This window comes from Oryx dammah, unplaced genomic scaffold (assembly GCF_014754425.2).
Source record: "Oryx dammah isolate SB20612 unplaced genomic scaffold, SCBI_Odam_1.1 HiC_scaffold_21, whole genome shotgun sequence".
In the NCBI taxonomy this organism is placed as follows: Eukaryota; Metazoa; Chordata; class Mammalia; order Artiodactyla; family Bovidae; genus Oryx; species Oryx dammah.
Window position 1 is genome coordinate 6,905,988 of NW_024070205.1, and position 144,179 is coordinate 7,050,166.

The 144,179-nt window shown below is 44.8% G+C and overlaps 4 long non-coding RNA genes across 6 annotated transcripts; 1 reads left to right on the forward strand and 3 right to left on the reverse strand.

Annotated features, from left to right (window-relative positions):
• Positions 1–6,911: 6,911 nt before the first annotated feature.
• On the reverse strand, positions 6,912–93,837 carry LOC120880011. Of its 3 annotated transcripts, none has more exons than XR_005724928.1 (5): positions 93,642–93,837; positions 29,496–29,659; positions 19,887–19,945; positions 12,251–12,376; positions 6,912–7,261 (listed from the first exon to the last, which is right to left on the reverse strand). It is a non-coding gene; the product is annotated as an uncharacterized LOC120880011 (long non-coding RNA). The 3 variants fall into 3 exon arrangements; XR_005724929.1 differs by lacking the exon at positions 6,912–7,261 and adding an exon at positions 9,628–9,760; XR_005724930.1 differs by lacking the exon at positions 12,251–12,376.
• Positions 61,924–64,216, reverse strand: LOC120880013. Its single transcript, XR_005724932.1, has 2 exons — positions 63,725–64,216; positions 61,924–63,122 (listed from the first exon to the last, which is right to left on the reverse strand). It is a non-coding gene; the product is annotated as an uncharacterized LOC120880013 (long non-coding RNA).
• On the reverse strand, positions 71,285–75,757 carry LOC120880012. The gene is made up of 3 exons (XR_005724931.1): positions 75,722–75,757; positions 73,416–73,542; positions 71,285–71,404 (listed from the first exon to the last, which is right to left on the reverse strand). It is a non-coding gene; the product is annotated as an uncharacterized LOC120880012 (long non-coding RNA).
• A 4,239-nt stretch (positions 93,838–98,076) lies between the features above and the next one.
• On the forward strand, positions 98,077–101,614 carry LOC120880014. The gene is made up of 2 exons (XR_005724933.1): positions 98,077–98,325; positions 98,598–101,614. It is a non-coding gene; the product is annotated as an uncharacterized LOC120880014 (long non-coding RNA).
• Positions 101,615–144,179: the final 42,565 nt, after the last annotated feature.

The window sequence follows — 144,179 nt, forward strand, 5'->3', positions numbered from 1 at the left end:
CTTCAAATAGAAATTCAGTTAAATCCAGTAATGTCTTTTAAATTCAACACATGAAATCAAGCTAAAACATTTAGAAGTTCATTCTGTCTTGGTAAAATATTTTAACATTCTCATAAATGCTATTAAGATATGGATAAAAACCTCAACCTTGAAGATAAAGTTACTTGTATTTGCAGTGATAGTATGATACAAATTTTGGTAGAGCCCAATATTTTGGTAAAAACCATGTTCCAAGTAAATCAAGAAACTTGTGTTGCAGGTTCGGAATTGGAATTCTGATTGGAATAGGTTGTAGTGCACGTATTATTCATGAATGTGTCCAAACAATCTTTGATAATCTACTTGTCAAAATAGAGGCTGCATTTAGAGTCAGCCAAATTATAAACTTTTGTGACAAAATTCATGCTGCATTTATTTTAAAATGTTTCAGTTGTGGCAGTGCACGCTTTTTCTCTTCACTGTCTGTCACCACCAGATTTTAGAAATGTTTTAATTTTAAAGAACTACTTTGTAGATCCATCTAAGTATCTGACAATGATACTGAACCTTATTGTAAAGCAGTGTTCTAAATTTAGGTTGCGTTTTGGTTGAAAGAAGTTGTAAATCTTTAATCAGATATCCAACTGATGGAACACCAAACAACTTCAGCTTTTGAAATATGCAGCAAATTATAATTATTGAAAGAAAATCTTGAAACCAGAAAGATGAGTTGTAACTTCATAAAAGCAAAGGAAGAAATGGATAAGCTAAATGATAAGAGACGAAAAGCATAAAATATTAAACTTTGAAGTTCTGTAATTGTACTTTGGAATATCTCCACCTCTAGGGAAAACCTTCTAATGGAGATCCCTTGGATTCTTTTTTAATGAAATAGTCTATACTGAGTGGGACTATATTGAGATAGCCTTCAAACCCTGCAGATAATTTCTTGATAAGTTATACTTTGCAAACCTATCTTTTGAAGCAATGGAGGAAAAAGACAGAGCATGCAAAAATATTTGGCATAAAATATTTATACATTTACATATTTAAAAAGAGAATTAAGAATATCTTTCATCCAGCAGAATTCACTCCAAGCTTACCAGATAGATACATGAATATCTAAGGTACTTTTGTGATTAAAAATAGCATGATCTACAAAAGGAAGTCAATGGAAGTTATGAACAATTTTAAATTTGTCAGTCATAAAATGTAGCTTTGAAGGATACTGCAATCAGTTTTATCTAAAAAATGATTAATAAGCCATATCCAAAATTATATTCTTCATAAAAATACCTGTGTCATAATATTAGAGACTGATACAACCAAGAAGTTAAATATGTAGAGATATACCAAGAATAATTATTTATTTATGCTGTTTCTAATATTTATATAGTCAATATAAAGAAGTTGCATTTTACTTTAATGTACATGATACACATAAATCTTATTTTTTAGAAATACTTATATTTTTGAAAGTAATGATTGAGTAGAATTCATATCCATCCATATAATAAACCCATTTATATTGCAATAAATAGACATTTCAAAATGTTATATAATCTTAACTATTTTGGTACTTCCTTTTATCCTTTTGATTATATACTTACCTGAGGGAAAAGTCAAAGCTATGGTTCTTCCAGTAGTCATGTGTGTATGTCAGAGCTGGACTATAAAGAAAGCTGAACACCGAATAATTGATGCTTTTGAACTGTGATGTTGGAAAAGACTCTTGAGAGTCCCTTGGACTGCAAGGAAATCCAACCAGTCTATCCTAAAGGAAATCAGTCCTGAGTACTCATTGGAAAGACTGATGCTGAAGCTGAAACTCCAATACTTTGGTCACCTGATGCGAAGAACCGACTCATTGGAAAAGACCCTGATGCTGGGAAAGATTGAAGGCAGGAGGAGAAGGGGATGGCAGAGGATGAGACAGTTGGATGGCATCACCGACATGATGGACATGAGTTTGAGCAAGCTCCAAGAGTTGGTGATGGACAGGGAACCTGGCATGGTGCAGCCCATGGGGTCGCAAAGAGTCAGACACAACTGAGTGACTGAACTAAACTGAGGGAAAAGTCTTATTTTTCCAGGGACCAAATAGTAGAAAGCTCAGAAAATAAAACAGAGACACTAGCTGCAGCCTCTTCCTAGATTTTAGACCATAAAGTCACAGAAACACATACATTTCAAGTTAGAAAGGCACTAAAAAGATAATGGAACTCAGACTCAATAAGCATCTCCCATTATTGGGTCTACATTGTATTCTTGGATCTGCATTTTATCTATAATAACTCTCAACTCTCTCCAAACAGGAGATCTTAGAAACTAGAGAAAAGGCACTTTCTTAGTCAAGGTGCCACAGTAACACATGTACACTTACAGAGACTGTAGGTCTTTGCTCCAGGAGTAAGTACCGACTTCATAAAATGGACATTCGGTAGTCACACAGATTTTCCATAAAAACAAATTTTTAAAAATACAGTCATTTATAGACTACACAAATATTTTAATGTATTTCTAAATATGGTCTTTGAATGAAATATGTTGATTATAAAATTTGGAGTCTATGGGCATGCTAAACTTTCATGAAAACCTTCCTCTGTAGATGGGCAATGAAAGAGGTCAGGTGGCAGGTAAGGGATTGGCTCAAGTGAGAAGAAAATCTTGATTGGAAACTTAAAAATGATACCAATAAGACACATTTAAATTTTTATTAAATTCAGAAGTAATAGCTTTTTAAACATGTTTATAAAATTTAGCAGTGAATATAAAAATAAGGGAGTTAATATTTTCAGTTCCCTTTATGTGGTATCTTAAAAGGTGAGATTATTTTGTTAAACAGAACTCTTTTCTCCCTTTTTTAAAATACTCTTTTCCATTATGGTTTATCATAAGATATTGAATATAATTCCCTAGGCTAGCAGGACCTTGTTGTTTATCCATTCTATACATAAAAGTTTATGTCTGCTAAACCCAAGGACTCAGCTTATCCTTCCTCCAACCAACCTCCTCCCCCTTCACAAGCACCAGTCTGTTCTCTGTCTATGATTCTGTAAACAGAACTTTTTTTTTAAACATACTGTTTTTAGGTTTTTCTTTTCATTAGAGCATATTTTTACCTGTTCATTTTTCAGAGGACTACTTTATCTGCAAACATGTAGGTCTGGTTGCATGCTAATAAACCACCAGAAAAGATACACATTTTCAAGAGCTATCAGAAGGTCTGAAAGGAGATTCTCCTCATTTTGAACAAAGTTGAGCTAGTTGACTATCTTCTCCAACATATTATGGAATCAGGGGAAGCAGCATGTCGATAGCAAAGCTCTGAGCCCTTTGGAAAACAACTGTCTTCTCCAAGCTATGAATCTCATCTACAAGGAAATCTCTTGGTAAGGAAAAAAAAAAAAATACACTGAGTCATTTGCAGAAACCTGGATGGACCTAGAGATGGTCAAACTGAGAGAAGGAAGTCAGACAGAGAAGGAGAAATGTGGTATGACATCCCTTATATGTGGACTCTGAAAAGAATTGACACAAATTAACTTACAAAACAGAAAAAGATTCACAGACTTCCAGAATGAACTTACTGTTGCTGGCAGGGCAGGGGTGTGTGTGGGGGGGCAGGAATAGGGGAAGGTATAGCTATGGTTTTTCCAGTGGTCACGCGTGGATGCGAGAGTTGGACTGTGAAGAAGGCTGAGCGCCGAAGAATTGATGCTTTTGAACTGTGGTGTTGGAGAAGACTCTTGAGAGTCCCTTGGACTGCAGGGAGATCCAACCAGTCCATTCTGAAGGAGATCAGCCCTGGGATTTCTTTGGAAGGAATGATGCTGAAGCTCAAACTCCAATACTTTGGCCACCGCATGCGAAGAGTTGACTCATTGGAAATGACTCTGATGCTGGGAGGCATTGAGGGAAGGAGGAGAAGGGGACGACCGAGGATGAGATGGCTGGATGGCATCACGGACTCGATGGACGTGAGTCTGCGTGAACTCCAGGAGATGGTGATGGACAGGGAGGCTTGGCGTGCTGTGATTCATGGGGTCGCAAAGAGCTGGACATGACTGAGTGACTGAACTGAACTGATAGTTAGGGAGTTTGAGATGGACACATACGCACTGCTATATTTAAAATGCATGACCAACAAGGACGTACTGTATGGAACATGGAACTCTGCTCATGGTTACGTGGCAGCCTGGATGGGGAGGAGTCTTGGGGGGAATGGATACATGTATATGTATGGCTGAGCCCCTTCCCGGGTCACTTGACACTATCACAACATTGTTCATAGGCTATACTCCAACCCAAAGTAAAACATTTTAAAAAAAGAGAATACTATGCACCAAATAATTTGCATGCCTGATTTCACTAATGTCTATTCTCTGTCGTTCAAATCTCAGGTGGAATGAGAGCGGGGTGCAGCGGAAGAGGAGGAAGGGGCCCACACACTTCACAGCCTTTGTGAGATGCAACTGCCCACATTCACTAGGCGGCAAGTTCAGGGTGAGACCGTGTCTGTATTAGTCACCTCTGTATACCAAGCACCTCGTTCTATACACACGGCGTATAGAGGCCAAGGCTATTTAGAAGGGATCAATAATGGGTCAAATTTTAGTGAACGGAATGGAAAGACTGAAACTGGGTATTTTGACCCTATTAGCTAGAAAATAAACTAATGTTTCTGCTGCTTTTCACACCTATTCATATTGAATTCATCCACTCATTCAATATACAGTTTGCTGAGTTCCGGGCATTATGGATGTAACATTGAGCAAAGTTCCTGTCCTCATGAAGACATTCTGGTAATCAAAGAATTTCACCACTAGTTTTGAATCCTCAGAGCTGCCTTGTGAAATGGATGAGGTGGGTGTTTATTTGTAACCTGCTGGCTCGCTAAAATATTGCAAAAATATCTAATCCATGAAATTTCATTCAACGAAGTACATCAATGACAAAAATAATATAACCATCTGAACATGTTTTTTAATTCCAGATTCCCTTCTGTTCTCAACATAATGTGATAATTTAGTATTATTTTATTCATCAATTTTCCTACCAAACACACACACACACACACACCCTACCATCCTAACCCAACCCCTTCCGCGCCCCCACAGCAGTGCTCAATGAAGAATTACCACTACGACGTCTGTTACGAGCTTGCCATGTGCTGGACACCTGGGCCGTATTTTATATTATTTCTGATCTTTCCTATAACCTCAAAAAGTAATTATTTCTATCCTAGATTTACAGATGAGAAAACTGTGATTCAGGAGACAATTTCACCCAGAATCACAGGACTAGTTAGTAGCTTCGTTCAAGTCCAACTATATAACTGTCTTGGGTCTGTCAGTGTTTCTGACTCAGAGTAGAGTTTCCCTAACTCCCTCCTCTTCTTTCTTTAAGCCGTTCTCTGCAACTCACCAAAGTTATAGTTTGAAACACAGGTTTGATCATACAGCCACTCTTACAAAGAATGGATGGCCTCGACTTTTACGATAAAAGTGTGCAAACCTCAACACAGAATACAGGGGCCTTCTTGACTGTGCCCAGGCTTTGCTTGACTCTCCCAGGCTGTCATTTTCCGCGAAGCACTTATTCCCAGCACACAGCAGGCTTCCTTTGTGGCTGTTCATGCATGCAGTTCACCTCCACCCTATTCTTTTTCTCTCTCCAGTGAAACTCTACTGTTCCTTTCATACCTGCTTCTAAGAGTTCCTTGTTTGGGACCCTTCCCTAGCTTCTCCAGAGTTACCTCCTCCTCCAGGGATCCCCAGCAGGCATGCATGGTAAGTCGCTTCAATTGTGTCTGACTCGTTGCGACCCCATGGACTGCAGCCTGCCAGACTCCTCTGTCCATTGGATTCTCCAGGCAAGAATACTGGAGTGGGTTGCCATGCCCTTCTCCAGGGGATCTTTCCAACCTGGGGATCAAACTTGCATCTCTTAAGTCTCTTGTTGGTAGGCGGGTTCTTTACCACTAGTGCCGCATGGGAGGCCTGGATCCCAGAGCCATCATGTTAACCGGTGTTAATCACAGAGTCACTTGTGGTGGCTCAGACAGTAAAGAAACCATCTGCAATGTGAGAGACCCATGTTCAGTCCCAGGGTGGGGAAGATCTCCCAGAGAAGGGAATGGCTACCCACTCAAGTATTCTTGTCTGGAGAATTCCACGGACAGAGGAGGCTGGTGGGCTGGAGTTCATGGGGTCGCAAAGAGTCTGCCAAGAACACACTCGTCACATGGGTTCCTTTACTTGGTATCGCCTTTGTTTAATTGTCTTCCTTCCCTTCCCTGCCCTGCTCCCCCCATGCTATGGGCTCCTTGAAAGCAGAGTCAAATTCTTATTCACCTGTCTCCCTGGAGCATAGCACTGGGCTTGTCACATAGTAGGGCTGGAAAAATTCTAAATGAATAATAAACGACTGCCCTCTCCTGCCTTGTCCTTCTTTCATGACCTCAAATCCAACAGAGCCAGAGGAAAAACACTGCTGAAGCATGACTAGGAGGGCTCCCTGCAAGGAAGCACTCCAGGGCAGCAGAGTGGCTCCGGCGACATCCCCAGCAAGATGTAATTTACAGGTTGTCTTGATGTGACTCGATAATGCAATAATTGACGAACTGATCACATAATGTAAAACCGTCTGGCTCTGAATAGACTGCTCTCAGAGATGAAACAAAAATGAGAGCGTGTCTGCATAATCGGTGTGTAAACGCAAGCAGGGTATTAAGCATTCCTTTTTATTCTTAAAGAGCTGAAATGAGACAAGCTCCCCCCGCCCCCAAGCAATCTCTGTGTTTCTCTCTCTCTCTTTTCTCTGCTAATAAGCTCTAAGCAATTTGGAGGCAAGGTGTGATATTGCTCTCACAGATAAATAATAACAAACAAAAAAAAATCATAATGTTGATGTGATTATACCTCACTGACTAAAGGGAATTAAAGGTAGATTCTTTTTTTTATTAGTTTGCTGATCCTGGGCATCCGACTCCTCATAACTGCTCAATATATCACACTAGTTAATCATTCTTGCCATTATCTTTAATGTCTTATTAGAGGGCTTCATTCATCTGGTTTTTATCTGTTTCATTGGAAGCAGTTTTAATCTCATTTCCGCAGCGCTGATAAGCCTGTTAGTTTGCACAAATTGGTTTTGGTGACAACGTGTAGATAGCAATAAAGTGATTTCCAAACAGAGAGGAGAAATCTATTCAGGTCCAAAAAGCCAGGTGGCTTGAGCAAAGGAGTTGTGAAGAGGTAGAGACAGTGTTCTTGGCTTCCTACAGGAAAAAATGAAGAAGGTAGGAAACAGGATGAGAAGAAGGCGGAACAGGAAGCTCAGATAAATTGTTACAAGACCCCCGCACCCGCACGCACAACCCGCACCGGTCCAGCCGCGCGTCAGAGAGCCAGCGGTGATGGCCGCGTCTGACCACTAGATGGCCGCATTGAGTCAACAGTCCCATCGCAGCGGTGGAAGAGGACGCAGGTTTAGTGGTAGCGCTTTTCCCCCCAAACTGGAGCAGCCAACTCTCAGACCCCACCCTGAGGGTGCTCCCAGCGCAGCCAGAGGTCTTTCCTGAGAGACCTTGTCAGAGTTTCCTTCCTGCTCTGGGGTGCTTAATATCAGGCTGTCTTGTGCCATCTATCCAGCTAATGAAGCCGCGTTCCTCACTTCCACCTCGCTTTAGAATGGCCTGGCTCTAGGTTTCTTAGAATAAAGGAGGCAATAAGCCTACCAGGTTCAGTAGCTCAAAAATGCATTCATCGTAGATGCTAAATACAGTTGCCGCAGGTTTCCAGGTTGGGAGTCATCCTTTGCAGCCGAGGGGCGGGGGTCGGGAGTTGGGGCAGAAGGGAGGGAATCAATAGCCTGTCAATCTGCTTGGCAAATTTCGGAATGTCTATCAGGTTTAAGAAGGCAGCCTCTTGAATCTCCTGCCTCCTGCTGCTCGGGTCCTGGTAGTACTGAAGCCAGAAAATAAGGCTTGTCTATTACAGTGCTGGCCCCTTTCTTGGGAGTGTTGACCTGGATGCGGGTGTCTGGAAAGATTTAAATCCAAAATCACTCTCCAAATGCACTAAACTCTATCAGATTTATACTTCACACAGACATGAAACACCAAAATAATAATAATAGGGAAAGGAAGCATTTCAGACCAAAAAAGAAAAATACAGAGTCTCATAATAGGCTTCCAAATCACTTGTTTCCGAGGCAAACAGATACCAGCCAGATGCAGACAGTCAATTGTCTGGTGGTGTCTGGGGGTGGGAGGGCACTAATAATCTTCCAAAATTCTCCACTGCCAAAACATTTTGCAGATCCATTTTCAGACCCTCTGCTTTTCAAGGAACATTCGGTTCGTGTTTGTCTGATTCATTCTCACAACTCAAATGTTGATATAAAGTCTGCTTATGAAATTCTGAGACCTCTTGTTTTTAGAAACTCAGGAGGCCACACTTCCCTCAGACCTAGGGGAAGTGTGAACTCCTCTCTATTTTAGAATCTGAAACTCGGTTGACATTTCAGACCGTCTCAGCTAAGTTCTCGCAATCCCTCTTTATCCCATGTTCTGATCTGCCTGGTTTAAAAGCATATCCATCTTGTAACTACTCTGTGGAGCAAAGAATTGAGGATGATGTTTAATGTGTCACTTCTGATCTGAGCCTCCAAGGTGGAAATAGAATCCCAAGACTACAGGGTAAAGAGACTGGTTTCCTGTAGCTGCCTTTAGCTGAGCTCTCCCTCTCGAATTAGGTGCCGTGGGGCAATTATGGCAAGTAATAATGTCTAGAACCCATGAAACCAGTTAGGTTTACATTTCTTTCCAATGTGGTGCTATTCCTTCATATGGAAATGATAGCACAGAGCAACTGGGTGCCTGCCTGGGGCCATGTGAGTGCAGCCGCCATCATTATCCCAGTGGGGACATACTGGCTGTGCATGTGGTCTGATGAGAACGTGGCCTTTTGAAACCCGGTTTGTCCGGGTAGCCATGGCGCCTACTATCGGGGCTGTCTGTTCCGGAAGTTCCCATCAAGATTTGACTTATACGTGTGTGTCTTTATTCTTCCTCTAAAACATGCTATTAACTCTTTGGAACAAAATGCACTGAGGTCTACCTACCAGCCAGTATGTACCAACTGTAGGTAGATTTGCTGCCTGGCAGCTTTGGAGATGAGCTCAAGGCCTTTCGGGGACCATCCTCTCTCCCCCCGACCAGTTCCCACCAGGACATCCAGCTCCTAAAGGTCAGGGTATGGATCTCTGATGGGTGTCTGGCTCCTTAAACTCCCACAGAATGCACTGCTCCGTGGCCGCATAGTATTAAGAGCCTCAGACGAATCGTGCCAGCCACTCTGATGCAGAGCAAGGCCGACTTGAGAGGGGCAGAAGGACCCCACATGGGGCTAGAGACGAAGCAACTCATCCCTCTACTTTTTCAAGTCCTTACGCTGAGAACCAGAAAACCACGTGTGTGAGGACACACTTTATCTACTCTTATGCCGAGTGCATAAGAGTCAGGTCTGTTAACAGCCTGATCCAAGTGAGCAAGGGCTGTTGGAAAACAGAAGCCAGGAAAAGCAAACACGTGGCAAATGGTCCATCTGCCCGGGCCCAGAATCCAAATATTACAGGCCCGATGTCGGGAACGCAGATGTGACTGCCAACGGGGGTTCCTGCCAAACTTCTTCAGAACTTTCCGTGGTGCAGCTGACACCTATTTGAAAGTTTCTCCCTCCTTCTAGCCGCTGAGATAATGTCAGGTTTCTCTGACCTGAACGCAGAGAGAGAATAAAACTCAAAGTAAGCTGTGTTTCTCGGACTCCAGAGTCTGTCTTAGAACAGCATCTCTGCATCCCTGTCCCCACGTGATCGCCCACATCCCTTGGATTCCAGGTGGTATCCGCTGACTCTCTAGGCGCCTCTGCTGATACCTACTGCCGAGACCACAGACACTAGACCGAGGTGCAGATCCTAGGGTGTCTCTTGGATCTGGGGGCATCCGGGGAAGCTGATGCTTCTGTTATGCTCCTCTATTTCTTTTTTTAAAACAATATTTATTTATTTGGCTGCGTCGGGTGTCAGCTGCAGCACACAGGGTCTTTCTTCATTGCATCATGGGGGATCTTTCCCTGAGGCCCACGGGCTCTTCAATTGTGGCGGGTGGGCTCCAGAGCTCGGGGGCTCAGTAGTTTGGCTGCGCGGGCTTAGTTGCTCCACAGCATGTGAGATCTTAGTTCCCCAACCAGGAATCGAACCTGCGTGCCCTGCGTTGCAAGGCAGATTCTTCACCGCTGGACCAGCAGGGAAGTTCTGTTGTGCTCCCGTTTTACAGCACTTCCCTCACCCAAGAATTTGGGTTTACCACAGGGTCTGGGTTCTCAAAGATAGATGTCAGAATTTCCTCGGTCTCTCCCTTTGCTGCATGGTCCTGGACCACGCTCACACCCTTTGGCCTTCTTTGTTGAGGACATACTCTTTTTCAGCATGTCTTTGGTGCCTCCTACAAGTAGGTGCCAGGGGGCCGGTGAGGAGGGCTCCCCAGATGGAGCCCATCTTTGGTATCAAACAGCTTTGGCTCAATCTGGGACCTCCCACAGCCCCTGAATACACACACACACACCGTCCACACCTGCACATCCCAGGGCTTAGGACACTTAGAAGCATTGCTTCTGTTTCCGTTTGAGAGCACCTGTTGAGTCCGATTCAATATTTGGGAAGATGTACGTAACCCAGATAAAATGGGTCCCAAGTTACAGCCCCATCTACAAATTAAGTCATAGTCAAAGAAACCCCATCTTTCCAGCTTTTTTAGAGAATTTTAATGTTGAACAGGATCTCTTGAAAAAAAAAAAAAAAGATGTTAAAGGAGCCCAATTCATAGCTCCTAGTAAAAACTTCTTAAAAATTACCTTTCCTCCTTCCTCTGATTCTCAGGGTAACCTGCCTGGCCCAGGGGACCTGAATCCTTTCCCCAGGGAGTCCTGTGGGTACCCGTGTGAGTTCTTAGCTTTCCCCTGTCTCTCAGTTTCTTCCATTTCTATTCTTTCATTTTCCCCATGAGTAAAGCTCAATCCTTTTATATGCAGCCCCTCCTCCCAAACATCTTACCTCTTTTCCGTCTCTCACTACAAGTCATTGGAATTCTGCATCATCAAAGTCCAAGAATTGAACCTCAGAGAGATTCAGTCATCGTCTCTCAAGACAGAATTCTTTATAGAGAGTGGGAGATATAGACGTTGAGGATGCCAGACTGTGTCCCCTAAGTGTTTGGGGTGATGGCGGGTGGTGGCGGAGTGGACAGTGACTCTCACATTAATGCTTTATGTCTCCAAAACACAAAGATGGAGGTTGAGTTGTAATCACACACCTCTCCCTATGGTCTAAGCCAGTTGAGAGACAGGCACTACAGCCACAGGGGGACCCAGATAGAAATTTATCTGCTGGCGAACCTGGACTGCAGAACCTTAGACATGCGATCAAAATCAGGCTCCTCCCTGCTTTCCATCACACTTAGTTCCTAGGTCTCTGACAAGGGAGACGGAGACAGAGCCGACCTCATCCTGCCCATCAGCCACCACCTGGAGGAGCCTTGTCTGTCACTCACCTTCCTGTACTCAGAGGGCCCAAGAGCCAAGAGGCAGATGGACGTCTAGACTGTCCTGCAGAGGTGCAGGGTTAGAAGGAAGGGTGCTCACCTGAAGGGAGAAGACCTTGGAGGGTTTGAGCCATGCCCGCCCCTGCCCTTCCTCCAATCAAATGAGTCACCCTGCTCTTATCACCCAATGCAAACTCCTCTCCTGGAAGTAGTGTCTTACTTACAACCCCATGGACTACAGCCCGCCAGGCTCCTCTGTCCAAGGGATTCTCCAGGCAAGAATACTGGAGTGGGCTGCCATGCCCTTCTCCAGGGGATCTTCCCAACCCAGGAATCCAACCTGGGTCTCCTGCACTGCAGGCAGATTCTTTACAAACTGAGCTGTAAGGTGAGGTTACAGATCCTCTCCTAGGACTCTTAAAAGGTCAACAAAAGCCCACTCCATGCTAATCCAAGGCATAAAGATAGAAATGGGAGCAAATAATCTGCTACAATTAATAAGCCTGAGTTTCTGCATATAAAAAATTTGTTCTAGATGTTGATCATTTAAAGGATTTTATTGTCTTTCTTTATTGAAAAGATGTTGGGTGTCTTTTCACATGAAGTAGCAGGAAGAAAAATCGAATAAGAAGAGTCAGAAAACAGGCTTCTACTTCAGATTCTTACTCAGGCTCTTAAGTTGGAATTTGTCCCCAGCACTCTGTCTCTCGGTTCCTGGCAGACCACTGGCTAGGCAGCCTCTTTACCCATGCACCAGAGGATCCTCCTTGGTTCAACAGTCCAAGCTCTAACCTGTAAGGAAGAGAGGACACCTCCTTCACAGCAGTTTTATTTTTCAAAGAGCTATAATCTGAGACCCTAGAGGCTGGATAGTGCAGAGAAGCTAGGAATAGTCCCCAGAACACTAACTGCCTCTGTTGAAATAGTGGCTCTACCACTATTTAGCTCAGTGACCTCTGGCAAGTTATTTAACCTTTCAATTTCCTCACCTATAAAGTAAGAGGTAGTAACAGTGTAAGCCTATTAGGGTATGTAGACACTTGGAGCAGTCGCTGGCACAGAGGAAAAGACATGAAGTGATGGCTGGCGTTGTTGCTGGTCAGTCACTAAGTCATGTCTGACTCTTTGCAACCCCGTGGGCTGCAGCACGCCAGGCTTCCCTGTCCTTCACTATCTCCCAGAGTTTGCTCAAACTCATGATCTTTGAGTCGGTGATACCATCCAACCATCTCATCCTTGGTCGTCCCCTTCTCCTCCTGCCCCCAGTCTCTCCCAGCATCAGGGTCTTTTCCAATGAACTGGCTCTTCACATCAGGTGGCCAAAGTATTGGAACTTCAGCCTCAGCATCAGCCTTTCCAGTGAATATTCAGGACTGATTTTCTTTAGGATGGACTGGTTGGATCTCCTTGCTGTCCAAGCGACTCTCAAGAGTCTTCTCCAGCACTGTAGTTCGAAAGCATTAGTTCTTTGGTGCTCAACATATTTATGGTCCAATTCTCACATCCGTACATGACTACTGGAAAAACCATGGCTTCGACTAGACAGACCTTTGTCAGCAGCATTATGGTTTAGTAAATTTCAGTGCAGAAACCAACAGAATACTATAACCTCATCACAATCACTTTATGAACCTTCTAATAACATGGAAATGCTCAGGCTTAATTGCTAAATTTGAAAGCCAGAATTAAAATGTTTATATACCATTTTGAACCATGTTTAAAAACAACAGCAACTAGAATGAATTCTAACAAAATGTTAATTGGTTATCTTTGGTCATCAGATTACCAAAAAAAAAAAAAATTTATTTTTTCTCTCTGCTTTCCCACATGAATGTTCTACAACAGAATGTATTCATTTAAAAAATGATAATTTTCATTATTTAAAAAATTCTGGCATCAGGGCAGGTATAGCAGGCAAGCCATGTCTAACAAAACGTTGCTCTTCTGTCTGGATAAACCACACATTAGAGTGACAATAAATTCTATTTTCGATGGAAACAAGACATTCCTTTGTCAGTAGTAAATCAGGCTGTTGCTACCCCACCCCACCAGCGTTATAAATGCCTCTCTCCTTGGTAGGTGTTTCTCCTGGGGCTGCATTCCACAACCCCAAGACAGGTATCAAGTTCTGCCATTCCTTTGAGGATCCATCCATCCTGAAGACAGTTGTTGCTTGCAGCAAGAAGCCCTGACAGCCCCACCTGTCCCATCACCCCACCCCTCACTCATATTTACCAAGTATTAAGTATTTGATGACGGAATGTGCTCAAGGCCAAAAATGACAGCTAGGCCCACTCTTCTATTGCTGCTCCAGTACCCTCCCGCCTAGAAGGTAGAAAAATGCTATTGAATAATACAACTCGAATTATTCCAGCCCCAAGCTGAAGCCTCAGCCTCCGGGTCTCTGACTTTCTAGAACATTCTTTGAATGGAAACTTCTACCTGGACTCTCATCCTTGAGGTACATTGCCAGTTTCAGGGGGTTGCAAATTTTTTTCTCCAGTATTTATGAGTTTAGATTGCTGCAAACCAGGAGAGGTTATCTGCTAGGAGCATCACAGGACAATCTGTCAGCTTCAGCATTTAACCTGGGGGGAAAGGAGCTATCTGGCCAAGCCCTCGGTGATGGCACCATCGTGAACTCACACACACCGTGACGCAAAGCTCAGTGTTGGCAAAGAGGGACTCAGCTCCAGGCCACCCACACACCTTGTCTTGCCTTTCTTTTCCCCTATTTCTTGCTTTTTAATACTCCCCTGGACTCATCAAAGTTACAAAATATTGTAGCTACAAAGGAACTGAGCTCTGCTCAACACCACAGAGCTAGTCAGAAATAATAATAATAATAGCAGTGATAGTGACAGTAACAAATTCAGACAAGCCTTCACTACAGGCCAGGTACTCTGCTAAGATTTTCGATAAAGTAACTTATGTAATCTGCACCACAACCTCGTAAAGTAAAAACAAACTTTTTGGCCAACCCAATATTAGTATCCATGTGTCATGGAGGAGGATACTAAGGCCCAGGATATTAAGTGACTTTTCCAAGCCAGGACCCTTGGTCTCTTGATTTATCACCTGTTCTTTCCAATATACCATGCTGTTGCATGGAACTCAGAAGCCAGTACCCTTAGAATCTTCCTCCTGACTGCTGGACCAGACACAAACAAAACAAAATAATCACAGAGGTGCAAAAAAGAGTCCATTCAACTTTATCTCAGAAAACATTCTCTGACCACCCGCCCTGGTGCTGGGTGCTGTGGGAAGTCAGAAATGAAATAAAAAAGTGAGGATGCTGCTTTTATGCAACTTAAGATGTAATAGGGACAGAGGTCAACACAATATTGCAAAATAATTATCCTCCAATTTTAAAAAAATGTAATAGAGGAAGACAGAAGAATGAAATAAGTGTTGAACATTGATAACATTTACGGAAAATCCTTTTTCCAAGGACTGAACACAACGCAAACAAACCATAGTGAGAAAGATTCTTGACTCTCCCACCTAGCTCTCTTTCACCAACTCCAACCTTCACGGTCAAGACCCTCCAGTGAGGCTATAATTAGCCAAAGGAAGGGGAGGGGGATGCATCTTGGTTGATAATCTCACTGCTTGCAAGGAGGCTGGGGGAAGCTCATCCCATTTTAGAGATCAAATAGCCAAGGCTGAGGGTGATTCAGTCATTTGCCTCTGACATCATAAAACTACTCTGCTGCACACACAGGACTTGAAACCCTCTGTGGCCCCAAAGCAAACACGCTCCCACTGCAGAGCACTCCCTCCCCACTCCCTCCATTCCCTGGACTCATCTCCCAGCAAAGCCTTTACCTGTGGGTCCCATTTGGTGAGTGATGGATGAAAATTTCTGAGCAGTGCCAGCCCCTCCTCCAAGCCTGGCCAGGCGGCTGCGCCATTCCAGAACAAACACACGTCTGATCTATGAGGCTACTTTCTTGCCATGAAAGGATGTGTCTCCCAAGTGACCTCTTCCTTGGTAGTTGGAGAGAAAATGTGATAAAAAGCAAGAGCCGTGTCCTTTGAAGATAATTCATACATTGGCCAATAGATGCGATAAAATAGCTAGAAATCCAGCATGGGCTACAAACAACTCCACATTAAAGGCATCTGTGTTTAATAAAACTAATAAATCAAATGCTCTTAGGCGGCGCCTCCTAGCTATGTTTTAGGGCTATAATTGGTGCACATGGATAATACAAGAATAAAAGGCATTGAGTCAGCAGAGAGACCACTAACCCCTGACGTGCCCCTCAAGTATTTCTGGGATTCTTTTGGTGTTTTGTTTGGGGAAGTTTATCAAAAGCAAAGTCCCTTTCTTAGAAAAGTGCCAGGCTACCAACCTCTGCTCTTAAACAGGGAGTACGCGCTCTCTCTGGGAATCTATAAACACAACGGAAAAGCCAGAGAAGAAGGTGAGCCCTGATACGGACTCATTTACAAAACAGACTCAGAGAAGGAACCTATGGTTGTTGTGGGAAAGGGTAGGGGAAAGGGATAGTCAGGGAGTTTGGGATGGACAGAGGCACGCCGCTGTATTTAAAATGGACAGCCTAACCAACAAGGACCTGCTGAACAGCACAGGGAACCTTGCTCAGTGTTATGCAGCAGCCTGGATGGGAGAGAGTTTGGGGGAGAATGGATACCTGTATATATATGGCTGAGTCCCTTCGCTGTCCACCTGGATCTATCACAACATTATTAATCAGCTATTCAATTCAGTTCATTTCAGTTGCTCAGTCGTGTCCAGCTCTTCTGCAGCACAGCCTCCCTGTCCATCACCAACTCCCAGAGTTTACTCAAACTCACGTCCATTGCATCAGTGATGCCATCCAACCATCTCATCCTCTGTCGTCCCCTTCTCCTCCCACCTTCAATCTTTCCCAGCATCAGGGTTCTTGCTGTACTCCAATACAAAATAACAAACTTAATTTTTTTAAGTAAAAAATAAAAAGTGGAACAAAAAAGAGGGAACATTAAACATGCTAATTTATTGTGCCTCTCAGATATGCACTTCAGATGTATTTTCTGATTTAATCTTCACAAGCACCCCTCAGATGTGTGACCCTACTGCCTTATTACAGGTGAGAACACACACCAGTGAAGTGAATGTCCAGAGGCAGAGCTGATAGACTTCCAAGCCAGTGAAAGAAGACGCTGAAGAAGCTTAGAGTACTCAACCTTGAGAAGATGGACTACAAGAGCAGCTGCTATGAACTCTAGGTCCAGCTAAGACTATTCCTTGAAGAACAGAAGCCCCTTTGCATTAAACCAGAAGAGAACAAAGGATGTAGGTTTAGAGACAGGAGGAGCTCATTGGTAGCAGTCCTCTCCAAGGACTGTTGGACCTAAAAGGAAGTGGTGGAAATTCCTGTCCTGGGGAAAACCTAAATTCACAGCGATGTTGTAGACAGGATATTTGACCAGGTCCGTGTTCAGGGATTGGCACATACAAACGAGTAATCACCTCTCTAGCCTTCCCTGTGCTTTGTAAAATGGAGACAGTAATAACTAATTTGGAGGGTTTGGGGGAAAGCAGTAAACGAAATGATGTATATAAAATCTTTGGTAAACCCTAAGGTACTATCAAGCACGAGGATTGTTATGATTCCATCTTTCCGGAGCTTTTAACATATAATCCAGCCTGGAGACAGAGGGATGGACTCAATGACTTCCTATGACTCGTTTTTATCACCAGTAGACAACTCAAAGCTTGGGAGGGAAGGCAAGCGGCTTCTAGGGATCATTAGCTTTACAACCTTTCAGAAAACCTCAGCCTAAAATAGAGATGGCACAACCCTCCCCTCTCCCATGAAACATTTCAATGACATGGTCAACTCCGTCTCAGCTGCAGAGTGTGAGAGCTATACAGCTGGTCAAGGTCAGCCCAGCTTCTGCCAGGAAGGAGGGTAGTTTGGATGACAAGTTACCGGATCATGATACTGGAGCAAATTCATAATTTGGGGCTAGAAGACATTGGCCTTTGCCTCAGAGGCTATTTAATGCCATAAGACTCCAAGCCCCATTTCAGAGGCCAACTTTTTTTTAAAAAAGATAGTGACCTTAATTATTATAGCATATTGATTAGTTAGGGACAGATGGCTTGAAGTTTATTCCCTACCTTTACAATAACTTACCAGATACACACTAATTCATCTCTTACTCAATATTGTAAATAGTTATCTCCCTTCATTAGATAAGAGAGCATTAATCTTTTATGAACCATAATATACATTGGTGGGTCTCCCAGGTGGGGCAATGGTAAAGAATCTCCCTGCCAAAGCTGGAGACCAGGAGATGCAGTTTCAATTCCTGGGTCAGGAAGATCCTCTGGAGGAAGAAATGGCACCCCACCCCAGTGTTGTTGCCAGGATAATCCCATGGACAGAGAAGCCTGGCGAGCTACAGTCCATGGGGTCTCAAAAAGTCAGACACGTCTGAGCACACATGCATGCGCACAGTAGGCATTCTTCATATGATATCTTTCTAGCACTGTGCACGCTGGTGGGGAGGCTTAAGTGAAAAACCTTTAAGAGCCATACAGATGCAGAAGAATATAGAAATAGAAATTGATATAGATGTACTTAGCATGATGAATTATCATGACAAAGCAGCCTGAGATCTTATCTGTCATTTGTTTGAACAGTGAGATGCTCCAAGTACTTCATAACTACACCCTTATTCTCTCAAAACTCACATCAAAGAGCCTTCTGATTTTTCAATAATATAATAGCATAAAGAAAACATTTGGGTACACTTTTGATAAACTTTCCCACACAAGTTACCAAAGATCCTTCATAAAACTAATTAAATCACTAGAAGTGACTGCATTTATCAAGGCCTTTGCAGATTAAAAGTTAAGTCAGTCAGCCTAGTACAGGAATGATGTTTCTGGATGGGAGACTTCAGCTCCCATTATACAGAAGCACTACAATAAGGTTTTCTTCTTATATTTACAACTCTAGAGTGTTTTGTAGAGCCTGAAAAGTTGAAGTGGCAGACTAACTCAGCCAGCTGCTTGCTACTGATAATTATTATCCAGGGCACACTAGTGCTTGGTGAGGGTGAAGTGAAAGTGAAAGTCACCCAGTCGTGTTGTACTCTTTGCGGTACTCTTTGCGAGCCCATGAACTATACAGTCCATGGAATTCTCTAGGCCAGAATACTGGAGTGAGCAGATGTTCCCTTCTCCAGGGGATCTTCCCAACCCAGCAGTCGAACTGGGGTCTCCTGCATTGCAGGCAGATTCTTTACCAACTAAGCTATCAGGGAAGCCTGAGTATGAGGTTGCAAATACGTACCTTCCGCTATTCTTTCCCTCATTTACTTACCACCAAGGTGAGACGGCATAGCTATGTTTCAAGTCATAAAGGGCAGCCCAAGCTTGCCTCATTCAATACCACATGAGTATGATAGATTTTTGATGGTTATAAAAATTCAGAAGAGGGAAAAATCTCTGACATGGGGGTGATTAAGGATGTTCTGAAAACTCTTTGAGAATTCTTTGAGCCTCTGGTACCTGCTCAGTATTTTGTGAGCCTAGGGCAAATGGGCTGCTTGCAGAATATTATTATAAAGCCAATTATGCTCTGTGTTCTAAGCAATTTCCCAGCTCCCTCTTGGACATCTGACCCCAGTTTCAGCAACGGGAAATTTCAGTGCCTACAAAAGTCTATTGTTTGGTACAGCGCTGGATCTTAAATTTGAACTCAACTGCCCAAATGTAATATTGCTATCCCTTGCATTGGGAAGTTATTTCTACTTTTTAAAGTGTGTTTCCATTCAGGGAGGCATTTTGTCTTAATAGGATTTCTGAGCTCAAATAGAAATTATTAACCTCAATTTACATCTCAAGTAACCGAGGCCCGGAAAAGTTGTTCAATACCAGACAAAAATCTGGTGAAGCAGGCCTAGGACCCAGGACCTCCCAGATCCTCATCCAGGTGGGGAGACAAGTGCGCCAGCCAACAGTTACTTGACATCAAGGCAGTGGGATGTGATTAATGGTTGTTTGCCAAATGTCTGCAGATCCTTGGAGAAAAAGGCATTGCAAAAGTGCAACATATTAAGCTAATTATTACCGGGCAAACTCCTTGGAGACATATTTTCATCAGAAGCTGTCTTTAGAGGCTCCCCAAATAGTAGGTAGTTCTGTAAAGCCAGCTTTTCCTGTGATGCAGAAATCATAACCACTGTTTAGCCATGCATCTCTTCAGACCAGAGCTCTGAACACAATGAGAAATGACTTCCAAGTCACAAGGAGTCAGGTTATGGACAGAACCGTTACCTTAGACCTGTTCCATCACGAATGAAGCCAAGCCTTAACTCCAGCTGGAGTGCGCTGTTCTGGGGAGAGAAGATGATACGGCAGAATCAGTGTAGACTTCCAGGAGCGAAGGGGCCAAGGGGACAAGCAATGTTTACTGAGTGTCTACACTGTGCCAGGCCGTTTTGCACAGACCCTAACACTTAATACTACCATATCCTGTGAGTGATGTAAGCACAGTTAGACCTTTCTAACAGCTGAGGAGCCCTTCTAGCAGTTAGCAAATATGTTCCCGGTCACCTGGGCATGAAGAGGTGGGCTCCACACCAGCACTCCAGTATATCTGATCAAAAGTCCATGCTGTTTGCGTTCCCAATTCTAAGCTAAGCCATCTGCTGAAGGAGACTAAGAGAGAATGGAGTTCAGGTTTAGAAAAATATCTACCTCTGACCATACTTCTCCATTGGAGGACTGGCCATTTTATGCAGGGGGCTGACTGCAAAGTGAAAATACAGGAGTCCTTGTTTAGAAATTATTCAGAATTTTAAGACAGCAGCAGCAGAGGATTAAACCAAATGCAGGAAGCTTCTGAGCACTGGGCCCTGTTTAACTGCATGGGTTGTATGAGTAAGTCCATGAAGTGGCCCTGCTCAAGAAGCCAGGACATAACAAAGGAGAGAAGGCAAGAGTCCTGGAGTTGGGGGTGAATCTGGAAATTCGGTCCCAGGGGAGGAAAAAATGGACCATGTGACCCCAGGAGCCTCCCCTCCCATCATGGGCTGCTCATCACACACAGACTCACACACACACACACACACACACACACACACACACATTGCCTGGGGGAACTCGCTGATCAAGACTGATAAAAATTACATGGCAAGGCCCTGGGGGCAATTGTAATCCTTTTTCTAATCTCAGGAAGATTCGAAATAGCATCCCAGTGACACAAGAAATGAGCGAACATCACCCCTATCGCAGCTGTCACTTGGATCTGCAATCAGGTGAATTATAGAGATTAGCCACGTCCCAGAATCCCTGCACTTTTTGCATGCTTCTGTACATGGCCCATCTTAAGGTGGAATTGCTCAGGTTTGCATTTAGACTCTGGAGAAAGCTTAGGAAGTTCTGTGCTGCCCCCCAGTGTTCAGAGAGCAAGTCCAGAAGAAGCCACTGAAGGCTGCAGAACGTCACAGGCTCTGTAGGCGCTGCAGGCATCCTGAAGCTACAGGAAGGGGTGCTGTAAAGCTTCCGCAGGCCCAGGTGGGCTTATTTCGAGGTCACACCCCACATCACATCGAAGATATTAAAATGTACCTACAACACATACTAGAAATGGAAGTGTAAACACCTAAGACTTGAGTAATTTTTGAGTTTGGTGCACATGTTTTGTTTTGCAGAGATTTAGTTAAACATTTATTCTGATTTTGCAATTTTCTTTTTTGGGATATGGATTCAGTGGGGTGGCCCTGGGGGAGAAGGAAGAGCTCTTAGACAGTACCCTAAGACAGAAGTATTGGGAAAATCTCCCTGGTCTTTGTGCCTTTAGTACCTGCTACAGCGCGAGCGGGAAAACCATGGAAGAAGAGAAAACATGAGGAGTATTGGATCCAGTCACCTCTGAACATACGCTTCAAGTACAAGCCCTTTCCCATTAATACTTGTGTAAAGTAGCGGCATCAGTCTGCTGAATGCATAGAAGAACCATAGACAAACCATGTCCATAGATCTTATGTGTTTTATTTATTTATTTTTAATTGAAAGATTATTGTTTTACCTGTTGGTTTCTGCCATACACCAACATGAACTAGCCACAGGTATACATGTGTGCCCTCCCTCTTGAACCTCTCTCCCACCTCTCACCCCATCCCGCCCCTCTAGGTTATCACAGAGCCCTGGCTTGAGTTCCCTGAGTCATACAGCAAATTCCCACTGGCTGTCTATTTCACATATGGTAGTTATACATTTCCACGCTACTCTCTCCATTCATCCCACCCTCTCCTTCCGCCCCACCCCCCACATCCACAAGCCTGTTTCCTGTGTCTGAGTCTCCATCGCTGCCCTGCAGATAGGTTCATCAGCACCATCTTACTAGACTTCAGTGCTAAGATTTCATGATTAAAATAACAACAACAACAAAACCCCTTGGTCAGGTCTGCTGTCTACTGCAATTTTTCCAAAAGGCCCCCTGTCCTCTCACGCCAACAGGCAAGCTGCCAGCATGGAATTTTCACACTCCCCGAGGACCTGGATCCCTCCTGAGTTGTGACTTTTAACTACATGAAAGAAAGTCCCTCGAGATTTTCCAGCAGCAGAGAAACAACATCCAAATCGAATTCCCTGCTCCTCCTGCATGGCCTTGCTCATGACTGACAAGCGGAAATGCAGGGGTGAGACTGGGGGAGGCACAAATGACCAGCTTTGTGTAAAGGGGGGCAAATTGGACCAGGAAGAGACGTGATACATTCATAATGGGAGACGCTGGAGGCAGCATTTAATCTGTCCCTCTGCTCTCTAGCAGAACTGAAGTGAATCTATTTTGACTACTGTATGTACTAAATCTCGTAATCCCGCACAATTGTGGATTTAAGATTTCTGTGGATTTGGGACACAGGGGTTTTTATTTCGTGAAATCATCTGTCTTTTTTACCCACTTCCATGACTGATTCTGTTTTGTTTTGTTTTTCTTTTTTGGCTGCTTCAGGATCTTAGTTCCTTGACCAAGGATTAAACCTGGCCCCCTGCATTGGGAGAGCTAAGTCTTAACCACTGGACCACCAGTGGTTGGAAGTCCCCATTACTTTATTCTGTAAGCTTTTGAATTTTATCTTCGATCACACTAGTTAAGACCCTGTTCCACCCATTGATTATCCATGGCTGCATTTTATTACAAACCCCTTAGACTCGGCCTCTAGAGAATGATCATGGGGTCACGTGATTCAGAGTTGGCCGAGTCTTTGTCAATAGAACTGAGATCCATCTGGAGCGGAAGTCATCTTTACAGCACTCCCCATCAGTGCCTTTTCAGACTCTCCCTCAATAATTACCTATCTGGAAAGGAAGCTGCCACTTTGTGAAGCAGTCTGCTTCCTATTAGTGAAGTACACCTGCTAGACAGTTCTTCCTTCTGCTCTCCCTTTAAGACTTGGAGGGAGAGCCAGTAAGAGCCAAGGTGAGCCAGTGGTGTTGAGTCTGGAGGTAGGCATTTGGCACTTCTCCACTGCAGGTCACCAGTGGGAGCCCTACGTGGCCTCTGGGGACTCCATATGGAAAAGGTTAAATACTCCGAAGAGAAAACACCAGCAACCAGCTCCACTCCTTCCCCTGAAACTGCCTGTAAGGAGTCCAGGCTTTTGTGAAAGAAGTCAGTCTACAGCCTCAGGGACAGTTGAGCATAGGTGGCTGTGAGCTGACCCCTTTCTTGCACTTGCGCCAGGGCTCAGGCCTGTTCTGAGAATCTGGAACTCTTCCTTGTAGAGCTCATCCAAGTAGCATCCGCAGAACGTCTGAAACCGAGGCCCTCCGGAGTCCTACGTGTTTCCCTCCACACACGCCAAGTGTCAAAGGACTGCTCCAGGACTGGGGTTGCTGTTTGTGGTTTTGAGTGTGGGTGTGTGTGTCCAAATGCTGAAAGCTCAGTCCTGGGCTTCTGAAACCCAGAAGGAAACACCACCCGAATGTGAGCGACAAGCCCCACTTGGCTTTACATTCTACACCATCCACTTAAAAAAAGAAGAAGTGGGGGGCAGGGAGGAGAGGGAGGGAAGAGGAGGATGAGAAGGACAAGAAACTCAGGCTTGAGTTCCTGCATCAGCTGGAAGACGGGCTTCAAATGGTAGACGGTGGGTGTTGAAATCGCATCCACGTATTTTTCCGTTCAAGAGCAAGTGATCGTGGGCTGACTTGCAGCTGAGCATGGGCCTAATGCTAGGGATACAGAGATGAACAAAGTAAACCCAGGTCCCCCCCGTTTCAGTTTAAAGGGAAAGTAAACAATTAAACATCTAAAAATATTTAGGGGTATGATTCTTATGAGAATCTCTCAGTCTACCCATAGTTATTCACTTCCCCAAATTTAACTCAGAAGGATTGTCCCTCAGCCCAAAGGTCTTCCACACCTGTTCCTACTGACCCTCCACCCAGCAGGGCCCAAGAGTGGGAGTGGTTTTATAGATTATATTAGTTTCCTATTGCTGCTATAATGAATTACCACCCAATTAGTGGCTTCAAACAATACAAAATTTTTCTCTGACAGTTCTGGTGGTCGAAAGTCCCACTGGGCTAAAACTAAAGTATCAGCAGGGATTTTGTAGAAGCTTTAAGGGAGAATTTTTTCCCTTACTTTTTCCAGCTTCTAGAAGTCTCCTATAACCCTTGGCTCTTGGCCTCTTCCTCCAGCTTCAAAGTCAGCCACAAAGCATTTTCAAATCTTTATGACTCTGGCCGTCCTGCCTCCCTCTTATAAGCACCTTAGTGATTACACTGGCCCACCAGATACACCAGGCTAATCTGTCTCACGATCGTTAACTTAACTACATATGCAGTCTCCTTGGCCGTGTAACTTCACATATTCACAGGTTTTAGAAATTAGGTCATGAACATTTTAAGGAGAAGGGCCTTTATTCTGCCTATCACATGTGTCATTTCTTGTGTTTTAACACAAATAATCCATGTTCATTATAGAAAAGTTAGAAAACAGAAAAATTTTAAATCAGAAAACAAAATATAAACACTTAAAAAAATACTTTCATTTTTTGTCCTTTAATAAAAAGCAAACAAAACTTGACTAAATATTCTCCAATACACTTCCTCATCTTACCATATATTGCAATCATCTTCCTTTATCAACAGATATAACTCGATATACCAGCATTTTATTGACTTCAAGGTGGACTATTATGTTATTGACATTGTACTATAATTTTTGAGCATGTAGGTTGCTTCTAGATTTCCGTACATACCAGTAATGATGTTATAACATTCTTGCCCATGCATATTTGTATATTTGCCTGATATTTTCTGAGGATGAGTTCTCAGCAAAATACAATCACTAGGCCAATGGCTGCGGCTGCTTTTAAGGCTTGAAATACATGTGGTCAAAGGACCCTATAGGAAATTAAAGCCAATTCAGAGACTTCCTTGCAGAGCAGACTGTTACCCAACGTGCTCAGAACCCTGGCTGGGTTCTGACTTTTAATCTTTTACCAAACTGATGGACAGATTGCAGTCCCATATAGTTGTTTTAATTCCCTTGAAAACCAGTAATGTTGAGCATTTTTCATATATTAATATTTAGTTTCTACTTACCTTTCTTTTGCTACTTGCCATCTTATGTTCTTTCTATACTAACGTACTTGTAATTTTCTTAATGTATGTTCATAAATCTATATGTTAACCCTCTGTCATATTTACCACAAATAATCTTCTCAGTTTGGTGTCTTTTTTATTGAGTTTTTATTGCAAAATGGCTCCAGAAGTTTCTGTGGTTAAATCTATCTGTTTTTAGTTTGTTTGTTTTCTTTTAATAGTATCTGCCTTTGGACTTCCCACCCAGCTCGGTGGTAAAGAATCTATCTGCCAATGCAGGAGACATGAGAGATATGGGTTTGATCCCTGAGTGGAAATGGCAACCCAATCCAGTATTCTTGCCTGGAAAATCCCATGCACAGAGGAGCCTGGTGGGCTACAGTCCATGAGGTCTCAAAGAGTCGGACCAGACTGAGCGACTGATTGACCGATGACGCCTTTGGTTTCATGCTTCGGATCATGGTATGGTAGTATGGTCCTCACCCACCCAATATTACACAAACATTCTGTGTTCAGGTTATTAGTCCATCTTGACTATTTTGCCTAAAATATATGTCAGTGCCATTTGCTAAAAGGATTCTGTTCAGGCAGCCGCTTGAAATGCTAAAATGCAGCTCCCTGTGGGGCTGACATCAGGCTGTAAATAATGGGTATGTTGTGAGGCTGCGTCCAAAGGCTTGACAGCCGTGTCTCTAATGGGGGTTACACTTGAGGTCCTGATTCATTGTGATTTTTAAGCCAAGTGAAGAGCCTTTAGAGAGAGAGAGGACCTACCACCTCGTTCTATTCAGTTGAGATGAATGACTCAGCTCTCGCTTTTTATGGTGAACCAAGTTAATTTCATTTTCCTTGGATCACTGAGGTGTGGGAAAAAGATTCGATGAAATGGGGTCCAAGCCCATGGAGTTCTTGGCTCTGGTTTTAGGCTACAACCAAAGAGAATCAGGAAATGAAGGGCTTCGGAAAGAAGAACTTGAAGAAGTTACTGCCACAGACCCATGGACCACTGCCCACTGCCTGGGGGTGGAAGGGGGCACATCTCTTTGTTCTTACCTCACCTGGAGGGGTAGCTGTGGATTGATTCAGCAAGTGTTCCGGGCTGAGTTTGGGTTGGTGCCAGATAGACGCAGAAAACCCAAGCTGACATGGAGAGAACTCCACTTATCAGGTGGATTTAACTGTACTTTAGGCAAGCCTAAAGATTTAGGTGGAAGTACTTCTGTTTTTCTGAAAATCTGAGTCCCAGAACTTTCCAGTGAATAGAGAAACTATATGCTGAATTTCCTCCCCTCTCTCTAGGTCTACAAAAGTACATGGGAGCAGAGACTCTGCTGAGGACATCACAAAGGAGTCAGACACAACTTAGAGACTAAAACAGCAGCAATTTATAGAATATTGCATGTTAACTATCCTTCAGCGAAAGTTCTTTTCCTTAAGAGACTTTGCCATGTAGGCAGGCATTTCCCCACACCGGTCTGCTCCTCCTCTACCCATCCAGATTTGAGTTTGGTCACATTGGGGGCCTGGTTCCATGAAAGGAGCTCAATTTCCTCAAGCACACCCTTTAGCAAGACCTTCCCTTGGACTTGGCAGTCATCTGCTGCTGCCAAATCTCACTCCACTTCCAGGAGGAGAAAACATACGGCCTGTTAATTTTTGCCAAACAGACCTCAGTCCTCATAAAAATCACACAGTACCTACCTCCGTTTCCTTGCTGACAATAAAAATGAAGCTCGAGTTTGGGGAGCTATCTTTCTTGAAGGTACGATTTTTCATCCAGATCCAACTCCTAGTTCCGTCATTTCTCACCCACTCAAACACCCTGATCACCAGGGCAGAGGACTATAAATAACTTAAATTAAAACTTTGTTAAGAATTGTGTTTTGTGCACAATAATATCCAGATCTTTCCATAGAACTCCATTGATAATTTTTGAACTTTCCTTAAAAAGGTGGAAAAGAAACCACGGTATTTTTTTTGTATTTTAATTACTCACTGAATAAAACCTGAAAGTATTTAATTATTAGATTTATGCCTCAAGATAAGTTCAATGGTAATTACAGGATGTCTTTTTTTTAATTCTAATTCCAAATAACAAAATCCCAAACACATTGGATCATTATGATTATAATTAGAATAAAGGTGTCTTACTGTTGAAACCAAAGTTTGGCTTTTTTGTTTAACCTTTTTGCACCTCATCAAAGGGGAATGCTTTGGGAAGAAATCTGTTTCAATCTCTCTAATGCTGGTTTAAAACAAAATAAAAAACATAATTGTCTGCAGGAATGCTTTTTCATTGCAATATTGGCAGAGAGAAGGCAAGCCCGGAGCTTTCAGCTTACTTGAAGTTTCAGGGCATGCTGACTTTTCTCTGGCCATTTGTCACCCTCAGACACAGGGAGAACTCAGACAACCAGGCAAAAAGATGAAATAGATGCAGCCACAATATCAAGGCAATCGAAAGAGAGGACCTGTGAAATAATCCATCTTTCCCACCCCCAATTTTTCAACCAGTTTGGGGGTAACTTTTTCTGAGCTCTGCTTCAATTAAAGATGAATGAATGAGGATGGGCTGGGATTGGGTAGACTTTAGAAGGAGCTACACAGAGACTGGAATATCTAAAGCAGAAATCCATAAATAGACCTCTCACTAAGGCTCGGAAGGTATTTAGTGCTTGGGGGCTGACAGCAATCACTTATTGAGAGAAAATGAGCTTATTCTTTCCCTGTGTTGACGAGGCTGTAGAGAAACCCTTGCTGATGGCCGCAACAGCGTCTGAATCAAGCTCACCACCCTGTAGACTTGTTCGCGCTCTGTTTGGGGATTTGGGAAGTGGTAAGGGCGGCGGCTTGTGGTTTCAAGGGAGAGTTGCAGGATAGGGAGTTCAGGAAGAAGAGGAGACACACATCTTAAGGAAGTAAATAAACAGCCCCAGATGGCTTCCCCTGGCTGCAGGCAGCAAGGCAAGTGCTTGCTTACTGGAAAGAGCTTGAAGACTAGAGGGATGAGAGGACAGGAGGAGGGAAGCAAAAGAAGAAAGGAAAGCTGTGCGGAGAAGCCCAGAGAGCAATCATAATACTCAGAAAAATGTCACATTAAACCTCCAGCTGCCAGCGGTTGAGCAGAGAGAGTTCCAGACAATAGCTAAGAAAACAAGTTGAATCTTGCGTTCATTCCTGTGGTTAAAACAAGTCTGTACGACCACAAGGAAAATTCCATTCTCCCCAGACCTTAACTCCCTGCTTACCTGAGCTACAGACACTTTCTGTTGAAAGGCTCCTTAATGGAATCCATTATTTAAAATTAAAAAAAAAAAAAAATGGTACAAATGAACTTGTTTACAAAACAGAAACTTAAAGTCACAGATGTAGAAAACAAATTTATGGTTACCAGGAAGGTGGGTGGGGGCGGGCGGGGAGGAGGGATAAATCGAGAGATTAGGATTGACATATACACACACTTCTATACATAAAATAGATAACTAATAAGAACCTATTTTATAACACAAGGAACTCTGTGTTCTGTGATGGCCTATATGGGAATAGAATCTAAGAAGGAGTGGACCTACGTATATGCATAACTGGTTCACTTTGCTGTACACCTGAAACTAACACAACATTGTAAATCAACCAATAAAAATCAATTGTTTAAAAAGTCCATTCTTAAAGACAAAACAGAGAAAAATCTCTTAAAGTTAGAGCTGGGGATGCACAAACACCCAGCCTCCCTCTTGCCTCAACCTTTCTTTTTTGTTTGGGTCCTCACATCTTGGAAAGTACCCCTTTCCTCCTAGGGGCGCAGTTAGTATGTTGACTAATTGCTACTGCTAAGTCGCTTCAGTTGTGTCCGACTCTGTGCGACCCCATAGACGGCAGCCCACCAGGCTCCCCCGTCCCTGGGATTCTCCAGGCAAGAACACTGGAGTGGGTTGCCATTTCCTTCTCCAATGCATGAAAGTGAAAAGTGAAAGTGAAGTCACTCAGTCATGTCCGACTCTTCACGACCCCATGGACTGCAGCCCACCAGGCTCCCCCGTCCATGGGATTTTCCAGGCAAGAGTGTTGGAGTTGCCACTCTCCTGTGCTCCACCCTCAACCACAGCCACATTCATGTTCTGACCCTTGAGACCCATGGGTGTCAAATAAAATTAATTGCTAGCTTAATAAATGTTTATTGAATGTCTACTATGTCTCAGACTCCAGAGAAGTCATCTAGGAAGAATAACAAAGATCAAGCTGTTGTGAAGAACTTCCAAGTCAGGAGGCACATTGCTGCTAATTGTATGACAGATACAGCAGACACCGTATACTGTGGACACTGACCTTGGCCTTTTCCTTTCCTTCTTTGGGGTTTTCAGTGCAGGTGACATGCGCTGCCTCTGGCCTCAGTGCAGCCACGTATCCCTGTTCTTCACCAAGAACCCCAGCATCTGCTTCTTTTCCTCCCTCCCAGACAAGCCTTTGATCAGCTTGCTCGGGTAGCTCTCCTGTTGGAAGACAGAGTTTATCAATAATTGTGTTGGGTCCAGGGGAAGCTAGAAAACAAGTATCTTTTCTTAAGCCCTGTGATTCCTAATCCGGGGCTGGAGGCTGGTTAGCACACCCAGGAGAGGGAGACCGTTCTCAGAGGGGCATGGGTGCTGGAATCAAGCGTGTCTCCCCAGTAAGAAAATAGAACACCAATAATGCAATTCTGTGGGAAAGAGGGAACGTTGGTAGACTGTGGCGCTCAAAGGAGATGATACTTATTTATAGTCAAACTGGGAAAGATTTGCGACTTGACATGTCTTCTATGCTCATCTTTTAAAAGCTTTCAGTAAATGCTAATATGTGTTTAGTTAGCTATAAAGAGAGCTATAGGAATTGATTAGTGCCCTCAGGGAGTTTATGAAAGTAGTGTGCTTACAAATTTTAACAACCAGTTCTCCAGCAGGGGGAAAAATGCCCTGTTTTCTAGCTTTTGCTAGTTTCCATGGGGTAAATACTCCCTCAGTGGCTGATTTTAAGCTCCAACAGGAGGAATGGGGAAGAAATAGGCGCCATCAGCTCTTGTTAGCTAATATGAACTGGCTTAGAATACCCGTGGTGTATGGTTTAACACACTAACCCGAGATAAACAGAAGCTCCTGGTCAATCGACTGATCGACATCAAATGGAAAATCTTTAACCAAGACCGAGAGGGGAGCACGTTTCAGGGGTAGCTGGAAAAATGCACAGTATCTATATTCCCCCTTCGGCTTCCTTGGAAGCATAGAGATTTATGGAAAGTCAGAGCCTGCAAAGACTGAAGATAATCAAGACCCACTCCCTGTTCCTCCCCTTACAGAAGTGGACCTGGGGCAGCAAGCGGGAATGATGTCTTATATATAGCCTCTGCTCCAAACGTACCACTTTTTCGGGTGGGTATAATTTCCTTACCATTAGGTTGGGGGTATTGAGCAGGAACCTTGAAAAAAGAACTACATTATTTTCAGAAAGAAAATCAAGCAGAACTTATTGGGGTCCTCTAAGCACCCATGGGAGAACAAGTCTGTACAGTTGACGGAGGGTGAGCGAAGGTGCCATCAGTGTGAAGGCACCGACTGTGTCTGAATTTGTTATTCAGTGACTTGCCCTGAACACAAGCTTGCTTGCAGAACAGAAACAAACCCACAAGTCTGCCAGGCTCTGGCTGCCCTAGCCTTTGAATCATTGGTGAGAAATAAGCTCTGTCTAGGAAGGAAAAAAAAATACATTCCCGTGTGAAGAACCCTAGCAGTAATTTTCTGGGCGGGAGAACTACTGCTGTGTCTCTTGGGCAAATGTAATGGGATTGCAAAGTCTTTGGTGCTGAGAAAGCTCCAGCTTCTTCCTGCCTGTGATTCATGATCCCTGAGACAACGATGAGCAATGAAAAGTCAAAGGAACATCAAGTAAAGCTAGATTTAGGAAAATAACACATTACATTTAAATATCCATATATATTTAATCTGTGTTTAATAATGCAAGGAATACATTAGTCAAGGCTTAGGCAGATTCCACATTGATGTTAGTTACAGAACAGGCTGGCTCTCTAAAGTTTCCCAGCCTTGGCGCCACAGGAATGAAAACTTCTGGAGGAGTGAAGCGTGTCGTTGCAAACCTGGGGCACTGCAGACATGCAAATGGGAGGTTTGTGGAGGTCACCACAAAGGCGAAGTTGCTGCAGAGAAGAGAACTTGGGGTAAGCAAGAGAAACCTAAAGCTCCAGTCTCTGCACTGACTTAGTCTTTTTGCCACCCTCTGCAGGGCAGGGCAGGGAATGGGAGGTAACATGGTAGAGGAGCAAAGGAACTAGAGTCTCTATTCTAGCTATTATTTTATCTCTCATCCTTGGGCTTTAATTCTAGACCACCAGATAGGGAATGGCTGTGTGGGCCCCAGGAGAAAGTCAGAATAAGTCCCCAGGGTGCAATGCCAGACCTCCAAGACTCTTGCTGCCATCTGGAGGGGGAGGCAGGTGAGTGTCCTGGAGGATGAAGGAGGAATCACGAGTGTGCCCAGCCTTTAGTGCCATCGTGCTCCTCCAGAGCTGGAAAGGGAACCGGTGGGAACACAGCATAGCATATGCCAAGGGGCATCTGGGACCTGGAGAGAAATAAGGGGCTGGACTGCCAAAAAGTCCAAGGAATCCTTCTGCTTTGATGTGACCATCACCCAATGTAACAATGATAAAGCCTCAATTATTCTGAGCTTGTCATGACTTCCTTATTCATTTGAGGAGGACTCTAAGTCCTTGACAACTTCACCTAAGGCGGTCTGGAAAGCAAAGTTACAACAGGAAAGGATCTCAAATAATAACCCAATCTCCCAATTTTATAAATAAGAAGACTGAGGCCGATAGAGACCATGCAGCCCCTCCGAGTTTGCCCAGTCAGTAAGTGGACCACCAGGACAGAAACCCAAGTCTCTCACTCCAGGGATCTGTCCATGCGCTCCCCTGACCCTCCTGTGAAACCCTGCTATGGAACGAAGTCGCTAAGTCATACCCGACTCTTTGTGACCCCATGGACTATAGCCCACCAGGCTCCTCTGACCTTTGGATTTTTCAGGCAAGGATACTGGAGTGGGTTGCCGTTTCCTCCTCTATGGGACCTTCCTGACCCAGGGATCAAACCCACATCACCTGCATCTCCTGTGGGGGCAGGTGGATTCTTTACCACTGAGCCACCTGGGCAGCCCATGGGTTTGGGTAGTCTGTAGAAAGGGAAGGTCAACGTGCCTTACATGCCAGGCACTGTGCCAAGGGCTTGAGTGTATATTGTCTCCAAAAGGTTAAATACTAACCTACCGCAACAGAAGTTTACAGCCGAAAAGAAAGCTTGGCTCTGATTCTGGCTCTGCCCCTCTTCCACTGTGTGCCGATGGGTTGGTCACTGTACTTTTCTAGGTGCCATTCCCCCCCATCACCTGTTGAACCCCCATAGGCCACTCACAGACTCACAGAGTGAGGACTAGTCTAGTCCAAAGCAGAAAGGAAGGGCCGAGGAGGAGGAAACCTAGACTGGGGACGTGAACAGATGTGACTCTCACAAACGCCTGGCGGAAGCAGAATTGTGATGAGGGTCCAGCTAGGAGCCCATATGTATCCTTGAGGAAGCCGTGAAACACCTCCAAGTCTGTACTTGGGAGCATCCTCACTCCGTTCCCTGTGAGAGTCTTCCCATGAATCAAAACAGTCCAAGCTGTTTCCAGAAAAGAATTGTGGGAGATGCAGGGAGCTAGGTTCTTTCAACCTTCCTTCGAAGAACTGAGTCCCTAAAGACTCAAGCCATCTGAAACTTCCTCATCCCCCAGAGGGCTCCTCCCTTGAAGGGAAAGCAAATTACCTCTTTATGTCATTTAGGTTAAGTATCACTTTGAGAAGCATGCTCATTCTAGCAGTTGGCACTTGGGAAAAAAAAAAAAAAGAGCTGTGACTCACTAGTAATTTTGAGCCAAGTATTTTGAATTGGCTCAGGGCAGGAAAATGGCCAGGGGGCTGGATAGGGAGGGGTGCGGAGGACCCACATAGATGATGACCAGGATCTACCCAACTCAGGTCCAAAGAGGCAAGTGCAGGGGAGACTCTCAGAACATATGCTCCTGTTCTTGTTGCGTCGCTGCCAGGAGCCTCCTAAATCATTGTGAAATGGCTGCTTTCTGCTTGCCTCTATCATGTATTATGGGGCATTAATAAATAATGGGAGGTTGTAGGACCAAAAGGCAGGAAAACCCAAAGGGAAGGTGATGGAGAGGCATAATTTAACAAGTAAATGAAAGAAGCTATTAAATCATAGTTAAATTATATTGGCACTGGCAAAAAAAAAAAAGCATTTCCTGCTGCAAAATGCTTTCAATAAAAGATTGAAGTTTCTCTCCTGGCTGACAAGAGGCATCTTCCAATCATAAGGATAGGAGTTTGAGGCCTGCAGTTTCTTGAGATACAGAGAACTTGGGCAAGGGCTCTGAGGATGGAGAGTTTCAAGGAGTTTCTCAGTACATACTTGTTCTAGCATGAGTCCGAGTTCAATATTTGATGCCCCATCTATGACCCAACTCTTGCTAGTGGCCTCAGAAACCAGTTTGCTAGTTGACGCCTATTTTTCCATTATTTTAGATTTGCCACCCTAGAGGAGGGGAAATTGAGGTTACCAAAGTTGTGACTTAAAAAATAACTCTTTGTATGTATAGCATTCTACCTTCTCAATTACCATCATATCCATTAACACTTTGAGATTTACCATAATGCTGCTAGGTAGGGGGTAAACTCAGCAGGGAAGCTATATCCGGTTTATCTCTGTGTGCCCAGAGATCAGAAAACTGCACATTTTATAAAACTGAGTCAGAGGAATGGAGAGATGTATCATACCCAGAGAGGTGGGGGAATTAATGAATTCCCATCTTATAGCAGAGTGGCTTGGAGAGTCTAAGTGGCTTGCCCAAGACTGAACTATACAGCGTGGGAGTTGTAACCAAGCAGCCACACTTTCAAAAACTCAACCCTGTGCTCTTTCAATACAACACGTTGTCTCTCTTCAAGGTCACACAGTAAACTAGATCAGAGCCTGGACTCACACAAACAGAAAAAGGACACATTTTTCTCTGTTGGGGCTGTCTTTCTGATGGTGGCATAGACTGCTGTTGAGTATTTGAAGGACCTTGAGGGTCTCTCTGTCTGAAGGAAGCTTCCAGAATCCTTTGGCAGAAGAGCCACACAGAAGCCAGGCCACTACACAGTAAGGCTCTCCCTTTCCTTGTTTCCAGGGATGTTTGCTCCAGTGTTGGCAGGAAAACTTGCTGCCATTCAATTTCTCAGACATGCTCAGGCCCCAAGCCCCAGTGGGAGAAGTGTGTGTATCAACACGCCAGGGGAATAAAGTCATGGCAGAGTAGATTTGTTTGGACAGGCAGGCTTAGCGGTCTAACAGGGTGTGCAAGACAGCCATGCTACCCTGCATTTTAAAAAAGGAGCTACTTGGCAAACATATCAGGCAGCCAGGGGATAAGTCTATCCACGGTTCCTGAACGGTTGAAGGTACGGGGGTGGTGGGAGCATCTTTCATGAAGGGGCCTCTGAACCTCTCTCCAGACAACTGCAGCTGCATCAAACTATGCTTGCTTGGAAGAATCTTTCCACCAGGAAAAAAGATAGGGAAATTACCTAGAGGCCCACACTCACTAACGAGAAGCTCTGCAATAGGCTTCAGCATGGGAGAGAACCAGGTTCCAGCACTTACAACTTGCTACTTAAGTAATTTTGAACAAGTTATCTAACCTCTTTGAGCCTCGATTTCTTCTTTTAAATGAGAACCTTTGAACCTACTGAATCCATAAGTGTCAGATTCAGCTACAGGTGACAGAAACTCGAAAACCCCAAGGGACTTAAGATGTTAAAGAGAATAAAAATAACCTGGATGCAAGTAGCTTCAGATGAGTAGGATGGCTCCACAAGTCATCAGGGCTCCAGGCTGCTTTGATCCGACTGTCCCACCATCCTGCCACACTGTCCCACTTATACCACATGGTTCAAGATGGCTTTGCCAGCTCCAGGCACTCTGTCCAAAGTCCAGTCATCAGGCAGAAGGGGAAAGCACCATCCTCGCTTTAAGGGTGTTTCTCAGAAGTTCCCCATAGCCCTTCCTCTTAGAGTCCACTGGCCAGAACTTAGTCACACAAGCCATATCTCCATGCAAGACAGGCTGGGGAGATTTAATTTTTATTTCTAGTGTCCATGTACCCAGCCAAGGCTCAGAGGTTTCATTTCTTATTAAAAGCGGGAGTTCAGCATCAGGGCAACAATCAATAAACTCTCTTGTGTCTAATTTACAGGACAAAATGAGACGATGGCTATAAATCACCTGCTTCAGAGCCTTGCATGTAGGTAGGGCTTGGTAAATGCTGATGTCTGCTATGGTTAAGCTTGATGTACATTCACTCAGGAATAGATTTCTGTGGGAGATTCTTGGCAATGCCCAATACTTGACTTCATCCCAGGGACACTGTGTCATTCCATCAAATATATCATTCTGATCAAAGCGAAGGTCCCAGTTAAGTCAAAGAGTGAACTTGGAGAGGGCTCAGGGGAGAGAAATGCAGATGGGTAAAAGCACTGATCCACAGCACTTATGAGAGACAGATGAAGGAAGCCATGGAGATTTCAGCCAGAAGGCAGGGGTCTTCAGAGTAGCAATATCTATTTTATCAGTGATGGCAGCCAAACTCCACTTTACTCCACTGATGGGAAAAGCAAAGAAAAAATATGAAACAAGGTGAGAACTGGATATCTGGGGTTCTCATGTATATAAATTTTCATGCAGGGAAAAAGATGGAGGAGGGGAAGGGGGTTATTGTCGCTGTAAAGAAGAATTGCTTTATTGGCATCTCGTGGTTGGCTATTCAATAGGTTATTTCTTGAATATAAGAAAAAACCATAATATTGCTGGAGGAATATGAGTATGAAGGCTGTATTGGTCAAAGTTCTTCTCCAGAAAGAGAAAGAGACCCAGAGAGATGGATTGATTTTAAATAATTGGCTCATAAAATTGTGTAGGCTAGCAAGTCCCAATCTGCAGAGTCGGCCTGCAGGCTGGAGACCCAGGAAAGAGTTGATGTTGTAGCTTGAGTCCAAAGGTAGTCTGCCACGGCCTGGGGAATTCTCTCTTCCTCGGAAGAGGACAGCATTTTTCTTAAAGTGTTCAGCAGATTGGATGAGGGCCACCCACATGACAAAGGGTAATCTACTTTACTCAAAGTCTCTGGTGCTTAAATGTTCAGTTCAGTTCAGTCACTCAGTTGTGTCCAACTCTGCGACCCCATGAATCGCACCACATCAGGCCTCCCTGTCCATCACCAACTCCCGGAGTTCACTCAGACTCACACCCATCGAGTCAGTGATGCCACCCAGCCATCTCATCCTCTGTCATCCCCTTCTCCTCCTGCCCCCAATCCCTCCCAGCATCAGAGTCTTTTCCAATGAGTCAACTCTTCACATGGGGTGGCCAAAGTACTGGAGTTTCAGCTTTAGCATCTTTCCTTCCAAAGAAATCCCAGGGTTGATCTCCTTCAGAATGGACTGGTTGGATCTCCTTGCAGTCCAAGGGACTCTCAAGAGTCTTCTCCAACACCACAGTTCAAAAGCATCAATTCTTCGGCACTCAGCCTTCTTCACAGTCCAATTCTCACATCCATACATGACCACTGGAAAAACCATAGCCTTAACTAGACGGACCTTTGTTGGCAAAGTAATGTCTCTGCTTTTCAATATACTATCTAGGTTGGTCATAACTTTTCTTCCAAGGAGTAGGCGTCTTTTAATTTCATGGCTGCAGTAAGCTCATCTAAAAAACACCTCCATAGCAGCATTCAGGTGAGCTTGGTCAAATATCCAGGTACCACGGCCTAGCCACTTTGACACAAAAAAATCAACCATCACAAAGACCACTGGAGTCTGATCCAGCAACAGGCATATTCAGTTGGGTAACTCTTTTTGCGCTTAGGTTCTTTTTGCTTGAAAAGTCTTTAAGAGACAAACAAATAGATGACAAACAAATAAGTGGAAATATTTTAAAATACAAAAGATGTACATCAACGAAGGAGTCAGTCTCAAGAAACCAGTCATGGGTTTTCATGTCAGAACTGAAAAACAATTAAAAACAGAAAGGCAGTGGGTGGGAGGTTAGGTCTTCAGCCTGGACAGCATGGAACAGAACGAAATGACAGGAAATGATCACAGCCAGGAAGTGGCTGGCTGATGAGAAGTCTATGACTAACTAAAGCAGTAGATGGATATTTCAGAGCAATTTTAGTTGACCTTTTGTCCTCACTGCTTCCAGTGGAACCAAGGTAACTAGGGGAGGAGATATAGTGAGTGAGTGAACACGCTGAGTATGTGAGTATGTATGTGTTTAGGTTTGAAATGCATTTAAACAAAAGAAAAAGGGATAGACAGGAGAAACATAAGAATATCAATATTTTAAAATTTATTTTTATCAAAGTAGAGTTGATTTACAGTGTTCTGTTAATTTCTCTTGTATAGTGAAGTGACTCAACTATGCACAAATATACATTCTTCCTATTGTGGTTTATCCAAGGATATTGTATATAATTCCCTGTATTATACATTGTGTGTGTGTGTGTGTTAGTCGCTCAGTCGTGCCTGACTCTTTGCGACCCCATGGACTGCAGTCCACCAGGTTCCTCTGTCCATGAGATTTTCCAGGCAAGGATACTGGAGTGGGTTGCCATTTCCTTCTCCATGTACGATACATTAGGACCCTGTTAATTCATTCTATATGTAATAGTTTGTACCTACTCACCCTAAAGCCCTAGTCCACCCCTCCCCCCACCTCCTCCCCCTTGGCAACCATGACTCTGTTCCCTGTGTCTGTGAGTCTGTTTCTGTTTTGTAGGTAAGTTTATTTGTGCCATATGTTATATTCCACATAGGAGTGAAATCACATGGTATTTGGCTTCCTCTTTCTGACCTATTTCACTTAATATGATAATCTCTAGTTGCATCCATGTTGCTGCAAATGGCATTATTTTGTTTTTTTTTTTATGACTGAGTAATATTCCATTGTGTATATACACCATGTCTTCCTTATCCGTTTATCTGTTCATGGGATATTTAGGTTGCATCCATGTTTTGACTATTGCAAATAGTGTGCTATGAACATAGGGGGTGCTTATATCTTTGAATTATAGTGTTGTCCAGCTTTATGTCCGTAAATGGGATTACTGTATCCTATGGTAATTCTATTTTTAATATTCTGAGGAAGAAACTATCAATATTTGAGAGATTTGCTTTCTTGACCTGAAAAATAACATGTGAAACTGAGGAGATTTCAGTGTCCCCCTGGACTTTCCATGACCAGAGAAAGAAAAGAGAAGCTACAGGAGGTTTGCAAGGTGCTGTGAAGACAACTGTCATCTTCCTTCTCTGCTGGTCCTTCTCCTTGGAAGACGTGCTGTGGGTCATCCCTGGGGGTGGAGCACTGACGGGGTGGGCACGTGGAACAGAGACCAGCCTGGCATGAAGAGCTGCAGGCCATCAAGGCCAGGAAGGATCCCTTCAGCACAAATCCAAGTCCTGAGCAGAGGCCAGGAGGATTCGTCCCACAGCCCAGCCACGATCATGTGTTGCAGAGCTCAGAAGACTCGAGAGGCTCCCGTGGCCAAATGGCTCTCTGCCTTTCCCAGCATGGCCCTAGTTTCCTGTTTGGGCCTTCCCTGCTGCTCTGCGCCTGCTCGGGATCAGCATGCCAGCCCAGCCTTCCTAGTTTTGGCTCCCTGAAACTTCTCCATGCTTTCCCACCTCGTGGACTGTCCTGGTGTCGTGTCTTTGGGCTGGAATCCTTCTTCCTGTCCCTCAGCCCACCCACGGAGCTCTCCAAACCCAGCGCTGTGCTGCCTTCATCACCTAGCCCTTTCTTTTTCATTTTAATTACAAAAAGAATGAACCTACCATAAACTACTCATTCATCAGGAAAGTATAAAGTAAAAGGTTTCCCCACGCTGCCCCTCCCACCGCCACCACCAACAACCTGGCATGTCTCTGGCGCCAGGGATGAGGGTTTGGTGGGTATCTAAAGCCCTGTGGTCCCCTCACTTAGGTCAGGAGGTAAGGTCTCTCCAACCTCTGAAGTGCATTGGCACTTAGTACCCTTGTACGATATTTTATCTTGTTCCGCATGGTGTTACAGTCGTGCTGTGCTTAGGTGCCCAGTCGTGTCTGGCTCTTTGTGACCCCATGGACCGTAGCCCACCAGGCTCCTCTGTCCATGGGATTCTCCAGGCAAGAGTACTGCAGTGGGTTGCCATGCCTTCCTGTTAGTACAGTACAGTATTGCAGTTATATACAGACTTACCTTGATTAACCTCTGCACTCAGTCAGATGTAACTTATTTGAGGATCCTCTGTGTTTCGCCTTTGCAGAGCATAGGACAACCGGCTCCATATTTGGTTCACCTCTGTGAGCTCCTGCCCTAGGTCCTATTCAGCTAAGAACCAAAGAGGAAAAAGCAAACACAACCCAATCTTCTACCAGACAACCAACAAAAATGTTTGTGGAATGTTTAGTAACTATAGTAGAATGGGCTTCCCTGGTGGGTCAGTAGTAAAGAATCTACCTCCAATGCAGGAGACCCTGCCTTCAATCCCTGGTCCAGGAAGATCCCCTGGAGGTGGAAATGGCAACCCACTCCAGTATTCTTGCCTGGGAAATCCCATGGATAGAGGACCCTGGTGGGCTCCCATTCGTGGGGTGGCTAAACAGTCGGACACGATTTAACAACTAAACAACAATAGAAAAGCAATAGACCTGTGGAGACAGTACTCCTTTGAGGAAAAAAAAAATGCTAACCCAAAATAGTAGGAGTACTTGAAAAGCAATCAGCAAAACAAACACTTGACAGTGAGTTAAAAATGGGGGGGTGGGGTGGAGAGCCGGGAATAAGAAGGAATGTGAGTGGAGGGGATGGTTCAGACGGAAATTCTCTAGAGGAGAATGGCTGAGGGGTTGGTTGGAGCACCTGGGATGTTATTTATGATGCACTGAACGCTGTCAACAGCATTCTTCCGGAGAATTCTGCCTGCAAGGGGAAATCATTTAAAAAGGATGCCTACCACACTAGACTACATGAAGCCTTCTAGCTTCTAGTTGAATCCTTCTAACCCTGGAGATAAATTTCTTTTTCTGTTGATCTTTCCTGGTCTTTGGTCACAGCTATTATGTCTATTTTAGGTAAGTGTAACATATATTTAGTAAAGAGGCTTTGATGTCAGAAAGACCAGGGTTCGGATGTCGACTCTGAGTTCACTGGGCACCAGAGCAACTGAGAGCCTGAACTTTCCCATCTGTAAAATGGGAATAAAAGCACCTAACACATAGGACTGTTGTGAGATGAAATTTGACTGCATTTGGGAAATGATTTAGCCCAGTATGTGGCACAAAGCATGTGGTCAATGAACGGGAGCTATTTTTATCATTAGGCCCTTTACCTCTCAGTTCAGTTCAGTTCAGTCGCTCAGTCATGTCCGACTCTTTGAGACCCCATGAATCGCAGCACACCAGGCCTCCCTGTCCATCACCATCTCCCGGAGTTTACTCAGACTCACGTCCATCGAGTCCGTGATGCCATCCAGCCATCTCATCCTCGGTTGTCCCCTTCTCCTCCTTTACCTCTAACTGAAACATAATCATTTCCAAGAGAGAGGGCTCTGAGCTTCTAGACACAAGCCAGATTCCCACAGGCTAAGAGCACTCATGAACTACCACTGAGGTTCCTGCTTGAAGAAGACAACTCCCAAAGGAGATGGAAATACACAAGTTCCTATAGCAGCTCCTCATGGATGGAGCCAAGAACTGAGATGGGTGGACAACACTCTCCCACAGAGTTTTAGAAGATGCTTGAAGAGCCATAAAAGGGATGGAAAGAGAGAGGAGTGTGAATGGCGAAAGAGAAGGAATGGTGACCAAAGGCACCAAAGAGCCTTCATTAGACTGGAGGCACTTGAACTGCACTGTCTCAAACTCATCTTCTCTCGTTTTCTCAAGACACGGTTAAATATCTTCCATGGAAAGAAGATATTTCTGTAAAATATGACATTTGTGTAAGAAGCCAGACCATGGCTTGTGTGAAACTACGGGTGTAAGACAATGATCTGAAATCTTGAGAGAAGTGAGCTCAAATCTTTGTCCTGATCCAAAGGAAAAATACTATTACTATTCACACAAAGAAGAGATGAAAATAGATGATTTGTTCCAATTTCGTTGGGCCTTACAAATGCATATTTTCATACCAAATCTCACTCTATGTACTATATACAAGATCAAGCTTAGGGGAGACGAAATCAATATTGAAACCTCTGCCTGAGATCTCATTTCTTTAATGCCTTTCTCATATCCTTTAGTGGTAGAAATAGAGCTAATCTCTGTCTTTCAAAAAGTTGTTTTGCATTTTTTGATCGGGGAGAATTAAATTGAATTAGATGGCTCTGGAGTGGTTATTAGAACCATTAGATTTGGCATAATGGATATACCTTAGAGAAAACATTTACATAAGGAAATCAAAGCTGGACTCATATTTTATCCAGTATTCTGACCTCTATTGAATTCTGACAAGCAGAATTTAGCTGAATATTTCTTAAGATGGTGCATGTAACAAAATGCATTCCTTAAGATATTTATATAATTCAATATTTCCTTTTGCTCAATAGAAAAACTGCCAAGAGAGAGAGAAAGAGAGTGGTGTGGGGGGTGGATGGAGAGAGAGCGAGAGATCTTTTCAAATATTTATAGACATATTTTTCATCTGGATCCTTATTTGAATTTTACTCTCATTTAAAATACAGTTCTGACAACTCCATCATTAATACCAGTTCTGGCGATATTCCATGAAAAGACACCAGTGTAACACAAAAATCTAGATGTGAAGACGATTATGATGTCATATTTAAAAAAGAAAAAGAGAATTAAAAGAAGAAAGCTATCTGAAATCATCAGAAATAAAATTCTCTTTGAGATAAAATGGTCTCTTCCAGAAACGCAGCCATTTAAAATAAGATTAGAGTGGTATTTTATAAGAACTAAAGCAGAATATAAATGATCTCTCCCTGAATGAGCTCAAATTTGCATACAATGGAAGGTAAAAGAGAAAGAGGGCATTTTTAGGCTATCAGACTGAAAAAACTTCTCCACTATGTCCAACAATTTCTCAAAGTACATTCCTACATCAATAACATCAGGGGGTCCGTGTTAATGAAGAAAATTCTAGGGCTTCAGGACCTCAGAATCAGAATGGGTTTGGGGGAGAGGGGGAGATTCTGCACTTTAAACAAGCCTCCATGGATGGTGAAAACCCCTGGTTTGAAGGGTCTCTGGGGGATACAGGTAGACCCAGACAGAATTAAGAGCAGGGTGCTTGCCCCAAGAACCACCATCTTTACCCAGTAGTCCTGAGTTCAAGCCCTTCCTATCTCTACCAAAGTGACCTTAAACTTAACCACCTGATTAAGTCCCAAGTCAATCTCCCAGTTTTCTCATTTATAAAATGGGATCATCTGTTTCACAGCTTTGAGAACTTCTATAAAAGTTCTTCCTTGTTACCACTAGTGTTGTTATATGGCCAAATGTGTGATAATCAACGGTACTGTTGTTTAACTATCAACATGGCGCTGTAAAGAGAAGAAACGTAGAGATCACAAACTAAATACTATAGCCAGAAAATGACTAGCTAGTAAAATTCTATATGGTCATCAAATGCGTGTCAAGAGTAAATATGAATCAGTCTGTTGGCACACACTGAGATGAAAAGAATAGTGATGGGAAAGACAAGGTAGAATTAATTTGGGATAAGGCCATGATGAGGCATGAATAATCAGACCAGGGTGGTTGCCAGGAAGTATGTGGTTTTGTTTCGCAGAGGCATCTGGATGATGAGGATTGGTGAGAGGGGGACCTGGACAGGTGAGATCTGGGAACTGAAATCAGAGAGGAACAGAGAAATCTCCAAAGACTTGTGTCTGAGATGAAGGGCATCAGATGGAGGAAGATGAGACATGGCAATTGGAAACCACAGCAAAGGAACAATGAAGAACCCTAAGCTAAGTTTGCTTCTAACTCTGAAGCGAATCATCAGCATGCCAGAAGAGATGAAATTTTAAAATATTTCCTGATCACAGGTGATGCAAGCTTGTTGAAAACCACAGCCTTGCTCCCCTTTCAGGTTTCCAACAACTGTGGGAGGGGGGTAGGGGAGGAAAAGAGGGGAGGAGGCTGTCCTGCTTCATCTGGAATGGGAACCAGAAACATCAGGACCAAACGTCATTTCATTCCAAAAGGAGCTCTCGTTTCCTTCGTGTCGAGGTTTTGGAATTTAAACTTAAACTGAAGATTCCTGCCCTTGAATCCCAGATACTTCGGTGTTCTTCCTGGGAAGTTCTGTTCCGTGCCTAGCTTTTAGTCACTGTGCTCTCTTGTCCGAGAAGGCCCTTCCTTACCCCTGCCTCTGACCTTCGAAGTCCTAATTATCCCTAAGGACCAGTTCTAGCTGTCAATGCATCCACTGCCCTCCTCTTCACTACATCACTCCCTTCTCTCTGACCTGTGTTCATGTTAGGCATCTGCATGAGTCTTTGTAAAGAAGGTTCCTGAAAGTCAAGGACTACATCTGATCCACTATGTGTCTCTTTAGATGCTTTCTCCCATATAGAAGGAATGCTCAAAACACATTTATAATGATACCCCCCTCATCCTATATCTTTACTGAGCCTCGGGTTGTTCTTTGGCCTGAATGATAGAACATCATTCAACAGACCCAACAAAGAAATAAACAGCCATGGGGTTCTCTGAACTGTACAACAGGATCTAAAGAAGGCTGCTTCTGTGCCAGCAAACCAGAGGATCACAGTAAAGGGCTACCTTAACCAGAGACCTTCGTTCAGTTCAGTTCACTTCAGTCACTCAGTATGTTCGACCCTTTGCGACCCCATGAATTGCAGCATGCCAGGCCTCCCTGTCCATCACCAGCTCCCAGAGTTCACCCAAACTCTTGTCCATCGAGTTGGTGATGCCATCCAGCCATCTCATCCTCTGTTGTCCCCTTCTCCTCCTGCCCCCAATCCCTCCCAGCATCAGAGTCTTTTCCAATGAGTCAACTCTTCGCATGAGATGGCCAAAGTACTGGAGTTTCAGCTTTAGCATCAGTCCTTCCAAAGAACACCCAGGACTGATCTCTTTAGAATGGACTGGTTGGATCTCCTTGCAGTCCAAGGGACTCTCAAGAGTCTTCTCCAACACCACAGTTCAAAAGCATCAATTCTTCAGTGCTCAGCTTTCTTAACAGAAAGAAAGTGTGCAACTTTCACATCCATACATGACCACTGGAAAAACCATAGCCTTGACTAGACGGACCTTTGTTGGCAAAGTAATGTCTCTGTTTTTTAACTTTCACATACAGAGATGTGTCCAACTCTCACATCCATACATGACTACTGGAACAACCACAGCCTTGACTAGACGGACCTTTGTTGGCAAAGTAATATGTCTGCTTTTGAATATGCTATCTAGGTTGGTCATAACTTTCCTTCCAAGGAGTAAGCGTCTTTTAATTTCATGCTGCAATCACCATCTGCAGTGATTTTGGAGCCCCCCCAAAAAATAAAGTCTGACACTGCTTCCACTGTTTCCCCAACTATTTCCCATGAAGTGATGGGACCAGATGGTATGATCTTAGTTTTCTGAATGTTGAGCTTTAAGCCAACTTTTTCACTCTCCTCTTTCACTTTCATCAAGAGGCTTTTTAGTTCCTCTCCACTTTCTGCCTTAAGGATGGTGTCATCTACATATCTGACGTTATTGATATTTCTCACAGAAATCTTGATTCCAGCTTGTGCTTCTTCCAGCCCAGCATTTCTCATGATGTACTCTGCATATAAGTTAAATAAGTAGGGTGACAATATACAGCCTTGACATACTCCTTTTCCTATTTGGAACCAGTCTGTTGTTCCATGTCCAGTTCTAACTGTTGCTTCCCAACCTGCATACAGATTTCTCAAGAGGTAGGTCAGGTGGTCTGGTATTCCCATCTCTTTCAGAATTTTCCACAGTTTATTGTGATCCACACAGTCAAACGCTTTGGCATAGTCAATAAAGCAGAAATAGATGTTTTTCTGGAACTCTCTTGCTTTTTCCATGATCCAGTGGATGTTGGCAATTTGATCTCTGGTTCCTCTGCCTTTTCTAAAACCAGCTTGAACATCAGGAGGTTCACGGTTCACGTATTGTTGAAGCCTGGCTTGGAGAATTTTGAGCATTACTTTACTAGTGTGTGAGATGAGTGCAATTGTGTGGTAGTTTGAGCGTTCTCTGGCATTGCCTTTCTTTGGGACTGGAATGAAAACTGACCTTTTCCAGTCCTGTGGCCACTGCTGAGTTTTCCAAATTTGCTGGCATATTGAGTGCAGCACTTTCACAGCATCATCTTTCAGGATTTGAAACAGCTCAACTGGAATTCCACACCTCCACTAGCTTTGTTCGTAGTGATGCTTTCTAAGGCCCACTTGACTTCACATTCCAGAATGTCTGGCTCTAGGTGAGTAATCACACCATCGTGATTATCTGGGTCATGAAGATCTTTTTTGTACAGTTCTTCTGTGTATTCTTGCCACCTCTTCTTAATATCATCTGCTTCTGTCAGGCCCATACCATTTCTGTCCTTTATCGAGCCCATCTTTGCATGAAATCTTCCCTTGGTATCTCTAATTTTCTTGAAGAGATCTGTAGTCTTTCCCATTCTGTTCTTTTCCTCGATTTTTTTGCGTTGATCGCTGAGGAAGGCTTTCTTATCTCTTCTTGCTATTTTTTGGAACTCTACATTCAGATGCTTATATCTTTCCTTTTCTCCTTTGCTTTTTGCTTCTCTTCTTTTCACAGCTATTTGTAAGGCCTCCCCAGGCAGCCATTTTGCTTTTTTGCATTTCTTTTTCTTGGGGATGGTCTTGATCGCTGTCTCCTGTACAGTGAGTGTCACGAACCTCCGTCCATAGTTCATCAGGCACTCTATCTATCAGATCTAGTCCCTTAAATCTATTTCTCACTTCCACTGTATAGTCATAAGGAATTTGATTAAGGTCATACCTGAATGGTCTAGTGGTTTTCCCTACTTTCTTCAATTTAAGTCTGAATTTTGCCATGAGGAGTTCATGATCTGAGCCACAATCAGCTCCCAGTCTTGTTTTCGCTGACTATATAGAGCTTCCCCATCTTTGGCTGCAAAGAATATAATCAGTCTGATTTTGGTGTTGGCCATCTGGTGATGTCCATGTGTAGAGTCTTCTCTTATGTTGTTGGAAGAGGGTGTTTGCTATGACCAGTGCGTTCTCTTGGCAGAAGTCTATTAGCCTTTGCACTGCTTCATTCCTTTGTTAGGCGGGGTCATCTATTATTGAAGGGCAAGACCCTCGGACTCCTGTCTGGCCTTTCTCTGCTATCAGACTTGCCCTTTCTCATGCAGTTGCATGTGGTCAGGGTAGATGCCTCTGCTCAGTGTACACTGGCAGGTCTGGCCTGTACTTGGAATTCTCTCTACTGGTTGCCTATTGTAGGAGCTCCCTACGGGCTAAAGTCATAACACAGATCAAATCAAGGAGAGTAAAATATGTCAAGTGTCTGAATATGGCTCCTCTAGACTCTAGAAGGAACTGGTCAGGTGCAACTCCAGTTCATATGCTTGTTTCCACACAGGGCTTGGCTATGAACATTCTAGTGAGTTGTCCATATTAACTGGGATTCTCAAACAGGAAAATTTGATCTCAGTTTCTGTTTTTAGGGGGCTCAAAGATTGTCTGTGCTGGAGGGGAATTTCAGATCACTCAATCCAACACCTTATTTCAGAAAGAGACAGAAATCAGCGAGGGGAAGGGACTTCCTCCAAGGATAGAATCTGTCAGTGGCAAAGTGGGACCACAGTGCTCAAGCTTCGCAGCTTCTCCATCAGGCCTTCCATTTCTAAGGAAAGCAACACTTCAGTTTCCCATAGAAAGGGTCCCAGCAGACACTGTCACATCCATTCCTGGCAGAGTCCAACTTCCCACTTGGTTTACCAACCGGTCAAGAAAACCACCTCCATTAGAATGTAGTGGGTACAAGGAGAACTCACTTGAACAAGCAAACGTGTCCTGCTGGATCGCCACTGTTTCTCCAGCAGCCAACCCTCTTCCCTGTCTGCCAGCCGCCCCCCACCCAAGGCTGTCTTCACCCATCACCTTTTCAGAGGGTGCTTCCCTGTGCCCCACATACACACACCTGCTGATTATATCCTATCTCCATGATTTTTCAATCTCTGTGGTGATTTTTGTGAATTGGGATTATGGGCTTTATTTCGCTTTCTGTGTTCTCATACCAGAGTGCAAGTCCCATAAGATCAGGGACCTTCTCTGTAGTGTCTCCCACACCTAGGAGACTGTTGGGTGCAGAGCTGGTACTTGGTTATTGTCTGTTGTATAAAGGAGTGAAAGAATGAACTGAAAAGGAACAGAAATCTGGGCTGTCACTTACAGATAGACACAATCTGCACACAGAGGGAGGGGAGAAATCATCCTTCTTTATGGACCCTAGACTCGCAGCAAAGTCTAGAATGTTAACACAATGGCCATATTCTCTCTGTTAACTACAAATCAAGGGGGGAAGGCAACAATGTTGGGCCAAACATTGCAACCACCTTGTCCAATGTATTCAAAGATCTGGTATAGCATTTTAGTCCAGTAAGGATACACCATTGTTGGCCCTACACACAGGCACAGAGGAAGTGTGCACACACACATATACACTCACTCATACCCTCCTATTTCCTCCCACCTACTGATACTCTAACAGTTCTCAAGCTAAAACTGACATGATGTTGCTAAGTATCTCAGAGGAACCACATATCCACGGAACTCAAGAGAGCAGAGAGGCTGGGCTATTGGGAAAAAATTATATTTGTCATTTTTCACAGGAAAAATATTTCTTTAGTCCAAGAACTAGCAAAGAAACATTGAAAATTTCTTTTGCAGGGACTTTTTGACATCATTCATTTTTTTTTTCCCTACAATTCTATCCCCTCTGCCTTAGAGATACGTTCAGCACTAAGATGTAAACATTCCAAATTTTTTTTTAAATTATTTTTTTTAATAAAGAAATGTCCACAATGTCACAATTATGCATGAGAATGCACAATTCCCATTAAGCACTGTTTGTGTCAAATATGGTGGAAAATTCAGAGGGAAACAAATTCAAACTCCAGTTTAATTTCTGTTTTCCTGTTTAGTTCCAAGCTCAGTGTGTGCTCTTATAAGTTGACAAGGAGTAACATTGCACCTATTAGCACTCGTCAACAGAAAGTAGATTGTTCGGGTTTCAATAAATGTTTTTTGAATTGGATTCAGGTTGGTGAGAAAATAAATTAAGTCGGAAATTCTTTGAAGCAAATTACATATTGAAATGAACAGTTTGATGCACAACCCTTCCATCACCCCTGGAGGCGGGGGGAAAAAAGAAAGAAAAGGAAAAAAGCAGAAGTCTTGCTTTTCTGAGCTGCGAGAATTTCTTCTGCTCTTGCATCTGTGAACACTTTACAAGGCGATGTCTACAGTTGGATTTTTACAGCCTATATTTGAATGGGAGCTTGCGTGACATCTGGGGCTATATTTTTGGAGAAATTTCAAAGCTAGTGATTTCCAGTTTTTAATCACCAGAGTATTTATTTTCTCCCAAAGCATAATTATCCATGGCTCCACACTTAGTTTCTATGGGAGCAGAGCAAAATGAGAATCAGGCTGAATTAGTAACTTGATCTTGCATCTATCAAGGCTCAATGGTTCTTACCTGCTCCAGAGGTTAAAAGCCAGTGTGCGGACCTCACCTCAACGTGTTGGAAAAATTGAACACATGGCCGTTGTCAAGGACAAGACACTCTCGGTCATAAGAACAAAGGGAACGGCAAAGGCTAATGAGGGAAGAGACCACACAACCCAGACAAGTACAGAGCATCCTGCCCCCTCTGCTCAGACCCGGGTCATGTTTGTGGCTACAGGTGCCATGGAGAGAGGTAGGCTGTGCAGACGTTATTTTCAACGTTCTCTCCTGAGAAAGGAAAACCTCACAATGTAGCAGCCTGCTCCGCTGTCAGGGAATGAACAAGAGCTTGCTTTTCACTGAGGTTTAATCCAACAGCCTGGTGTGCATGAAACTAAGAACAAGAACAGAGGCTGTTCACCCACCGACTCACCAGGACTTCCCCTGCCCAGCAGTAGGGGTTTTGGGATTCAGTGGTTTGGTTGTGATTGTTGATTTTTTTTCCTATGCTTTGGAGGAAGCTATTGAAACTCAAGAGATAGCAGCCACTAGGCTTGTATCTAAGGTAAGTTATTTGCCCCAGTCACACCAATTGTTCGTGAAAGAGCTTTATTTACATTACTCCAAAGCAGGTAAGGCAGGGGAAACCAAAAAAAGAGAAGAAAGTGAGGACCTTAAATTTGTAAGAGCCGCGTGACACGGAGGGGCTTTGAGACAAATTGATGGATGGTGTTTTCAGTAGCCCCCACCACCACCCCTCTCTCTGGCTTTACTTTTCACCAAGCCCTCCTTTATTCTGAGTTCCGTCTGGGCAAGTCCTGAGCTCCTGGAATGTGTCGCTGCCTTCCTTATCTGGGAGCTAATCACTAAATAGCAGGTGGCGAAGATTCTATTTTTCATCTCTCTTGCTCTTTCCCCTCCTCTCTTTTACTCATTTCCTCAGGGCTATGAATCTCTGAATCTTAAGCAGGAAACCTCCCTGATGTGTTCACACCTGGAATGCCTCCCTTTCTTTGTTTGGTGAGGAAGAAACCGAGAGAATCCAGAGAAGAAGCCCCGTGGTCTTGAGAAAGAAGAAAGACACCAGCATTTAAATATGAATACACACCCTGCATGCAGCAGGGACACACTCCCATCTTTTAAATCAATCATTCTTTCTTTTAATTCCATACTCATCTCTACTCCCAGCCAATGTCTTACAGGACAACGAGCATTTACTGTGTGTCATTTCAGTGATCAGCACTCCACACAAATAGGTTGACAGAGGAAACAGGCAAGGTACCTTTGCAAGCCTGTTTGGGATTGAAATCACAACTACACAGCCTAGAGGTTCCCAGAGATTAGCTTACTTTTTGTTCCTACAAAAGTTAGAAACTGCCTCTTGAAGGCAGCTGTCATCAACCTCCTGGTTTCTGTGGGTGTTGGGAAGTCCCAGCCTTGTTTAAGCTCTGCGTTCTGTCCTTTTCGTGGACTTTTCATGTGGCCTTTGGAATGTCAACTGCTCCCACTTTTAGTTATCATGTGTCTCTAAACCCACAGACCAATAGTTGTGGCCTACTGAACACTAAGCTCCCTCAGGAGAAAATGGAGAACATACTGGACCCAAGGATAGAAATTTAAATCCGTGATTTCCAATCTGTGAGCCCTAGGGCCCCGGGGGGACACTATCTTTGTGTGAATCGGTACCTATAGTTGTACATGAATCATACTATTAGTCAAACTATCCTGATATTACTAATGTATTCATTTATTCATTCTACAAATATACATAGTGTGCATACTTTATGTCAGGAACTGTGCTCAGTGCTGAGTATACAACAGATAGTGAACAAGGGGCAAATCAACTATGGCCGTTGGCATGTTCAGGCCAGTGGTGAAGACAGAGAGTTACAGAAACACAGAAAGAAAGCAATAACTCAGATTTGGGATCATACATAGATGGCGCTAGCGGTAAAGAACCTGCCTGCCAACGCAGGAGACCTAAGAAAAGTGGGTTCAGTCCCTGGGTCAAGAAGATCCCCTAGGGGAGGGCATGGCAACCCACTCCAGTATTCTTGCCTGAAAAATCCCATGGACAGAGGAGCTTGGCAGCTTACAGTTCATAGGGTCACAAAGAGTTGGACATGAGTGAAGTGACTTAGCATGCATGCACATAGATAAGGCAGTGATTAATAGCATTCAAACTCCCTTAAAGGTGATAGGTTCTGTTATTAAGTATTTGTTCTACCAACGCATTCTTAAAGTGTAGCTTTATCTGCAGTTCTACAGATCTTTTGAGATTAAAATATGCTCTCCATACTAAACAAGGTTGGAACCACTGACCTAAATCAGCCCCCAAGATGTGTCTTTCCTATCCCAGATGAATGAACAAAATAGTAAGTGATATTTCACCAATATTCCAGCAACTCTCGGGTGGATAATTCTACCCTAAATCTAAGTTTGCAATGCTTCATTGAAAGCTAATCTCAGAGCTCTCTGTACCCCATCATCCAGGAATGCTACCTCTCTGGGGAAACCTGCAGAAATCAAGAAAGAACATTACCCACTTGGTCATAGATCCCTCCTCCCCAGGGGGCAGAGAGCAGCCCCACCTCCACCCTTGACTTGGGTGAGGTCGGAGGGAAAGTCTTGTGGTTGAGATTGGTATGCTAGGGAATTGCAGGCCTGGAGCCGCGGGACGTGACTTGTTGCTCTATTAGACACGCTAGATAATCTCCTGAAACAAAGAAATAAAGCAAAGATTAAATGGGAGGATTTTCTTGTCAAGAACGATGAATGCAAAAATAACCCAGAAAATATAGCTGGATTTGAACAGGGCCCAGGCAAGATAATGGACAGGAAGACATGTTACACATGAGGTCCCATTTAAATCAAAAGGTACCATCAAATCTCAGTTCCCAGTGGGGCCTCTGTATGTGCATTCAAGGGTAGAAATGTTCTAGGGACATTATTACTGTATAAGACCATGTGGTGGGCACTGAACCTACAAATAAAACATGCTCCTTAAAGTGGCTTTTATTTTTTAGCAAAGAAAAGGTAAACAGCAGTGCTCATTTGAAAGATAATTAAACAGTATTTCAGGCTTTGTGACAATGGGCAGACCAGCATGGGGGCAGCACCAAGTTTAGAGTCAAGAGTCTAGACTTTTCCTGGTTCTATGTCAGATTTGAGTCTTACCTTGGGCAAGTCACTTCCTAATCTTCAATTCAGTTTCCTGACCTGTGAAAGGACAAAGGGTATTTCCAGCTCCTCCACCTCTGATTCCAGGCCCCATACGAGAAAGGACTTCTAGGAAAAGCCCCTGAAATTATCTGGTCACAGTTACCTTCCTATAGCATTCGTCACAGCAGGACAGAAAATCCACCTATTTGCGATAGACCTGGGCTGTAGGATAAGATATTTCCCAACAGAGGCAGGAGTACCTACAGACCTTCTCAAGTGGCCCCATGAGAAGACCTATGAAAGGAAAGAGAGCAGAAAGCCAAACGGTGATGGCGATTTGGGGCGCTGCCTGTATTTAGTAAGTGGAAACATAGACACGTGTATCATACCTCTCCCCAGCCCCTGCCCCAGCCCCACTCCCACCAGGCCACCAGCAAAAGAAAGAACCCAGCAAAACTGCTGGCACGGTTAGACCACACCCATCTTCAGCCCCGGCCTCTCACTGAGGTAATATCTTCACTGCTGCCAACTAGACATGTTGGTGTGTGTCCTTGCTGCTTCACTCTGACTCACCACAGCGAGCTTTGCAGCAGTGAACCCTGCAGCCATTGTTCCCCGGGAAACTCTGGCCTACTTCTTCCAAAATGCCGCGGGGCAGTCATGGAGCACGTTGGGGGTGGATCGCCTTTCCCTCCCTTAGTCAACTGGCCTCTTTGGCCCGGCTCCCTCTCCCTTTGATCCCCTGTAAGCCTTCCTGAGAAGTTACAAGGTAGAAATTCTAGTAAAAGCCTCCTATCTTCTGTTAATTCCATAAGGGCCTTTGAAAGAGTGAAAACTGCGTGTCCCAGGCCCCATAAACTGGCACACATGCCTCACCCTCCAAAATCAGCTCTTTGAGGAAATCAAGCACAGTGAGAAGAGTATTTGCATTTTGACGTTAGATCAACCCTAGTCAGACCAACTCTAGGGCAACACCAAACTGCTCGTAGTTCCACATACCTTGCTGTTTCTTAATTCCATGCCTTGATTGTGCTGCCTCCTCTTTCTGAAATGCCTCACCCTTCAACCTTTTTTTCTAACTTCTGCTTATCCATAACTCTCAGCTCAAATGTCACCTCCTCCAGGAAGTCTTCCCTGATCCTCCCAAGCTGCATTAGATGCCCCCTTGGGGCTTAGCCCAATGCCCTGTTATAGCTTTAGCATTGTACCTACCATATTGCTGTGTAATTGCTATTTTCCTCTTCTAGACTGTAAATTTCTTATCAACTAGAACCCACTCAATTTATTCTTTTTTTATCTCTCCATAGATTAATGCATAATCTAGTTTGTCTGCTGAATGAATAAATTATCTGATTCATCCACTTATTAGTAGTATGTTCTGGACAATTTAATTTACTTCTCTAGGCCTCTAATTTTTCATTTGTATATTGCAGATAACAATCCATTGCTCATTGAGATGTTGTTCAGATTTGGAAGTAACCTATGTAAAGGCCTACCACAATGCTGCTGCATAGACATGGAGAATCAAAGCACATAGGCCATGGGTCTCCTTAGGGAATGATGAAAAGGAAAGAAAAGGCAGGAATGAAGAGTTCCATGGTCAGTCCACAGCCCCTATCTCCATGGGCATATGGTCCCACCCATTTGCTCCCTCCCTACAAGGAAGCTTTTTTTTTTTTTTGCTTTTTCTTAAATGAAAAATAGTTTCATTTCTAAAAGTCTCCTGGGATTCCAGCATCTCCAGTTGGATTGATTGACTAGCCTAGATACTTTTATCATCTCTTCCATTGACACAGAGACCTATAAGCCTAGGAAACCTCCCCATCCCCTGACAAACCCTCAACTCTATCATAAATAGGTCCTTCCAGTGGCGAGGTCAGGCTTACCCAGAGAGTTTCTGGTGATTTATCCGCATACTTTAGGGATGGAAAGAGGAAACAACAGTGGTCTGAGCCTCCTGGAAACTTGGCAAGTAGCCTGACACTTGGAGGGCTTGTTCAAATTGTCCAGAAAAGTTTCCATATAATGGAGAGAAGCAAGTAGGGACAGTTTAGTAGAAGCCTTTGATCACCAAGGCAGCAAGTGCTGGGCCTGGCCCACAATACTGTGCTGTGAGGACCAGCCCCATGTGCCCTTATTTCCCCCAAAGTGCACACGGACATGAACACACACACACATACACTACCTCCCTTTTGGAACTTGAAGCCCTCTCCACTGGTCAAATCCCCCGAAATCTTCTGATGAATCAGGCAGAATCAGATCCTGTGAGTCATCTAGAGCCCACGCAAGCCAGGGTTAATCTGCTCAACAGCCATTTATTGAGAAAGTACCAGTGCCAGGCTCTGTGCTAGGCACTGGAGACCAATGCCTTCTAGAACATTCTTGAGGGCCTTTTCCCCAAAACCACCCACAGGGGAGAAACCACTTCATTCAGAAAGGTGATGAGGCCAGGACTTAGTATGGAGGTATTGCCAATGAAGAGACCTCAACTGACCTGGACATGAATCATTTCACCCAACTCACCCTGCAAGGACACACAAGAGGGTGCCAAACCACTTCCAGGGACCCACAAAAAGGACACCCAAGCTGAACCTGAGGGCGAGGGCAAGCTAGCAGAGGAGGGAAAGACTCAGAAAGAGCAGAAGGAAGGAGGGTTTCCCACAGAATTGCTGCCATTTTGAAATTCAGCCATATTCAGAGAACCAAGATGCACTTGAGTCACTTCCCTAGGGTAACCTCCAAAGTGTCCTAGGATCCCAGAGGTGAAGAGGAGGGAGCATCTTCTAGGGAAAATGACAGAGGGATTCAGTTCAGTTCAGTTCAGTCACTTAGTCATGTCCAACTCTTTGCAACCCCATGAATTGCAGCACACCAGGCCTCTCTGTTCATCACCAACTCACGGAGTTCACCCAAACTCTTGTCCATCGAGTCGGTGATGCCATCTAGCCATCTCATCCTCTGTTGTCCCCTTCTCCTCCTGCCCCCAATCCCTCCCAGTATCAGAGTCTTTTCAAATGAGTCAACTCTTCACATGAGGTGGCCAAAGTATTGGAGTTTCAGCTTCAACATCAGTCCTTCCAAATAACATCCAGGACTGAACTCCTTCAGAATGGACTGGTTGGATCTCCTTGCAGTCCAAGGGACTCTCAAGAGTCTTCTCCAACACCACAGTTCAAAAGCATCAATTCCCTCTACATAGAAAACACTAAAGACTCTACCAGAAAATTACTAGAGCTAATTAATGAATATAGTAAAGTTGCAGGATATAAAATCAACACACAGAAATCCCTTGCATTCCTATACACTAATAATGAGAAAGTAGAAGAAGAAATTAAGGAAACAATTCCATTCACCATTGCAACAAAAAGAATAAAATACTTAGGAATATATCTACCTAAAGAAACTAAAGACCTATATACAGAAAACTATAAAACACTGATGAAAGAAATCAAAGAGGACACTAATAGATGGAGAAATATACCATGCTCATGGATCGGAAGAATCAATATAGTGAAAATGAGTATATTACCCAAAGCAATTTACAAATTCAATGCAATCCCTATCAAGATACCGGCGATATTTTTCGCAGAACTAGAACAAATAATTTCAAGATTTGTATGGAAATACAAAAAACCACGAATAGCCAAAGCAATCTTGAGAAAGAAGAATGGAACTGGAGGAATCAATTTGCCTGACTTCAGGCTCTACTACAAAGCCACAGTAATCAAGACAGTATGGTATTGGCACAAAGACAGACATATAGATCAATGGAACAAAATAGAAAGCCCAGAGATAAATCCACATACATATGGACACCTTATCTTTGACAAAGGAGGCAAGAATATACAATGGAGTAAAGACAATCTCTTTAACAAGTGGTGCTGGGAAAACCGGTCAACCACTTGTAAAAGAATGAAACTAGATCACTTTCTAACACCGCACACAAAGATAAACTCAAAATGGATTAAAGATCTAAATGTAAGACCAGAAACTATAAAACTCTTAGAGGAGAACATAGGCAAAACACTCTCCGACATAAACCACAGCAGGATCCTCTATGATCCACCTCCCAGAATTCTGGAAATAAAAGCAAAAATAAACAAATGGGATCTAATTAAAATTAAAAGCTTCTGCACAACAAAGGAAAACATAAGCAAAGTGAAAAGACAGCCTTCCGAATGGGAGAAAATAATAGCAAATGAAGCAACTGACAAACAACTAATCTCAAAAATATACAAGCAACTCCTGCAGCTCAATTCCAGAAAAATAAACGACCCAATCAAAAAATGGGCCAAAGAACTAAATAGACATTTCTCCAAAGAAGACATACGGATAGCCAACAAACACATGAAAAGATGCTCAACATCACTCATTATTAGAGAAATGCAAATCAAAACCACAATGAGGTACCACTTCACACCAGTCAGAATGTCTGCGATCCAAAAATCTGCAAGCAATAAATGCTGGAGAGGATGTGGAGAGAAGGGAACCCTCCTACACTGTTGGTGGGAATGCAAACTAGTACAGCCACTATGGAGAACAGTGTGGAGATTCCTTAAAAAATTGCAAATAGAACTGCCTTATGACCCAGCAATCCCACTGTTGGGCATACACACAGAGGAAACCAGAATTGAAAGAGACACATGTACCCCAATGTTCATTGCAGCACTGTTTATAATAGCCAGGACATGGAAACAACCTAGATGTCCATCAGTAGACGAATGGATAAGAAAGCTGTGGTACATATACACAATGGAATATTACTCAGCCATTAAAAAGAATACATTTGAATCAGTTCTGCTGAGATGGATGAAACTGGAGCCGATTATACAGAGTGAAGTGAGCCAGAAAGAAAAACACCAATACAGTATACTAACACATATATATGGAATTTAGGAAGATGGCAATGATGACCCTGTGTGCAGGACAGCAAAAAAGACACAGATGTGTATAGCGGACTTTTGGACTCAGAGGGAGAGGGAGAGGGTGTGATGATTTGGGAGAATGGCATTGAAACATGTATAATATCATGTAAGAATCGAAATGCCAGTCTATGTCTGATGCAGGATATGACACGCTTGGGGCTGACGCGCGGGGATGACCCAGAGAGATGTTGTGGGGAGGGGGGTGGGAGGGGGGCTCATGTTTGGGAACGCATGTACACCTGTGGTGGATTCATGTCAATCTATGCCAAAACCAATACAGAATTGTAAAGTAAAAATTAAAAATAAATAAATTAATTAAAAAAAAAAAAGATTAAAAAAAAAAAAAAAGCATCAATTCTTCGGCACTTAGCTTTTTTCACAGTCCAACTCTCACATCCATACATGACCACTGGAAAAACCATAGCCTTGACTAGAGGGACCTTTGTTGGCAAAGTAATGTCTCTGCTTTTTAATATGCTGTCTAGGCTGGTCATAACTTTCCTTCCAAGGAGTAAGCGTCTTTTAATTTCATGGCTGCAATCACCATCTGCAGCAATCTTGGAGCCCAGAAAAATAAAGTCAGCCACTGTTTCCACTGTTTCCCCATCTATTTGCCATGAAGCAATGGGACCGGATGCCATGATGTTGGGGTCTATTGAATTTCGCAATATAGGCTACTGTGGAGGTTTTAAAGCCAGTCCGAAAATACAGTCTTCCCTGGGAGAAATAGGTTGATAGCCTCCCCACCTGAATCTGGGTAGGCTTCTGACTTGCTGGAAGTCAATTGAATGTGGCAGAAATGATGCTCTGGGACTTCCGCAGCTAAGTGGAAAAGTCCTTAAAACTTCCGCCTTGTTTGCTGGAATACTTGCACTCTGAGCTCTGAACCCTGAGCCACTGTATAAGGCTGCCCTGGGGCTGCCATGTTGTGAGGAAGCTCAAGAATATGGAGTGGCCGTGTGTCTGTGTGTGTGTGTGTGTGTGTCCAGTCTGACAGCCACTCTGAGGTCCCAGCCCACCACCAGTACCCCATGCCAGTCTCATGAATGGATGAACCTCCTAACCATCACATCTCAAAGCCCTTGAATCGCCCCCAGCCTTTGAATCTTCCCTGCTGAGGCTCCAGACATTCTGGAGCAGACATAAGTCATCCCTGGCCTGCCCTGGGTGAACCCCTGGCCCACAGAATCCACAAGCAGAATGAAGTGGTGTTTTTACACCAATAAGTCTGGGCAATCCGTAGTGACTAGCAAGGCCTCAATGACCCAATGATCCTAGAGGTGAGAATGAAGAGTATCAGAAAAAAAGGCAGAGGAGGGAGCAAACACAAAAACGACACTCTGCAAAAAGGACAGTGACCTGAATGATGCTGTTTGCACTGTTTTATTTTTTAAGGTGAAAGGAAGTGAAGGTACTCACACTTCACAAGTGATCCCTGGGCTTAGCTTTGGGATGGTCCAGCCTTGCAGTGGCTCTGGGGCCCTCACACCTGGTGGTCCCCAGCCTCCCATCACATGGCCCCTCTCTTATTGCCTCTCAGGTAAGAGCGGAGCTTCCAGCATTTGAGAGGCCACCCACGGTGGGAAGACAAATGACTTCACAGTGGGGCATCAGTGCTGCAGTGAACCCAATGCGGAAGCTTCAAGTCAGAATCAGTTCTTCACTGCAAGAGAGAGATGACTTCCTGATGATGCAGGTCTGGGTGGGGGCTTCTGCAGCTTCTTTCCCTTCCCACCTCCCAGGGGTGCTTTAGGAGGAGGTGACGAGGACTGGGTCTGCCCAAGGGCATCCCAGAAGTTGCCCAGTTACCCCTGAGACAGCTGATAGTCATCATCCTAAAAGAGACCCTAAGCAGCACTGAGCGTGTCCATTTCATCCCAACTTCTGGGAGTGACCTGTGGCAAAGAGCTCCTCACACTTTGAGTTTCCTCTAGTTCCACTGCTCGGACAAAGGAACACCTCACCACTACCCCTTTTACCAGATTGCTAGGAATATTTATCCTAGTTTAAACAGCACCTTAGTAGAGCTCGTGTGCATTTTAAGAAACCCCTGTGACACCCATGCTCTAGGAGGAAAGAGAAGCACCCACTGAATGGACCCAAGCCAGAGTCTGGAAGCTCACCCAGTGGTCAGACCTCAGGCTGGAAGCACCCAGTGGTGAGGCCCCAGGTTGGGAAGCACCCTAGACCTCTGGAGCCCTTGAACACAGGCTGGTCAGAACTTGCTAGAGTCAATGCAGATGAGAGTTCCCAGATCTGAAGGACTCAGCTCTGCTTTGGTTTTCTGAACAGCTCCACTTTCCAGAGGTCCATGCATGTTGTCAGAAGGCCTTTCCATCTGTCTTGGTTTGCTCTGATTTCAATCTCCTCCTTCAACTTAGTGGCTCAATTAGACCTGAAGTCACACACTCTTTGAGCTAGAAGGGACCTTAGAAACCACTTAGGTCAACCCCCAGGAAGGGAAAGGAACTTTCTAGGATCACACAGCAAGGGTTCTTCAGTATCAGAGTTAAAGCTAGAACCAGGGCCCCTGGCTCCCAAGCCAGGGCTGTCTGTACAGTGCTCTTCTTGCAGTCAGACTACCCAGACGGCCTGCTCCCTGGATAGCATAGATTCAGAGAATCTGCTTGAGTCTCACCAACCGCAAGAATCCTGGATTCCAAAGAACTTGTCTGCAAGAACCAGTCTTCCCCCCTCTCCTCCCTGCCCCAATCCAAGCCTCCCAAACCTCTAGAATATTTTGGAGGCAAGCAAAAGCAATCAGCCAAGGCAGAGTTCTACACTTTAGGCATCCTTAGAATGAAAGCTCCTGGTTACTTTCAAAATTAAGACTTTCCTACCCACCGCTCTCTCCCTTTCCATCCTCCTCCCACCTTTCCTTCTGATTTGATGTCTGCTTCTCTCTCTCCTTAGCTACATGAGGCATTTCACGCAGCCAAGCTTCCATATGGGCCATTTCCTGTAAATGCAGACACTCTCCTGGACAAACTTAATTTTGATCAATGTGCTGATTGGGGATTTTTCAACACATCATATCCCTTCAACACATTTTTGAACAAAGTGAAATACCAAGAAAAGAACAACATGGTTATTTGCAGACAATGGAGGAACCACCTAGACATAAATGTTATAATAAAGGGACAGGCTGTCCTATACTATAACTGTTTGGGTAAGCATCTGTTTTCCCCACTGGAACTGACTCCCAAAGAGTTTATATCATTGTCTCTTTTCAATTCTACATCTCTCATAACCTCAAACTGCTTTTCACATACAAGGGCCTCTATAAATGTTTTTAATTTAGTGAGAAGTTACTATGTAATAGGCAGAGGGCTAGATGTTTTCACAGCTTTTGAAAAATTGATTTTTGTGACCATCCATCAATGATTTCTTGCCACAGTCATGGTGTTTTACAAACCAGTCTAACAATTCTGACTCCTGTTTCAGTGTGCAGAGAGATTTCCCAAACCAACCAAGCAATTCTGCAACACCAGCTGGCGGTCCTACAATTCAGCTCACTCCTGCCACTCTCTACCTGGAGACAGTATCAGATCCACAAATTGAGGGCTCAGCCCCACACGACTGTCCCCACGTCAATCAAACGCCCAGGTTGTTACCTGGGCTTCTGACTGCCTGGCTATAAATCAGAGGTTCCCACAATCCCCTACTTGGGTTCAATGAATTTGCTAGAGCTGCTCAAAGAAATCAGAGAAACATTTTACCTACTAGATAACCGGTTTATTATAAAAGGATATAACTCAAGCACAGTCAGATGGAAGAGATGCCAAGGGCAAGGTGTGAGGAAAGGGCAGGGTGCTTTTGTGCCTTCTCTAAGTACGCCACTCTCCCCACATATCTAAGTGTTCACCAGCCAGAAGTTTGCTGAACCCGGTCCTTTTGGGTTTTTATGGAAGCTTCGTTACATAGGCATGATTGATTAAACAATGCCCATTGGTCATGACTGATTCAACCCCCACCCCAGAGGTTAGTGGGGTGGGACTGAAAGTTCTAACCTTCTAAACACGTGCCTGGTTTTACTGTCAACCACCTCCCATCCTTAGGTGTTTCCCAAAGGTCACTTCATTAACATAATAAAAGACTCCCTTGGAGCTGTCCACACTTGAGAAATTTCAAGGGTTTCAGGAGCTCTGTCCCTGGTGGCTCAATGATAAAGAATCTACCTCCCAGTCAGGAGACTTAGGTTCAGTCGCTGGATCAGGAAGATTCCCTGGTGAAAGGCATGGCAACCCACCCCAGTATTCTTGCCTGGAGAATCCTATGGACAGAGGAACCTGGTGGGCTACAGCCCTATGGATAGAGGAGCCTGGTGGGCTACAATCCTATGGACAGAGGAGCCTGGTGGGCTACAGCCCTATGGATAGAGGAGCCTGGTGGGCTACAGTCCTATGGACAGAGGAGCCTGGTGGGCTACAGTCCTATGGACAGAGGAGCCTGGTGGGCTACAGTCCACAGGGTTGCAAAGAGTTGGACAGACTGAAGTGCCTTAGCCCACACGCACATCATACACCCTAAAGCTCAGTAGCTTCACACAGGCCGCTTCTGCTGTATCGCGTCGGTCTCCAGGGTAGCTCACCAGTTTTGCTGATGCAGGCTGTGTTGGGTCAGACTTGGTGAAGCATGTTGATAGAAGCTTGCCAGCTGGAGGGCAGCTGGGGAGGCTGATCTAAGACAGCTTCAGTTGGGGTGGCAAGGATGATTGGGACCTCTCCCCACATGCCTCTTCATTTTCTAGCAAGCCAGCCCAGTCTTATCCTCAGAGTGGAGACAGCAGAGTTCCAGAAGAGCGGGCAGAAGCATGCGAGGTCCTTTGAGGTTTCAGCTTAGAACAATTGCACCTTCACGGTGACCACACTTTATTGGTCAAAGTAAATCACAAGACCAGCTCCAGATTCAAGGGCTGGGGAAATCAATCCCACCTCTCAATGGAAGGAGCAACAAAGTCATGTTGCATTGGATGGAAGGATTAGGATTGTGGTCATTGTTGTAATCAATCCACCACATGAGTTCAATTTTATTAATAAGATGAAAGGGAAAATGGAGAGAGGTTAAAAGATTTACAAAACATGTCATTAAGCTGCATTGTGGCAGTGGTTGCACAAGTCTATGCATTTAATAAAACTCACTGAACCACACACTTACAATGGCTGACTTTCATGGTATGTAAATTATTCCTCAGTAAAACTGTTTTTAAAAACTGAAAAAAAATTTAAAAATCTATTGATGATCTCACCAATAAATAATTGTCCAAATCTGCATTTAAACTCAAGTATTATCCCACAAAACTCAGTAATCTTTTCAATACACTATATTTATCATATCTAAAGCATTAGATTCTCAGAATCGGAGCATCTAAGAGCTAGAAAGATCTCCTCCTGATTATTTGCCCATCCCTCTTTCTTTAAGCAGCTGAACATGTAAGCCTTCTGGTGCAGGTGCGAGAATCCTCTTCTTACGATGAAAAGCAGAAACAGTGCTTCAGAAAACCTGAACCAGATGAAAAATACACCTCATCTTCTCATATGCTTTTGGGATCCAGTGTGACTAGTGCTAGAAAGAACTTGACCCACTGTTCTTTCTAGAACCAGAAGCTGCAGACGATTCTTTTGATTATGGCTCCTCTCATTTTAGGCTGACTGTATCCTAATTAGCCAGCATACCTAATGTCCTTAGATTCTGGAAGTAACAGATGACATTTTTCTTCTGTTTTAGTACTCAGTGTCCAAACCTAAGTTCTTTTCTGGGCTGAGAGTCATATTCGAATTAAAGGTTGCCCAAGGAATCTTCTTTGTGGGTAAAAATCTCAGACATGAGGACTATAGGAATAACAGCAGTTAAAGAAAAAATAAAAAGGTGGATTATGCGATGTGTTCCATCTCTTGCGAGCATTAAGGCTTCTGTAAGGATGATGATCACATGGGAAGTAGCATGGGTTCCTCCGATCCTTTGGCCTTGTTTCTGGAAAGCGAAAGAGTGACATCCCAGGAGATGCATCCGGGCTTTCCATAAACAGAGCTTTGAAGAGCAAATTGAGCAGCTTTCATCAATCTCACACAGACCACATCAAAAGCTGCCTGAGGAGAATCACTCACCCGATGTCACGCAGGGTCAGGCAAGCGTTATCAAACGCTCTTTCAAGATGTTATGAATCAGAATCAGAGAGAGAGAGAGAGAAAGGTAAAGAGGAGCATCAAAAATGAGAGCATGAAAGGGAAGGAAGCAAAGAAAGCGGAGAATGCAGTGCAGTGGCAAAGAGGACGAGGAGGGAAGACAAAGGGAGAGGGAGCGAAGCAGGAGGCTAGCAGGGTGGATGGCAGGAGACAGAGCCAACGACGGAGCCGCAAGGAGAGCATGACAGACAGAGCTGGAGAAACGCAACAGCTGGAGCGACAGAGAAAGCAAAGTTCAGGAGCCTAGTGGAGAGAGGGAGCCTAGTGGAGGGAAACAGCCTTTACACCCGGGGCAGGCCAGGCTGGCGGCCATCTGCCCCGAGGGCGCGTAGGCTACACAGACATCTGTGGAAAATGTGCCTCTTTTCCCCCCACCTAGAGGAGCAGCATCCAGTCCCCCTGAAAGCAGGTGGAATGGAAAACAAAGGAAAAAGGAAACCCTCCAACCTTCTTCCTCTCCGGCTCCTCAAATTATCTTTTATCTACTATGAAGGGCTCTTTGATCATCCCGGCCGGCTTCACTCGGGCACTGAAAATCAGAGGGAACCGTCATTAGAAACCCAGCCTGATATCCACCCAAGCCCCCACTAGAGCGATTTCATCTTTCATTACAACAAAGCAAGGGCAGTCATGTATCAGCTCACATTGTAAACCTGTCTTCTTCAGAGATCAAGTTCGATTTTCCAACTAATTGGAGAGAAACAAATCCATTCCTGGGTCAAACCAAGCAAATTTCCCCTGCTCGGTAAAAGATCTGATTCTGTCTTAATCAAGAAGACCCTGGAGACTGGGTGTTCCCATAAGAAGCTTTGGGGAGCCCAGGGTCAGTGAGAGGGGACTAGGTGTGCAAAAAGGTAGCCTTTGCAACAAGGGGGCAGAGATGATAAATGGGAGATGGAAGGGCTCTTTCCAAAGCAAACTCTGCCCATTGTTCATTTTCACCCCATAGAGTGAAATTGCAATAAGAAGCAGTGTCCTAGTAGGGTGGGGAGCAGGGATAGGTAGGGAGCTTGGTATTAACAAGTACACACTGCTATATTTAAAATAGATAACCAACAAGGATCTACTATACAGTACAGGGAACTCTGCTCAATACTCCGTAACAACATAATTGGGAAAAGAATTTGAAAAAGAATAGATACATACATATGTATAACTGAGTCACTTTGTTGTACACTTGAAATTAACACAACATTGTTAATCAACTGTACTCCAATAAAAAGTTAAAAAAGAAACAGGGCCCTAGAGACAGCTTTGCTCCTGGTACTCTGTGCACATTTGTTGAAATAAGGCAGGATATCAAATGGCTCCCAATCCTTAACTGTAGCATTTAGATAGGAGCTGAGAGAATAACAGTGCCCAAATTTATGGAGCCCATCATTTTACATGCATCATTTCATTTAATCCTCACAACAAATCCATAAGGTAGACACTCTTATTATGATCCCCATTTTACTGATGAGGAAAGAGAGGCTCAGAGAGGTTAAATGACTGATCCAAAGTTCCAGAGTAAGAATGAAGAGGGGCAGAAATCTGAGCCTCAGCTAAAGCCAGAGCTGGTCTTATATGGCCAAGATCGCTCAAGAGCAGATGGAGACAATGAAGACCACTATGTGCTTGCCCCCTTGGAGCAGCACACAGCATGGAGAAGCAGGGGACCCCCAACAGTCTCAGCCTGGTTGGGAGGATCAGGCTTTGGAATAAGATGGTATCTAACAGCCCACGTTGCAAGATAGAGGCCAATCTATGATATGAACATATTTTGAGCTTGCAGGTAAATGGTGCAGCCACACACCAAGCAGAAGGTAGCTTTACTGTGGGCTGTAACAAGTTTGGGGAACTCTCAAAATTCTTCTAGTTCCCTTTATAAAAGCAAAAGACCAGAAAATTATCCGTAATTGCAGAGTCATTGGCACTGAGTTGCAACATGTCTTACATGCACCAACATGACTAATGACTCCACAGCATCATGGGTCCTAAGGTCCTTCTCCTGCAGCCAGCTCCACACTGGCATAAGCAGCCCACCCCACACAGCAGCAGAGTCCAGACCACCGGCTGTGTGGTCAGACAGACATGCATTCAGGTCTTGTCTCTACCACTTTCTACCTGAGTGACTTTAAACACTTGTTCAATGTCTCTGAGCCACAGTTTCCTCATCTGTAAAATGGGGGCTATAAATACCTTAGACCCAAGTAATGTTAGGATAAAATTTAAAAAACAAATCCATAACATCTAGAACAATACCTACCACATAATATGCACCCTTTTTTTTAAAGAAAAGCTATGATTATTATATTTTCCACCCCTTCATCTTCCTTACTTGAATCTAAGAGAAGAAGAGGCCGACCAAGTGAAACTGCTTATATAAAATTCAGATCGAGTCTGGCTATTCCACCAGAGGCAATAATTATAAAGCTGCTTCAGAGCACAGAGAGTTCCAAGAACGAAATACACATTTGGAACAAGTTCATTAAAAAAAAAAATGCTTACTCATAAAAGCTGCTATGGTTATAGCCTGACAAATGGAAAACACAGCACCGATAAATAAAATGCCAGCGGTAAACAAGCCAGCCATGCCATGAAGTCGCTTGATTTCTCTCTTCCCACCCTCCAACAGTTTCTTAACCTTTTATGGGATTATAATGACAAGATCAGGTAGGTTTTATAGGGTTGTTTACCAAGGTCTCCCCAAACTCCAAACAGAGGGAAGAAGCCTTGGACTTCTCTGCCAAATTTCCAGGACTGGAAGGAGGCTGCCATGGAGCTCAGGCAGCCTGCTCTCACTTTTTTGCCAGGAGAGTCAGCTCCAAGATTTTCCACCTCTTCAGCCTGTCTAGAGACACCCAAACCCTCAGTGTCTTGGCTCCAGTGCTGCCCCATCACACCCCATTGGTCCATTTCAAGAAGAACTATCTCCTGGCCAGTCTGTACCCTACTGCCCTGCCCCAGCCCAAGTAGGTCACCTTCCTGGTAGTGGAATGAACACTAGATGAGAAGTCAGGAGATTGGGATGAAAAGGAAGTACATGCCACTCAGTAGCTGATCCCTGTCACTGAACTTCTCTGAGCCTCAGTGTTGCTGTCTATAAAATGGGGTTACTATCACCTCCCTCATAGTGTTTCTATAAACCTTCAACACGCTTGTGGTCATGAACTTCCCCTATAGAGGGTCTGGTACCTGTGGGAACTGTTACAGCCAGTCAGTGACAATGACTAAGCTCCCTGATGTCAGAAATCTGTGCTATGAACTTGGGGTGGGATGGCAGATGGGATGACAATGGAAAATGGGGGGAGAGCCCCCACCTACCTGCCCTTGGAACACAAGAGAAATCACTGAGACTTCAAATTGCTTTCAAAGAGCTTCTAGGTGCAGAGAAGACCTGAGGAAGCAGAGCAAAGAGAGCTGGGTGCTGCCAACGCCACCCCTCCTCCCCTCCACCCACCCTATTCTTGCCCTGCTCCAGCCCCTACAGACTCAGCTAGGCCTTATTCCCTTGCCAAAGAACAGTCAGTAACATCAAACAGGAAGCAGGTCAGTGCTTTCACAGGGCCTAGGGCAAAACTAACTTTTGCCAGCATTTACCAGAAACCATGACAAACCTTCTAAATCCTTAGGTAATGAAAGCCAGCAATTTCCATCTACTCCTTTCTCACCCAAATCTCACTTAGTTGACTACTGTTTTTCTGGAGATTTAAACAAAACCTGTGCATCACTAAGTTACACAAATAGCAGTTGATTTAGGCTTTGAAAACTTCATCCTTTTGTTAAAAAAAAAGGGGGGGGACTAAATACTAAATAATACCTCTTGAGAACCAAATCCTTCAGAAGCAAAATTTCTGGGAGAATTGGCTTTCTGTGTGAAGGTGCTTAAAGACAGCATATGGCTGGCTTAAATTTGAATATGCAAACACTAGGCTTTTAGGCTTCCAGTCAATTATTCTAAAAATCTAGAAATCAGTCTAGAAACTGAATGCTCCCTATGCAAGGATTGTTCTCAGTGCTGAGACCAAGACAGTTGACTCATGATTACTTCCTTTTGGTCAGAAACACCTGGGTGTGCGCGCTAAGGCCTTTCAGTGTTGTCTGACTTTTTGTGACCCTATGGACTGTAGCCCACCAGGCTCCTCTGTCTATGGGATTCTCCAGGCAAGAATACTGAAAGTGGGTTGCCATTTCCTCCTACAGGAGATCTTCCTGACCCAAGGATCGAACCTGCGTCTCTTAAGTCTCTTGCATTGGCAGGCAGGTTCTTTATCACTAGCACCACCTGGGGAGCCCCAGAAATACCCGGGGAGTTTTTAAAGAATGTTGGTATCTGGGTCTCACCACTAGATAGTCTAATTCAACTGAAATAGACTGCCTTTTTATTTCCTACCCACAAGTGAATTTCATGTGCAGTCAAGGTGAATAAACAGAAGCTAGTAGGAACCATGCTTGTAGAAGAGAGACAGGAATCCATGCTGAAAAGGACCAAGGACCAATTGTGGCAAGTGGGACTCACTCACTCTACAAAGAGCTACATGCTAAGCACTGTGTTTGGTGCTGAGGGTACGAGGGAGCCAAAGAGCTGGCTGCTACGATCAGGGACTGGACAGAAGAGTGTGAAGGGTGCAGGTCTCCTGTGTGTGATTCCTGTGACGAACCTGAGCACAGAGGCCGCTCATGAACCACTCTGGTGAGTTACAGATGCCTTCTCAGAGGAGGTGACACCCGAATCCAGAGGAGATGACACCTGAACCATAGCCTGACAGATGCGAAGAGCTAAGCAAACACAGGGACAGATGTAGAGAACATGGCTAGCCGAGGAAACCACCCCTGCAGAAGTCCCAAGGCAAGAGAGAGCTCATTGAAATATGGGGATTGCAAGAGTGGTGCAGAACAGCGCTGGAGGCAGGGAAGGGGCTGGGTGGGCAGCGAGGAGGATGAAATGCTCACGTTTCAGACCCTTTGGTCATTGCTCCCTTGTCACTGGTCCTCAGCTCCTAGCACAGGACGTGACACCTGATAAGCTTGTAACAACCACTGGTTGGATAAAGAAGAACAAGCAGAAGGCTGAGGACAGAGCTCTGGAGAAACACAGACACTTAAAGGCCAACAAAGAGGACGTAGTCAGAGAGAGAGAGAGGAGAAAACAAGATGAGGGGTCCAGAAACCAAGGAGGGACAATTGTCTATCCAGCCTGTTTCTGACGAGGCTGGATCGGGAAGGGGCAGGCAGGGAATGGTATCTGGGCCTAAGAGAAGGTTCCGTTCTTTTCTAGTTTCACATGAGTTAGACTTGAAGACTTTTTTTTTAACATGTTCAACTGAAAGATCCTCTAGAAAATGTTAGCCATGTGGGACAGCGTGCCGGGATGAAAAGAAAAGACCCATCACGTGCTTTGTGACTCTGGCAACATTAGGTAGCCTCTCTGCGCCTCCGTTCTCAGCTAGAAAATAAGGACAACCACGCTTGACTTGAACAGTTGTTGTAATAAGTGAATAAAAAGTGTCTAGCGATTGGCTTCAGTAAGTTTTCGAGTTCTTTTTTTTTTTTTTTTTAATCTTTAATTGAAAGAGGAGGTTCACTTAAAAGTTGTTGGGACAGAATGACCTGTGTCCCCCTTCTATCTCTCAGGAGTTTCATGGCCTCTGGTTAGTCCCTAAATACCACAACATCACTTAGGTTTCCTTGGTCAGATAGAGACTTGGGTCCCTGCCTTGAGAAGCTGGGACTTTTTGATTACTGAGAACAAAACAGCAGAAGACACTTGCAAAATCTCCAAGTGCCATTGACATAATCTGATCACTATCCAGGCAGTAAAGAAGGGGAACCTTGAGACGGGCGACCGGAGAAGGCAATGGCACCCCACTCCAGTACTCTTGCCTGGAAAATCCCATGGGTGGAGGAGCCTGGTAGGCTGCAGTCCATGGGGTCGCTAAGAGTCGGATATGACTGAGAGACTTCACTTTCACTTTTCACTTTCATGCATTGGAGAAGGAAATGGCAACCCACTCCAGTGTTCTTGCCTGGAGAATTCCAGGGATGGGGGAGCCTGGTGGGCTGCCGTCTCACAGAGTCAGACACAACTGGAATGACTTAGCGGTGAGACGGGCGACAGATATTTCCTAAGGGTCAGGCTGACTCATGGATTCACTCTTTAAACCCATAAGACTTTAGGGAAGCTGAACACAGAGATTCTATATCTTGATCTTCAAAAGAATTAAAATGTTTTTTTAAGCATATGAAGTTCTCTGAGTGTAGTAAATGTCAATAAATGTTACTTTCTTGTCTCTTGATCTGGAATTTCTAAAAACACCATCGTCTTCCATCTCCATGGGGTAGTCTTCGTGGAATTTAACTTGGTTACAAAGGAAAGACAAAAAAATTCAAATTCAAGTTTATGCAATGATCACTAGAAGGCTCAAAAAAGAGAGGCAAGCTTCCTCTAAATTAAGCTGCTGCTAGGGACCCTCCATGGTGATCTTTTTAGCCTTAACAAATAAAATCTTCATTCTACCAACCCTATCCCCAAATCAGCACCTTGATCAGAACATAACAGTCTCTCTGATTTGACTGCAGTTTTCTTCAGTCCTTAATCAGTTTTAGTCATCCTTTTTCTCTCCAGCTTCAGACTCAGTATGTGCTCCACCTTTCAGAGTCGCTCTGCAGCCGTGTTGTGTAGACCTGGGCTCCAGTCACCGTGGTATTTCAAGCAGTTGCTGTCGACAGAGTGATTCAGTCTCAACAGTAAGCTGTGTTTTCTTCATCTATAAAATGGAGACACTCGTGACTTGCAAAGGTAGGAGGGAGGGACAGAGTGAGGGTCTCTAAGGAGCTGACCATGTGAGTAGCCACATCGTAGGAGAACAACACATCACGGGAGCTCATATTATTATAAGAATAGAAGCCCCCATATATACGACCACATGTCAAATAGATAGCCAGTGGGAAGCTGCTGTGTATGGCCCAGGGAGCTTAGCTCAGTGCTCTGTGATGCTTAAAGGGGTGGGATGGGGAAGTGGGAGGGAGATTCAAGAGGGAGGGGATTATGTATACATATAGCTGGTTCACTTTGTCCTATAGCAGAAACTAACACAACATTGTAAAGCAATTATATTCAAAAAAAAAAAAAAAAATAGAAGCCCCCAGGCAAGGGAGCCTGGTAGATCAGAGTGCACACCAGGGTGATAGCCTATGAATGGTCAGATTTTACAGCCAAAAAGGAAAAAAGGCTCAAGTGAATTTTCTCCCCATTTTTTCAGTAAAATAATATGCTCCAAGCCTGAGACCTTTTTCCTCCTGTCTACTGCCCAAAACTCATTTCTCCAACAGAGATCTGAGCCACCATAAATCCCATCAGGGGTCAAGATGGCTGACACAATTTTAACTATAAGAGAGCACAGCATAAATGCATCATTATTATCCCCAAGGGCTGCTCTCTGCCTTTTCCAGGGGACAAAAGAAAAAGTCATATTTTTTAACCTGGAAATATATAGTATTCGCACATTTTTGAGGGACAGATCCGAGAACTCAGAAGCACAAAGGCTGTTAAAGCAAAGTATGACCAGACTTAAAGGGAACAATCTTTCTGTCTTTTAAAAACACCTCTTTATTGCCATCCTACCAAAAAATCTAGAGACACTGTTTCTAAATAAAGCCAGTTCTGTCTCCAATTGCCTCTGACTATATAGTCCTTTCTATGCCTCTATGTTCTATAACCACATCTCTTTTAGACATAGGGCACTCAGCCTCTCCGAGTCTGTTGCAGGAAAGGGGACCTCTTTCAGAGCCTGAAACTGGGCTTTTGTCTAACACTCAGAATGAATTGTCTGAGGAGACACATGTGCTGCCAAAGCAAGAGATTTTATTGGAAAGGGCGCCCGGGAGAGAGCAGGAGGGTGAGGGAACCCAGGAGAACTGCTCCGCTCACAGATTTTACGGTGATGGGATTAGTTTCCCGGTTGTCTTCAGCCCATCATTCTGACTCAGAGTCCTTCCTGGTGGTGCAGGCCTTGTTCAGCCAAGATGGATGCCAGCGAGGAGGATTCTGGGAGGGGGTCAGACATGTGGTGTCTCCTTTTGACCTTTCCTGAACTTTTCCGGTGGGTGGTGGCTTCTTAGTTCCGTGTTCCTCACCAGGACCTCCTGTCGTAAAACAGCTCATGCCGATGGTGACCGTGGTGCCTGGCCAGGGTGTGTGGTTTCAGGCAGTGTGCTTCCCCGGCAAGTCTACACACTTCCTCCCAGGGAGGTGCGATATTGCAGTGCAATTCTGATACCCACTACCCAGAGTTAGCTCAGACTTCATGAGCTGAGGGCACAGTCTCCAACAAGACTGCCCTCAATTCAGACAACAGCCGTAAGTTCAGGGGTCCCCAGGCTGCCTGCGTTTCTGACCAACTGGGTTCCCACTGCCAATGGTTCCCATAGCTTTCTCAGGTTCAATTATTCAGAATAACCCATAGAATGCAGAAAAGTGCTTTACTAACAATTCAAGTTTTATCACAAAGAATACAACTCCGCAGGCCAGACAAACATAAAGATGCCTAGGCCTCGGAGGGTTCTGAAAGTGAAGTTTTTTTGTCCTCCTTGATGGAAGCAGGATGTACCATCCTGGTGGACAGGGTGAAGCCCCTGACCTGGGCCCTCAAGTCACCCTGGGCAGAGATCTCACCAGGACCGATCAGGAACACACAAGAGTAAAGACTAACCCCAGTACCCAATCACCAGGAGATGAATCAAAGTGAATTTCTAATCCCCATGTACCTCCAGTTTGTCCAGGGATCACAGAATATGAGTAGGCAGAGCCTCAGTTGGCTTACACACCCACTATCCAAAGCAAGAATCCTCTTCGTATGGTCCCTGCTGCTGCTGTTGCTAAGTCACTTCAGTCGTGTTCGACTCTGTGTGACCCCATAGACGGCACCCCACCAGGCTCCCCCGTCCCTGGGATTTTCCAGGCAAGAACACTGGAGTGGGTTGCCATTTTTTCTCCAATGCATGAAAGTGAAAAGTGAAAGTGAAGTCGCTCAGTTGTGTCCGACTCTTTGCTACCCCATGGACTACAGCCTACCAGGCTCCTCCGTCCATGGGATTTTCCAGGCAAGAGTGCTGGAGTGGGCTGCCATTGCCTTCTCCCTATGGTCCCTGACAACACTGCATATTGCTACCATGTGGGCAGCACAATGCCCTGACAAATAGGGGACGGAGAAACACACAGGGAAGATGCCCAAACGTGCCAGCTCTAACTCAAAATTTCTCCAAAGTGTGGGTCAAAAACCAGGACAAAGCAACAAACACTCTTCTGCATCTTCTTCCCTTCCCACATGGACTCCTGTCCCCTTCCCAATGAAACTCTTAGCAACACATTTCTTCAGCCAAGCAGAAGAAACTTGACCACTCCATGATTAAAGGAGTATTTTCAAGTAGATTGTGTTCTGGGTTCTAAAGACTTCCACTTGTAAATTTCAGGCTCACAGCTTATTGGTATGAAGACCGACTATTAAACCAGGTTTGAGAAAATGTATTAGCTTCAGTTTGTTTTGTTCAAGGATCCTATCAATCGAGGTAGTGTGGCTTACACCTTCTGCCAATAAAGACGGATTCACAAAGCCTCCCTTCCCTTTATAAGCTGTAAAACCTCTTTCCCTGATGGTTGCTCATCTTACAAAGAGCTACATGTCCATCCGTTTCTGGATTCCACCCAGCGCCCTCCTGAAATGGCTTGGGAGATGTCAGGACCCCATGACCACAACATCCCATAAGCTTCACTGCAGACTTTGGCCCCTAACTTCAGGCTTATTGGAGTATTCCCTGGTGGCTCAGACAGTAAAGAATCTGTCTGCAGTGCAGGAGACCCAGGCTCAATCCCTGGGTAGGGAAAGATCCCCTGGAGAAGGGAATGGCTACCCACTCTGGTATTCTTGCCTGGAGAATTCCATGGACAGAGGAGCCTGTCGAGCTACAGTCCATAATGTCGCAAAGAGTCGGACATAACTGGGTGACGAACACTTCACTTCTCAAGAATCAGCGTGGAGAAAATGGCCACCACCCTGAACACGTGCCATCTCGTCTGATCTCAGAAGCTATGCAGGGTTGGGAGAATGCCTTGCCCTGAAACATTGTAATGCATCCTTAAACTCTCTCTATGCCTTACCTTCCTCTCCCCAGGCCTTGCTATAGAATCTTAAACAAACTCAGATTGATCTGTGATCTTGGTACAGCCTTCCATTCAGATTTCCGATGGTAGATTTTCATCCTCTTTACCTTTTTGCTCTTCTCTCCTTATCCAAAAAGAGCAATAAAAGGAATCAGAGAAGAACTCACAGTTTCTCACCTTGTCTTGCCTCAGTCTAAACAAGAAACTGTCTTATTAAAAAAGGTGGGGGGGGAGTGGGCTGGGGGGGAGAGAAAGGTGATATTTAATTTTATTGGGGAGAATGGATCATTGCTGGAGAATGCCTGCGGCTAAATGAGACCATCAAACCAAGAGCAAAGCAGCGAGCCGTGCGCACAAATATGAAGTAATATCTTTCTACTCCGGGGGAAACTGACACTCAATTTCAGAAGCTTCAGGCAGGCAGCTCAGAGTTGGGTGAAATCACAGATGCCTTCTTGGAACCATTTACAAGGCTTCTACTCTCTGCAGTGAAAGCTTAAAAATGCAAATGAAATGGGGCCATTTAAAGAAAAATATCCCTGCTAACTGTGCTCTGGGAAAGGAGAAAAAAAAAGCCTATAGCTCAGAGGGCAATCTTAAAGTCAATGAAACTCAGCAGGGCTGGATGATGCTTCACTCTGATGGATAATGTGTGCTGTGCTTCTCCCTCATGAGTTTAGAAGTATTTAAAGAAAAGAGGGGAAATCACCCTGTTTAGGAGATTAATTTCTTTTCTGAAAGAAATGTCTGTTTTTGCTGTCACTTTGGGTTTGATGAAGAGTAAAACCAGAGCTTATTTTAAATGTTTGCTGCTGAAAATTACCAAGGTTGGAGGCTGGGAGAGGGGGGACGCTGAAGAGGTTAAGTCCTGCCCCATCTCCCCAGGCGAATTCATGTTTAAATTATCCAAGAAACCATTACAGAAGTATTTCATCAGGAATACAGATTCTAATAATATGTGCATCACTGCTGAGCACTGAGTGCCAGGGATTGAGCTTAGCACTTCGACATGAATTATCTCATCTTCTCAACCCCCTCCCCACATACACACATGCGGGAGCTCGTATTACTCTAGCCATTGTACAGGCAAGGCAACTGAGGTTAGGGAGATCAGATAACTTGCTTGGAGTTTCATAGCTACAAAGTGGCTGGGCAGGATAGAATTGAAGCTCAGACCAAAGCCCAAGCCTACACAATGCTTTGTAGCCCACAATACTCTCTCCAGTCCAGTTCATTTCAAAACAATTTAGTAAGTCTCATCAAACAGTGACATTGCTACAATTTAGTAAATTATGTCTTGCTTTGAAATTTCTTTCTTGAAGACTGCATTTAGAATATGAAGTCATCAGTACTGGATGAGCAGGCACTGTAAACCCAGGGCTGAGGAACCAAGCAGCAATGGCCAGCTGATTTTGGCCTTTCCTGCCCTTTGTGTGCTGAGGATGTAATTGGAAGCCCATCTCTCTTAAACCATTGAACTCAAAAGAAGAACTTACACTGATTCAGAACCAAAATTCTTCTTGGTGCAACTCAAGTACATTTTCCCACGTGATAAGGAGATATTAGAGCCAAGCTGTCAATCTTATCACCTCTGTTATTCTTGGGTAACGACTGTGGTCTTTGAAAAGATCCTCAACATCACTAATTATTAGAGAAGTGCCAATCAAAATCACTTCACACCAGTCAGAATGGCCATCATCGAAAAGTTGATAAACAACAAACGCTGGAGAGGGTGTGGAAAAAAGGGGTGCCCTCCTACACTGTTGGCGGGAATGTGAATGGGTGCAGCCACTATGGAAAACAGCATGGAGATGCCTTTAAAAATTAACAACAGAGTTGCTCTGTGATCCAGCAGTCCCAATCCTGGGCATATATCCAGACAAAACTATAATTAAAAAAGATAAATGCATTCCAATGTTTCTAGCAGCACAATTCACAGTAGTCAAGACATGGAAACACCCTAAATGCTCATCTACAGATGAATGGGTAAAGAAGAGGAGGCACCATGGAATATTTCTCAGCCATAAACAGGATGAAACAATGCCATTTGCAGCAACATGGATGGACAAAGATGATCACATTAAGTGAGTGAAGTCAGAGAAAACCAAACATCATATGATATCACTTATACATGGAGCTAAAAAACAAATGATACAAATGAGCTTATTTACAAAGCAGAAATAGACTCACAGACATGGAAAACAAACTTATGGGTACCAAAAGGCAAAGGGAGAGGGATATATTTGGAATTTTGGATTAATAGATATATAATACTATATATAAAATAAACAGCAAGGACCTACTGTATAGTCCAGGGGATGATATTCATTAATTCATTGTCTTATTATAATCTACAATAGAAAAGAATCTAGAAAAGAATATATATCACTATTATATATATATATATCACTTTGCTATATACTTGAAACACTGTAAATCAACTATACTTCAATAAAATAAAAATGAAAAAAAGACTGAAGTCAGAATCAGACATGTACAGGAAAATATGAGAGCTGGTACACTGCTGGTGGTCACGTAGATTAATACAATCATTAGGAAGGCATTTTCTTGAACATTTGGGGATGTATGTAGCCTGCAACCCAGAATTTTTATTCCCAAGTACTTTCCCTAGATAGCTTCTAGTACACAAGTATGGGAAGTCACACATGACTGTTCCTAGCAGCAATGTCTATAAAAACTAAAAGCTAGAAACAGCCCAAATGTCCATTAACAGCAGAAACGATAAATAAATGGTGGCATATACACACAAGGGAGCAGTCTGACCTACTGAAAATGAATTAATTATAGCTGCATGCATGTATCAACATGTGAATCTTATTAGCATAATAAGCTAAAGAAAAAAGTAATAAATAAAAACATGACATGCATACCATTCAAAATAGGCAAAATTAAACTATGTTATTTAGGAAAGCATAATAGGTAATAATAGGGCTTCCCTGGTGGCTCAGACAGTAAAGAATCTGCCTGCAGTGCAGGAGACCCAGGTTCAACCCCTGAGTCGAGAAGATCCCCTGGGGAAGGAAATGGCAACCCGCTCCAGTACTCTTGCCTGGAGAATCCCCTGGACGGAGGAGCCTGGCGGGCTACAGTCCATGGGGTCACAGAGTTGGACACAACTGAGCAGCTAACACTTTCACTTTTCACTTTCACTTCACTTTGCAATAGGTAGTAAAGCTATTTTTTAGAAAGGTAAAGAATAAGTCATCACAAAAATCTGGAGAGAAGTCATCTTAGGGAGGACAGAAGGGATGTGACTGGGAAAGCATACCTGGCACGTAAGACCCTGGCAATGTTCCAGTGTTGAAACCGGATGTGGGCTAAATGGGTGTTCATTTTTAAAATATTCACTCAACAGTATATACTGAAAAAGATATTTGTTATAAAACATGGTCTCATGTTTGTATGATATATTACATGTGAGTACTCATGCGTGTCAGTATTAAGAAGGTATGCAATCTGACTCAATCTGTGTCATGGAGAGTTACAGAAGTTCTGAAATCATTGGCATTGATCCCCTAGAATCATGAAATTCCCTCTAGAACATATGACATGAAATTGTCTAGCTCCCTGCTTGGCTACCTAGAGTTATGGGAAGCTCTCTCGTAGCAGCCCTTTCATTCTTTGTTTTTTTTAGGGTTGCTTCTGTAGGCAATGGAGCTCTTAATTTGTTTTTGTTTTTTTTTTTAACCATGGTAAGATATACAAAACATAACATTCACACTTAGCTATTTTTAAGTGCACAGTCCTCTGGCACTAAGCACATTCACATTGTTCTGCACCCGTCACCACTACCCATCTCTAGAAGTTTTTCACCTTCCCAAACTGAAATTCTATTAATATTATACCCACTAAACAACTCCCAATCCTCCCTTCTCTCAGCTCCTGGCAACCACCATCCTACTTTCTGTTTCTATGAATTTGACTACTCTATATACCTCATAAAAGCAAAATCATACCCTATTTGCCTGTTTGTGTCTGGCTTATTTCACTTTGCTTGATGTCTTCAAGGTTTATCCATGCTTTAGTGTGCATCAGGATTTCCTTCTTTTTAAAGACTGAATAATATTTCATTGTATGTATATACTCCATTTGTTTATCTATTCAACCATCAATGGACAATTCAGTTGCTTCCACTCTTTGAATTTGTAAATAATGCTGCTATGAACATGGGTTGGAAGCCCACTTCTTCTCAACTACCAGTAAGGGTTTCCTTAAACTCAAGTTAAACAATTTTCTTGCAACTTTTGTCCATCAGCTTACATTTTCGTTAGGGACTTCCCTGGTGGCTCAGATGGTAAAGCCTCTGCCTGCAACACGGGAGACCCGGGTTTGATCCCTGGGTCGGGAAGATCTCCTGGAGAAGGAAATAGCAACCCACTCCAGTATTCCTGCCTGGAGAATCCCAGGGACGGAGGAGCCTGGCAGGCTATAGTCCATGGGGTCGCAAAGAGTCGGACACGACTTCGTGACTTCACTTCACTTCACTTCACTTACATTCTAGTTAAGTTCTTATAAGGTGAACCCTTTCCCCTTTACCCACAAGGAAACCTTAAATATTGGAAGACAACCTTGACATTTTGGTCACCTCTTCTTTAACCCAATTATTACCAAAAAAAAAAAAAAGTGTTAGTCGTTATTCAGTCACGTCTGACTCTTTGTGATCTCATGAGAGCCCTCCAGGCTCCTCTGTCCACGAAATTCTCTAGGCAAGAAAACTGGAGTGGGTAGCCATCCCCTTCTCCAGGGGGATCTTCCTGACCCAGGGATTGAACTCAGGTCTCCTGCAGTGCAGATAGAACCTTTGCCGTCTGCGTCACCAGGGAAGCCCAATTATTATAAGGGCTTTCGTCATTCCAATAATCCCTTCACAAGGTACATTCTCCAAGGCTCTCATCAAACTAATGTGCTTGTCGGGAGTATCGCAGATAACAATCATTTTTATGGAAACCACATCCCACTGATGTTTTATCTCCTGTTTCTTGTCCAATAATGAGCCCTTCACCTAGAAAACCCTCTTCCTTTTGATGTTAAAATCTACAAAAACAATCCCTTAATGCTGTGGCTATGCAGTTGACTTTTTGTTTCAATACAACAGGTCAACATTTGTATTTGGTAAATCTCATCTTCTCAAATTTGGTTCAGAAACCCAGGCTACTGGGGTCACTTTAATGTTGCCCCATATGACTCTATATCACACAAAGAAATTGGAAATCATACTTATTACTGTGTTCCTTCAAAGTATTGATATATGTATTGAACATGACATGGTTAAGGCAAAGGTAAATCACTGACTTTCCTCCCATATTATTATTTGTTAACATTCTTTAAATATTAATACACAAACTGAACCAACTAGAAATTCACTTAACTACAATACTTCTTAATAAACCTACAGTAGTCTTATCCACCAGGATAGCATGGAAGACTCTGTCAAATGTTGTAGAGATCAAGATGTCCTATGTTTATGGAACTTCACAGGTTTGTCAAAGTAGTTGCCCAAACTGGCTCAGGTTGTGGTGCTGTGCTTAGTAGCTCAGCCGTGTCTGACTTTTTGTGGACAGGCTCCTCTCTCCATGGGGTTTCTTCAGGCAAGAATACTGGAGTGGGTTGCCATGCCCTCCTCCGGGGATCTTCCCAACCTGGGAATAGAACCCAGGTCTCCCGCATTGCAGGCAGATTCTTTACCATCTGAGCCACAGGGAAGCCCCATTTTATGGTAGTAGTATCCATACTGGCTGCCAGAAATCACCTCATTTTCTTCTAAGCATGCATAAAGTATGAGTTTAATGTACTGTTGAAGAGTTTTATTAGATGTAATGTCAAGTTTCCTTGGAGTTAGGTTCTAAAACTACTTTTCCTCTCTTTTTGAAAATTAGAAGAATACTTTTCTATTTCTAGTATTTTCTATTTCTCGTATTCTGGGGACTCTCCCATTCTTTATGATTGCTAAAATTTGAGATTTCATCTGCAAGTGTCTTTAATACATGAGGGTGAAACCACCTGGACTTGGAACCTGTGATATGGTTCAAAATGACTGCATGTTAATATTTCCCCACCTACTCTTAACTCATATTTTAACATCTTTTCTTTGATTTTCCTATTCTTGATGAAAACTGTACTTAAACTCCCACTGGGCTTCCATCACATCTTATTCATCTACTAACAAACAGTACAGTTTTCTCAAGTTCAATCCATTTCTCAATAGCTCGTCCATTCTTGGAAACTAATTTTCATCTTTTTTGCACTTTTAAGCCCATTTGTTGGTTAGGAAAATAAGGTTTGTGGGCCCCAGTGGATAGGAGAGGAAAAATTAGGTATCCAAATACTAAAACTTAAACCAGGCTTTGATTGGTTCTCTTATTATATAATGGAGAAGATCTCTTCACATTAGTGGTACAACTACTGTTAAAGTTGGCAGCAGGGAATAAAAGGAACTGGATCCAATCCAAGCTAGATCTGTAAATCAGCCCCATTCATTGTCATTTTATTGACTTGGAGGATATCAGACCTTAGTAACATTATGACTTAAATCATGAGCTGGACTCAGTGTTTTAAGCAGAAGCATTCCTGCCATTTTGAACAAGGAAATTCTCAACTCTGCGGAACAACGTCACACCGTATAGCAGGTAAGCACATGGAATGCTTAGCATCCTTAATTTCAGAACACCAAATTTAATTATGTGCCACAGTCATTGTCTTGACATTCCAAAGCAACCACCTACATTTCCAAGTGCCCTGCATGAGACTCACTGAAAGATATCTTTAAAGCCTCTTTCAGCTGTGAATTTCTGAGTCTATAATTCTTTGCAGACAGAGACACTGGAGTTTCAAGTCATCAGTAACTTTATGTTAAGTTTTAGTCAATAACACATTACACCATTGGAAGTTGTTTTCAAGATGAAATAGAAACAGTCTGTTCAATTTCAGCAGACATGTAATATTTATCCAATTTTTTTTTAATTACCAGGAGTAACTAATTACAAATCTGGACATTCAGAAAAACTAGTACACAATGAATCACTTTAAGTCAATTGGAGGAACAGCCTAGATGAACAGAAATGATGACAAATTCTTACCAGAGTATCACAATAAGCTAAGAAAGCTGCAAAATCTATACATCATTTTCCTTTGTTTTAAGGGAGTGAAAGCCTAAAAAGCTTCTTACTCTCTACTGTACCTGAAAATTCTCCTGCAGATCAAAAGAATTTCTCCCAATCCCAGAGAATTACTTCCTGCTCAGAACTTGTCTCAGAGCAAATAATTTCGCCTATCAACATTGTGCCTTCCAAGAAGGCTTACTTTTTATCCTTCCCCTTTACGATGCCTTCCTGTACCCACCCTCGCCCCCAACACACACCAGCCCCATCCTGCACCCCCGTCATCACCACCACTGGCACAGTCAGCCTCACCACCCAAGGAGGGCCAGAGCCTTGGCCAGCTGGCTTCCCTTCAGCAGAATTGACACAACTACTCCAGTGCAATGAGGGGTCTCTGCGGCCAATAGGTGCAGTTTTCCTCTCCAAACCGAAGGCCACATTCCTACAGAAATATCTGGCACCTTCCAAGGCTTCTAAGCTAGTCCAGACAGAGAGAGATGATTATGAAACTGAAGATACTTCTTTTTTCTTTTTCCCTTGGTAGTGGGTAAAAAAATCAGGAAGGTCAAACAATGTATTCTGTCAAGGCTTCCTTTCCCTTCCCCACGGTTCTAGGATCTAGCATCAGGAAAACATGTCAGATCACGTTCTGGTGTGGAAACAAAGAGAGAAGAGAATTCACTTCACAAGGGTGGGGCGTTGAGACTCTCGGCTTCTCTTACTGTATTGCTATCTCCTTCCTTCCCAGATTTGGGGAAAAGGAAAAGACTTCGAAGGATTGGGGAACCTGCCCAGAAAAGAATGGAGGGACAGAGTGTGTGAACAGCTGAGACATACACGGCTACCGTAAAGACATCGGAAGTTGAGCCCAAACCTCAAATTCAGTTTTGTTTTTCTGCTAATTATCTGGCATAGAAAGCCAGCCCTGGAGCAGCTCTCCTCCCAGCAAATAGATTCAGATCTCCAGCCTGGATTGGAACCAGGCTTTGGACAAAGGCTGTATAATCCCCATAGCTGCTTCGGCCTCGTACAAAAGAAATGGGATGAGTTATTCTTCCTTAAGGACAGAGCCAGTGAAAACAGGTTCATACTGTGGCATTGGGATCCAGCTTAGATAAGGAAGTTACTGGCGATGAGTCTTGCAGCAGAGGGATGTTATGGAACGTCTCATCCGAGGTCTTAATATTTGAAGAGTCCCTCATCTCCCTCTTGTGTCTAGCCTGGCTTTTTCACGAGACAGGAGTTGGTAATAGTTCATGTGTCTTTGCTTCCTTTCTCTGATTCATGATTTAGCCAACATTTCCTCCACATCTATCATGTCAGTCTCTGTCTGTGCTTGGAACTGGGTGAGGGCAGGGAGTCAGGGAAAACTTCTTTTGATTCCAATCCAGGTGACTCACACCTGTGGTCTGCATCAGTGCGGTAACAATGAGAATGGACAAACATGGTTGGATTTAAGGCCTATTAAGGTGATGAAATTGACAGGTTTTGATGACCTAAAGAGTAAAGGGGAAGAGAAGAATCAGGGGTGACTCCTAAATTTCTTACATGAGCAGTTGGGTGAAAGGTGATGCTGTTTACAGGAGTGTTTGAGGGAACAAATTTGTGGGGGGCGTGGAATACGATGAATTCAATTTTGACATATTGACTTTAAATTGCAGATGCTCAAGAGAAAGTTGGGCAAACAGGTCTTATGTTTAGGACAAAGATCTGGGCTAAAGACACAAAATAAGGGAGGCATGCCTTAAAGCAGTTTGTGAAGTGGGGAAAAAGGGAAGGATGGAGAAGATATATGTATCTTCCCAGCCTCTAAAGAGAAGGTTCAGATAGAAATATCAGGAGGCTTTGGGAATTGACCACTAGCTTAGATTTCAAAGAAAGATGCTGAACTAGTGGAAAATCCCATAAGTCACTGAAGGCAGCCTTGGTTGGCCAAGAGACTCAAGCATCTTTCCACAACAGGCAAACTGATCCTTGATCCTTGGGCAGATAGCTGGACAAAACCTCCCTTTCCACTCTGCCAGGCCCAGCCAATGATGGCATGACCTTTCAAATGACATAAGATTCTGGTAAAGAAGACTGGACAAGCAAAGCCCCCGAGGCTCAGCTGAATAGCACCACCAAACCCAGCTTCCCAAGAATGGATTCACAGGGTGGGAGTTTACCAGCCCACTCAATGGTTTTTAAAAATATTTTTCAGGGGAAGTTAACTTGGTTTTATCTCAAGAGCTTTGAGATCTTCCCAATCTGTCCTGGATTCGTCTCCTTCCTTGTGACAGCACCACACTAAGCAGAGTTTCTCCCCAACTCTAGCTCTGAGGTCCCCAAGGGAGCATTTTAAAGGCATAGAACTTCTGGAGGAGCCTTGGAAAGAAGGCCGTTAGTAGGTGGGGTGGGGTGGGATGACATGGCAGGGGCCAAGCTGCGTCCGAGAAGGGAGAGGGCGGGGCGCCTCAGCCAGGGCGGGGCACAGGCTGCCTGCCAAGTTAGGAGCCTCCCTCCATTCCATGCTTAAATGTCAAACCAAGCCCACCCCTTCAGGGCTAAAGTCTGTTTATTCTTGGCTGAGGAAGATTTTAGGTTTTCAAAAAGGAGTGAGGAAATGAGAAATCAGAAGAAAATCCTAAAGGTCTTATTAAATGACATTCAAATTCTTCTGTCAACATGGAAAGCACCAGAAACACACAGATTTCTTGAAATATCCCCCCAACAGCATAAACCTGTTTTTAAATTACCAGAAAGAGTTTGTGTTTGTTTGTTTGTTTTACAGAAGCGGCCTTTAAAACATTAACTGATAAAAGAAAAAAAAAATAGCAAGTTCATTTTCAAGGTTGACTCAAGACACATCTCATCCCAACTTTCTCACCATATCAAGAAAACACACCAGGAAGGGGCTCCCGGTCTTTTCTAAGGACAAGAGAGGTTTTAAGAGAGTAAAACCTGTTTTTTTTCTCTTTCTTTTTTCTTTTATTTTTGGATTTTTTAATAAACTTTTAATTTTTTCATTTTAGAATAATTTCAGAATTATTTTCCTCCTTCTAATATCCCACATTACTATTTAAAAGAAAATCAAGTATTGATTTATCATCTCTGATGAAGGGTATCTAAGAACCACCAAACAGGGCTAACTATGAGGAAACCTAGATTTCAAGGAAAAGCTTAGTCTGACACAAGATACCAGCTGCAAGATTCATATGGATGTTTGTGGCTCCTGAGTCAGTTGAAGCTAAACTCTGGGTGTTTTTATAGCTCAGAATTGATACAAAAATATTCTTGAGCTTTCAGCACTTTATGACTGACCAGAACTTCAGTTTCAGCTCACAGTTCTGCTGGGTTACCGTGCTGTATTACGGATAGGCCCAGAGAGGCAGAGAAACTCAAGCAACACTAGACAAGGCCGGAGCTAGGACTAAAATATGGGTTTTCTAGGTCCAAGCCCAGCTCTCATACCCCCAGGTACTGAAGGGGTCAAGAGACCTGCATGATGGGGCAAGAAAAGAAACAAAATGGAAAGCACACGGCCTAGTAGAGTCATTCTCCTAAGCCATCAGCAGTGAGCACGTCCGCACTAGAAACACAAATTCCTCTTTGAGATGCTGTGTCTCCAGCCTTTCCGAACATGGATCCTGCAGGACCAACTGGTATCCCTTCTAGGTCCTCCTCCCTAAGCCAAGGACAAGCCTCACTGTTTCGCATAGCTGGTTCCCCACCCAGGGGACCTCTAATGCACTGAAACATAGGCATCTCAAGACAGAGATGTGGCCCACGCTTTCAACCCACTGACCCAGGCCCACGTAAGACGATGAAAGACATGATACCCCCTTGGTGCTTGTGACCCCTAGCTGTGTGTACAGACCAGTGCTTCTCAAACCTGGGGGTCTGGAGAATCTGAGGATGTGAGTTCTGATTCAGTAGATCTTGAAGAAGACTTGAAACACTGCCTTCCTAACAAGATCCCAGGTGCTATTGCCAGCCCAAGAACTACACTGTGAGGGCAAGATGGCCACACCTAGAAGGACCATTGAAAGCATCCTTCTCAGTGCTCTTCAAACTGGGTTCCTGGGAAGTTCTGATGATGTATTTTGGGGGGATGATTTGAAAGACCAGAAGGAAACCAAGAACCCCTCTGCACCCCAGGATCAATCAGAATGACTCTGCTTCTCTGTTATAGAAAGTGAAATTCTTCGTAAGATTTCATGTGATAAAAGTGCTGCTTTGTTTTCTAAATTCAAAATCTACTGCTTTGCTCTGACTACCTCACTTTACAGAAGAGGAGCTTGAGAATAAAAGAGGATAAGTGACTCATACAAGATGACACAGCAAATCACTGGCCCCAGCCAAATCAGAGCCCTGGTCCCTTCTTCCCTACCCTACTCTGGCTCTCTGTGGAGGAAAACTTTTTTTTTTTAAAGCCATGACTCAGTGGTTTCTCCTCTTTCTCCTAGGTTTACCGAAGTAAACCCAGCAGAATCCCACAGTGTTCTGGCTCTCAAAGCAGAGTCCCATCTCTCCCCACCAAGGGCTGCCTCTTTGGAGTTGCCCTGCCATCCATACCTGACAAGTCAAGGCAGCCAGCGGAGGAGGGAAGCAGCTTACTGGAGCAAGGTAAAAGTAAGGAGTGTTCCCAGAGGCAAGATGGGGGCTGGCTGCGGAACTGTTCCACAGATGGGCAGGCAAGTGCCTGCAAGACCTCAGAATTCCTTGTCTCCAAGGAGGGGCCCAGTTGACTCACCAGGGCACTTACAGACAGCTTACTTCAAGCTGATTTGCAGCAGGCAAGCTAGGGCAGCAGCAGGCCACAGCTGAAAAGGAAAGTTTGTCATGGGCAGGACCAAAGCAGGAGCTGGGGGAAGTGCGTGGAGGCAGGGGGGATAATCTCCTACAAAAATCTGTGACACTCTGAGGCCAGCGAGCTTGGGTCAGGGGGTGATTCAAGAAGACATGGTCCCTGGCTCCAAGAATCCTGCAATCTGGAGAGCTTGTGAAGAGGTAAAAGAACACCATGAAAACACCTGGACAACAACACAAAGCAATATGGAATTAAAAGCCAGATGGAAGGGTACAGAATGTGACGGCCACAGCAGGTTGCTGCCAAAGAGATCACCATGGGTTGGAGCAGCTGGAGAAAAAAAAAAAAAAACATGATGAAGCCCATTCAGCAGCATAGAGGAAGGGTAGGATAAGATAGGGGGAGAGAAATAAGTCAGGGATGCTGGTTCATGGGGTCAGAAGAACCGTGGGTGCTATACGCAGCATCTAAAGGGCTGAAGCATGAATATCTCTTTAAGAAAGCAAAGGAGGGCATGGCTGGCTTGGAATCAGAGTTCCAGCAAAACCACGACCGATCCAGTCTAGTCTAGACCAATTCAAGTCTGCCTCTCCATTTCCACAGGGTTTTCCTAATTTCTCAAGTTGTTGGGTAAGTCCAAGAGCTCTGTAGGATACAGGCAGCAGAAGAAATGCCAAGCTCCAGTTTTAGTGGTCCTGAGCCAAGTTCAAGGTCACATGTCAAAAGAAAGGTCAATATCCATGCATTGCCTCTGGCTCTGGCTAAAGCCACCCTCCTCGAAGACTTGGATATGCTCAAGGAACAGAATCAGATTAGCCCTAAGAAGGACATCAAGCCCAGAGATTCAGAGTGACTAAATGGTATGCTGGAAACCACTCAGTTATGAAAGAGAAATCCATCACCTCCTTCCTCCTTACTCCTGTCTTTGGTCTGACCCCAACTAAAGAGCGAGTCTTGTTAAAATCTCATCCCTGACTCACACACAGTCTTCCCATATCTACATTTCTACGGTAGGTAAGTTTGAGTGAAACCCAAAGACGCGTTACTACTACTACTAAGTCGCTTCCGTCGTGTCTGATTCTGTGCGACCGCATAGACGGCAGCCCACCAGGCTTCCCCGTCCCTGGGATTCTCCAGGCAAGAACACTGGAGTGGGTTGCCATTTCCTTCTCCAATGCATGAAAGTAAAAAGTGAAAGTAAAGTCGCTCAGTCATGTCCAACTCCTAGCAACCCCATGGACTGCAACCTACCAGGCTCCTCTGCCCATGGGATTTGCCAGGCAAGAGTACTGGAGTGGGGTGCCATTGCCTTCTCCAGTTAAAAAAAAAAGATGCACGGCTCAGTCTCCAAACCTAAGGATGGAATTGCAAAGCCTTCTATTTGCTACCTCACCACCTCATCACCCACCTCCAGGGCACCATCTTCGGACCCCGACACTGTGTTCCACCAAAACAACTCAGCAGCCTGGCATTCTTCAAGCTCATTGGGATTCCCAAGGATTGTAAATAGAAAATCATGGAATCTGATCCCTTGACTTTTGTCTCTCTCTGGTGCCTTCTAGGGTCATAACCTTCCTCCTGTCCCTGAGAAACCTGATTTGGATTCTTTCCGGTCTATCTTCAACCTTTTGAGGAGTTAAGTTATACGTTAATAGTCATCTAAGACTGTTGCAGCGGAAGGGAACCTTAAGAGTTTGTCTTTCTCCCTCCATCACTTGACATATGAGAAAACTGAGATCCACAGATGCGAAGTGATTTGTCCAGGGCCACACAGATCCTTGAGAGCAAATGTGGGGCTGGAATCCTGCTCTTCTAACTCCCAGACCTCAGGGAGTTTGAATCACTTTATGAGAAGGTGGCATTATTGCCTAAGACCCTACCTGGCCTCCACTTAACTATATCTCTGGGGCCATTTGCAAGTGAAGACACGTGTCTGATGGCCACATGTCCCAGGGATCTTGGTGGTGAGAAGGAGAAGAGCCTGGGTCAGCTGTTTGATATCATTTTTACTTCACTTTAAGACACAGCCAGAGATGGTAAGTTAAGGTGCTGACCTAGATGACACACCTTTATTGCATAGTCACCGCAAAAAGGAAGGTAAGGCAACCTGCATCATTAAAGAGTGAACTGGCAGAGCTTTAATCGTGTGATTAATTCAGATCCACTCCCTGATGCTTCTTTTCAGACACTCAAACCACGCATTGTCTGCAACCGTTTTCTCAAGCCCCGAGCAACAGAAATCCCACGCTCACTCCATCCTCAATTCTGCTGGAAAGAATCTATGTGGGTCTGGCAGGCTGTCTCCAGTGAAATGAGCCCTCGGCTAAGAGCCCAGGACACCTGAGTTTACTTGTTATTCGCTGAGTAACCTTGAGCAAGTGGGGTTGCCTCTCTCTGCCTTTCACCTGCGTGGGAGAGTTAAGGCAGAGGCAGAGAAGTAAGACAGACAGACTTCCCAGATGCCTTTCAGTGCAAGGAAGTCTGTGACATTGGCTGATAGGAATAGCCTTCTCTGTTTCCATCTAGGGCAGAATGAGAGCATGGGAAACTAATATTTACTGGCCATTCACCATGTGCCAAGGATTACTCTAGAGCTCATACCTGTGACATGGCATCAGGTAAGTCCCAGATGTGGAAGCAGTGATCAGAAATGTAAAGTTGTTCACCCAAAGTAGCACAGTTAATGAACAAGGGAGGTGGGGTTTTAATAAGTGTCTCCAACCCGAAAGACCTTATTTTTGGCATTACATCACACTGCCTTCAATAAAAGATGATTTCATGTTACTGAGAGATGGAGGGTTGGGGTGGATGCAAATTGAGAGAGAGACCTCAGAGACCCAAGGATACAAATCATTCAAAAGCCGTCAGTCAAAAGGGTTAAATGAGTGATGTGGACTGGAGGGTGAGTGGTAATCTCATTGCCTTCTTGAAAGGACCTGAGGTTCAGTTCAGTTCAGTTGCTCAGTCATGTCCGACTCTTTGTGACCCCATGAATCGAAGCACGCCAGGCCTCCCTGTCCATACCAACTTCCGGAATTCACTCAGACTCACGTCCATCGAGTCAGGGATGTCATCCAGCCATCTCATCCTCTGTCATCCCCTTCTCTTCCTGCCCTCAATCAAAGTATAGTAAACAAGGGCTTCCAGCCCAAAATTGACAGATTTTTTTTTTTTCAGGAGAAGCTGAAATGTGGAATTTTATGTGAAACCACCCTATTTACATCTGTAGCCCTAACCCATTCCCAGGTTCAACCCACAGACCCCAGTTTATAAATTCTGGACGTTGAGATTAAACTCTTCACCACAGGAGTGAGAAAGACCAAATCATTTCACTTTGGGACCTTATAGAGGCCTCATCTCTGATTTCCTTTTCAGAGAAAGTGAATCTTCTGGAATGTTCAGAGCTAGGATACAAGGGCACTATGATTCAATCAACCCCACTAAATCGCTTGGGCTCATACCAGCCATTGCTTTCTCCCTTGGGGAGTCGAGGGGAGACATATATGCCACTAAAACCAGTACGAGTACCCTTTTTTTCTAATAAGCAACAAATTATTTGAGGAGGACTTGGTTGAAAACTAGTTCTACCCCTATAGTTAAATCCAATTATACCATAATTACAGGGAGTCTGCACACATCAGAGCTTAGCTGGAAAAGAATAAGAACACTGCAGGTCTTCAAAACACTGGCCGGAGGTAAGCCTGTAATTTCACCTGCCGTCGGCCTGGCAGAACCTTTATGGGAAAGACACACCAACTCTTGACTCTCCATCAGAGGAAACCCAGTGGGTGCTCTCGGCCCCTGTGCGGCCTTGGCTCTCACAGTTCAGAAAAGACAGGAGCAGGGAAGCGTCTCTATTTCCTTTCAAACCGGCTGAGTAATAAGAATAAGACACGTATCTTTAGGCCCAAACAGAAAGAAGCACTAGGCCTATGCAGAAATAGAAAAAAAATCTCATTGTTAAATCATTACCATTCCCTACTTTTATTATGTTTCTTTCTTACGGTGGAGATGAAGGGAACCCTTAAATACACAAAGAAATAAATGAAAAATAAATAAATACATCTACAAGGAAAACCTTTGGAAGCGCCTCTTCTTCACTGCAAAAAGTCCATTTACTGTTCACTTTCATTCTCACATGGACCCCCCCTGTCCTCACATTTAAGGGAAATGTTAAACTGCTGTCCTGGCTACGACATGATCAAGAGGCAGAAGACCTTTACTGTAGCTGAGACGGTCTGACACGGGCACTATAACAACAGCACATTTTGTTAATAATATTCTTCCGCTGCAAGTCCACAGATGTGTGTCTCTGTTGAAACCCTTTCTGCAGTCTTCACACACATTCCAGGCTTCACTCTGAAGGGAACTTCTAGCTGAGTACCCATGGGGTGGGGGCTGGGGTGGATATGCTCAGGACTTTGCTGAGGACAAGGTTGACTCTGTAGAAGTAATACCATGCTATAATTCCTCCCTAATCCCCAACTCATTTTTATCACAAAAGACGTGACTGAGAGGAAGGAACGTTTTAGTCAATTCATCACGCAGACGTTAAACCCTGACACTGTACAGGGCATCGAGCTGAGTTCTGTGGGGAAGAGGAAAATGACATCGAAAATGTTCCCTACGAAAATGTGCTGGGAAGAGTAACGGCAAAAGCCCTGGCCCCACGTCAGGAAAAATCTCTTCTCAAGTCTCAGTCCTCACACTTCCCAGTTAGGTTACCTCATATGGCCTGCTGAACCTCAGTTTCCATGTCTGCACGATTTCTGTGCCGTATGGACTATAGGCAGGCCTGGCATCGTTATCATAAGTTATTCATGGAGGGAAGAGTGTGACCAAAAGCACAGAGTTAAACAAACAGACATATGGACCGCCTCCCCTGGAAACAGGAAGCAGCCCAGGGGAACCAGAGCTTGGGTCTCAGGACCACAGCTGAGCCCCCTTCAGGGCCCTCCCATCCCTGCGCCAACGTGCTGAGCGTTACTGAGGAGCAACTAGGCCGGGAAGCCGGCCTTGGGGATGTAACAGGGAGAACCAGTGAAGGGGGAAAGGTGGGGTCAGGGATGGGCTGGGGAAGGCTTGACCACCAGCGCCCAGGAGGGCCCTGATCTGTAGCATGGTGTCAGCCCTCCCACTGCAGCTGGTTTCAAGCGACCAGCACACCCAGATGGGAAACTACTTCCTGAAATGCTAACAACTGGCTCTCACAGCTGCGGTATATCTCTAGGTCGAGTTGAAAACTGGGGAATTCCCCCTGGGTCCTCCTCGTCTAACACGAAACCAGAAACAGGGTCCACCTAGCAACTTCCTGAGTCCGTACCACTCTGCCTTTCAACGCTTGGGGACCTCAGGTGTGATAAACACTCTTAATGATTCTGAAATCCTTCATGGTTTCAGGGAAATATTCCTAGGCCTTATCCAGGCGTCACTCTTACGTCTTTTTTTACAGGTCAGGAAACAAGAGTGACTTGTGATTTGGTAAATTGGACAGTTAGGAATGAATGGAGTCTGACCCCTCTGCCCACCTCAGAGGACCTGAGACCTGGTTCAGCCCACTTCAGTAAGAATGGGTCCTTCTCCAGCTCCTCCCCATCCTGCGCTTCAAATGAGGCTGAATAGACTTAGGTCATCCATTCTCCTAGCCTTTGAAAAGTGAATCCTCGGGTTCCCAGTGGAGTTTGGGCCCTCTGCTTCCTCATCTCCCCCTCATCTGCCACCCCCCCAACCCAGTGTCATAAACCCTGAACTGCTCACATGCTTCTCTCCACCGGGAAGGCACTGCAATCTCATCACCTCCACCCAATTTGCTTCAGTCCTGTCGCATGTTCCTGCTTATTAAATTGTAGGATTATCCCCCTCTGCTGCAGCGACAGGGCTCCCGGACTGGTTTATTGCTCTATTGCTCAGAACTGCTGAACTCAGCACCGGCGTGGGCTTCTCCAGCACTCGGCATGATAGACGAGCTGGCAACTTCCAGCTTCGGGTGAGAGCTGAGGCTTGTGCTCTGAGCCCCCAAATGACTCCCCAGCCTGAAAGGCTGGTCTCTTAATTGTTTCATCTAAGAATTGCAGGTATGAGAAGAGAGACCCAAACTTGGCTCACCGCACCCTCGAACAACCCAGCGAAGGTTGGAACCTTTCACAGAAAAGTTTTGCAACTGTCCAATCCTCCCCCTCTCTTTCTACCTCCTTCATTTTGCCCACCTAATCGCCTTTCTGTGACTAGTACGTAAACCAGGCTAAAATGCCATGATGTAATTAATTGGCTGCAGGTACGTGTGTGCACGCACACACTTATGCACGCACTAACCCTTCCCAGTGCTGAGCTAAGCATTCTAGAGGCCTCAGGTCTCCCTGTCTCCATTTACCAGCTCACCAGTCAGTTTCCTTCCATTAAAATTTACCCCTCTCCTGCCAATCTTCCCTCTCTAGCAGATTCTAACTGGCAACTCATGAAACATACAAAAACACGCACTGAGGCAGCCAGCAGAGATTGCCAAATTTGATTACCTGCGTCAATCCATCTCGCTGAGGTGCTGATGAAGTTCAGCTTAGATTTTTTTCCCTCCTCTACAGGGTGGGCTCTTTCAATCCCCTCCCACCCTTCACTCCAGACCCCCCAGGTGTAAACCTGCTGTCTGGGCAGTGACCCAGGGTACAGCTTTTACTTTAGGAGGAAGGCAACCTGCCCACGCCTGCTCAGCTCTGCCGCCCCGAGGAGTCCCCACACCAAATCCTCTTTTCTCCAGTTGGCACGTGTCCTCTTGCATTTCTGAGCTCACTGGGGTGGCACCTCTCTGTGACGTCCTCCTGATCTGCTAGGCAGGGACAGAGGCTCCTCTCTCTTGGTCGCTACTGGCTAATGCAGGGGCTCGGTCCTTGCCTCTTCCTCCTGTAGCCCAGATCACCATGCTGGCTCCCTCACTGCACTGGAAAGCCTTTGTGTCCCAGGGCTGAATCTGAGTCATCCATCGATCTCTAGCATCTGATGGAGTATCTGGCACATAGTAGGTGCACAATAAAGGTTGAGTGAAGATCTCAATTAACAAATGACACCTGTCTCTCCTCTGGTCTTCAAACCCTCTAATTCTCCAAATGGTGAGGGTCAGGAATCAAGGACAGAGGAAGGTGCGAGCTCTCTCTAGCTCAGTGGTTTGGAATTCCCCTCTTGGTGTCAAGGGGCTTCTCAGGTGGTGCAGTGGTCAAGAATCCACTTTCCAACACAGGGGATGCAAGAGACTCAGGTTCGATCCCTGGGTGGAGAAGATCCCCTGGAGAAGAACACGACAACCCACTCCAGTACTCTTGCCTGGAGAGTTCCGTGGACAGAAGAGCCTGGAGGGCTCCGTGGACAGAAGAGCCTGGAGGGCTACAGTTCCTGGGGTCGCACAGAGTCGAATGTGACTGAGCACGCACCGCGCTTGGTGTTGAATAACCTAAACCTCTTTAGCTTATCCAAGCCTGTTCTATTAAGAAAGCTCTCCCACCCCTCTGCTTTCCTAAAGTAGTATTCAGATGTTGACAGAGTAAAATAAAATCTCCAACAAGCATTCTCCAGGGAAATGGAATTTCCCCCAACTCACAAAACCTCCAGGCAAGTTGGAGAGATGTTTAGGGGAGCAGATAACTGTAGGAAACGTCCAGAGTGGCTGCTGTGCTGTGCTATGCTTAGTCACTCAGTCGTGTCCAACTCTTTGTGACCCCATGGGCTATAGCCCGCCAGGCTTCTCTGTCCATGGGATTCTCCAGGCAAGAATCCTGGAGTGGGGTTGCCATGCCCTCCTCCAGGGGATCTTCCCAACCCAGGGATCGAACCCAGGTCTCCTGCATTGCAGGCAGATTCTTTACTGTCTGAGCCACCAGGGAGACAATGACTTAGCTCTCATCTGCTATAATGTCCCCTGGGCCCCCTCTTCTGCCCAGTAGGGGCACAGGGGCAGGCCTCCAAGTCAAGTCTCTCACCTGAAGGACTAGATTAGGCCCTGGGAGGGAGGGCTTTGGGAGAGGAGACCCACAAAAGACAGGCTTCACCCCCTCTCCAATCTCTGGAGAACACACCCACCTCCAGAATGAGGGCCCTCCAGCCCAGAAATGGAAGAGTAGCAGCAATCTGTCAGAGCCCCCAGAGCAGGAAAAGAGCTGGTCCTGAAACTCTGGGACCATATTGAAGTGAGATCCAATACGGTTCTGATCCATACTGGAGTGAAATGGGGGCAGGTGGGTGAGAGAGGGGTGTTAGCTCAGGACCCCAAGTTTCCCATTCAGAGCTCTCCCCTTCTTTCACTCAGTCAACAAATATTTACTGAGCACTTACCACGAGCCAGGAACTTCTACCCGCTGGCTTCCCTTTCTTTTAAGAGGTTCCTGATCTCGAGAGAGAGAAAGGCAAGAAATCAATACCCATAAGGTGACGTGTTACAGAGGCGTGCACCAGGTCACAAGATCGTGTGTGCAGACTGGGGATGTGGCCTTAGGAAACAGCCAACATACAAAGGGCTGGCCAGTGAACAGCAACCCCAAACTACACTCCTGGGGACACACCATTGGCACCAGGCAAGTCAACTACGGAGATACAATGAAGTGGGAGGGAAAGATATTCATAAGGGCAGAAAGAGGCCTCAGCGTGATTTACGGACTTGGGTTTAGCCCTCTGGCTCCGCCTGTTCAGACGGGTGTTCTCTACCTCCTAGTGGTGTGTGCAGAGCGCATGCCTCGTCTTTCCACTTTGGGGTGAGAATTTACCCTCTTCCGGGGGGCTACACTGACTCCAGAACCATCGAGTTTCCTTGCTGCCTGCCTGTGCCCTCTGCGGTCTGTTTCTAAGAAGGTACTTCTATGAGGAACTATAAGAAAAAAACGCTACCCCTCATTCTATCCCATGAGACCACTAAGAACAAACATAAACCCCTTTTACAGGGCGTTGTCTTCAGGTATTTGAAAACAGCAATCATATCCCTCCCTCCACTCCCCAGCCATCACTTTCCCAGGCTAAATAGCCCCAGTCTCTTAATCCTTTCTCAGAGTGAAGTGACCTATTTTCAAGTCCACTCACCATTCTGATCACGTTTTTCTCACTTTCAGACTTGTATCGACCCCTCTTAATATGTGAAACCATAATCAAACCTAATAAACCAAGTATAATCTGAGCACTACTGAGCAGAGTAGAAATATCACCTCCCTCATTTTCCATCTCGTCTTTCTAATAATACAACCAAAGATAGAGCTTGCTCTTTAGGCAGCCACATCACAACGTTGAGTCCCACAAAGTGAAAGTGTTAGTTGCTCAGTTGTGTCCGACTCTTTGCAATCTCATGGACCGAAGTCCACTAGGCTCCTCTGTCCATGGGATTTTTCAGGCAAGAATACTGGAGCGGGCTGCCATTCCCTTCTCCAAGGGATCTTCTGGAACCAGGGATTGAACCTGGTCTCCTGTGTTGCAGGCAGATTCTTTACCATCTGAGCCACTAGGGAAGCCCCAGCTTACCATAAACTCAAATCCTAAGTTTTATTTTCTATCTACGTTGCTGCTAAGTCATATCTTCTCCACCGTATATTTGTGCAGTTTCTTTCTTGGCCAAAGTACAGAACCAGGCAGAAGCAGGTGAGTTATCATGTTTCCCTCTGGACTTTGGGCCCTGAGAAACCTCTCAGGGAGCCTTCCTCCTGGTTCCTCATGATGTGGAGCAGAGCCGGAGCCCCAGAAGCAGTGGAAAGCTGGTAACGAAGGTTCCAGTCCGCAGGCAGCCCAAGGGGCACTCAGACATGGGGCTGGAGGTCAGAGCAGAGGGAAAGGTGCTGAGTTTCCAGGACCCAGAGAGGCATCTGGGGATCAAGGTCCTCTGCAGCAGACCAGCCTTGGCTCAGTGTGGGGAAGGGAGACAGAGTCAGGATCCGTCCCACCAAACTGTGTGGCTCAGCTGGAGAAGGTGAGCAAACACTGTTAAAACAGCCAGCCCCCGAGTTCAAACAAGAGCCCCGTGCTCCGCGATCAACAACTCTGCCATCCCATTCTCTTCCCAATCTGCCCACCAAGACTCTTGGGCAGGCAGGCAGGCAGCCCTTGAAAGGGTCTGCAGAAAGCCTCTTAGAGACACAGAACTAGACACGTAGGGGAGGGCAGATGCCTGGGGCTTTTGCCTCTCAAGGTGACTCTGGAGGAAAGAGCTAGACCCAGGAGGGGGGGACAGAAGGCTTCCTGCAAAGCCACCATGAGCTGCTTCCCACCACCTTGTTGCCCACCCCACAAACCAGTGTCCGCAGGGCATCCTCTACACCCTCACGAATCAAGCTGAGGGGAAGGCAGATACTACTACTGCTGCTGCGGGTCTGACTCTGCGAACCCATGGATAGTCCATGGAGTTCTCCAGGCCAGAACACTGGATTAGGGAGCCTTTCCCTTCTCCAGCGGATCTTCCCAACCCAGGGATCAAACCCAGGTCTCCTGCATTGCAGGCGGATTCTTTACCAGCTGAGCCACATGGGAAGCCCAAGAATTCTGGAGTGGGTAGCCTGTCCCTTCTCCAGCGGATCTTCCCGACCCAGGAATCAAACCGGGCCTGCATTGCAGGAGGATCCTTTACCGACTGAGCTGTGAGGGAAGCCCCACTAATAAAGGGCAGGGAGACTTTTCTGGCCGTGTCAGCTAGGTTATCATTTGTTTCCATTTTTCTGAACAAATTAAGAGGTCAAAAATGCCACTGTGGGGGAAAGAATCTGACCGGCAGAATTTATACATATTTTCTGCCCTCCATACCCATCCTTCCCTTCCCAACACCCCACATTTGGGGGCCAGCAGCCAGCCACCTGCCTCTAGTCCTACCCGGAACCAGGGCGAGCTTCTTAACCAGAGAGGGAAGGCTCCTTCTTCATCGCTTTCATTCAAGCCAGGTCCTTAACCATCCCCTGTCTCCACCTCATCTTTTCAGAGTCAGCTCAGATGGCACCTTCTCTCTGGGGCCTTCCCTGAATCTCACAGACAAAAGTTGGCAGTTTCCTTTTGGGGGTATTCCTAGTATTTTTCTCAGCCTGTTTTTTTCTGTCTGTCCATGCGTGTGTGTTGCTAAGTTGGGAGTTCCTCAAGGGTAAGCACAGTCCCTCACTCAGCTGGTACAGAGTTCATGCTGTTGTGGAGGGAGGCAGGGAGGGAGAGAGTGAATGAATGAAATACAGGGAGGGAGGGGTGGACAGGGCACAGGGCTGTGTCAGCTTGGTCATCTCTGCCTCTCTCTCTACCTCACTAGTTGGGGAAGGGAGAGCTGAGGCTGTGATAAGGCAAACAGGGTCCAGCTGGCGGGGAGTTCAGGGGCCCTGATCGTCAAGGGGTGGAGCCAACAGACTTAAGAAAACCCTCACCTGGAAAAGCTGCTCTCCCCATCCCAGCAGAGCCTTCTCTTCTTCCAGAAAGAGTGTGGAATGCTCCAGACAAATGCAAGACCCTCCAGAAACGGGGAAGACAATCATGGAGTGTCTGTTCTAAAGAGTCCTTTAATGGAGGCTGGGGGATCCAAGTAGACTTGAATCTTAACCCTACATGTGAGACAGAAATTCTCCCCTCAGAGCCTGTTTCCCCATCTGTTTGGTAAGAGGCTTGAATTGACTGATTGTCTAAAGAGATTCTGAGCTGAGAGTATTCGGATTCTAAGAAGGGCTGTGAGACAGTGCGGCCTTGCAGTATCCTATCAATAGGGCTCTTTAATTCCCCTCCTTTCCGTCTGCACCCGGAGACCTGCCTTGTGAACAAGCGGAAGTCAGGCCAGGAGGCTCCACAAAATACACCACCTCTGCTGCTGCTGCTGCTGCTGCTAAGTTGCGTCCGACTCTGTGAGACCCCATAGACAGCAACCCACCAGGCTCCTCGGTCCATGGGATTCTCCAGGCAAGAGTACTGAAGTGGGTTGCCATTGCCTTCTCCGACACCACCTCTGAGGAGACTTCAACTCTCCTAGCCTTCCCAGTGTGGCAAGGGGGAGAAGAGGGGAGAGGGGAGCAGCGAGGGGAGGAGGGGAACTGAAAACAATCAGGAGCTGATAGACCAGCCGCCTTCATGTTTCCCAGCGAGCTGGCGGGCTCTCCCCGCAGTTCCCCTTCCCAACTTCGCCTGACGAGCCTGTCTCTTCCCCACCCTCTGAAATGAAAGAGAAACAGATTGCAAAGCCTCTTGGATTATAAAGCCACTTACTCCTCTCAAGGAGCAGAGCAAACTCACTCTGTACTAAATGCCAGGGGAACACACTGGGTGGGACTCTCCTCAGACTCAAGGGTCCTTGGATGCGCTGACGGACCTCTGCTGGATTCCTGGAGTGCCCTGCATAGAGCTAGGACTCAGGGCACAGCTAAAAGCTCTAAAAGTTCCAGAGGCCAAGCAGTCCCACAACCTATGCTTGTCCTGGAGTGCGCATGAGTGCACACACGCGCGTGTACACACACACACACACACACACACACACACACACAGTCTCTCCTAGCCAGGTCTCTGGGAGCCCAGGGCCTTCACAAACAGCGCTCCGATCACCATTCTCTGCAACCCAGAGACCTCCCCTCCCTCTTCCGGTGTTTACAGAACAGTAAGAAAGCCAGGGTAGGTGCAGAAAGGCCTTGCCAGTCCAGGCCTCTGAGGGTGTGGGTGCCGAGAGGAGGAGCCGGCAGCCCAGACCTCTCCCCATTGGGCAGGCTCCACAGGTAACGCGAAGCTCGGCCAAGCGGTGCATAAATAAAGTGGGGGACTAGCACCACCTCCTTGAAAGGGGCCGAGTCCTACCTCTTCACCCTCGCCTTAGGAAAACCGGCTCCTCTCTTTTGTATTGTCTGTGCTGAAAATTCTACTGAGCCCCACCATAACTCTAAAATTTTTCTTTCTGATTGATTTTGCTCCCTGGTATGCCATCTCCTCTTTCCTCTGCTATCCTATGCTTAGAGTGACTCCTCGGGACTGAGCCCCACCTGCCCTCAGGACCCATTTCTGTTCTGCATGGGGCCTGCTCAGCTGGACACTTTATACAGTAAGTGCTTCTCATTTCTTATTCCCTGTCCTCAAATCTTAGGAGTCAATGAGCATTGAAAGACTCAGATTCCTCTTTTTCCTTTCATGCGTGTGAGTCTCTGAGCCTATACGTTAGTCGCTCAGTCATGTCCAACTCTTCGCGACCCCATAAACTAACCATCCAGGCTCCTCTGTCCACGAATTCTCCAGGCAAGAATCCTGGAGCCTCTAGCCATTTCTTTGTTTGGAATTATCTTACCAAAAATATCTATGCATTATTTTTGAATCAAGCTCAAAAGGAGGCCCTGCTACCTGAAGGTACAGACACTCAGACGTTCAGGTGAGTCTGAATTCTCTGTATCTGGGGGGGACTTTGGAAAACTAAAGCCAAGAGGCTCCATCAGGAGAATCATTGGGCAAAAGAGTAGAAAGTGAGCTGTGGAAAATGCCACAGTCACTAGAAGTTGATCATCAACTTTCTCCAGGGCTAAAGGGACTGAACCTGCCGCATTTCTACCAGATCCCCAATCTTCAGGGTTTTCTTGATCCCTGATTTCCAGGGATCTCAGTAAGTCTCCCTGATAATGGGAATAGGTGTGCTGAGTTGGGTGCTAATCAGTTAAGTTCCATGATTGCAGTTCTGTCTGGTTTCATGGAAGTTTACCCAATTAAAGGAACAGGGGGCTGGTTGGCTTTTCAGTCCTGGGCTGGAGGGTACAGTGCTAACAGGAGATTCTTCAGTTCTTGGGTCCAAGTTGGTTTCATTAGAAAGTTATTTAAGGCACAGTCCTGAAGGCAGTTAGACAGCACAGGAGGGGAGTCAATAGATGAATGTACTCTATAGCCAAATACACGTGTGGTTTGCTCCTCTGAGCAATCCCCACACTGCAAATGACCAAGGCAGAGGTCACCGGGACATCAAGTTGGTGAAGCAGTACTGGGCAGAAGAATCTTGGCTGAGGGATGGGACCCAGAGTGGGTCAAGGCTCTGGATGCTGATTCTAGCTCATCTTTTCCCATCTCTATCTTGTAGCTAGAGGTCTGTAGGGCAAGGAGAGGGTGATAAGGGAAGGGCCTGCCTTTTCTGGGCTCTCTGATATCAGTGCTACCTCCTATTTGCAGAGCCTTTCACAGTTAAAGTGCTTTTACAGACTCTGTCGTCGATGGAGTAGCCACCATGGAGGTTAAGGAGCCCGTATGAGGGTGATGCTCTTTGCACACTCCGATTGAGGATTGAAGATCTGGTGGACCGTGCATGTTAGGAGGGGTAAGAGTGGGGTAAGGAGGGTCTGGAGGGACTGGAATCATCCCTTGGGCTCTCTGGGTTGGGCTGAAATCCAGAGAGAAAGCAAAGAATCCTTCCATCCCAGAACTATTTCCTCCCGTCATCTGCCATCATTTAGCAGGGCCAAATAGGTCGGTCCCTTTTCTCCTTTGACTAGAAAATGGTTCAAAGGCAGTGCAGAGGGACTATATTGACTAGATCACTCACAAGCAGAGCACGCTTCTCTCTCATCATTGAGAACCCTGAGTGTTAACAAAGAAGGTGGCTGGGAGAGGATGGGTCAGCCTCCCTCCTCCCAGTACTCAGATCTGCGCTCCCAGCCCACCCCAGGGTCCCCCTGACCAAGGAAAGTCTGGCCCTGACTCAGCGGTAGCTGGAACCCTGGGCCCTGGTCGAAGAGCCTCTTTGGGATGCCCAGTGCCCAGGGGCTTGGATGGAGGGGGAGGGGAGCCACATTCTAAGCCACTACCTCCCTGCTTCGGGTCAGAACAAGCCCCAGGAAGAAAGTATTCCAAACAACAGGGTGGATCTGCCCTAACTCACCCAGTCTGCAAGTCAGTGCTGAGAACAGCCTTTTACGGGCTTACACGGAGCCCGGGGCATGTCTGGACGCAGCGAGGAAAGGGGTGGAGCAGGGACTACAGGGCAACGGGCGGATGGCGTTTCTTCAGGAGGACGGAGAGCTCCCAGGGTTGCCATCCCCTCAGTTTAGTTCAGTCCCTGAGAGCAGGTGATGGCCTTTGTTCCCACATCCCCGTATCCTCGAACCCCGAAAAGATGTTAGAGGTGCCATTTCCAGGCAGGTTTGGGAAAGGATGTGAGGTCACCCAAAAGTGGCCAACCTAGCTGAGTCTATAGGAGCGAGACCAAGGACACTCACCCTCCTGTGCCCATCCCAGCCCCCATGAGTGTGCCTAGCCGCAGCTGGTTGCTCTTCTCCCTGTTTCACGCCCACAAATGGGCCTGCAATGGGCTGTTCATGCTCTTTGGACAGTGCATTCTGGAGAGGAACACCTCCACCCCTGCTTCCACCACCTGGGTAAGCGAGAGCACAGTAGATGGATTTTCTGAAGCAGGTTCAGAACACCCACCTTCTGCAGCCAGGACCAAGCTCAGCTATGGCACACGCAGCAGGACACAGACATGGGGAGGCCAGCCCGCATCCCAGCGAGGTAGACGCAGAGACGTGTCCACAGGGACTTGAGTGGAATGGCTGCTTCGATGGAGACCAACAGCAAGGGCCCAGCTCCCGGAGCACCATCTCCACCCTCAGCACCCTCGGTGCCGCAGGCCTGGTGGGGGCGGTTCTTGGTGAGCTGGTTCTCTCAGCTCCTGCAGGAAGTGATTCTGGGGAGGGTGTGAGTACTCGGGTCTCCCACACCTCCCAAGTCTGTGATTCAAAGATCCTGAAGGCTTCCGGCCAAGCAAGAGCCCTGTGGGCAGAGGCTGGGGCTGCCACGTGGCCCACCCTCTGAGATCAAGACCTCAGATAGTCCATGTGTTTCTCCTGTCCTTCATTCCACCGGAGTCTGTCTCATACCCACCCAGATTTCAGTGGAGTGAAGCTCAGGAGGCGTGGAACTGACACCGGAGCCGCCCGCAAGAGTAGGTCTGACTTGGAAAAGGAAAGGCTCGGTGAGAGGCGTGAGAGATGCAGACACCTTGTGTGTGTGCCCGGCTGCACAGGGGGCTGGGCCAGCAGTGGACAGGGGAAAGCACCGCAGATGGGATCTGTCTGTTACTTCTAAAATGGACCTGGGTGTTTTCTGTAACTCACAAAAATTAAAAGTTGCCTGTCTCTGCGACTCATGCTATTGCATGCAGATCTCCTGGCCTTCTAAGTCACTTCCCCTTTGGGCTAAAACAGAGTTGTGGGCTTGAACAGCTAACACAACTCCCCCCTCGAACCTCCTTGGGTTCTCCATACAGGTGGCTGGAACTCTATTTGCAGTCAGCAAGGAACCCTACTGCCCTCAGCCTCCCTGCAGTGCCAGCAGGACCTGCAGAATGGGGTAAAAAAAAACTCTTAAGATTTTTAAAACCCATTTATATTGTAATAAAATAAATGTAAATAAGATTTAAGTGAAGGCAGATTGAAGATATTTGAGACACTATACAAGATATATCTCATAGAGTACAGATGTAAATTCTGCAAAGGTTAATGCACTTAAACACATTTGACACATAAAAATGTCAGGACCAACATTAATCATTTACCAATTGTAATTGCCTTTATATGGGTCTCTTCTCCCCAAGACACATGATTAAAACACCAGGCTTGGTGGAAATCTGGGAGGGAGGAAAAACAAATAATACTTCTTAGCTGTCAAGGTCTATGATTTGCTTTGATAGATTTAGCATTGATTTCATCGGTTTTACCATCCTGTGTAAATTTCTTTTCTCTATCCACATCTCTCCTTTAAGGAAAGAGAAGGTTTATGGGGAGGAGGGTGGGCCCCTTAGTCCAAAGGAAGCCCCACCCAGTTACTGAGGAGATGCCCACGGCTTTCTGTGACTCGCCCCTTCCTCAGCTAAATGGGGGCTTCCCGGGTGGCGCTGCTGCTGCTGCTGCTAAGTCGCTTCAGTCGTGTCCGACTCTGTGCGACCCCATAGATGGCAGCCCACCAGGCTTTGTGGTGCTAGTGGTAAACAACTCGCCTGCCAGTGCAGGAGGCGTAAGAGACGCAGGTTCGGTCCCGGATCAGGAAGGTCCCCTGGAGGATGACATGGCAACCCACTCCAGTATTTTTGCCTGGAGAATCCCACGGACAGAGGAGCCTGGCGGGCTACAGTCCACGGGATCACAAAGAGTTGGACATACCAAAGTGACTTAGCATTCACGCACAGGTGAACGGGGGCTTCTCCAGGCAACCAATCTGCTAAAGCAGCAAAGTCTGAACAAAGCCTGGTTCTGACAAGGCTTCAGAAAAACCGGTTTTTACCTCCAGAATGTGCTCCAGATAGTAAAAGTCAATAGATGCCCCCTGGCCTGGCTGAGGGGTGTTTTCTCAGGAGGCTGCCATCAAGGAGGCTCTGACTTTGCAGATGGGTGCTTGTCACCTGGGTACCGAGCCCCCTCCCCCAGTCAGTGACCTCTGAAGGGAGGGGACTCTTCACCTACCTCATCGCTCCCTGGGATTCTGCGCCTCAGGAATAATGAGCTCCCAGACTTGGGGCAGGAACCAAGAGGAATAAGCATTTCTTCAAAACATTTTCCTGCTTCAAATTCAAACAGATTCAAAACCTCTTCCCTGTCACCCTCACCCCTTCATTCCGAGGTCCACAGACCAAAAAAGGGCCAGGAGGCCAAGCCACAGGCAGTTTTTGAAAACGTGTTTACCCGTAAAATTACACAGTGACCAGGGGTGGGGATGGGGTCAGAGGACTCAAGGCTAATGAACCAGCAAATATCTTCCATTCAAGGCTCTGAAAGAAAAAGAGCACAAAGCCGGAGTGATGAGGCATTTTCATTTGCAGCTTGGTTTGAGCCCTACCACCTGGAATGCCTTTTAAAGGAAGAAAGATGGGGGGGGTGGGGGTGGGGGTGGGGGTGGGGGGGTGGGTGTGTGCACACGCGCACATAGGGTCAACTATAAATGGTGTGTGTGTGTGTGCGAGTGCACATGCACGCCCAGAGGGTCAACTGTCAAACACCAGCCACGGCTCAGTCCTGTAGCTCTGTGCAATACACTGCTGACTTCCTACAACCCAAGCCCCACTCCAACACCGTCTTTGCTGCAGCCATGCAGAGTCTGAACTGCCCCCACCGCCGCCCCTGCCCCATCCGTGCAGCACCAGCTAGATGCTGGATTCCCGTTCAGGAGGCTGAGCCAGCCCAGAGCAGCCTGCCAGGAAAGCCAGTGTGTGCTGTGAGCCTGCATGAACCACCCCATCCATCTTCCTCGTCCACCCCCCACTATTTTATGTCCCGTATCTTCACTGCAAAGCATGGCTCGCCACAATACAGCACAGAGAAAATGATTCAATCAAAATTCCCTTGCAACAACAACAAATAATATTGCCCTGCTTGCTTTATTCATGATCTTTTATTGAGGTGAAAGGCAAATATCATTGAGCCAAACATGAACAGACAAATATATACAACATGGGTAATTTCCTATTCCGTGCTAATGGTATACACTGTAGATACAACCTGAGAGGAGTAAATTACAAGCCTATCAATAATACATCGCACCCGGGATCCAGTTTCCCAGTTCACGAGAAAATGTGTATTGGCAGAGGACTCTCCAAATAATAATAGCCATGCATATAATGAGACGGAAGCTACACGCTCCCCCAGGATGGTAGTCTGGCCTTTATCAAGGTCCTTTATGGAAGAAATTCCCCACGTTGAAATACCCTAAAGCCAGGGCCAGATGAGTTGTCCGGGTGAAGCTTCAATCTCACAATAAGCTACAATCTGGGCCTCTGTTTGCCAGATGGCTCAGAGACCTGCATCCATTTGGATGCCTTGGGTCTATGGTAAAGGTCCAGGGTCTGTGGGGGTGACCTACGACAATGGCTAGAGGCCTCCAGATGACCCCAGTGCAGGCGGCAGTGTCAGAGAGAGAAGTCACCTGGCTTCAAAGCTCTCACGCTGACCCTAACCCTGACCCTGTGTGTGGTCCCCCAAAAGAAAGGAAGAAGGAAGGGAGGAGGAAGACAGTGGGCAAGGAGCCAACCACCTGCAAAAGATATGAGATTTATTCTGCAATTTTAAATGTCCCCAGTTCCTAAAAGTCAGTGAATCCAAATTGCCTTCTTCCTCCCCGTTTGCTACCACCCGTGGAAGCAAATGACAATTTTATTTGAAAGCAAGGAGGAACTTTCTGTCAAAGTAATACTACTATCATGGACAAATTAGATTACTGTTTACAAGAGGGCTAGTCCGTGCTGCAGTCACACACTAATTCCCATCTTTGACCTCCCCTGATTAAGGAAATAGTGAGGGATCAGACCTGATGGGCCAATCAGGTCCATACCTCCTTTATCTCTCTCTGTTTTTAAAATCAAACCCTGAAGGAAAGAGCCCACAAAGGGATGAGAGCCTGTCAGTGACTCAGGCAAAACGAAAGCAGTGCAGCCAGCAGCCTCAAACTCAAGCTTAGAAATGGGAAGGGCTGGCCAGACACCAGTTCATTAGTGGAAATAAAAGCTACCTAAACTGCAGGGAACTGACAAGGCTTTCTGGAGAGAGACACTTAGGCATCAAAGAAAAACAATGCAAAAGATTCCCTTTGTCTGGAGGCAAGGAGCAGTTTCTAGAAGACCTGTCACAGTCTCCCCTCTGTGGTCAGTCACTCAGTCGTGTCCAACTCCTTGAGACCCCATGGACTGTAGCCCTCCAGGCTCCTCTCTCTGTCCACGGAATTTTCCAGGCAAGAATACTGGAATGGGCTGCCACGTCCTCCTCCAGGGGATCTTCCCGGCCCAGGGATCGAACCAGTGATTCCTGAGCCTTTTGCATTGGAAGGTGGATCCTCCTTCACTGCATCGCCTGGGAAGCCCTCCATCCCTCTTCAATTCCTTTTTCCCATCCAGAGGGGTGAAAAAGGCCATTTCTCCTTCATGCATTTCAGATAGCAGGGCTGGGTGGGACACCCGGTGGGGAACAGGGGAATTACACCCATCCTGGCTCTCAAGCATTGCTAGGTCTGGGGAGAGTTGTGCACCCTCTGAGATCATGGGAAATAACAAGGCAAGCAGCTCTCCAGGGTATGTGGTACTGAAGTGGACTTTAAATATAGTAGCAGTGGGGTAGAAACCCACCTACATTTCTATTATGTTCAACTGTATCAGGGAAGAATTTGGCTAGGAATAAATATAAGTACCTGGAATCTATACACAAACATACACTATGATGTGCAATACAACTCCCTCATTATTTAAACTTCATTATTTAAAAAGTCATGTTTAAAGGAGATATCATCCCAGAGGCCTCATTGTGCTGAACAGCTGGGAGAAGTTCCCCAAAAGATAATCGATGGATGAGAAACTCTCACCAAGGATAATCGAACATTGATTGCTCAAGCTAATACGATTTCTTATTTGCACCCAAGTGCATTGCCTGACCAGAGAAGGCAATGGCACCCCACTCTAGTACTCTTGCCTGGAAAATCCCATGGACGGAGGAGCCTGGTGGGCTGCAGTCCATGGGGTCGCTAAGAGTTGGACACGACTGAGCGACTTCACTTTCCCTTTTCACTTTCATGCATTGGAGAAGGAAATGGCAACCCACTCCAATGTTCTTGCCTAGAGAATCCCAGGGACAGGGGAGCCTGGTGGGCTGCCGTCTATGGGGTCGCACAGAGTCAGACACGACTGAAGTGAGTTAGCAGCAGCAGCAGCAGCATTGCCTGGCAGCAGGCAGCAGTTTGCCAGTGTGTGAAGTAGTTAAGAGGAGTCAGATTAGATCCAGTGCCAATTTGATCTGGCCAGGGGACTTCAGGCCAGTCACTTAACCTCTCTAAGACCCAATTTCCCTATCTGTCAAGTGGAAATAATAGTAATAATGGCAAGTACTTACTAAGGGCCAGGCACTGCATGCTTGGTGTGTATTAAATCATTTAACATTTCTAAGCATCTTATAAGTTATGACTGATATTTCAGTTTTTATCATCATAAAACTGAAACAGAGAGAGAAGGTAAGGGACTTGCCCAAGGCTACCAGTTGGTGAGCAGCAGAGATGAGCTCCAAGCCGGGCTCCCTGGCCCTGAAGTCCACATACAGGATTCTGTTTCTCTCTCCCATATCTTAGAGCTGGAGTGAAGATGAGATAGGATAACACATGCAAAGCCTTTAGCAAGTGCCCAGTAGAATCTAAAGAATCAAAAACAGTGTTTATTATTGTCATAACAAGACAATAATGATATCAAGACAAGTACCTTTGAGACGCTTACCCCGTGTTCACCAACCAGGAATAAGTACCTAGCGCATCTTTAGCTGCCAGCAACCCAGTGTTGAGTTTCCTGTGCAATTGAGTCTCAACTACGATCCACCTCAGCTTCTAGAACATTTCTCTCTTCCTCCTATCACCTTCATTTTCGGGGAGTTTTCCCTTTTTAGCTTCATATTCAGTGCACGTGTCATACCATAGGGACCTTGAGGATTTTTCTCTTTTGCAAAATAGGTGTGGCATAAATCAGAAGTAAGTAGCCATTTTTCCAGGTTAAGTGCCATTTCAAATTTTCACTCTATTTTCCCAAGGGCAAGTGCAAGGTACAAGGGAAGAAGAAACTGGTGAAGAGCTAATAAAGAAAAAAACGGTTTTAACTCCCAAGAAAGTGGAGCATTCAAGAGATGAATCCAGAAAGAAATCAGGAAAGAGCAAACAGATCACCAGCGAGGGGACTGCAATGGCTCAGCACCCTGAAGCCAGAGGCTGAGGTTTAAGGAGCGGCTTCGAGCAGAAGCCAGGCCGTGGAGATCGCAGTAAAGAGACTGCGTCTCTAACAGAAAGTGTGCCATGTCTCTCGGCCCGCCCCCCCGCCAGGCAGCTGGGCTCCTTCCCCAAGGGTTTTCAGAGATGAAGGGGGGCTCTTACGCCATTCAGACCGGACCTGGCAGGCGCTTGGCTCTCAGATCACCGCACCCTTCTAGGTTGCCGTGTCCTTCTCCAGGGGGCCTTCCCCACCCAGAGACTGAACCTGTATCTCCTGGGTCCCCTGCATTGTAGGCAGATTCTTTACCCACTGAACCACCTGAGAAGCCCCCCGGAGGGCCCAGCTGACCTCAGAGGATGAGGATCCTGGCTGGAGACTGCCTACCTGGTAGGTGCCAGCAGTGGGAAGGGTCTCACCTGCAGCTGGGCAGAGGACAGGGTAAAAGAGAAATGGAAATGTTTGCAGGAGTTCCTCTTGTCTCCTTACCTTCCCCCAGATCATTTGCTTTCTAGGAAAGAGAGCCAGGAACAAAGAAAACGTCCCTTTTTAGAACATAACCACATCAATTACATTTCATTGCTACACCATTAGGGCACATTGTGTTATAATCCAACGGTGAATGGCCTCACCTCAAAAGCCTCCTGCACTCCCCTTTGCCCTCCTGACAACCTGGCTTTCAGCTAAGTCAGTTTATCTACTGCAATTTGGTCCACAGTCCTTCCTTCTTCAGTCAAGCCCATGCCAATAATGGCAGCAACTTTCCTGGGCCCCTCCAAGAGGGCTCTATTAAACAAGTCCTGCGTCCTGGAGGTTAATTTTCAATGTTTCTGCAGATTAATAAACCAGCAGTGCTTCTTTAACTTGAGTGTGTACACAAGTCACTGGGAATCTTGTCAAAATGATTCAGCAGATGCGGGGTAGGGTCTGAGAGTCTGCATTTTGAACAAGCTCCCGGGATGCGTGGGCCCCTCCAAGAGGGCTCTATTAAACAAGTCCTGCGTCTTGGAGGTTAATTTTCAATGTTTCTGCAGATTAATAAACCAGCAGTGCTTCTTTAACTTGAGTGTGTACACAAGTCACTGGGAATCTTGTCAAAATGATTCAGCAGATGTGGGGTAGGGTCTGAGAGTCTGCATTTTGAACAAGCTCCCGGGATGCTGTCTTGGCACCAGGACTACGCTTGGAGTAGCAAAGACCCGGAGGCTTGAGAGGCAAGGCCAGTTCCCTCCACAACATGCCTGCCCTCGGGGCAGCAGAGGGCTAGGACCTCCGGTCTTTCTTTGAAGTCACTGGCACCTTAGCCACTCTGGGGAGATGTGAGAGGGATAGAGGGCAAGAGGGTGGTTCGGGCTTATCATGGCACCTCAGGCTCTGACATGTGATGAGGAAGTCGGTGTCTTTTCTGGGCATGAGAATGGTCCACGTGATCCCAATTTGAAGAACTCACAGCAGTTCAGAATAGCAATCACACCTCCAATGTCTAATATATGGGCTTCTCAGGTGGCGCTAGTGGTAAAGAATCTGCCCGCCACTGGAGGAGGACATGGGTGGGGAAGATCCCCTGGAGGAGGGCATGGCAGCCCGCTCCAGTATCGTTGCCTGGAGAATCCCATGGACAGAGGAGCCTGGGGGGCTGCAGTCCGTAGGGTCGCAAAGAGTCAGACACGACTGGAGCGACTTAGCATGCAATGCCTACTGTTACAAGTAAAATCTTTGCAACTCAGGAACCACAAGGAAGCGAATTCAAGGATCTTGGCCAGTGACCACTGACCTGGAACCATGGGTGTACTTTGGCTGCCAGAAAACTCAGAGCTAAACTTAGTGAGCAGTTTTGAAGATGGAGGAAGAGAGAATTCAGGTAACTTCCCAAAGATCAAGACTCTTGGCCAGGCCTTGAATTGACCTAATCATCCTGCCTCGTAGACTAGTGTTACTTTCATCAAGCTACTCTACTGTTGTGTTAAGAACCATTGCTGACTTACCATGTAGACTTATCAACACCCTGAACCTCAATGTCTCAATACAGTTTTTTTTTGTAATATGGAGACTATGCTGCTGCCGCTGTTAAGTCGCTTCAGTAGTGTCTGACTCTGTGCGACCCCGTAGACGGCAGCCTGCTAGGCTCCCCCGTCCCTGGGACTCTCCAGGCAAGAACACTGGAGTGGGTTGCCATTTCCTTCTCCAATGGATGAAAGTGAAAAGTGAATGTGAAGTTGCTCAGTCGTGTCCGACTTGTAGCAACCCCATGGACTGCAGCCTACCAGGCTCCTCCACCCACGGGATTTTCCAGGCAAGAGTACTGGAGTGGGGTGCCATCGCCAAGAGCTGATAAAATTCAAAATTGAAATATTTAATATCATATATATTTATAAATGTATACCTATAATATTGAGCTATGTTCTCACTGTTTACTGAAGAAAATAATACCACAGATAAATGACCATTCTGAGCAGTACTATGTTGGCTCATGAAGTTAATGTCTGGGTGGAAAGAACTCAAGCCGAAGCAGGACAGATATGGGTTCAAATCCAGAGTCTGGGCTTCTCTGGTGGCTCAGATGGTAAAGAATCCACCTGCAATGCAGGAGACCCAGGTTCAATCCCTGGGTCAGGAAGATCCCCTGGAGAAGGGAATGGCTACCCCACTCCAGTATTCTTGCCTGGAGAATCCCATGGACGGAGGAGCCTGGTGGGCTACAGTCCATGGGGTTGCAAAGAGTTGGACACGACTGAGCAACAAACACTTTCACACCAGCGTCTGTGACCTTAATAAAATAGTAAACCTATTTGTGCTTCAACGGACAAAAAAAAATTACAAAGTAAATCATGTTCTTTATCCCTCAAGGTCATTGTAGGTACAAAAAACACTCAGTGAATGATAAATAAGAATAGGAGTATTTTTTTTTTTTAATCCCACTGGTTGTAAGTCACAGAGAGAGTGAAAGACAGCAGGACCAGGAGAGCTGAGGAGAAGCAGCGAGGCCATAGCCAGAGGAAATTAAAGACAGAAAAAAGTAGGAGCTGAAACCCACCAGGCAGAGAGGCAAGTGTGGATCCCAAGGGCAAGTCGGATCCAGATGGATGGTGGAGGAGGATCTCGGCAGAGGGAAGACACACCGGGACCAATCATGAGGACAAAGTCGTGTTCAGCAGACCAGGCGCACACAATGAGGGGGGTCAGGAGCCAAAGTGAGACAGTGAGTCGGAAAGCCAGACAAGTTGGCGGGAAAGAGACACACCCACCCCTAGAAACACGCACAGGCGGCTGGGGTTGACCTCGCTGGGGGCGAGTGTCTGGTCCAGTCAGGAGCCCCTCAGTGCTTTCCATGAGGGCGTAGGCAGCTCCAAGCTGGCAGATAAGGGCAGCGAAGTAGAAGTCATCACCTCTGGCTGGGCTGCAAGGAGAATATGGGGGCAGCCACTGACAGCGGATTCTGACACAGAACCACTAACATACTCCTGACCCACACTCATTTTGTCCAAAGATGCCCTTCCAAATTTAGTCTTTCATTGAGAAGACGTGCTCCCACATCTGACTTGAGTAGGGAACATAGCTGCATGCAAACTAAGAGGTTAGAGAGGACCTGTGTTACACCTTCATTCGACACTGAGAAGCAAAGCACCCTACTTTGTATTCACATTCTGCATTCCGGATAAACTGTCAGGTACCTCTGCCAGATTTTTATGGATAATTAGAAGGTTGCAAGAAGCAGATGTTATGAAACTATCTATGACTAGTCCTTAATGGTGGATGACAAGAACTCAGCACCCTTTCTTAATTACATAAGACATAGTGAGACGCATAGGAAAAAATAGAGGCAGAAGTTGTCAAAGCCTGACAAGGTATCAAATGGTTAATCACCCACATTGAATCTGAACACTTCTTTACTATGTAATTCAGAACACAGACCCCCCCCCCACCCTTTAGCTGAATAATTCTATAAGGTGTACATTCTCCTATGTTTTAATAACTAAAATGCCATTTCGGGTTTTAATAACTAAAATATGAACTCCTGCATAAAATAGGTGAATTTTCTGCTTAAAACTTCCCTGACAAGAAAATTTACATTTTATTAAATATAGATACAGTTTTGCTGCATCAGATCACATTCAATGGGATAAAAAGACACAGTGCCTAGAAAAGTGGGCTCTTGTCCCATGAGGATGATGGCTTCGGTGAAAATGTTTTTGAGATCTCGCTCTGTAGTAGGCGTAGTATAAGCTTATGGCCAGGCAGCCTCTCAACTCTCAGTCATTTTTGCTCATTGTTCAGTCACTCAGTTGTGTCTCACTCTTTGCGACGCCATGGACTGCAGCACGCTAGGCTTCTCTGTCCATCACCAACTCCCAGAGTTTGCTCAAACTCATGTCCATTGTGTTGAAGATGCCATCCAACCACCTCAACCCTCAGTAGGTGGGCATTTTTTAGAAAAGGAAACTAGTAATAGTAATAACAATGACAACCACAGAAGGCACACCAGCTACAACTGTTGGCGGTTATCAGGTATGTATAATGTCTTCACGTTACATACATCATCTTATTTAATAGGGCTAGTGCCATACTGATTTTTGCTTCCACTTACTAGAGAAAGAAACTAGGACTCCAAGAGATTGAATGACATACCCAAGTGATTGTAAGTGTAAAGTCAGAATTCCAACCTTAATCTTCCTGACTCTTAAATGTATATTTAATCTCTGGGCTAGGTTGCTTGCATCTGGCTGGGTGACTGTTATGGGCTGAATAATATTCCCCAAAATTCATATTTTGAAGTCTTAACCCTCAATTTCTCAGCGTGTGACTGTATTTGGAAAGAGAACCCTTAAAGAGCCTGCTGCTGCTACTGCTGCTAAGTCACTTCAGTCGTGTCCGACTCTGTGCGACCCCATAGACGGCAGCCCACCAGGCTCCCCCGTCCCTGGGATTCTCCAGGCAAGAACACTGGAGTGGGGTGCCATTTCCTTCTCCAATGCACCAAAGTGAAAAGTGAAAGTGAAGTTGCTCAGTCGTGTCCGACTCTGTGTGACCCCATGGACGGCAGCCCACCAGGCTCCTCGTTTAAACTCAGGTCATATGGGAGGGGTCCTAATCCATTATCACTACAAGAAGAGGGGATTAGGGCACAGACGGGTCCAGTGGGAAAGTCATGTGAAGACTCAGGGAAGTGAGGGAGGGATGGATTGGGAGTTTGGGATTCAGTTCAGTTCAGTTCAGTCGCTCAGGGTCTTTTCCAATGAGTCAGTTCTTCGCATCAGGTGGCCAAAGTATTGGAGTTTCAGCTTCAGCATCAGTCCTTCCAATGAATATTCAAGACTGATTTCTCTTAGGATGCATGGGTTGGATCTCCTTGCAGTCCAAGGAACTTTCAAGAGTCTTCTCCAGCCCCACATTTCAAAAGCATCAATTCTTCGGTGCTCAGCTTTCTTTACAGTCCAACTCTCACATCTATACATGACCACTGGAAAAACCATAGCTTTGACTAGACAGACCTTTGTTGGCAAAGTAATGTCTCTGCTTTTTAATATGCTGTCTAGGCTGGTCATAACTTTCCTTCCAAGGAGTAAGCATCTTTTAATTTCATGGTTGCAGTCACCATCTGCAGTAATTTGGGAGCCCAAATAAAGTCTGTTACTGTTTCCACTGTTTCCCCATCTGTTTGCCATGAAGTGATGGGACCAGATGCCATGATCTTAGTTTTTTGAATGCTGGGTTTTAAGCCAACTTTTTCACTCTCCTCTTTCACTTTCAGTAAGAGACTTTTTAGTTCTTCTTTGCTTTCTGCCATAAGGGTGGTGTCAGAGGGGGAGAGGGTGGTAGGACTCTTCTAATTTGCAGTCAGCTGGGCACACATGTGGTTCACCTGGGCACCCCATCTATGGCTCAACTGAAATGGGGGCATTCTTTTGGGACTGAGCCCTTGACCGGTGGGATCTGCACTAACACGAAGTACAGATATTGTCTTCCCGTATCCCTGCCGAGATAGGGCCTACCAGCTGGGAAGACAATATCTCCTGCTGCCTCCCCAGCCCCTCAGGGCTTGGCACCAGGACAGAGGGTAACAGAGGGGCCTGCGCCCTCTGTCTCCCCCCAGACCCCCTCCCACTGTCACCAGGAGCACCCGCCCAGGCCGAGTCTTGGGCCTCTCACTCCTCTGTCAGGAACAGATCTCAGCCTACAGGTCAGCTCTGCCTTCTTTCCAAGTGATATCGATTTTCTGCCTCCAGCTCTGACCTCATCTGGAACTGGATCTCTTAAGTGTCTGACTAGCCTTCAAACTCCTCCCTGAGCACAAATTCCCAACCAGATATACCCTCTTCCTCCAGAGAAATTCCCTCTCCCAACTTGCTAAATTCTTTATGTGTGTTCATTAAATGCATATTGAGTTCTTAATATGTGCGAAGCATAGCCCTAGATGTTGGAGGTACAATAAAAGAATAGGACCCAGTCCCTGTCATCAAAGAGCTTATAATCCAGTTGAAAATGTGTGTGGCTGAGCTCAGTGAAGGAGTTGACAATGAAAGCAGTGGTCTTGGTGTCCCGCACGATCCATCTATAAGTTCCACAGCACATAGTACGAGGGAAACGCTCCAGGAAGGGAACAAAATGCAAACTCAAATGAAGGATTGCAAAGCCTACTGAGGTGAAGGGGGCAGGGCACAACCTTTAAAAGAATGACAGCCACTGAAGACAGGACAGAAACCAGTCAGAACCAGCTAGGCCCAGGACTATGGACAGTTGACTTCCACTAGACCTTGCCTCTCCATATATGCTCCTTGTACTCCATTAGAATGCTAAGTGACACGCCCACAGGTGCCAAGACAGTTCTGAGGCCGACCATAAAAGATCAAAACGTGGGTGGCGGCCTGATTCCTGGAAATCCCAAGCCCTTCCCCAAAATAGCTGGAATAATCCTCCCATGCATTAGTCTATGAAATTATTACCCACTGTATAAAATCTAGTAGTGAAAGTAAAGTCCAGTGCGGTAAAAAAGCAATATTGCATAGGAATCTGGAATGTTAGATTCATGAGTCAAGGTAAATTGGAAGTTGTCAAGCAGGAGGCTTCCCAGGTGGTGCAAGCGGTAAAGAACCCATCTACAATTGCAGGAGACATGAGACCAGGCCTCAATCCCTGGGTCAGGAAGATCCCCTGAGGAAGGACATGGCAACCCACTCCAGTATTCTTGCCTGGAGAACCCCACAGACAGAGGAACTTGGTGGGCTACAGTCCATGGGGGTCGCAAAGAGTTGGACAGGACTGAAGCAACTTAGCACAAGCAGGAGATGGCAAGAGTAAGCATGTATGTCTTAGGAATCAGTGAGCTGAAATGGATGGAAATGGGCGATTTTGATTCAGATGACCATTATATCTACTACTGTGGGCAAGAATCCCTTAGAAGAATTGGAAGAGCCCTCATAGTCAACAAAAGAGTCTGAAAAGCAGTACTTAGAAGCAATCTCCAAAATGACAGAAGCTGCAGCTGACTGGTTCTATGAAGACCTGCAACACATTCTAAAACAAACACACACAAAAAATGTCCTTTTCATCATGGGGGGGGGGGCACAATAAAGGACAGAATCCCTGACAGAAGCAGAGGAGATTGAGAAGAGGTGGCAAGAATACACAGAACTGTACACAAAAAAAAGTCGTAACGACCCGAATAATCAAGACATCACACATCACACCTTGATTATTTGGGTCATTACGACTTTTTTTTGTGTACAGTTCTGTGTACACCTAGATCACTCACCTAGAGCCAAACATCCTGGAGTGTGAAGTCAAGCGGGCCTTAGGAAGCATTACTATGAACAAAGCGAGTGAAGGTGGTGGAATTCCAGCTGAGCTATTTAAAATCCTAAAAGATGATCTGTTAAAGCACTGAACTCAATATGCCAGCAAAGTTGGAAAACTCAGCAGTGGCCATGGGACTGGAAAAGGACAGTTTTCATTCCAATCCCAAAGAAGGTCAGTGCCAAAGGATGTTCAAACTGCTGTACAATTGTGCTCATTTCACAAAGTCATGTTCAATCTTTCAAGCTAGGCTTTAGCAGTATATGAACTAAGAACTTCAATATGTACAAGCTGGCTTTAAGAAAGGCAGAGGAACAAGAGACCAAATTGCCAACGTTTGTTGGCTCATACAGGAAGCAAGGGAATGTAAGCAAAATAGCCACTTCTGCTTCATTGATTACCCTAAAGCCTTTGACTATGTGGATCTCAAAAAACCTGAAAATTCTTAAAGAGGTGGGAATACCAGACTACCTTACCTGTCTCATGAGCAACCTATATGCAGGTCAAGAATCAATAGTTAAAATTGGACATGGGACAACTGACTGGTTCCAAATTGGGAAAGGAGTATTACAAGGCTGTATATTGTCATCCTGCTAATTTAACTTCAATGCAAAGTATATCATGAGAAACGCCAGGCTGGATGAATCACAAGCTGGAATCAAGATTTCTGGGAGAAACATCAATAACCTTAGATATGCAGATGATACCACTCTAATGACAGAAAATGAAGAGGAGCTAAAGGGCCTCTTGATGAGGGTGAAAGAGGAGAGTGAAAAAGCTGGCTTGAAACTGAACATTTAAAATGCTAAGATCATGGCATCCAGTTCCATCACTTCATGGCAAATAGAAGAGGAAATAGTGACAGATTTTATTTTCTGGGGCTCCAAAATTACTACAGATGGTGACTGGAGCCATGAAATTAAAAGACATTTGCTCCTTGGAAGGAAAGCTATGACAAACCTAGATAGAATATTAAAAAGCAGAGACATTACTTTGCCAACAAAGATCTGCATAGCTGAAGCTATGGTTTTTCCAGTGGTCATGTATGGATGTGAGCGTTGGACCATTAAGAAGGCTAAGCAGCAAAGAATTGATGTTTTTGAACTGTGGTATTGGAGAAGACTCGAGAGCCCCTTGGACTGCAAGGAGATCCAACCAGTCCATCCTAAAGGAGATCAGTCCTGAATATTCATCGGAAGGACTGATGCTGAAGCTGAAGTCCTTTGGCCACCTGATGCAAACAGCCAACTCATTGGAAAAGACCCTGGCGCTGGAAAAGATTCAGGGGAGGAGGAGAAGGGGACGACAGAGGATGAGATGGTTAGATGGCATCACCAACTCAATGGACATGAATCTGGGCAAACTCTGCGAGACAGTGAAGGACAGGGGAGCCTGGCATGCTACAGTCCATGGGGTCGCAAAGAGGCAGCCACAGTTTAGCGAATGAATGATGACAACAATGAAAATTGGTGACTCAGTACCCTGGAGCCTCTCACTTTCTGAAGCGGCCCTCACTGGAGTGTGGATCTCCCTGAATAAACCTTTCACTTTGCCATGGTTTGTTCTTGAATTCTTCCTTCTGAGAAGCCACGAACCGGTGCCCTGTCCCAGAGACTGGCCTGAGACCTGCGGTGTGACCGTCCTCTTGCACCACCCCTTTCTCTCCCGCAGCACTCCTTGATCTCCAGGGGCAACAGGACCACGTGTGTAAAGCACCTCTCTCTCTGCGGATGCCACTCTGCAATTTCAGGTGTGGGCTTGGGGATTTCCTGCAAATACCGTTCCCTTTCTCTGGGTGACTCAAAGGTAATAACTGACTTTTCCTTTTCCAGTTACAGCACTCTGCTCATAACATCACGATCAAGCTTTTAGAGACAGAACAGCTGAAAACTACTCCCAGTAAATGGACACTGATGAGTCAGAAACCCTTAAAAGCTGTGATCAGAGGCCAGTGTGAAGCATCGAATTGGGCAAGCAGGAGTCGCCTACAGGAAAGGATAACGATTATTCCCATCAGCATGAATGTCGGTTCACTCCCCCGACCCACCCACACTGCCAGCTCAGCACCTGGCTTGCTGTTAATTTACCTGTGACATGTTGCTACACTTAATTGCATTTGACAATTAGTAACATTTCAACACCTCTTTTAATGGAACAATTAAGAGAGTGCTTGTCGTGGTTGCAAGAAAATATATGAGCTGATTGTTCAGAGGAAAAGGAAAGAAAATACTAAACATAAACCCAGAGCGGTAATTCGGTTATAGACAGCTTTGAAGTAGGCCCTTTCCCTTTTTGTGCATTTTGCAAGAATTATGGGCCAGCATGCCTTTTCGTGTTTGTTTGTGTGTTGCTTGGTTTCCCTGAATGAGCATTTCTCCACCAGACAGCTCCGGGCTGTTCACGCAGCCACGTGATGTTAATTACAAGGAAGAATGGATGCTAAGCGGTTGCTGTTCCTCATTTCTCACTCTGTTGTTGCATCGATTGCTTGGGAAAGCAGATACCCTGAAGGCAGAACCTCTCACAGTCAGTGTGGGTGTGGGCCCCAGGGAGGGCTGAGAAGATCTCTGAGCCTCTGTCTTGGTTTCCAGGTCTCTCCAAATAACAGAGTCCTGGGGAAGTGTAGCCCCGTGAAGTCCCTGGAAAAACCTAAAAATTGCTATTTTTTATTATCCAGCACCTCCCCCCGCTACTACACACACACTTGCATTATTAACACAGAAAAATTATGCTGCTCTGTGATTACAAAACTTACCTTACAGCAGTAGTTTACAAATCTTTGGACTCACCAATAATGCAATATTGTCACTGTAAACAAGCCCATAAGGAGTGTATGCTCGAAACCTAATCTAATAAGAGCTGAGAAGGGCACAGGATTAAATGTCACTTGCAAGGGTTCACGCACTTCATTTTCCAAACAACCCTTTAGCCGAGCAGATGGAATGGATTACTGACATGGTTTCTGTTAGAAAAAGTCCCGAGAATATGCTGGACATGCTAGCTGAGGCTTCCACTGTTGCCCAGTGCTAACCAAACTCAAGAGCAGATCCCGCCTTTAAAGTCCACCTCCATCCTGGTTCTAGACGAATCAGATGCCCACTACCCATGACGTGACCACAACTCTCCTGCAACCACGTGGCCGCCTTCCGTTCCCTCCTGCCTGCAATGCCCTCCTCTACTTGCCCCAAACCCACCATCCCTCAAGACAGAGCACACATACCACGTTCTTCACGAAGCTTTCCCTGGTCCTCACCCCTTTTCTCTCAGACCCCTCACTGCCTGGCTGCCTCCTGTATCACTCATGTTGCTTTGTCTTAGCAGCATCAGGACCATCTGCTCATGACTGAATAGACTGCAAACTCTGAGGCCAGGAATCCTATATGATTCTTTTTTAAATAATCTATACACTCCAGTACAGTAGATGCTTATTTATATTCAGTTCAGTTCAGTCGCTCAGTTGTGTCCAACTCTTTGCGACCCCATGGACTGCAGCACGTCAGGCTTTCCTTGTCCTGAAAGGGAAACTGTCAGGACACCAACTCCTGGAGCTTGCTCAAACTCGACCATCTCATCGGTGATGTCATCCAACCATCTCATCCTCTGTCATCCCCTTCTCCTGCCTTCAGTCTTTCCCAGTATCAGGGTGTTTTCCAATGAGTCAGGTGGCCAAAGTATTGGAGTTTCAGCTTCAGCGTCAGTCCTTCCAATGAATATTCAGGACTGTTATAATAATGTAATTATTTGCATTATGTAAATAAAATGTGATAATGTGACTGTTTACATTATTAATGATAATTATGATAATTAGGTATTCGTCAACAAGCATTTGTTGAATTAAATTGTATTGAATTGTCAGAAATGGAGTCTCACTTTTACAAAACACTGGTTTGATTGACAGTTGCCTTTTTTACTCTACCCATCCCCCAAAAGCGCCTGTACAGGTGAAAGGCTGGGAAAATAAAGAAGGCCATTTCTTCTCCTCTGGGTTCGATTTTAACACCCCTCCATCAGCGTAGGTTGGTGCATCACCCAGACTGGAGTGGCTGGGTGTTTGTAACCCGAGCCCAGCCACAATGTCCCCCGAGGCAGAGATGCAATCAGAAGAGCAATAATGACTGTCTGTGAGCTGGAATGAACAACTTCATCTCTCAGGTCACAGGGCAGCCGTCTTCTGAGATCCAGTGCAGGTTTATCACCGTTCTTTCTGTTCCTTTCCACCCTGACATTCCCTTTTCTCTTGCCCCTCACACTGCAGCTTGTAGCCAAGGGCCCCTGACTGGACTGTCTGAGCATATATATAGAACTTTCACAGGCCCCATCCCTCTCCTGGATCAGGAAAGAAAGGGGTCACTGGTTCAAAAGATGGGCTTAGTTTCTTCTTGCCCTGAGATCCTCATCACTCGTATCTTCCCAAAACACACACCCACACACAGCTAACTGCACATGTTAATGCCACATCTTGCTAATTGTGTTACCCTTGCTGGTTATGATTAAGGTCTTGCTTTCAGGACATAGAGAGATCAAGGAGACAAATGGAGCGTGTCACTGCAGCCACCATGCAGCGATAATGAGTTACATAAATCAAAAGTTCGGTAATTTATCTATCAGATGGAACAGTGAATAGGGATTTTTCAGTTATTGCGATCGTTTTGTGATAGATTTTTTAAATAACTCTTGTACATAGATGTTCTGGAAACTGGAAATGTGTTTCCCTAAGGGAGGCAAGCAGAACGCTGTGCAAAGAACATGGTGGCTTGATGAGTCCAGAGACTCGAGCTGATTTTACGTCTGCCACTTTGGGGAGAGAAGCCAGATCCTTTCTCTGGCTTTCAGATTCTTCCATCAAATACTGTGGAAGGGTCTTTGATCTCCTGAGGGTCCCTTTCTCACTGAGATTCTAGGTACCACACTCCCCAGACAAAATGCAATATGGCATCTCCTGCCTTCCACTTTCCAGAGAGCTGCAGGTTTAGTGAAAGCTGACCAGTCCTTCATTAACTAAAGAAACATGAGTTTTCCCTTACTGTGTGCACATTCTTTTCCTCTAGACCCTACACTAAACCAAGGGATGGTATAAGGCTCTTCTTCTTTTTACACTTGGTGAAATGGTTTGTCTACATGTGTAACTGGATGATGTCATCCACGATAATTTGTCCTGGTTTAGAGCACAAATTGTTTGCATGATAAACTATTTTGTTTTGTTGTTATTTGAGGGTTAATACTTAGAAACTTTGAGGAACTGAGGAACTTTTGGACCCAGGGGATTAATAACTCATTTTGTTCCAATTTCCCAATGGAATAAACTTCAGGGAGTAGGATATCTCCTGAGTCACACCCAGACTAAGGCAACAAAAGCCCCAGCGAGATTGCTAGATTCAGAAAGGGGTCTAAGAACAAGGTTCCTTTTGAGGGGTGGTGGCCAGGAGCACATGTACGTACACGCATGAGTGTATAAATGTGCGTGTCTATACATGTATGTTTGGATGTGTGTGGCTGTGCGTATATACATGTATGTTTCTCTGTGTGTATATGTGTGTGTGCATATAAACGTGTACACACATGTATGTCTTCTGCATGTGATGCATTGTATGTTTATATGTACGTGTGCTCCTGTGTCTGGGTACATGTGTGTCATGCCTGCATGTGTGTGTGTGTGCACATGTATACATGTGTATGCTTCTCTGTGTGTATCTATATATGTGTGTATCTGTGTGTACCTGTATGTGTGTGTAAGTGTGTGTGTACATATGTGTATGTAGAATAGGGTATTGATGTCTCCTGGTTTAAGTCCTTGGATCAAATGATGGTTGCATTTATGATAAAGAGGATGAGTTTGCCATAATCTCACCCCTCCCCAAACTACCAGGCTCTGCCTCCCTTTCCAAACAAGGATCTTTTCAAACTCCAGCCGCGGGAAGAAAATAATAATCTCGTCTGCATGGAAAGAGACTCGCCAAGCATGAAGCAAGTTGGCGCTGGCTCCATTAGAAATGAACAGATAAACAAACAAATGGGAGCTTGGAAGGAAGAGATGGTTTATGAATAAAACAATGTTTTATTAAGTTGCTATTAAATTTCAATTGAACAGTGCTTGGGATACATAGGCACAGACGTATTCCTGAAACTAATTGGTTTTCCACATCTGCCTTGCTTCCTAATTGGACTAATTACCACACTGTAGGATAATGTTCGTCGTACTACAGAAAGCAAGAAACCTTGATTTACAGTGAGAGGAGCAGCAATTAGAGGGAATTAATTCATAAAGCAACATCTAAATAAATCATAGTATGAGAAGACAGCACTGTAATTATTGTGACTGGTGGGTCCCTAGTGGGGTAATATCAAACTCAAACCTCAAACCAAGCAGCTGAATTCTCCTCGGATCACCATAGCGTCTCCAATGTCATCAACCATGTACTACCTATTCTTTAAGGCCTAATTGAGGCTCCATGTCAAAAACAATATGGCCCAACACTTCTCTTTTCTAGCGGCAGCGGAAAAAAACATCAAGTTCTCACCACCTCATATTTGTCCTTTGTCAGAATTAAATATGAGTTCAGCACAACATGGGTAATGGGTTATGGCTGCAGTTTCAAAATGGGATTCTCTGCAAACTTAAGTGTCATTATGAATCTTCTCTCGACATCCCGTGGCATTTTTGGGGTTGTAGCTAGCAGTGCTTATTTGTAAGAATAGCATGTTAAAGTTCAGAGTTTCAATAATTCATCTCCCCTTGCTAAGGAGTCACAGGTTAAGGTCCTGTTTGACAGGAAAGGTTCTAAGGGCCCCACAATATTTACACCACTCCCTCCCCTTTGACAGTAGAGATATTCTATTTCCCTTTTTTTTTTTTTCCATCTTTTTGTTTCATTTTTTCCCCTTCTTCCTACTGTCATTCAGACTGAACCTGGGAACTCATGAATAGCCTCCAGAATAAATCTTTTGAGCCTCAGTCTCCCCATCCATTAAAAATTCAGTGATTTTCTCCTAACTAACCTGCCACCTGTGATATGCTCTAAATAGAGTTTTCTCACTTTTTCATATCAAGGTACAAGTATAAAATGATGTCTATACAACACAAGGGACCTCAGAGAGGTTGTTTGTGGCCCAAAGTCATCTGGGGCTCTGGATTCAGGCTCTGGCCATCCTCAAACCTACCTTCCTAGTACTGAGGGAATCGGGGTCCTGGAACTCCTATGATCTGCTGGTGCCATGAACCACTGGGGAACTCTTCCCCTAAGAAGCTTCATTCCTTACTTGGAAGGAACCCTTGCACTCAGGGCCTGGAGTAGCCCCGTCCTGCAGTCCTTGGCTTCACAATAGGCCACTACTCTCCACAGGTACCTATGTGCTCACTGTCCGTTGTGGTCCTTTAATGGACTGGAACCTGGCAGTTTGGAGTCGATGATAAGAAAGTAAAAGAGAGAGAAAGAAAGACACGGGGCCCCAAGCTCTGATGGAGCAAGGGTGCTTTATTAGCAGAAATGCAGGCTTATATATCTTTAGTAAGATGATTACTCAGCTATTACACAGGATGAAATTTTATCAATAGCCACAATATGGATAGTCTAATACATACAAGGTTGCTGAGCTGAAAAGAGTCACTGCATATCTCATCCTATGACCTCAGTCCTGAGAACTGCGTGCAGCTCTACTTGTTCTCGGAATAGGAACTGATAAGGAACCGAGAATCCTTGAGAAATAGAAAACAGCATGCAGGAATCCTCCTGTTAAATGCTCCCTGACAACTGTCTGCGAGGAGGCATTGCCTTTGCTCACCTATATCTGCCAGTAGGGAGGTGGGGACCAGTCAGAGGAAGACACTGTAGGAAAATAACCTCCAGTGTAACCACACGAGTGCAAGGGCTCTGAACTTCCCTTGGAAGGGGGACTTCTTCCCTGCTTATTGTCAGGAAGTCAAGAGTTTAGCAGGGGTCAGAGAATTCTTGCAAGGAATGTCTTTGACTTCCAGGACTAATTGTTAAGAATGAGTGCCTTTAGAATCAAAAAGACTTGGATTTAAACCTATTTCTGTGATGTCTAAGCTTGAATATACTATTTAACCTCTGTATCTCAGAGTTCTCATTCTCAAAATGTGAGTAATAACACCTGCTTCATGAAGTTGTTATGAGGATCAAGTAATAGAGTGTCTGTAAAGTATTTAGCTCCTTCCTAGGCCTGAAGAAGGGAAAGGCTACCCACTCCAGTATTCTGCCCTAGAGAATTCCATGAACAGTATAGTCCACGGGATCGCAAAGAGTCAGACACGACTCAACGACTTTCACTTCACTAGGCCTAGATAAGTTTCAAAAATTAAAATTTGCCATTATTATCACTATAATCATTATTTTGCCCCTGTCTAATTCTTCTGGCCATTCTAAAGTAGCTTCACCAAATCGCCACCCATCTGAACGCCTCTGAGAAAGGGGATTTACTTTGTTCTGAATCAGTCCATTCACTTTTCAAGCAGTCACATAGCTCCCGATTTCTACTTCTGGATCTACATCATGTCAGACTGTGTCATTTCAAAATGATTCTTTGTGCCCAAATCGAATCATTTGGCATCATTTCCAAGTAGCTAAGTGAACTCTTTTTTCCCCATTAGGACTTGATCTTAGGAGAACGTTCAACTGGGGGTTGTCTACAGAGGCTCACTTTGGGGATAATTATTCAAATACTGTTTTAGATTCTTCAAATCCAAAGCAACATCTACTCTGATATCATGAAAATAATTGTACCCAAATTTAGAAAAACAATTGTCAATAGAGAACTGCTTCATGTCAAAAAAAAAAGCTAATTTTATTTCTATTTATCTCCAAGCATTTCCTTAGAATGCAGATCTAAAAAAATAAATTTCCTTGTGTCTCATGCCACGTTCCCAGACCCATCTGGATTCTATGAGATGATGTAGGTAATGAGCTAATATAAAGTTGAATAAATGTGAACAGGTCCACATGAAATGCAATGGCCTTGAACAACACAGGAAGCAGAGGATGACAAATAGACCATCTGGAACTGTCTAAGACGAGGGCTCCAGCAACACCAGCAAGCCCCATCAGGGTGAAGGCCCTCTTGGGTGGGACTTCGATAGGTGCTCACGGGGGGCCTTCTCTCTACATATTGAGGCCCCAGAAGTGGCCAGAGTACAGCTGGCCTCCAGCAGAAGCACCCACCACCTCCGTCTGCTCTCTGTTTTGTGGGGTGAGGGTGGGAGCAGCTTTCTAAGGGGAGATGCACATTTGGAGCTCAAACATCTAGCAGTCTAAGCTTAGGGGCTGGCTCTCGGGGGATGCTGAAAACACAGCTGGCTGCTGCTGTCTGGGATGCTTGTGGTGCTCAGAACCACCAGGAAGCTAAGTTTTGGCATTGCCCCTCCCTCTGCGGAAGGGGAAGCCCTTGATCCAGCTAGCTCAGGATCAGGCAATCCAGGCTTCCGAGCTCATGCACAGACATCCCTCTTGTTTCTCCAGACTCCCAGCTCCCCATCCTAACAGCCAAGTGATTTTAAGAAAGCAACTTGGACTCTCTGAGTCCTCACTGCCTCATTAGTAAAATGTGAGTGCTACTCAAGCTTATCCTGCAAGATTATGGTGTGAGGAGTAAATGAGATGCTGTGCATAAAAAGCTCTTAGTCAGCAGTCGTGATGCCCTGTGCTCTAGGGTTTTTTAGGACAATCCATTTGGGAACATCTTCCCTTCCAGGAATAGGAGGCTGGGCAGTTAAATCCAATCCCATCTTTTTCTTTGATATTTCATAGTCATATCATATTAAGCTGTGTCAAATCACCTTCGTATGATGGAGAAGAATTAACATAATATGATGTTGGAGGGCATGTTGCTACTCGATACACCATAAATTCCTCCATTCAAAAGCAAAGCTGCACAGCCAATTACCTACTCTTTAACAAAATTTTCATCCAGCACGTGCCAGAAAGATGAGGGATGTTTCAGGCAAGCAGACAAGGATCCATCCTGATTTGTGATGCTTAATGACACAGCAAGGAGACCTTGCAATTGGCTCCCCAGCTAATGTGAAAAGTGTAGAGAGATAATGTCACTTCAGAAAGATATAAACCCGGAGGGGCAGAGATTTGTTCATCATCGTTTGCCCTTTTCTCTGTCTCTCTTTCTCTCTCTGTATCTATCTTTATCTCTGTCTCTATCATCGTCTTTCTATCTCTCTATTTCCTCACCCATGGAATCTAGCCACCACAGCTTGAAGGGAGCCAGGTACATTCAGAGGCCTCACATGTGGGTTTCAGCCTGCAGCCCTGGTGCAGATCTCAGCAAACGGCCAGCGTCAACCACTACATGTGCAAGAGGGACAAGGCTGCAGTGATTCCAGCTCCCAGACTAAGGTCTTCCAGCTGAGACCCCAGACATCGCAGAGCATAGAAAATACCCCCATTGAAATCCCTGACCCATAGAATCCAGGAGCATAACAAATGGTTCTTTTATACTAAGTTTTAGGGTAATTTATTATGTATCCATAGTAACTAGAATATCATCTTAATAACAGAGCTTTAAAGCCTTTCATATTCACTACTCACTTAATCCCCACTGGGGAACATATTATTACTCTCTTAATTTTATGGAAAGGCAAAGTTCCTTGATTAATAGACAGAGCTAGCAGATGGTGGAGCTAACATTAAACCCAAAACCTTCTGGCTCCATATCTTGGGGTTCTTTCACTATGCTACCTTTACTGGACCACACACTGCACTTTGGTGAACAAGAGACAGCCTCAGTCAGACCTGGGATTTTCAGCTGCTTCTAGTGGCAGTGTAGCATGTTACGGGTAGTCGTACTGGGATCCATTTGCTGGGATTCAATTCCTGACTCTGCCCCCCAGGAGCTGTATTGTCATTGATCGGGACTCTTTGGGGTCTTCCCAGGACAGATCCCTCCCCCATATCTTCTGCTGTAGCTCCTCCCTGAAGTACCCAGATGATAGTATCCCATGCATGTTTACTGAGTTTTCTAGATGCTAAAACCTATCACCAAATGGAAGATAACCCCTTGATCATCTTGAGTATGTAGACCCCAGACCTACTGGTACCTAAGGACTGATGATGTTAACCACCCTACTATCTTAAGCTCGTCAGAGAATTGTGCACAAGCTGGTCACAGACCCTAGGAAGCCCCTCCTTCACCTTGCTGAAATGCTCACCTTTTAAAACACTTTGCTGAAACCTCTGAGGAGTTCAGGGCTTTTTGGCCACAAGCTTCCCATTCTTCTTGCTAAGCCCTGCAATAAACCTTTCTCCGCTCCAAACTCCGTCACCTTGGTTTGGCCTCGCTGTGCAACAGGCACACGAATTTGTATTCAGTAACAGTATGATTTGGGCAAATTAAGAGGCTTGTTGAGTTTCTTCATCAGTAAAAAATTTGCAGTAATGCCTGGCACATCAGTGTTGCTCAGTCAACGCTGATCATGATTATGGTTTATATAATCGCTCTCAGTCTTGGGAAGAGGGACCCCTGCCCTAGGTCTCCCACTTTAGTAGGATGCACTTTGACCCATATCTCCAGTCATGACTTACCCAGAGGGTGAAAGCACCTGGAACCAGAAGGACAGAGCATCCTCGCCCATGTCCTTCCCTCTAGAGTGTTCCCTGGGAATCCTGGGAATCCCTGCGCACAAACTGCAAGCCCACTTCCATGGCACAATTACCCTCTTTGATTCTTCCTCCTAAGGGCAGACTGTGGTTTTGTCCTATTCACCCAAGGCTGAAAAGTGGCCAAAGCTTGGCTGCTTGCATGGGATGTAGATAAATCTTACATGTGCCAACTCAGAATTTTCACATGTATGTGCAACACACTCTCACATAATTCTTCTGTTATGAGCAGAGTCAGGGATGGGAAGACAAGAGGGTGTGGATGATGAGCTGGGGCCCAAGACCTACTTCTTCCTGTTCCACCTTCTCCCATCAAATAACTCAGGAGTCTGAAAATTTGAAACTTGATCTGGGCTTTCAGGTTATTATGAAGGTCTGTTTCTTCAGACAGAAAGCCAGAATGTATTCTGCTTCATATTTTCTTTTTTTAGGTTTTAATGATTTAGGATTGACAAGTTGATCAGGAAAGAGACTAAAGTCAGGGAGCCTAGCTGCAGAGATCTTACAGGCATTCAGATGACAACTGAAAGACCAGAGTAGAGGTGAGGAGCTTTAAAAAGAGTAAACAGAAGTGAGAGACATTTCAGCAATAGAAATGATCAGCCTCACCCATGGGATGATGGGCTTAAGAACAGTCCCAGTAACTTCTCAGATTTCTCTAGTTAGTCCATGGATATAGGAAGGGATGATGCAGCATATTGGGGAAGGAAAGGGAATATAGTGAGTTTGGGTCCGTGCATATTGAGTTTAAGATGCTGGCAAGCTGTCCACATGGTGAGGACTGTAGCTTGAGAGGTATAGATTAGATTTGATGTATGTTAAGGCGTGATGCAGTGACTAGAATGGTAGAAAAGCACTGAGCATCACCTCGGAGGGAAAAAAGCCAGATAATATGCTGTATCAGTCAGGATAAGCTAAAGTGATGGATACCCCCAGACCTCTGGAGGTTAGAGCATCAGAGGTTTATTTCTCACCCACATATGTGTTGTGGGTTCCCTCATGGCTCTGCCCCATGTTTCCTCACCAGGGCCCACGCAGGTGAAAGAGCGTGAGCATGGCTGGTGGGACTGCAGAGAGAAAACAGATCATGGCAACTCACGCACTGGCTCTTCATACTTCTTCTTCGAAAGGACACATAATGCTCGCATTTCATTGGGCAAAGCAAGTCACATGGTCAAGCCAGCCATCACCACAGTAGGGGAATACAATTTCTCTCAAGGAGAGGCAGTGATTATTTTTGAACAGTAATATAGTCAATGACATGCCATCCCAGAAGCAAGGGAAAAGCAACAAATAACATATAAAGGAATCCCCACAGGGCTATCAGGTGATTTTTCAGCATAAATACTACAGGCCAGAAGGGAATGGCAGGACATATTTAAAGCAATGAAAAGGAAACACCTACAGCCAAGATTATTCCACCCAGTAAGGATCTCATTCACATTTGATATAGAAATAAAAAACCTTATAGACAAGCAAAAGCTAAGAGAATTCAGCACCATCAAACCAGCTTTACAACAAATGCTAAAAGAACTTAAAACACCTACAAAAATAAACCAAAAACAATTAAGAAAATTATAAAAGAAACATACATATCAATAATTACCTCAAATATAAATGGATCAAATGCTCCACCCAAAAGACACAGACCTGGCTGAATGGATACGAAAGCAAGACCTGTATATATACTATCTACAAAAAACCCACTTCAGACCTAGGGACACATACAGACTGAAAATGAGGGGATGGAAAAACATATTCCGTGCAAATAGAAATCAGAAGAAAGCTGGCGTAGCAATACTCCTGTCAGACAAAATAGACTTTAAAATAAGACTGTCATGAGAGACAAGGAAGGACCCTATATAATGATCAAGGGATTAACCCAAGAAGAAGACATAAAAACTGTAGATATTTATGCACCCAGTGTATAGAAGCACTTCAGTACATAAGGCAAATGCTAACAGCCTTAAAAGGGAAACATCAACAGCAACACAGTAATAGTCAGGGACTTTACCACTCCATCTACAGAATGGACAGATCATCCAGACAGAAAATTAACAAGGAAACACAAATGACACCTTAGACCAGATAGACTTAACTGTTATTTATAGGACATTCCATTCGAAAGCAGCAGAACACCGTTCCTCTCAACTGTACGTGGGACACTCTCCAGATCAGATCACATCTTGGGTCACAAATCAAGCCTTGGTAAATTAAGAAAATTGAAATTGTATCAAGCATCTTTTCTGACCATGATGCTATGAGATTAGAAATCAATTACAAGGAAAAAAAAAACTGTAATAACCACAAACACATGGAGGCTAAATAATACTAAATAACCAAGAGATCACTGAGGAATTCAAAGAGGAAATGACATGCTATCCCAGAAAATGTCTTTTTACCCTTACTTTTTTATACTTCATAACTGGAGCTGTCTAGCTTGAGAGTGGCATGCAGGACTGCTTTTCAAATAATTAATAGTAGTTAATCAAGTTATGTGGTAAGGAAGGGATTCAGTTCAGTTCAGTCACTCAGTCGTGTCCCACTCTCTGCGATCCCATGGACGGCAGCACCCCAGGCCTCCCTGTCCATCACCCACTCCCAGAGTTTACCCAAACTCATGTCCTTTGAGTCAGTGATGCCATCCAACCATTTCATCCTCTGTTGTCCCCTTCTCCTCCCACCTTCAATCTTTCCCAGCATTAAGGTCTTTTCCAATGAGTCAGTTCTTCACATCAGGCAGCCAAAATATCGGAGTTTCAGCTTCAACACCAGTCCTTCCAATAAATATTCAGGACTGATTTCCTTTAGGATGGACTGGTTGGATCTCCTTGCAGTCCAAGGGACTCTCAAGAGTCTTCTCCAACACCACAGTTCAAAAGCATCAATTCTTCGGTGCTCAGCTTTCTTTATAGTCCAACTCTCACATCCATACATGACCACTGGAAAAACCATACATAGCCTTGACTAGATGGACCTTTGTTGGCAAAGAGAGGATTAAGGTACTGATTCCAAATGGGAGCAAAAGCACACACAAACTTACAGAGATGAAAGAGAGCATCAGTTCACTCAGTGAGCACTTACTTATCATCTAGTGATAAAGAATCCACCTGCCAATGCAGGAGACTTGAGTTCAATTCCTGGGTCAGGAAGATCCCTTGGAGATGGAAATAGCAACCCACTCCAGTATTCTTGCCTGGGAAATCCCATGGACAGAGGAGCCTGGCGGGCTACAGTCCGTGGGGTCCCAAAATAGTCAGATAGGACTTAGCAACTAAACAACAACAGCAAATACCTTGTACTAGGAAAAGAACTTCCCACAAACCCAGGAAATGGTCTAACATACCCAATAAAACTGAGGTATAGCCATAAGGAAAACAAACTTTTTTAGGAAGTAGTTTCTAATTGCTTTATGTTCACTTACTATCCCTCCACAGTAACTCAGTACAGTGATACTATTACTGTCAGTTCATAGATGAGGAGTGTGAGGTTCAGGGGTTATATAACTTTCCCCAGGGTTACACAGCTGTGTATGGTTAGAGGCTGGATTCTAACCCACTCTCAATTCTATCTCCCATTGAACTATCTTCAGCATTCAGAAGTCTGCCCCAAGTAAGAAGGAATCTGGGCACAGAGAGTACAGAACAAAGGCTAAAAAGAAACTGGGGAGCTAGTTAATAGGCTACACCAATTCACTTTAGATGGCATCAAAGGGAATAAGCACAGGCCTAAAATGGTGTCACTTGTGCTAAAACCCATGATACTTTATTAAATAAAATCACATTTAGATTTAATACATAACCTACTTACAATTTAGACTTTTGCCAGAAATGTAACTTTAATCAACCAGTCTGGAATTTTCCGGTCAGCAGCAGTAAGGTAATCTGTCTTTGGACTCTTTCCATCCCCCAGAGGCAATCTGCATGAATCCCTTGCCTTTCCCTCTCCCCAAAAAGAAGATATCCTGGCCTAGGAGTAATCCTTTCTCTTCTTTTTCTAATAGCTCTCTTACCCTACTCTTCTTTCTATACAAACCTTCCATTTTGTACAACCCCTCAGAGTGCCCTTCTACTGGCCAGATTCATGAATCACTGAATAAAGCAAACCTATTAGATCTTCAAATGCACTCAGTTGAAATTTGTTTTTGAACAATGGTGACTTTTACTCCTGGTAGACTCCTGGAGGGAGAGATGTTTTAACTAAAGACTGTTTTAACAAAAGAAATCGAGTTAACTGTCTAAAAACAAAGCAGTCACAATGTGAAAGTTCTAAGTTGTTTTCTCTGGGGCTAAAAGAGGACTGTAGCCAGGGAGGCAGCATTTCAGATGGCTCAGAGAAACTGCTCCAAAGCAATGAGGGAAAAGTCAGCATTACCTATGACTTTAGAGAAGGGAGGGGGGGTGCACGCAGTCAAGCACGTGCTTGGCAGTAGCTTACTGCTAGTCAGAAGAGCAGATGTCACGATTCATGACCTTACTGCTTCCCCAGATACGGGGAGATACAAGAAGTGGGTTCATAAAATCTCCTGGAAATATCTAACTATCTGAAGACCTGTTCTGCCGGTTTTTCCCACAGCACAAAGTGCCTCATTCCTGATCACCACCCTGAACTCCCTTCAGGGTGTGTTGAAGGTCAGCAGCTGCAGCAGCTCAGGGTTTAATCCTTGTAGAAGTAGCTGGCAAGTGCCAGTTTGTATTAATAGTTGGCAAAATGTTAAAGATCTTATTGGTTTTATTGAACAATTCATGAATTGGGAAGCACCCCCATCTAGCAACTACAAAGGAGCTCTGGGGAGCTGCACAAAGTATAAGACTTATATGTAGGAGGGATCGGGACAAGGAATTTATCCCTGCTAAAAGTGGATTGCTTGTGACAAGGTCGTCTTCCTATAGGCAACAGTAGGGATCTATCCATTAGATGACTTCATTAGTGTCCGACCAGGTAATTCCTGGTTGACTGGTTTTAGATTTCATACCTGGGAGAGGCTGAAGTGAAGTGAAAGTAAAGTGAATGTCGCTCAGTCATGTCCGACTCTTTGTGACCCTATAGATAGTTCATGGGATTTTCCAGGCCAGAATACTGGAGTGGGTAGCCTTTTCCTTCTCCAGGGATCTTCCCAACCCAGGGATTGAATCCAGGTCTCCTGCACTGCAGGTGGATTCTTTACCAACTGAGCCACAAGGGAAGCCCAAGAATCCTGGAGTGGGTAGCCTATCCCTTCTCCAGCAGATCATGCCGACCCAGGAATCGAACCAGGGTCTCCTGCATTGCAGGAGGATTCTTTACCAACTGAGCTATCAGGGAAGCCCGGGGGAGGCTGAAACTGTCATTAAATTAAGCATTAAGTCTTGGTTTGATGATGTTTGGTGACAAGTGACTTCATTTTGGGGTCTGTTGTCTTGTTTTTAACATGAAGGACTGTCAAATATGGAAAACCAACATTGAGCAAAGCAACTAGTCTGAGACTGTGAGGTGAGTAAGGAGAGTGGGAGCAGTGGAGAATTGATTTGCTGGAGAGATCATATCAGCTTTGGAGCTCCAGACGAATAACCACCTCCTCTCCCTGTCTTTCCTATCTCCCAAGCAGGTTCAGACTATCTCATGAAGCATTTTGCATCTCTCTGCAAGCAGCATATTCTAGCTTCTATCACAGATTCATCAGCCTTATCTTCCATCCGATATTGTAAACTTCCTAACAGCTGCAACAGTGTCCTATTCATCTTGTTTCCCAATGCTTGGTATTTAGTAGCATCTCAGTGTGTCTGCCCAATTGAGGATTGTTCCTCAAATAAGTCCCCCTGTGGGAAAGGAGAGTTGCCCTTTAATGGCTGTATTTTGAAGAGGGGTAAGGGAGACTTCTCCTGGGATGGGCATAATTAGAGAGAAGGAAAGATTATTTCCAGAACATTAGGGGCTGCAGTTATTTGAAGGATCAAAGACAGTCTTCTCTGTCAACTCAGGATGCTCCTTTGCATTTAAAAGCAATGCCATTTACGTACAAATTGCAGTGTTTTTGATGCAAATGAGCCACTTCTGGAGAGTTTCCTGTCCCCCAGATGAGCTAAGAAACATGGGGAAATTGACCAGGGATGCAGAATGCTGAGCCCGACCTGAGGCCTATTAAAAGAAAACTTCTATTTAATTATTCCTCTTTCTGAAGAAAGAGACAATTAAAACCCAGTGAAGTGGCAGGAGGGGGCCATTTCAGGACTTTGTCAGAGCTGGCCCAAGATTTTGCTTTTATCACGTGGACTCTGGGTCTGGAGGTGGCCAGCAGGGCACACTTGACCCGACAGTGTAGGAAAATCGCTGAGAGCAGAGGCCTGTCCCAGGCCAGATCCGACCCGGACTCGCAGAAGAATTGTGGCGAATTACTGAACCCTTTGGCCTTCCGTTTCTCTGTTAAACAGGGAGACCCATCCCTGCCCTCTTTATATTCATGGTGAGAGAATATTAATCTAGTGGCTGCTATTCAACAATGTACAATTTATAAAGTGGTTCTGCATCCATTATCTCATTTGATCTCTGCAAGACCCCATGAGGTGGGAATTAGCATTATTTGCATTTCCAATAGGAAAACTAGGACTGGTAGGTTAAATTGTGCAAGTCACAAGGTCAGTGATGGAACATGCTGCTTCTGACCCCATTTGACACTTCCTCCTCCCTTTTAGATAAAACAATGATGAAAAGTGTAGAGGAGAAAAATCTGTTTTTTCTTTACCCATCTTAGGTTCTCCAGCAGGAATCCTGTAAATGAGACTGGCCAAAGCCAGATTAACAAGAGAGAAATAAGCAGAAGTTCATTAACATGGGCAGTGAGTAACTCGGAGTGGTTTGAATTTGGGCTTATATATCATCTCAGGCCAAACAAAGGGAAAAGGGTTTGGGGCTCTTGGGGAGAAGAGGGGGATGAGAAGACAAGTCGTGGAAAGGTGGCCAGGAAAATTACAATAAACTTGTTTTTTAGTAAAATGATGTTTAGTAAATTTTGCTATGCAGATTTACATTGGTGATAAGAATTGTTACGAGTCCTCCTCTTCCTGGAATGGGCAAGAAAGCACTCATGTGTGTTCTCACTCACTCAGTTGTGTCCGACTCTTTGTGACCCTATCAACTGGAGCTCACCAGGCTCCTCTGTCCATGGGATTCTCCAGGCAAGCATACTGGAGTGGGTTGCCATTTCCTCCTCCAAAGGATCTTCCCAACCCAGGGATTGAACCCAGCTCTCTTGTGTCTCCTGCATTGGCAGGCATATTCTTTACCACTGAGTCACCTGGGAAGACCATGAGCAAGAGAGACATCTCCACAAATGAAAATTTCCTTTGTGAAAAGAAAACTTGTGTCCTTCTTTAAGAGTTCTTCCTGCTGGTTTTCAATTACTCTTTAACTCAAAATAACCCAAATGCCGAAGAGGTATATTTGGGGGCAGCATCTTCTGGTACCCTTTAGAAGATAAGCCACACTTAATAATAATACTTCTTAAGAACTAAAGAGCCTCTTGATGAAAGTGAAAGAGGAGAGTGAAAAAGTTGGCTTAAAGCTCAACATTCAGAAAACTAAGACCATGGCATCTGGTCTCATCACTTCATGGCAAACAGATGGGGAAACAGTGAAAATAGGGGCGGGCTTCATTGGGGGGGGGGGGGCTCCAAAATCACTGTAGATGGTGATTGCAGCCATGAAATTAAAAGACGCTTACTCCTTGGAAGGAAAGTTATGACCAACCTAGATAGCATATTCAAAAGCAGAGACATTACTTTGTCAACAAAAGTCTATCTAGTTAAGGCTATGGTTTATTCAGTAGTCATGTGTGGATGTGAGAGTTGGACTATAAAGAAAGCTGAGCGCCAAAGAATTGATGTTTTTGAACTGTGGTGTTGGAGAAGACTCTTGAGAGTCCCTTGGACTGCAAGGAGATCCAACCAGTCCATTCTAAAGGAGATCAGTCCTGGGTGTTCATTGGAAGGACTGATGTTGAAGCTGAAACTCCAATACTTTGGCCATCTGATGCAAAGAACTGACTTGTTAGAAAAGACCTTGATGCTGGGAAAGATTGAGGGCAGGAGGAGAAGGGGATGACAGAGGATAAGACGGTTGTCCACTGACTCAATGGACATGAGTTTGGGTATACTCGGTGAGTTGGTGATGGCCAGGGAGGCCTGGTGTGCTGCGGTTCATGGGGTCACAAAGAGTCGGACACGACTCAGCTACTGAACTGAACTGAACTAAGAGTCATACATATACTAATTTATTTAATCTTCCCAACAACCCAATAAGGCAGGTACTATTATTATTTTCACTTACAGATGAGGAAAATGAGACACAGACAGGCCATGATCACACAGCTAAGGGTTAAGAGAATTGAGATTAGAATTTAGAAAGACTGGTCCTAGAACACGTGTTCTTATGCCCTGAACAATGATTTTTCCCATTTCCTGTGGCAGAGCAGAAGGACTCTGAGTAATTACAAGTACAATATTCCTTGAAAAATGAAAGCACATATACACTCCTATTTCCCCTCTCTTCGCCCTGAAGTCTTTCCTCCTAACCATCACATTGCCAGGAACTCTACCATTAGCAATCATTTCTCTAGACAGCGGTATTAGTTCTCCTTGCTTAAAGGCTCCTGCCTCCTTCCCCATCCCCCTACAGACACATGCATGCACACAGAATAGTCTAAAACTCCAACAGCCTGTTGTCCATGACTTTGATCACTTGCCTCTGCCCCGCCCCGTCTCTTCCTCACACCCTGCCTTCCCAACCCCCCCAACCTTTGGAACTTACTTATAGGGGCCACGATCTCTTGTCTTGCAGTGCAACTTCCAGGCTTCCCACTTGGCTAGTGGTAAAGAACCCACCTGCCAATGCAGGAGACATAAGAGATGCCAGCTCGATCCCTGGGTCTGGAAGGTCCCCTGGAGGAGGGCATGGCAACCCACAGCCTTATCCTTGCCTGGAGAATCCCATAAACAGAGGAGCCTGAAGGACCATGGTCCATGGTGCAAACAGTTGGACCCTAGTGCAGTGACTCAGCACATACACACACACTCGTCTTTCAATTTGGTCCTCTCCTCCTTGCTGCCCGTTGGACGCCTCTTTTTTAAAGTTCATTGCTGCTCGCCCAGTTCACCTTCAGTGCATGTCCTTGGTGCTCCCGTAGCAACTTGAGCATTTTCTTTTTCCAATGGGGGAATAATTGTTTGAGCAAATTAACTATGAAAAGGAAAATGAGACACATTTTTATGTGTCTTATTTTTCTTTATCTTTGTATTACCTGTCAGTTCCTGTTACTTAGTAATGAAAGGATTCAAAATGAGTCTCCCTAAAATGTGCCACTTTGGCATGTGGGTTAATTTAAGGTGAAATCAATCAAAGTCCAAAAGATATAATAAGAGATTGTTACCTCTCCCTTTACTCCCCAAAAGACGTTAGATCGAGCATCTGGCCCAGAAAGAAAGATATCATCAAAAGTAGCTTCAAAGAATATGGACAAGTTCTGATAAATTGGGGTTGGGGGAAAGTAGGCAGGGTCTAGAGACTAAATTCCTCTCTGCGTTCCACTGTCTCTGTGTGGCAGGGCAAACATTTGTTTACCAAACACTTGCTTTTCCCATCTTCCTGTAAGTTTTCTTCCTCGCCTTTGTAGCCCCCGTCCCCTACCTCTTTCTTAGTTCAGAATGGCATATTAACACAATTACCTAACTGCCTGTGGGCCTCATATTCTTATGGGGTTCCTGTACAGACATAATTAAATTTGTTTCTCTCCTGTTACTCTGTCTTATCTCAATTTAATTATTAGAATGGGCAAATGAACCTAGAACAGCAGAGGACATTTTTTCTGTCTCAACAGTTGGTGACCCAGATGGGACTGACTTTTCTTGCTGGACCCTGCTTACTCTGAGGCTACCGCAGCTGAGAAAACTCAGGACTGCTGACAACAAGCCAGCAAAAGGGGGAAATTCTCACCATGTCAGTCTTCTAGCCTGCAAGGTCCACTGGAAGCGAGAGTGGTGAGAGTCTTCTCTTACTTTTCTACACTTAAATTAGCACGAAAAAATATCTGTGAAACTAGTTTCTTAGGTAGAGCAGCTCTGGTAAAGATCTGGTGTGGGCTGCTGCTGCTGCTGCTAAGTCACTTCAGTCGTGTCCGACTCTGTGCAACCCCAGAGACGGCAGCCCACCAGGCTCCCCCGTCCCTGGGATTCTCCAGGCAAGAACACTGGAGTGGGTTGCCATTTCCTTCTCCAGTGCATGAAAGTGAAAAGTGAAAGTGAAGTTGCTTAGTCACGTCTGACTCCTAGCAACCCCATGGACTGCAGCCTACCAGGCTCCTCCATCCATGGGATTTTCCAGGCAAGAGTACTGGAGTGGGGTGCCATTGCTGTTATGGGCACTCGTGCTCTTTTATTGGTCCTTTCCCTCCCAGAGATGACCACTGTTTTTCTCTCCCTCTTCTGTCATTTCTCATAAGATGGAAAACCGTAGAGTAGGATAGAGGTGTAGACCCTCGGAGCCTGAAGTTTGAGTCAGCCTCTCAGACTGGTGAGTTCATGACTCTCACCAGACTAGGGCCTATTCTGACCAATTATAACCGGGTCTTTTCATTACTTAACTAAATGAAGTCTTCTCGGTATTAAAGGAGCCTGGTTTTTGTCAGAACTGTACAAATTTCTATGTTTGCCTTTGAAATCTTCTTGTCATTTTGCTTAAATGCATAATTAAGTATCGTTTCATAATGATCTGTGATTCTATTTAGTTGTATTCAAAACAAATTTCCCCAAATCAAATTTTAAATGAAGATTTTTTTTTGACCCACAAGTAACTGAGGGGTTTTCCAGAGGGCCTCTGAAACATCTTAAAAGTTGTATTCTCTCTCCTTATAAAAAGAAAGATGTTAAAATAATTAGGTTTGTTTAATAAGTTCATGAAGAATTACCAAATAAGTGATGCTAAACCTTTGATTATATTTATATAGAAGAAGTGAAGTGAAGTGAAGTCGCTCAGTTGTGTCTGACTCTTTGCGATCCCGTGGACTATAGCCTACCAGGCTCCTCCCTCCATGGGATTCTCCAGGCAAGAGTACTGGAGTGGGTTGCCATTTCCTTCTCCAGAGGATCTTCCCAACCCAGGGATCAAACCCAGGTCTCCTGCATTCCAGGCAGACGCTTTAATCTCTTGTGAGTGCTCCAAAAATTGTATGAAATATTTAAAATTCTGATATGTCCTGGTATGCTATTAATTAGTCATAATTACAGTTATTATCCTAAAATGTTTTATGTCATAGAAATAAGTTTCCTCATCAATTGCATTATAATAAATGCTTGTCAGATCTTTAAAAGTGGACATTTGAACGCATGTACACCTGTGGTGGATTCATGTCAATCTATGCCAAAACCAATACAGAATTGTAAAGTAAAAATTAAAAATAAATAAATTAATTAAAAAAAAAAAAGTATTTCATCATTTACTCTGTAATTGTTTTACTCTGATGCTTTTGCCAAAGTGTTTTTACAAAACTTCATCTTCAGAGAGATTCATGGAAAAGACTTTTACAAGTATTCTAGAATACAACTTCCTGATAATTTTAATTTTAATATCATTTAACTAAACTGAGTAAAAATTTTCAGGACTAGTGGGAAAACTAGATTTGAGTATAACAAATATTAAGTTCATTGGACTGAATGAATTGATAGAGGATGATAATAATTTTTTATGATTTTTTCTTTGAAACATTGCTGGTTCTTTTGTTTTATTTTTCCCAGAGTGGAGCAAACTTTTTTCTCTTTTCTCTCTGCTACCTATGTAGTTGTTGTTTAGTCACTCCGTCCTGTCCGACTCTTTGTGACCCCATGGACTGCAGCCTGCCAGGCTCCTCTGTCTATGGGATTCCCCAGGCAAGAAGAAGGAATGGGTTGCAGTCCTCTTCCAGGGGATACTACCTGTGACTTAGAGCAATTTGGTAAAATATATCTTTGTGAACAAAAATGAAACACATTTTTCCCTGCCTGACCCCTCCAGAATTCAGAAATTGTCAGGGAGTATTCTTATTTTCATAGCAATTATTTGCACAAGTTCACTAAGAACCTGTTCTCCTTGTAACAGGACACAATTAGAAACCTTAGTTATATTACCAACGTTTTGAATGAAATGTTACATTTGAGAGGAATGTATATAGACTAGTATATGACCAGACAGGTTTAAGGAACTCAGGTTGACTTTCTGGAACCAATAAAGCCCATTGTACAAATAAGCCTGGACAACTTGATATCAACTGTAGAGAAGTCACTGGAACAGTTCATGTATGGACAATTTTTGTGCCTGTGGCTATGTGGCTACTCAGAAAGGTCACCAGAAACATTCAAATTGCAAACCAATAAATATATCAAACTGACATTGCCTGCCCTCATATCATCTGAAGATGCCTTGAGCTGGACATCTGGAAATCTCCAATGACTGAGTCAGCTCCAATCATTAACTCCTGTTTTATTTTGTCTCCGTGGACATGCTTCTTATTAAGTACCTGACTGCTTGCAACATAGGCCTCACTTTTGGAACCCACCTGACTCACGCCTCTTAAAACGAGACACAGTTGTTTAACCAAACTAATCTATTTTCAGACTAAGGGACTGGTTCAGTAAGATAGAGCAATCTACTAACTCAATTTCTGGGCTATAAAATTTCTTGACTAAATTTTAAAGGCAGGCCTGGAGGGTTAGAGAAAGATTCTCCCCCAAATGTGTCCTTTTGGCATGTGGATTGATTTGAGCTAAAGACCATCAAGGCCCAAAAGACTCAGGAAGAACTTTATACCTTTCTCCTTAAGAGCTATCACCAAAGACAGCTGAAAGAATATGGGCTGGGTGTGGTAAATTGGGGTAGGGGGAAGGTAGACAGGGCCTAGAGACTAAATTCCTGTGTCCCATTGTCTCTGTGTGGCAAGACAAACATCTGTGTACCAATACTTGCTTTTCCTAGCTTCCTGTAAATGGTCTTCCTTCCCTTTGAAGCCCTAGACACCCTCCTCCCTTCTCCTTAGCTCAGGATAGCATGTAAGTCTCAACTGCCTGACTTTGTATGGGTTTCATATATTCCTATGGGGCTCCTGTATATGTACAATTAAATTTGTTTTTCTCCTGTTAATCTGTCATATCTCAATTTAATTATTAGACCAGGCAAATGAGCCTAGACGAGTAGAAGAATTTTTTTCTTCCCCAACAGTAGATATTTGATAAAGTTGCTCTAGGCCAATGCTGTTCAACATTCTATTATAAGCTAGTTTATCAGTATCTTTCTTCCATAATAGAATTTTTTTTCCTGATTATTAAAGGAAAGCATTCTCATTGTAAACATTTCCCATTATTATAAGAAAATGTAAAGGAGAAAATAAACATCACTGATAATATAGCCACCAGAAATATCCTTTAGCTAGTTTTCTACAATAGCAGCTAGCTGAAAAAGGATGACACCTGTGACAAGTTCATTCAACATGAACAGGGCCAAGAGAGAAGGAGAGACCTAAATCACAGAGCAATGCCCTGGCAAGGCACTCCTGAGTTAAACACTTCACTGGATATGTTCCAGACCAGCAGGGAAAAGCATGAGGTCACTGGTTACTGAAGAAAGCATATGAGAAATAGGACAGCAAAATCTACAGCAAGAGAATAAAGGACGAGGCTTTTCTGCTGCCTTCAGAGAGCAGAGCGAGGGCACACGTAGAAAATCCGCAGGAAATCCATCTTTGACTCAATTTAAATAACTTCCTAATGATCAGAAAGATCTACAAAAACACTACATTGCCTTCTGAGCTAGTAAGCAGCCTGTCCCTATCCCTGGAGATATCCAGATAGCTGCCGATGCTAAAGAAAAGTTACTCATGGCACTCAACAAAAGATGGTAAGGCACACTTTATTCAAAGGGATGGATGGTTACTACAAAGGGGTTTTACAGTAGGGAAGAGAGATGAGATTCAACTCCAAGTACAAGGAAAAGTGTAAATTTATAGCGAAGGAGCAGAGAGGGAGTCAGAGGATTAAAACTTCCTAAGAGGAAACATCAACAACAGAATGGGAAAGACTAGAGATCTCTTCAAGAAAATTAGAGATACCAAGGGACCATTTCATGCAAAGATGGGCTCGATAAAGGACAGAAATGGTATGGACCTAACAGAAGCAGAAGATATTAAGAAGAGGAGGCAAGAATACACAGAAGAACTGTACAAAAAAGAGCTTCACCACCCAGATAATCATGATGATGTGATCACTCACCTAGAGCCAGACATCCTGGAATGTGAAGTCAAGTGGGCCTTAGAAAGCATCACTATGAACAAAGCTAGTGAAGGTGATGGAATTCCAGTTGAGCTATTTCAAATCCTGAAAGATGATGCTGTGAAAGTGCTGCATTCAATACACCAGCAAATTTGGAAAACTCAGCAGTGGCCACAGGACTGGAAAGGTCAGTTTTCATTCCAATTCCAAAGAAAGGCAATGCCAAAGAATGCTCAGACTACTGCACAATTACACTCATCTCACACGCTAGTAAAGTAATGCTCAAAATTCTCCAAGCCAGGCTTCAGCAATATGTGAACCATGAATTTCCAGATGTTCAAGCTGGTTTTAGAAAAGGCAGAGGAACCAGAGATCAAATTGCCAACATCCGCTGGATCATCGGAAGAGCAAGAGAGTTCCAGAAAAACATCTATTTCTGCTTTATTGACTATGCCAAAGCGTTTGACTGTGTGGATCACAAGAAACTGTGGACAATTCTGAAAGAGATGGGCATACCAGACCACCTGACCGGCCTCTTGAGAAACCTATATGCAGGTCAGGAAGCAACAGTTAGAACTGGACATGGAACAGCAGACTGGTTCCAAATAGGAAAAGGAGTACGTCAAGGCTGTATATTGTCCCCCTGCTTATTTAACTTCTATGCAGAGTACATCATGAGAAACGCTGGACTGGAAGAAGCACAAGCTGGAATCAAGATTGCTGGGAGAAATATCAATAACCTCAGATATGCAGATGACACCACCCTTATGGCAGAAAGTGAAGAGGAACTAAAAAGCCTCTTGATGAAAGTGAAAGAGGAGAGTGAAAATGTTGGCTTAAAGCTCAACATTCAGAAAACAAAGATCATGGCAGCTGGTCCCATCAGTTCATGGGAAATAGATGGGGAAACAGTGGAAACTGTCAGATTTTATTTTTGGGGGGCTCCAAAATCACTGCAGATGGTGACTGCAGCCATGAAATTAAAAGACGTTTACTCCTTGGAAGGAAAGTTATGACCAACCTAGATAATATATTGAAAAGCAGAGATACTACGTTGCCAACAAAGGTCCATCTAGTCAAGGCTGTGGTTTTTCCAGTGGTCATGTATGGATGTGAGAGTTGGACTGTGAAGAAGGCTGAGCGCTGAAGAATTGATGCTTTTGAACTGTGGTGTTGAAGAAGACTCTTGAGAATCCCTTGGACTGCAAGGAGATCCAACCAGTCTATCCTAAAGGAGATCAGTCCTGGGTGTTCATTGGAAGGACTGATGCTAAAGCTGAAACTCCAATACTTCGGCCACCTGATGTGAAGAGTTGACTCATTGGAAAAGACCCTGATGTTGGGAGGGATTGGGGGCAGGAGGCGAAGGGGACAACAGAGGATGAGATGGCTGGATGGCATTGCCGACTCGATGAACATGAGTTTGAGTGAACTCTGGGAGTTGGTGATGGATAGGGAGGCCTGGTGTGCTGTGATTCATGGGGCCGCAAAGAGTCGGACATGACTGAGTGACTGAACTGAACTGAACTGAAGAAGAAACATCAGGGCTAAGAGGATTCTGGTTAAATTAACCTAATGGGATTCTTGCTGAAGGCATGCCAAGGTGATTCCAGGGTGATTAGACATCACCTGGGAAATAGTGGTGAATGAAGAACTTAATCAGATATTAAAGGTAGAGGATTTTGGTTAAACTGATTTAGCAGAATTCCTGCTAAAATTGGACAAAGAAAAGTTTAACACAGAAACCTAAAAGTCACAGCTTAGTTGAGAAGACAGTTCAGAGGTGCCCAGTGAGGATTTTGATCAGGAAGAGAATCTTTGTTACTGAGAGAGATGCATTCATTTACTCAATCAGTCAGTAATTCCATCAATATTTATTGAGCATCTGCTATTTGACAAATGATGTTCTAGGTGTGAGGAACCGAAGTCAAATGAGACCTGGTGGGCCTTGTCCTCAAAAGGTCATCCATCAAGGGGAAGATATTGCTAAAACAGGTGTGATTTCTGAGATGCTTTCTACCTACACTATCCAATGAATCTTACTTCTAAGAAGTCTTGTCCCAGCAAATCTCACAAATACATTCCAACTTGAATGTGAGTAGAGAAGATGGGAGGGTTTCCTGTGATACCCTTCTGTCTCCTCTCCAAGGGGGTATTGCTTCTCCTCTAAGGGAAAACCTAAGGAGTAGCTGCATTTCTAGTTGCTGCTGCTGCTGCTAAGTCGCTTCAGTCGTGTCCGACTCTGTGTGACCCCATAGATGGCAGCCCACCAGGCTCCCCTGTCCCTGGGATTCTCCAGGCAAGAACACTGGAGTGGGTTGCCATTTCCTTCTCCAGTGCATGAAAGTGAAAAGTGAAAGGGAAGTCGCTCAGTCATGTCTGACTCTTAGCGACCCCATGGACTGCAGCCTACCAGGCTCCTGCATCCATGGGATTTTCCAGGCAAGGGTACTGGAGTGGGGTGCCATTGCATTCTCCAGCATTTCTAGTTAGGCTTAGGAAAATCCACTTTCCAAAATGGTTTGGATTTTTACAGGATTTTATCTAAGTTCCATCATGGGGCAAACCTGGCTCTTGACCAAGGGATTCTTTATTTCATGAAACAGCCTGCAGTTGTGTTCTTCACCATGCAAGTGCTCCTCATGTCTTTAGGACTGGATTTAATCTCACCAAAAAATAATCCTATCAACTTTGAGGAGGTTACCTATTTGAGAAATCAAGCCTCAGGTGTTTTAACTCCCTGGGCCTTTGTTTACTCAGACAGGTACACCAGCTCCTCCCCATCTTGCTCTCCATGCTGTATGCTCAAAATCCCTTTCCACCATTACAGTGGATCTGGGACTTCTGCAGAGACACAGCTTCTTGGAGCACCTATATGATGATAGAGAAAAGACTGGCAAGTCCTTGGAGTTTTGGCTGACGAGGACTCCAGGGGCACACAAGATGGTCCCTTCATGTGAACTGAATATCAGGCACTTTTTCACCAGGACCTCCCTGGTGGCTCAGAGAGTCTGCCTGTGATGCAGGAGACCTAGGTTCGATCCCTGGGTTGGAAAGATCCCCTCGAGAAGGAAATGTCTATTTATTCCAGTATTTTTGCCTGGAGAATTCCATGGACAGAGGAGCCTGGCAGGCTACAGTCCATGGGGTTGCGAAGAGTCAGACACGACTGAGCGGCTAACACTCTCACTTTTCACCTGGCAAAGATCTTATTCTATCCTACATCCTAGAAACTCAATTAGTGGCCCCATAGTAGTTCTCTCTGCCCAATTGTCTGGAGCCCCAGCTTGGCTGTTTTACTCCAACAAGATCCCAAAACCAGATTCTCCTCCTTTTTGCTTTTTTCTCAACCTCTTCTCATTTGCAGAACATACTTGCACTACCCTCAACCCCAAAGCTTTATTTTATTTTTCTTTTTCATTAGACCCCTGAGTGCAATTTTAATGGATCCTAAATAATTAACATGCATGCCTGTGCACACATGCACACATACACATATGCATGCACACACAATAGGTTTTCCTTTTGCTTTATG